This window comes from Battus philenor, unplaced genomic scaffold, assembly GCF_028537555.1.
Source record: "Battus philenor isolate CCGP_79_NKW_IND1 unplaced genomic scaffold, ilBatPhil1.0.hap1 SCAF_18, whole genome shotgun sequence".
NCBI classification, from domain to species: domain Eukaryota; kingdom Metazoa; phylum Arthropoda; class Insecta; order Lepidoptera; family Papilionidae; genus Battus; species Battus philenor.
In genome coordinates, this window is record NW_027181680.1 from 12,526,338 (window position 1) to 12,643,725 (window position 117,388).

The 117,388-nt window shown below is 34.2% G+C and overlaps 2 protein-coding genes across 2 annotated transcripts; one reads left to right on the forward strand and one right to left on the reverse strand.

The window, feature by feature from the left end:
- Positions 1-629: 629 nt before the first annotated feature.
- On the reverse strand, positions 630-116,417 carry LOC137920340 (IDLSRF-like peptide). Its single transcript, XM_068763640.1, has 5 exons — positions 116,320-116,417; positions 21,700-21,822; positions 11,339-11,467; positions 1,752-1,904; positions 630-1,126 (listed from the first exon to the last, which is right to left on the reverse strand). Exons 2-5 carry the CDS (start codon positions 21,818-21,820, stop codon positions 933-935), a joined length of 597 nt encoding a protein of 198 aa, XP_068619741.1. The 5' UTR covers positions 21,821-21,822; positions 116,320-116,417; the 3' UTR covers positions 630-932.
- LOC137920486 (uncharacterized) lies at positions 68,661-69,845 on the forward strand. Its single transcript, XM_068763854.1, has 3 exons — positions 68,661-68,705; positions 68,873-69,439; positions 69,471-69,845. The coding sequence occupies exons 1-3, from the start codon at positions 68,661-68,663 to the stop codon at positions 69,843-69,845; spliced, it is 987 nt and encodes a 328-aa protein (XP_068619955.1).
- Positions 116,418-117,388: the final 971 nt, after the last annotated feature.

A 117,388-nucleotide genomic window follows, 5' to 3' on the forward strand; every position in this document is an offset into this window, starting at 1 on the left:
TATCGTGTTACCAAAGCACCTTATAATATGCTTTCAATGATATGTTGAATAATTTCGCTAAAAGGATCTAAAAATGTCCATAAACACTACAATACGGTATATATTAAAATAATTATACTTTATACTACTAGAGATAAATCTACTTCAATATTTTTTTTTAATCTTAAATGATATGTATCCATGGTCCTAAACTGGATTTTTTCAAAAGCCAGATATAAAGCGTTTGCATTCTATTTACGATTCTTATTAATAATTCTAACTATATTCCATTTCAGCTTTATATCTCGCTTAGAATGGACGCTGTTTCATTGGAGTCGCCTCTGACGTTTAATAGAGAAAGGTAAAGGACGCGGTTATCTAAAAGGGCGACATACATACATTCACACGTTTTATAAATAAAGTTATGTTCAGAGTTAAGAAGTGCTAAACGAACCGTGCACGTTCTAAATGATATATGTTTCAATAGCATTATTTATATTATAAATATGTTATGTTAGTTTTTAGCACTTCTCAATTTGACGCGAGTATTAAACCCTGACATAACTTTTTAGATTGTAAAATTTGTTAGAAGCATTATAAAAATATACTTAAACTATGGAATTTTCTAAATCATAAACATTTATTTTCCACAGACTGTTTTTTGCATTCTATTTCCGATCATTAGAATGTATAACAGTTAACGAGACATCGAGAAGTAATCGTTATCGAGAAATCGAGTCCACGTGGCCGGTGGTAGAAGTCGATTTTTACAATGAACAAGAACTTCTCCGTAACTTCAATCACACTTCATTCGCATCAGGTTACAGGCGGGGAAAGAGGATTTAATTCCTTTTATATTTGAAGGAGTCATAGGGAAGGTAGCTGTAGAAGGATGCGCTGATGGGGGCATATTGGACGACGTGGTAGTAATCAGAGGCTGACTCCGGCGCTATTCAGTCGAGGAAACCGGTGTTCACCAGCTTCTCCAGGAAGAATTTCACGTCGCCCAATTCAGAGTCCTTGATGCCGAGAGACTTGAGCATGCCGAGGTCTCCGTTTTCGACTGCCATGAACACAGAGCGCAGGTGTTCCAGGTCAGACCGCATCAGATGTAGAGCAGCTCCGAAGTCTTCGATGGTTTGGGATTCTGGAATTATGTTGTTTGAATTTAATTTAATGCAATCATCGTATCACAAGCAGTGCATAAATGCCAATGATACAATAGCTGCCAAGCTCCAACAAACTTTAACGGCGACAAACTTTAAGCAAAAAGAAGAAACTGTTACTTTATAAAGATTGATGCCAGTTCTGCCATCATCGTGTTCTAAGAAATGCTTATTACTCCATATGTAATTAGTATCGTCTACATCATCATGACTTATCTACTTAGATAAACCTACGAAGTATTTTAAAAACAAATTTTACAACACATTTAACACGCTTGAGAGAAATATTAAAAAACAGCTGGTGGGATTCTTCCTAGGGCCGGTGGGTCTTGGAGGTAATAACAACAAACAAAGTACCAAAGTAGAAGTGTGTATATTCATCAAGTTTAGCCCATATTAATACCGATTTAAAACTATAAAAACAATGTTCAATCAATTAAAATCGTCAGCCATTCACAAGTTCAGAAGTATTGTGGAGCGCTCTCTTTCGCCCGATATGTAAAGAAATATATTTTTGTGCAATTCCTCTTTTTCGATGCGCCGCTTACGATGATGTAATGTAGCTTACAAGTTCAAGTGGTTATATTAATAAAAAAAGTTACTCACCGGACAAAGCAATAGCAACCTTCTCAACACCACCAAGAGGCTCCAGGGCATCTCTTGCCTTACTTCCGAACAGTTTCTCCAGGTAGTTAGGGCCGTGCGAAGCTAGCAAAGATTGCAGGAAGGACGCAGTCTCTTCGACGGGCGGTCTCTTGGCTGAAATAATTTTAAGAATCATAATCTAGAAGTTATTTCCGTAGTTTGATTCTAGAAGAAAATCTTTCACATATCATTGTAAGATTCATTTAGCGTGATCAGATCTAACACGGATTTGTTTCTTTAATTGTTACGTAGCAAAATAATTTTTTGACATTGTAGAGTTTATTGTAGTAAGAAGGTAGTCAATATCTTTTTTCCAGCCAGGACCAGTCCCCTATTAGTAATATGTAAAGACAGCAAAATTAACCAGTAGTTTAATGATTAAAGTCTGTTACTATTGTTACAGACAGTAGTGATGGCATCTCGAAACTTCATGTAGTCAGTTATGTATTCCATATGGGTATACTTATATGTGTATATAACACTACGAAAGAGTTCGGACTTTACGTGTATACACTTAAAGTCGATTGTCACTTTGCGTCGGAAGTTGTTTACGGAATTAAAAAGCGTCCGAACTAAATTTGATTTGCCAAATTCTCATTGGCAGAGACAGAAATGTTCGAGAAGTTTCGATATACGTCGTTTGCTGATTGGTCAATTTGTAAAACGAACTTTGTGGAACTTGATTAGTTTAATATAAAATCATGGTCAGTATTTGAAACCAGGATACGAAGAAAATTTTTCTACGAAGGATTTCTGCGAAACGTGAAATAATTTCAGTTTTCCTAAAGCGTCTTTTATTCAACACCCTGTATATTGCGTTACACTATTAGTTGTACATTTGATACCTTTTTTAATCTGTCAATAAGTTAGCTATACATTTCTGTTTTAAGGTTTTACACCTGTTTCTAATTAACCTTTACAAAGCGATCACTCTGAAACATTTTACATTAGTTTATTTATTCTATTGAAATATGTCAAGACTTTATCACTCAAAAGTATTCCGAATCAGCTAATCTCACTATAAAAATAGCAATAATAATTGTGAGCAAAAATAAAAAAATAAAAATAGAATTTCAACTATATCTTATATTATAAATATAGTAAACGCTCAAAAGTCGACAGAGAAATTGCTTCTGTGATTTTTCCCCCGGACTTTGTTCAAAGCGTTCCCCGGGTAAGTGATCCGACGTTTTTCAAATGAAAGAAAAAAAATAACAATTTCCCGTCTGTGATAGCTTCTTTGTAGCGAAACGTGATACACCGGTACTGCAAATGGCAGTTCCAGCTCTTTTATGATTTTACTCCAATTTTAATGCTGAATTTTCATCTACAAATATAATTTTAAATTGAAAATTACACGTAATATCTGCGTTAAAATTAAAATCTAAATACAGGTTGATTTGAAAGAGCTCTAATTTTTTTTGCTGACAAATACAAATGACCCATATATTAACCCCTTCTAAAGCCTTTATATATAACCAATCACCCTGTACAAAGATTAAAATACTAAATAATTTAGTAAAATCATTACTTCTAGTATTAAAGTCTGCATGGACAGATAGTCAAAAATAACTTATTTTAATACGTTAATAGTAGCCAAGCAGTAGAGATAGTCCTCTAGACTTGCGATCGCAGGTCTTGGGGTCGATTCCCGGGATTCAGTCGTATATATAACACATTTCATGCATTAATTATATAGGATTACCACTGCACACAATAAAGTTTCCAGAGGATCGGCAGCAGCATTCTCTGCGTACAATAATACGACACTGCGATCGTCAACTAACCTATAAGCGTGGCATGATGAAATATAATGTTGTATATGTCCTTATAGATATCTGTGAGGAAGGCCTTTCTGTCTATGGGCTGATATGACATATTTTTAATACATAATAATGGTAATAGTGAAACTAATTTTTCCAAACCATATTATATGTTAATTATTACATCAAAACCCATTGATTTTTAGATTGGATGTATAATAAATTAATTATCAGTAAATGAGCTACACATTCTCTCCTTTAACCCTCAAATAATAATAAAAACAATACAATTAAACCATAATATAAATATATGATATAGATATATAAACAAACATAATATAAGTTTATAAATCATAGTCTTTGACCCCTGTTTATTAACGTTTTTACTTGTTTTGTCATTGTTTGACCATAAATCATTAAATGTTTTCAGTGAGACAGTTATAAGGTAGCAATTGTAACTAATTTTATATGTCTATGCTTCTAGTTTGTACTTTCTTACTACTTTTTGTTACTGTTTATCTCCAATAAAGTAAATAAATAAATAAATAAATGTGCTACTTTTATTAATACTTTAAAAATATATTTACCTCGCAGATAAGTACACTATAATGTAGGGATAAATAGAAATACATATATATAATTTTTTTATACTTATTTATTAAAGAAAAACTTATGCAGCAGATATACAATACTATACATTTACTGTACACTATTGTATTGAAAGTAGTATGTTGCAGTTTTTCATCATTATGCATTTAAGGGTTAAAGAGTTTTAAACATATAACAAATATAGCACCCTATATAGTAGTAATAAATAATGTAACAATTAGGCGTTATCGGGGCGTGTATCCGTGGACCGGAAGTGAGGTAAATAGATTGCGAAATGGGCCGGAAGCTTCCGGCGTAATAGACAACGTGATTGATATGTTGCTTGAACGTAATAATTCGAGGCACGTGGAAATGTAGAAATTTCACATGAAATAAATGTATGAGGTAATAGTAAATTCTAATTGTTTTTCTCTAAAAATGTAAATGTTTTATATACAAGAATGCGAATAATACAATGTCGATGGAAACGGGCAGTGTATGACCGGCTATCGTGGCGATTTTACGAAGGCCTATATATTTTGCTTTGGGCGTCTTTCGGCTGAAAACAGGAAGAATCTACAACAATCGTAATATACCAAACTTATGCATAACTTTATGTTTTATTTTTTTATTTTATTTTAGTTATGGAAGTAACTTAATCACAAGTTTCCGCCTGTAATATTATTTAGATTGAACAAAAAAAAAAGTATCAAAATATTACATAAAAGAAAGTTACTCAACTAAACTTTATAGCACATACAGATTGTGTAACAAAGTATTGCAAGATATATATATATATATTTATATATATAACACATAAAAATGTTATATAATATGATGCAATAATGTACATTTAAATATAGATTTAAAAATAGTATAATTGGTTTTAATTTTCAACGTGCACTACCTACCTACGTTCGTAATGTTGATTCCGCCTAGAAGAATCCGGAAAAATCTCACAACTACAATTTTTTTTTTATTTATTTACATTTTATTGTACACCAAAACGAATATGGAAATAAATACATGTATAAGGACGTGTAAAATGATGTGCATAAATCACCATTACTTAAACGAAAATTGAATTCGTGTTAGTCTTATTTTTCCTTCTTTTATTAAAAGAATAATGGTCCCAGTTTTCAGAACTTACTTATGTTTCTGTTAATATATATATAAATATATATAAATATAGAGAGTTTTGCGGTGTGAAATCCTAAATTGCTTAAATTGTTCTTTTCAGAGAGATAAAAAATTTACATTTATGTAGTCACAAAAAAATATCATTTTACCATTTTAGAGTAATTTCGCAATGTTTCATAAAGCCTTACAAAGTTGACAAAGTAACAACCGCGTTGTATCTAACTTATTAACGTCTCGGGTGACGTTAAACATTACAGCCTGTCTTTGTTTGACAATGAAAATTGTTGAGGAGCGAACGGAAATTACCAAGAGAATTATAACTTTGACGGTGGGTTTTGATAGTCACGTAATAATGTAGCCGTTGGGGCCGAAAGGTTTTTCAGTAACGATCAGGAGTCGGTGGACGCGGCGTGGGTACCCCCCCCCCCCCCTAGGTGTACCGATGACACAGTTGTGGTCGCTGAAAGACGTTGGATGCGTTCAGAGGAAGGCTATAACAATGGGCGTCTTTCAAGTAACAAGATTGAATAATATAGTACGAATAGCGTGACTTAGTGGACAGGAAAAATGAGATAGTAACAGAATCAGATAGTTTTTCACTTTTGAAGATTTACAGAGGAAAATTAAAAATAAAACAATCTGAAACCTCTTCTCGTCTACAATACTACTATGTTTGAAGACGAAGTTCTTTGACCAAAATGTGGCTTTGGTGATGACATACGGATTCGAGATGTAATCACTTACGACACACCTCATACAAAACCTCAAAGTCATTGTCGTAATCATCACGGACCGCGCGAGAGTGCCCACTAGTCCTTTCTACTCTCGCCTTCAGAGTCTGCGGTTGCGAATTGTGCCGATTGCTGGTGAATGGCAATTGCTGGTTGGTCAAATGGGAATAGGCTTGGGGCTGCAATTTGCCTGGGGCTCGGCAGATGCCCTAACTCCACAGGTCCCCTAAAGAGCAACGGAGAGGGTTATGCTTGGAGTTTCATTGTAAGATCGAATTAAAAATGAGGCTTTTTGCAGAAAAACCAAAATTACCGACGTAGCTCGGAAAATCGCCCGTCTGAATTTGCAGTCTGGGCTCATCACTCGTGTAACCGACAGCCGAAAGATTCTCGAGTGTCGACCACGAGCCGATAGACGCGGAGTGGGCCTATCCCCCACTCGTGGGAAGTCCCTGGATATGGACAGCGTAGAACCAGTCATATTGGCGATCTAAGGGGTAGACCTATGCCTTAGAAGAATAAGAAAAAACAGAAAATAATGTGAATAAATAAACGAATTAAATACTTCCACGTTGAAGCGTATTATATTTTTAGCGCTTATAACATTTAACGAACATGTTAAATACCAATGGTGCTATATTTTAAAATTTTGAATATTTTCAAATTTTGTCCAAAGCTAAATTGAACTTTGGCCTACCCCGGGAAAGGTCAGACAAGATATTTATTAATAAAATCATCGCTTATAAAGGTCACCGGATTAATATTGGTTTACTGCAATACTGGGTCGCAATAGATGTCTGCGAGTCATATGTACATATGTATATTAGAGGGACTGGAAAGTAATATCGTTTCTGTCAACATATTAGTAGGCCTACTGGAAGAAATTTCTGGTTAGAAATAAGTAGTGCCTGTTGTGTCAGTTATATTTGTATTGTTACTTTAGTGTTTTTATTGTGTACAATAAACTGTTAAATAAAAAAAATAAATAATATATTTTACAAAAAAACCGATTGATTTTTACCGCTCCGACATTGAAAATTTATATACTACGAGTAGAACAAAAGGTTGTTAATAACAAAGGTGAATATATTGTTGATTAGAAATAAAAAAAAATGTTAAAAATGTAGTCGTGTGGATTTAACTTAAGAAAGCGACATTACTTTCCGGTCCCCCTAATAAAAATATATAATCCAACAATTACCAAAAACAAGCTTAATTAAATTACAAATTATTTAATTTTTTATTGATTTAATAACTAATAAATCGAAAAAAAATAAGAGATGTTTGGCTTATATCTTTTACAAAACAATGCATTCGTATATGAGAGATTTTACATATTGACATTAAAAAGTGTGATAGATATATGTAAATGCTACAAAGGCTAAAAATTGATATAATAAAAATAATATAGCTCAGCTATATAGCTCATTGGATAACAAATAGCTCTCTCTAACTACTCCGTGTAAAGTAATTACTCTGAAATAACTTCTTTAAAATTTATTCTTTCTATTGAAACGCGACAGTCCAATAACATCTGTTTGAACAAGTTTTTCAGGTACAGATAATAAAAAATAATTAATTTTAATATGTAGTAATTTAAATTTTGAAAACGCTTTTTCTTACTATACCATCATTACAGTATTTATTATTTCTGAAAATAAATTAATTGACAGCAAATAAGCCATACATTCAACTCTTTAAATCTTTTACAGCTGTAAATAATCACCCTGTATAACGAAATATAATAATTTAAAAATATTGTTATTAATACAAAACCACCGTTATAAATAGCCTGTAAATTATTCTATTAGTATATTCGTATAAATTCAGAATCCACAAGCTAACTCTTAGCAATACAACCTTCAAAATCTAGCAGTTGCTAATTTTATTATATAGTACAAAATATACTCATAAAAGATTAATAGCCAACTGTGGGGATATCCGTAGAATTAAATTAATTTATTTATTATTCAGAAAACAGATTTCGCAGCCCCTGAGGCAAAAATTTATACCGAGTTTGGTAACCGTAGGGGCTTCGTAGCTATTTCGTAGCTCTCGTAGCACTTTTAGCGATATGAATTGTAAATGTTGCTTTTAAGATTTATTTTCGGAATAAGTTTATGAAGTTTCACATTACATTAATTATATTTACAACATCTTTGGTTTTCTTATAAAAATTGATGGAAATAATTTTGTAAATTTTCCGTTATATACCGAGTTTTTTATCATTTTCAGCCGTAACACGTACAATACATATAGATTTCTAATAGGACTAGTAGGGATCATCACCAGCATCGAGTGTTTACCGGTGATTTTAACGAAGTTGTCTGTCTACTTTACAGGTGCCACACGTTGTGCTCGCCAGTCCGTGAATACCAGAACCTTAAGGCTTTAGCGGTCAAGCCACTTTAACTTGCCACTCGCACTTATAATACTTTGATGTCCACTCAAATGTTCGACACAACGGAGGCCTCCGGGAACAACAAACGAATTAAGCGAACGAGCCCATCGGGGCTGACGGCACGACATCAAAAAGTTGCAGGTGGGGTATTTAAGGTAATAAAGATATGCGGGCTGTATTGTGCGTGCCTTATTGCATTTTTCATTGCAGCTGGCAGGCGGTGAGATGAAGTAAAGTACGGAATATACTAGAGGCTCGTCTTTCAGGTGGCGAGGAGTATATCGCCTGTCATCTCATCAGCAATACGAAGCGATAACAAAGCGATATTACCAGGTGTCAAAGCGAAGCAGTGTTCGCGGAGTTACAGTCTAGCGCTCGCGTAGTTAAGAAATTGTGAGCGAATAGTGAACATTCGTCCATTGCTACTTCTAAGTTTATTTTTGTGAAATAACACATCTTTCAAGAAGTGAGAACAAGTTTTAATTCAAGCCTCATCCTGATACGTAAGAATGCAATAAAATTATCAGGCGTTACCTTGCGGAAGTCCATCCTAAGTAAGAAAAGGACCAATATTTAGCCGCTTCCAAACACAGAGTCTGGCACTAATCGGTGTAACATAACTCCTGAAGATGCCCCGTGGAGGGGTGAAACACGTGTTGAGTGATTTGGCGGTGGCAGTTGTGTGATTCGCATTGTTTGCCGCATGCGCATTTATAAGCGGGATGGTGGGCAGTGCATTTTATTGCACGACTACTACTGCATGTGCGGAAGTGGCAAATATTAGTCCTTTTCTTACTTGAGATATATATATTCTGATCTATTTATTAGTTCCACTTAGGTTGTTTATAAATTATATATTTTAAGTAAAATATGTTTATTTTGTATTACAGGAGCGTATACATGTATGTATATATATACATTTGCTAAAAGATAAGAAGGATAAATTGTCTATAATATTAACAGAGATTATTAACAACGGGACTGTAAAAGCGGGAGAGGTTTACAATAAGAGATGGGAGGAAAAATGAAGGGTTAAATACGGATGCGCATAGTCCACGACTGAACATAAGTGAAAGCTTCAGAAAAGGCTTTTGTTGGAAGACAAGTTAAAAGGATTCAACGACCGTTTGCCGATAGTTGCACCTTATTATAATAAAATATATTTTATTTTTATACATTGATATAACACTTAATTTTACCATTTGAATACATTAGCTACATGTTGTGCCTTTTTAAATTAATAAATATAAATAAATTGCACAATATACATATATTTATAATATTATATATACAATGTATATTATAAAAATATTACAAATATACATAAATCAAAAGAGAAACATTTCCTAGACAGTGGTAAAAAATGCTATACAAGTTTAAAAGTTAAGAAGATTTGACTTTTCTAACCAAAAGGTAATTTATTCCACAGACGAATGGCATGCATGACTTGTTACGTGATATATTAATAATGTGGTAACAACGACCCCGTACATTCATGTCATAAATTACGTGTATAAACCTTCGTGACAAAACGTCTGTTAAAGCAAATTAAATTTTAATGAAATGGGGAAGAACCGTGAATATGCTTTAACAATCAAATAACATGAATAATTAAATGGTTATTGATTGAGCTAGAAATAAGGTATCGTAGTGTGGCATTGTACCATTGGATATATATATATATATATATATATATATATATATATATATATATATATATATATATATATATATATATATATATATATATATATATATACACACACATACTACAATATACAGAATCAAAAATAAAAAATTCTTTATTCGAACAGGTTTTCACAAGCACATTAGAACAGTCAAATAATATAAAATATCGGCATTATTATCTCCACAGGAAGCAACCACCTCGGAAGGCAGTTCTGCTGAGAAGAGTCGGCGAGAAACTTAACAGTTGCTCTTAACAGATATAGTTTTATAAAGAGTGCGCGACAATAATTAGCTTCCTGAGCAAGCATTGACAACATTTAATTCCACACATTAACATCACCATTGGATAGAATAATTTACTTTTTTCATTATCATTATTTAATATTGGTTTTAAAACTCTTAAATGTATTGAGGAATTTTAAACTTGGGATTAGATAAATAATCATTCATTTCAGAGCACAAAACAGATAAACAAATTGTTATAAAAATTAAAAACTGAAGTCAAAAAAGTTGTACAAAAACAGAATTTTTTTTTTGGAACGGACTGTCGTTGCTGCCCAAGCTGCATTTGCAGAAACCTTGGGTTTTAAGTGGCAGGCTGCAGATGGCGTCTAGTCCAAAATCTCTTTTAATATAGCGAAGCTCAAGGGCCCCGGAGAAGCCTGATCTTGAACCACTACATATAATATTTTACCGGATTGGAAGGTCACCGAAATCTTAAATGGCTTCGCTGAAAGCCTTGCAGAGTGATCAGGTTTAATCGCCTTATTATGGAACCTAGGTTTTGATCGACAATACCTTATACCAATAGAAGACCGAACCTCGGCTAGGATGGTTGTTATTGCCTGTTTAATATCACTACTACCGCTAAGGAAAGCTTTAGCGCAGAGAAAAGAAGTGGAGGAAGAAACTCTAGCAGCATTAGTATAATCTTGGGGTTCATCCCCTGTGGTGTAAGATCCGATCATGTAAAAAAAGATAATTTGGTTTTAGCTCATAGATGCCCACTGCAAGGTATAGGCTTCCCCCAAAGAAGATAATCTGGAAATTTGTCAGTGTGTTATATAAGATCGCAAGTTTTAGTCCCCGATCGCAGGGATACTATTACACTAAAGACTAATTATTAATTAAACTATTTCTGCAGGTAGAAACAATGTTATAGTATGAAATACGTCATGATTTTGTGATCAATAAATTTGAATTTAGAATAAACGTTTAAAAAGATTTCACTCTTACCCGCAGTGCAAAGCTTGGAGTCCTCATCATAGCCGTCGATGCAATCAGGAGCACCGTCGCACAGGTACTGGATGGAGATGCAATTTCCATCCACTGGACACTTAAACGGCTCGTAAGGATGACAGTATTCTGTGAACAAATTATAAAGTAAATAAAAATGTTACTTATCGTGTCCGACGCCCACTGAAAAAAAGCCTACCACAAAGATCGCCAAGATAAACAGTCTTATGATGGCTGCATCAGCGAATTCCTACCGTCAACCTACCGCGTGCTCCGCAGTGTCAAAGTGGACGCGGTCTCGGCCCAGCTCTTCACGGGGCACGGGTGGTTCTCTGAGTATCTCCACAGGTTCAAGCTCAAGCAGGACCCCTCGTGTTCCTGTGAACCGGGCGTGGACCAGACCGTGATCCACCTTGTGGCCCAGTGTCCCGCATTCGGAGGACTCCGGTTCGACTTCGAGTGCCGGTCTGGCGTAAAAATCAGGGAGGAAACAATAGCCTCCCTGATAAGAGAAAAAACGACAAAGGATGACTTCCTCTCATTTTGTAAAGCAATAATTACAAAAACAAAAGCTAAATAAGATTAATAAAATTGTAAATAAAAAAAGTATTATTAGTAATAACTGTAAGTAAATTTTAAATAAATAAAATTGTAAAGCTAATGTGAAATAAATGTAAAATAAAAAGAATATAAATAAACAGAAATAAAATAAATAAAATGCTAATGTGTAACGAGAGAGGAACGGAAGGTCATAGAGCGAAAGAGACTAAAAGAAGAAATGTGGAATGAATACCGAATGGAAGATCATAAGATGCATAAATGAAGAGAAAGAAAATAAAAAAAAGGTTGTGAAAAATTAAATAATGTTAAATAGTCTACCCATACAAGATCGGGGGTATGAGAGGCTACCAATAGCGGGGGCCATAAAAAAATTATAAAAAAAAAACTAAACCAAAGAATCTTTCGGCCTCAAAGGTCGTCGGCTAAAATGCTGATGATGATGGTAATGATGACTTAAAATACATAATTCTGATTTTAATAATTAACCTACTTTTATATTAATCAAACCGTCTAGTTAACTTAATGTACTATATGTATATCTTCATAAAATACTCTCACTTTTATTTTATATTATTATGCCTCTACTTTCACGATAATAATCCGTAACGCAATTACTTGTGTTCAAAATACAATTGAAGCGAGGCTTAATGGTTCTCACTAAATGAGGCGAGGCAGTTTTCTTAGCGGCGTGAGAAACTGATTTATAACGAACTAGGATAAATAATTTGTACAAATTACATTTATGATAACGTCAATGTTTGACTCTCTTTTTATACAATATACTTGCAGCTGCCATTTGAACCTTCTTATTAACATGCCCCCTTGTTAACACGCAAGTCTCGATTGACGTAAAAATAATAGACGGACGTCGAAACTAGTGCTCCGCCCAGTGTCAAAGTCAAACATTACTTTGACAAATATAAAGATTCCGTAAATGGGTTCCGTATGGAATAATCTAGTAGTATGTTTCACATAACAGTCTTTTATTTAAATTAGGATAAATAACTTAAGACATATCATTGGCGAATATAAAGCTCAACGAATCCGTTGGCTTGGTCACTTGGAGCGAATGGGATCGGATCGGAGCGTGAAGGTAGCGTATCTGGAAAAATCGAGGGGTCGAAGACCAGTGGGTAGACCCAGGTATCGCTGGATCGATCGCGTTGAGGCAAACTTGCGCGAATTGAATGTCAACCAATGGCAGACGATGGCGCAAGATAGAGGAAAGTGGAAGTCTCTCGCTTCGGAGGCCAAGATCCACTTTGGGTCACTGAGCCAGCGGAGTAAGTAAGTAAATAACTTAAGATGTGGTAGCTTACGATGGACCTCAACGCCTAAAACCTGAACGCTCAACGAGCAATGAAGAGGAGGGCTATGCTCGATGTTACTAGATATGAAGAGATTCGCAAAAAATTAAAGTCACGAATATTGCTCAAAGAATTGCTCATTTGAAGTGGGTGGGACATATCGCTATTGGAGCTAACGGTGGTGGGGACCAAAATTTTCTCGAGTGGGATCCACGAGCCGGTAAATGCGTCCTGGGTAGACCGCCCACCAGATATATCGATAACATAAGGCTTGCAGGAAGTCGCTGGATACGGGCAGATCTTTGACAAAGGTTTTTGCCTTGAAGTGGACATATATCATATTTAATGGAATCAGGTGTCACCTTGCGGAAATCCTTCCTAAGTAAGAAAAGGACCAATATTTAGCCACTTCCGCACATGCAGTGGTAGTCGTGCAACAAAGTGCACCGCCCGCCAGCCCAATGCGTATGCGGCAAACAATGCGAATTACACAACTGCCATTGTCAAATCACTCAACACGTGTTGAAACACGTGCCCCTTCACGGGGCATCTTCAGGAGTTATGTTACACAGATTAGTGCCAAACATAGAGCTCTGTGTCATACGCATTTATCAGCGGGCTGGCGGGCGGTGCACTTTGTTGCACGACTACCACTACATGTGCGGAAGTGGCTAAATATTGGTCCTTTTCTTACTTTGGACATATATCAGTTAAAAAGAAGAATAGAACCTTTTCAATCCCGTGGTTCTCGAATTATAATCACTCAAGACATACACAAGTAGTCAATTAGTGATCATATTTGGTTAATAACCTATTTTAATAAATAAACCATTTATTTATTTATTTCACATACGCACACCAACAGCAACATATAATTAAAACTTCTCATTGTTTTGTAAAATACAGTACCAAATTAAAAATGCTTGCCTATTGTAGATACCTCTAGATATAATTAAGCTATTTCATGTCCAAACTTCAATTAGTGAATAAAACAGATATAAGTAAGAAACAAAATGATAATATGAAACGGTTTAAAATTATATATTATTTAGCCATGTAAATTAAAATAAAGTAAATTCGGAATTAGAAATGTAATGTATCAGTAAATAGTAAAGAATAAAAGAGAATAATAATAAAAAAACGGCTTGGAAATTTATGATTAGAGTAATTAAAATTAAAATGATAATAAATAATAGTCCGGACTAATTAGAAGTAATACATGGAATTACAGTAAAAATACAAAAATTAATTGCTATAAGGATGTTGTGAAGTATTTTTTTTTATTTAATTTTTATAAGATGAACACGACAGAGAATTAAGGCGACTAAAAAAACCTCCTCACCAATAATAAATAACATGGCAACCTATTTATTAATTAGAACCACACAGATGAGTTTTTATTTCAAAATAAAAAGTTTTTATTGAAAAAAATAACACTGAAAGCGTTGTCATCTTTAGTGCCTTTTATAGAGAGAAACCTACTAAGGTTTTATAGGCCAATAGACACTTCCAGTTTACAATTCAGTTAAGTAATTAATCTGGAAATGGATTTAACCGCCCCCGTAGAAAGCGGCGACCTTTTCATTAATGGGAAATGAACGGTAGAATAAAAGAATAGCTGCTGTTTTTTTTAAATCACTAAAATTTTATCACAGTTTTTTTAGTAAATATTTCGTGAAAAGAGGGCGCTTAAACTATGCTACAGGATTTCTTTAGGAATATCCGTTCAGGACGTAATTTTTTAAAAACACAGATAAAAATTGAAGAGGTGGACAGACCACTAAATTAAGATTGTTACTATATGCAGGTTGCTTCCAAAAAGTTCTATAGCAGAGGTAAATTATATATATATATATATATATATATATATATAAAATTTGTATTTATTTATATAGGAACACCATCAGTGCACTAATTAAAAGTACTTTAAAATTACCATGTTAATAATTGTTCTGTTATGTGTTTCTTTATAGATAATACAATGTTTAATATTTATGTATGTAAATATATATATATATATATATATATATATATATATATATACAGAGAAATAAATTCAATTTCACTTGGTTGCGCCATAACTTTTAATATTTCTTCTAATACTTTGTAGAATGTTCATAAATATATTTAAACAATTACACCTGAATAATGCAATGTATTTATTTTTAATTTCAATAAATTTTTAATTGTAATTGACTAAGCACACATTCTTAAGAGCTGTTTTGGTGTCTAAAATCGTAAACAGATGTTACGTGCGATCACTTCTTTCTTCAATCAATATTTAATTTTTGTTTGATTTGATGTGGTTCAATTATTCTATAATATTATTTATAGTAAATTTTAAATATTGTGTCACTTCTAAAGTAACACATAACGGAACAATTATTAACAGGATAATTTTAACGTACTTTTAATTAGTGCACTGATGGTGTACCTATATAAATAAATACAAAAAAAAATATATAGCACTAAAAATACTAAGGATGTTTATTTTGAGCCAATCCATTTTACTCGCCTTACTTATCTGAATATTAAGTCCATTTCGCTGGAGAATAGATGAGCGGCGAGTAAATTGAAATAACTGAACTGAAAACACTTTTTTTTTTATTTTTAATTAAAGCAGAGTGGTTCTCACCCGCGGGGACGGAGCGTCACTTTAATTTGCATCTCCTTCCACCCGACGAGCTTTTTTATTAACTTGTACTTAGTCGTTGTTTTCTTGTTAAGCTCTCTTTTACTTTGCTCGAGAATTTTATATTAAAACAGGTAAATTAAACTATGTAATTAGTTTTATTAAACAGCGCTGTAATAGAAGTGTAATAACCGTTCTATAAGGCTGTAGATTAGTTTCGCGTTGTATAGACATTCTACACGAAATATAACAGTGTTTGCCTAGCGGTGAACAGGGAATCCCGATCGTAATTATGTAATACACACTTTGAACATTAATAATATTGGATTGACGCTGTTCACAAACAAGTTACCAGAGGATGAAGCATCCTCGGCGTACCATAATACCGTACTGCAATCGCCAAATCGCCTATCAAGCGTGGCGATTATGGAATATCCCTCATAAATATATTTAGGTAAGGCTTATACCTTGTAGTGGGCGTTTATGAGTTAAAACAACGAACACGTAGAGTGATGAGTTATATCTCAATATGTAACTCTGCAGTTACTTAACATTTATATATTTTTTTATAATGCCTGATAAGCGTGGCGATTGTGGTGTTTTCCCCCTGAATATCTTTTTCTTTCTATAACGTGTAATAAAAAGTACCGTGCTGTAAGGGAGATTGATATACAAACAATGCGAAATTTCAATTGTATCAACTTTATGGCGACACCTTTGACCCGCGAATGTTATTTTGTAAAATTAATCCGTGATAAAATTAATGTACACGAGAAAATAATTAAACCAATTAAAACTGTGATACTGTAATAGAAATGGATAACTGAAGTGTTTGAGGATGTACGAAAGGAATGGAATGATTGAGAAAGGAAGATGGAATTGTAGAATGATAGAGGGAGGTAAAAAGATATTGTGTACTATGAAAGACGAGAACGAAAATAAAAATTCTAGTGAAAAAATTTTTATTAAGAAATACAAAATCCTTTTCCCAATTAAATAGGGGATGGAAGGAGAGGTCCTCAATAGCGGGGGCCATCTATCTAAAAAAAAATGTTATTTTGTATATATATTCACGCTTTTTTGATGCTATTTTATATTATCATCATCATCTTACTAGTCTCATATCATCATCTGCCAGCCATAGATTACTCCAGTGGCTCCGTGAAGCTATGTCATCGGTACCTCGTAAGCCACTTGAGCCACGTCTACCGACTCATAATCGCCACTCGAGAACTTTTAGGCTCATCCGTTAAACAAGCGGTGTGCCTTGTACACTGCCATTTCACACGAGCAATTCTTCGAGCTACGTGAATACCCTCTTCATTGCTCTTTTGGGTGACCTTTAACCTTTTCTACAAAAAATGTTATTTATATTGCCAATGTAATAATATAAATAATAAGACATCTATGGTGTTTTAATTACAAATATTACTCGCCAATACAACCAATACAGAGCCTCAAATAAACGGTAAACAAGTCGAATGAAAACATTTCATACAAAATAACAACGAACAAACGTATGGATTTCATTTAAACGACCGTGTATATTCATGATTATAACATGAACATAGCTTTATCAAAAGCAATTAGTATTAATTGCCCTCAATTATGGCTTCGCAGGGAATTTAATCTGACAATCAGCGAGTCGGATACAACCTTTATGTGACGCAATAAAAAGTTATTATTCTTTATCTATATTTTATAAACTGTATCATACATGTCCGTCTGTTTTAATATTATGAAAAGGAAATTAATATGGCACTTGGAACATTTATATGTATGTATATATATATACATTTATGTATATATACACATACATACATATACAAAATAAAATTTTATTTGTAAAGAGCAAGTGTCGAGTTTCTCGCCGGCTTTCAGCAGAACTGCCTTTCGAGCCGGCGGTAGCTTCCTGTAGAAACAACAATGCCGACATTTTATGTTGATTAATGATTCGAAAGTGCTTGCAACAAAATTTTCAAAAAAAATATTTTGATTTTGTTTTTGACAAGCGCAGAACAGTCCACCAAAAGAAAATCATTTGTAAAATTTTCTTTTAAGAATAATATATAAAAATGTTTTCGTCATTTATTTAGCAGAGTGATATGTAATGAATTTAATTAAACTGTAAAGGTCTGCAAATGAATTCTAGAACACGTCAATTTGACGTAAGACGTGAGAACCTTTATGTGCTCCCGATAACCTTTCAAAGTCGATTTGCGGCGCGGCAGGGGTAACTGATGGAGGGTTGAAGTGATTGCTTCAATCGACAGCTGAAGGGTTAATGAGACCATAATAGTTCAAAGGTGAGCCTGTTGTACCTTCTGAAGCGTTATGTTTCGATTCTATCTTATACATACATATATATATATAAATGTCGGAGAAATAATCACTACACTCATATCTATTTTTGTACGGCACATACGGACTCCGTAAAGCAAAATGAATAGAAAAATTCTTAAAAAACTGTACGAGTATAAAATACAGTTTTGGTAATAATTTTTTTATGCGGTAATAAGGTCGTCATACATAAAGTCTGATGTGGAAAATTATTTTACGAATTTTAAATTTTAGTTTTTTTTTTTATTCTTCCTTCCTAGTCTGGTAGGCATATTTCTTAAGATAAATTAGTTATGGTAAATAAATTAATAATTATTTTCGTCTTTTTTACTGATAGATCCCCTCTGCAAGGTATAGGCCTCCCCCAAAAATAGCAACGATGACCGCCTTGCTCTACTTTCTTAAACTATGACGTTGGTCCATCTAGTTCGGTCCTAGCCACGACGCGGCTACCGATTCGTTTTCGCCACTCTGAAACCTTTCGGCCCCATCAGCCATCAGTTACACGATATGCCTCACCATTTCAGACAAGTAATCTTTTGAGCTACGTCCGTAACCTTGGTTCTTCTACGAATCTCTTAATTTTTAATTCGATTTGGTTGCGATACTCGTAGCATAGATCTCTTGATTGTTCTTTGTGTGACGTCGTGCCTTCATATAAAGCTATGGTAGCGACCACCATAGTTAAATGTAAATATAAAATAATAGTAATGGAAATCTTTTTTCCTTTCCTATTATATATGTCCGTCATTTCCAATCGATTTCAGTGTAAATTGAAGTTTATTTTTAACACAAGCTCCGATGTTTCTAGCTTGATCGAATTTCAAAATTGAAAAAAGTCAGGTGAAATTGTTATTCAAAACTCCCGGGCAAGTAAGGTAGGTAATTTTTTTTCCTAGGTTGGTATGACTGTCTATAACGTTTGTTAAGAGTCTGATAGTAAAAACGGAATATCATTTGGCTCAGTCCAAACTATTTTAAAAGATATTTTGAGCTTTAAACACGTCAAGTCTCGAATGGTGCAATAATCGCACAATTTTATGTCAGACTCGACTGATATCGTTCTGTAATAACTTATTCGTCTGTTTTGGCTCCGTGTGACTTCTGGCTATTCAGTAAACTCAAAAGGCAACGCGGGGTCGCCGTTTTGTCACGATTGAGTAGATAAAAACCTAATCGAAGAAGGTCTTGAAGGCTTTACCGGAAAAAAGATTAATCCGACTGTTTAGAGGTCTGGAAAAAGTGTTGTATTTAATGGAAGGACTCTGTGTTTGGCACTAATACGGTGTAACATAGCTCCTGAAGATGCCCCGTGGAGGGGTGAAACACGTGTTGAGTGATTTAGTGGTGGCGGTTGTGTGATTCGCATTGTTTGCCGCATGCGCATTTATCAGCGGGCTGGCGGGCGGTGCATTTAATTGCACGACTACCACTGCATGTGCGGAAGTGGCTAAATATCGGTCCTTTTCTTACAAAAGTGCTGTAATTTCAAGTAATAAATTCACCTTACTTTTTGATCACAGTAATAGGTTACAATATAACATTAAAGTATAAAGATGTTGTTTGTCTGTACTGTAAAATATTATAGAAATGCTTCTTATATCCACTTTATAATGTTGTTACTGAAGAAAGAGTTGCATTATCGTTACAAAACTAGCGCAGTCGCAGCGAGGCGATCTACTTGCTCCCTTTTACACCCTGGGTGTCATTACGTGTCGTTAGACTCGACACTCGAGCAGAAGGAATTTACGTTATAACGTAATTTACCTTAACTACCTCCGTGGGGCACGTGAATGTGACGTAATGGTGCGTATCGAATCGCAGAGCTCTCTTTTGCTGGAGTATACTTAATGTGAAAATATTTAACGTGTTATACATAGTTGTAAAAGATTTAAAATTGCGAACGTATAATATATATGCTGTTGATTTGTGTATGATAAACCATAAATCTAGAATCTCTAGATCCCTCTTTTGTATCAACGGCTAAGACAAATATCGGTAAACGTGCACCCTTATACAGGATGTGTGACCACCACAATTCATATATTAGTGATATTGATATATTTTCGTGCTCTCTCGTATCTTTTAAAAGACAATTTCGTTCGAAATTATTGAGTACACATAATACAATTTAAACCCTATTGGAACGTGACGGCTTGCTGTGACTCGTAATTATTGCGGTGTGATATGCAGTATTGTTTAGTTATGTTTTTTATTTATTTTGTCATTGTTTGACTAGAAATCATTAAATGTTCTTAGTGAGATAGTTACAAGGTAACAATTGTAACTAATTTTATATTTCTAAGCTTCTAAGTTTGTACTTTCTTACTGCCTTTTGTTACTGTTTATCTCCAATAAAGTAAATAAATAATAAATTAAGTAAATAAAAATTAACAGTTTCATAGTTTATGTAATTTTGAATTATTAATGATTGTTTATTATCTATCAATACTTAGTACTGTCTGGAGTTATTAGCTTGTAGATATTCCAATAGAAAAAAAGTAATTTAACTTATCCAGAATATCGAACATATAGCCAAGGTCACGGGATATCGCTGGACGCGGACAGTGCAAGACTTATTGTCATTGCGAACACGGATGACTTTATACAGAATGATTTAAAATATGTATTTAAGTTTTGAAGATTTTTTGACTATCATATAGCTATATTTTTGACTATTATGTACTCCAATATGGAATAGGAATGAGGAAATGGTCGCACATAACGTATTTTTATAAGCTAGACATTGTTAGGGCGTCGTTAAAATAGATTAAGAGACTTAGTAAATACTGTAAAAGAGGAAAAATTTTTTTTCTCGAAAATATTAAAAGTAAATGTAAAAATCAAAGGCACGGATGCGGTTGTCTGTGTAATATAGATCCTTATAATTATAATAAAAAATATTTTATACCTATTTCAAATCACTTTGTATATAATTAGTTTTGTATATATTTTATTAATGCCAAAAGTGCTAATCGGTCCGACGTTGTTTCGTGAACAAAAGAAAATACAAAGCATGAATTAAATAATAAATCAAAACTGAAAAAATCATTTACTCTTATAAACAGTCTCTATTCAACATGTGATAGGAGATCTCTAAGTAATAAAAGGACCAGTATTTAGCCACTTCCGCACATGCAGTGGTAGTCGTGCAACAAAATCCACCGCTCGCCAGCTCGCTGATATATGCGTATGCGGCAAACAATGCGAATTACACAACTGCCACCGTTAAATCACTCAACACGTGTTTCACCCCTCCACGGGGCATCTTCAGGAGTTATGTTACACCGATTAGTGCCAAACAGAGTAGATCTCTAAATACGAGGGTCACAAAGAATAAACACATACATACACGCTTTACCGATTTTTAAGTGACCTATTATTATTTTAATCGTAAGAAGATCACCAGTAGAGATGTGACTCATCCGACTCATCAGAAATTTTTAACTCAACCGATTGGAACTATCCAGCATATGGTGTATTAAATATTATTAAATTAAATCGAAAGGGTAATAGCTTACCAGATCGCTTGGTATGGTGACCATACAGCTTGTTGATGTCCAGGGAGAAGACGGTGTTGGGTAGAGCGCAACATACTGCTGCGAGCGCGGCCACGCAAGCCGCTACACGGCACGAAGACATCTCTGGAAACATAATCATTATTAACATACTTATATTTAATATAAAGTTGTGATAGCATAGTATAGCTGAACAAGTAAGAGCATAGGAACTCATCTAAATTGTAGATAGACGTCCTAGTTGTTGAATGACATGCATGCTTTCTACAGATCCTATTAAAAATTTACGTGGGTGGACTATGTTCTTAAGTAAACATTCTACGGCTGAAATGAAGACGAAGATATTTGTTAAACAAAGGGCTTAATTTTTGTCAAGCGGAAAACACCTTGTGGTTATATATTAATTTTTATTTACAGAAAAAGGTTTTCCTGCAACCTTAATTATGTCGTCTACCGCCTCAAGATTACATCTCGAAAAGCTTTCGGTCCTAACGGCCATTGGTTGCACGAGTGATATGCCCCACCACTTCGAACGTACAATTCTTCAAGCTACGATCTTGGTTTTAAATCACTAGTATCCAGATTGACATTCTGTATATTCATTACACTAATGTTTTTTTTAGGTCATCCAATAGGTGGACTTTTAAATCCACGGACTAAACGAGCGCTGAAGCTTCATCGGAACTTAGTTTCGCTCCGTGAACTTAGTTCCGATAAAACTGTAAAAGCTCATGGGTTGACAGCATAAACTTCAATCAAAACGAAGTAACTAGGTAGACCTATGACGCGTGGGCGCCTGGCCTCTTTGGTTTTTTGACAATTGCGTCAAGGTCCCGAACGGCGATCTCTGGAAACACCGTATCAAGGTCCATTTAAGGTGCTTCGTCACGGCACAAAAACCTTTGACATAGAGGTTAAGGGAAAAACAATCACTGTCACGATCGACCGGCTTAAACCGGCGTATTTAACAAAAGAATGTATGATACCGACCGATATAATCAGCGATGAGGCTACCAGAGACAAGAGTGCCAATCATAGGTCGCGTAGCGGACGTCATGTACGTTTTCCTTCCCATCTTCAGGACTACTATCGACCGTAGCCACGGTTGGGGGTGGCGTAATGTGGGCGCCTGGCCTCTTTGGTTTTTTGAGATGACGGTGGTTAAGTCAGTTGGTTTTACTTTTCAAAGCAAATTTATGTTTTATAATAATTTATGTTTTTCTAAAATATAAAAATAGATTACTAATATGTGAATTTTAATAAAGAATACACAACGTGGTCAAGGTTGCAAGAGGTCGCTGCAGCGGAGCAGAACATGACCAGTCATCGCGGTGATCTTTGGGGAAAGCCTATGCCTATGTGGGCGTCCATTAACTGAAAAGAAGAAAAATCATTTTCTTTCTTTATGTCGATAGAAATATATAATAACTAGCTGATCCCGCAAACGTTGTTTTGCAAAAAAAAAATAATATTTTAATTTACAAATAAAAAATAAGGGTTGATCGTAGAGGGGTGAAAATTTATGGTTGTATGTATTCTTGTATGCTGTATCATAAAAAAATAATAAAAAAAAATTTCGTTAAAAAAAAAATTTAAGTGTGAACAACCTTTATCACTTGGGGGTATAGAAAATAGATAGTAGCCGATTCTCAAACCTACTGAATACGCATATTAAATTTGGTAAAAATCAGTCAAGCCGTTTCAGAAGAGTTCAAGTTCGAACACCGTGACACGAGAATTTTATATATTAGATTAAGAAGTAAGATCTATAGCAGCAACTGTGAAGCAATAAGGCGATAAAAGCCGAAAAGTAAATTTCATTCGTTCGAATAATAAACATTAAGTGCAGCGGTATATCATCGTTATCCCCTTTGACTTTGGAAGCGCTTTTGACAAATAGCCTAATTTATCTGCCGGAATTGCTTTAAAAATTTCATTTGAAATTCACAATTCAGGCCACTCTACGGTCCCATTCATCGGAAGCAACCTTAAGGGCTTTAAATATTTTGTGTTTGTATATATATATATATATATATCAAAATATTATATTGACGAGCAATGGTAGCCCAACGGATACAATTTCTTAATTCTCTTATTGTGCATTAATTATATAGGATTGCCACAGCTTAGCAACAAATTTCCTGAAGATATGCAGTAGCGTTCTCTACGTACAATAATACTACACTGCGGTCAGGAACCTGCCTGCCAAGCCTGGCAATGATGGTATATCTACCCATAATAGATATATCAAAGCAAGTCATAGTCGCCTATTAAATGAATATTTAGCTAAAATATGTAAAGTAATATGATTATTTAATACAATATATATACGGCACCCAAACATTAAGCTTTTTTTTGTATCCAGCCTTCTGCAGATGGTTTAAAATGGTTTGGTGACTAACTCCCATCTCCTGGGCGATGTCACGAGATGCCACATGCCGGTCTAACTCGATGTAGTCCATGATTTGATCGGTATTTGTCGTCACAGGTCTTCCGCCGGCTGGCTTATCCATGGTGTCGTTTTCGCCGGCTCTGAATCGTCGAAACCATTCCTCCGCGGTTCGAAGTGATAGAGTATCATCCCCCAAAACACCATTAATCTCACGGAACGTTTCTCTAGCGGATTTGCCTTTAACGAAGGAAAACTTTAAAATAGCGCGAATTTCGGCGTTAGTGAACTCCATGTTTACACGTCTATAACTGTTGAACGCAATATCCAAACTAATCATGCATAGCGTCGTTTTGTAGGTTATGTCAAGACCTTTCAAATTATGTATAGTATTGCCAGATACGAGCTCTGTAGCGCTTTGTACATAGCCGCAAAATTCAAAAGACAAAAAGGCGGAAGGGAGATTTGACAACCTTTTATTTACCGCAAATACAGGTTAGAGTATAAAATTATTTGTATATTACTTAGTTGGCCGCAGCTTTTTGGTTGTTGCAACTTCACAGAGCCCCAAGGGGACGCATTATAACTTCAAGTTGCAGCGAGCTTTGTTCCAAAACAATTACTGTAGCGAACAACATTAATGTTGTGGTAAACTTGGAGTTACATACTTTGAACTTTAATATATAACATACCGTATGTGATTAGGTTATATTATGTATGATGTAACGTTGTATGTTAGTGTTCTATATGCGTAAATTAATATGTAAATACATAAGTAAAAAAAAAACATTATATAGTCTTTAATTGAATCAGGCGTTACTTCGCGGAAGTCCATCCTAAGTAAGAAAAGGACTAATATTTAGCCACTTCTGTACATGCAGTCGTAGTCGTGCAACAAAGTGCACCGCCCGCCAGCCCGCTGATAAATGCGCATGCGGCAAACAATGCGAATCACACAACCGTTACCACCAAATCACTCAACACGTGTTTCACCCCTCCACGGGGCATCTTCAGGAGCTATGTTACACCGATTAGTGCCAAACACAGAGTGAGTACTACTCTGCACTACTCATTGCACGACTACCACTGCATGTGCGGAAGTGGCTAAATATTGGTCCTTTTCTTAATTATATAGTCTGTAAGGGAGTGAAAATGTTTTATAAATTAACGGTTCAGCTACATCTCAAGTGGCGTGAATTTGTGAACCTTTATATTTTCAATAAACCAGCGCGTTAGCCACAAGAGAGTAGGTTAATTTGCCGGGGAGAAGGACCCTGGCATCAGTCGCGTTCACAAGCTATGTGACGTCTCACTCTCCGACGCTAATTCGAATTTACATTATTAATTCTCGTCTCGGTTCTTCAAGGCATGCCACAGCGTATTTATCATCTCACACCAGAATAAGGCGCGTATTTTATTATTAAAAAACCTTCGGACATTAAGATTGAATCTGTCCGAATCCTGCTTACTACAGGCACTCCCTGTACCGAACTGCTGCCGCAAGACCGGTCGCGGAAAACCGTGCGGCTATCTACCATCACCATCAGGTGAGAAGCGACCTAAGGTGCACACATCACACCATACCTTCTACCCACTACCCTCATATTAACCCATGAATTATTGCCCCTAAATTAATGCATGACTTATATTTATACTTTTAAAAAATATATATCTTGCAGACAAGTACACTACAATGTAGAGAAAAATAGAAAAAAACATAAATATAATATTTTTAATACTTATTTATTAAATAAATCTAATGTTACAGATAACCAACAGTATGTATTTACGTTTAAGTGGTATGTTGCAGTTTTTCATCATTATACATTTAAGGGTTAAATATACTTTTTTATTTTGTTGCCCAGTTCGCTGTTATTTTTACTTTACTAATATTTTCATCGATCTTTGCTTTTAAGGCGTCAGCTCTAGTAGACTCAATTTGCACGAGGCGCTCGGCCAAAGGCTTGGCTGTACGAGCAAATGTCGCATGACGACGAGGAAAACGACGTAAATCTGAACATTTGTCAAATAAAAAGTAATAATAATTACAAGTTCGTGTAGCAGTTATCCCTATTGACAACTAATTCTTTATAATTTTATGCTATAAATGTGAAAGCGCAGTGATATTTGTCGGCAATTGTAAAAATTAAGGCACTTTCACATTATGACATTACTTTTGCGCCACCTGTTATAACGTATAAGCTTATATTTTTTTATTTAATGGAATCAGGCGTTACCTCGTAGAAGTCCATCCTAAGTAAGAAAAGGACCAATATTTAGCCACTTCCGCACATGCAGTGGTAGTCGTGCAATGAAATGCACCGCCCTCCAGCCCGCTGATAAATGCGTATGCGGCAAACAATGCGAATCACATAACCGCCACCGCCAAATTACTCAATACGTGTTTTACCCCTCCACGGGGCATCTTCAGGATTTATGTCACACCGATTAGTGCCAAACACAGAGATCTGTGTTTTCCTCCGCATTTTTCGGCGGGCGGTGCATTTTATTGCATGACTACCACTGCATGTGCGGAAGTGGCTAAATATTGGTCCTTTTCTTACTTATATTTTTTTTATTTATGAATTGTCAGCAGTGATGAACCTCCGTATAGTCATCTAAATAAATAAATCGATAAATAAATAAATAAGTAATATATCGTAGCATAAATTCAGTGTGCAACAAACTTTATATGATTGCACTATTGAAACGTAGTTAATAGAGTTGTCGCTAGTTTTGCCTGACGTTCCACAGAGCAAATCTGCTCGAAATTAAGTTGTCGCTTTAAACGCTTCTGTTCGCTTCATTTTGAATAAGTCTTAATTAGTTTTCAAGAGCTGGCGGTAAGTAAAATGTTATATGTAGAGTTTAATATGCATTATTTATTTCAATTTATTTTTCATCTCCTATGTACTTGTTGATTTTTAGGTGCACTGAAAGAAAATTTTTTAACCAGATGTGCTTTATCAATGTCGGCAGTCTAGCAAAATGCAGCCCTGATGATGTTATTGCAACTACAGGGCATAATTTCGAAATACAATAAAAGAAGAAGCATTCACCATCATTGGATCCACATAGGCCATCAAGAAGAATCAAAAAAGCCATACTAACATAATAAGTTAATTCACTAACTTTTGTACTAATAATAATGAGTTTTCTTTATTAAAAGCTTTTCTTTCATTTCTTATTATTACATCAGCTGATGAACCGTTATCGCAAGGCAGGGGAATCCCAAAATTCACCGCGATGTTCTTAACTATATCGACGGTACATTTAAAGGGAAGTCTGATTGCACCACATTGTAAGGAATGAAAGAATTTGTGAAAAATAGCATGAATGAATAAATGACATTGAAAAGAAAAAAAGGAATGAGGACGCAAATAGTAAGATTTTTTTTTGTAAAAATAGTCCTAGTGTACAGAGGAAGTACTAGAGGTCCTTATTGACGTGGACTATAAAAAACTACACCACGTCTACAGGCTTCGAGTCGCCACTTTATAAACTTTCAGCTCCAACGACTTTAAGTTGCATAAGCGACGCGCCCCAGCCGCTGCCACTTCAAATAAAAATTATGAATGTCATTAAGACAAAATGTCTTTTTTATTTTATTTTAAAGGCTACATTCGATTCTTTTTGACTTCTATATATTCTCCCGTTTACGTGTTAAAAATAAAATTATGTTTAACCACTGGTATAAAAGTTCAATTTTATTAAATTATTTGATCGAAATATCTAATTTGCAATAAATTCATTTTATGCTTTGTGATATGGATTTAATATCATATTTAAAATCATAGTTATTATATTAAATCGCAATCAAAATATATATAGAGTAGTACGTATAAGATGACTAAATAAACATAATGTTCCATAGTTAAAATTAGTTGAATTGTTGTGATATAAAAAAGGGTTAAATTAAACCTTCAATTCACCTGCAATAACTTTAAAAAGGATTAACTTGGGTATTAGATACACGTTTGAACGTAACAAATGATCTATTCGATCCTTAAAAAGTTTATTGCAGCAAGAAGTTCGTTAATGATCTTCTTACCAGCCAGTTACAAGTTAGTACTATACGTAATAAAAGTATAATTAACTGGATAATGGTAGTTTAATGATTGAAGGCTGTTACTATCAATAGTACGTCTATCTACGTATTATTTAAATGTAACTTATATAATATAAATTATTCTAGCGAAAGATTAAGTATCTCACTCATTTGAAGGTGGATGTCGACATTTTCTTCGTGGAATTAAAAAAAAAAATATTTAGTATTTTTTTTCGTTTTTATTTTACTTATGTAAGTCAGACATTAATAACACAATTAAGATAAATTACTACGTCACCTACAACTCGAAACGCTATCATTCCTTCGCTGTTTTCGTTTTAATACAAATCGGTACGAACTGTCACAGTTATATATGTAATTTATTTGAATGACAGTAGCGCCATCTATCAAAAATTGGCCATAGTAACTTATAAACGTTTGTGGGTTCATGCACAATAACTTTGCTAAAGATTATCATATGATAAAATGCATAGTTTGCGATACTATAAAGGACATACAGAGAAATATTATTTTTTATATATATAGACTATCAAACTGTGCGATAAATTTATCTCTTTGTAAATTTTATTAAAAGCAAGCTATGCCAAAAAGTAACTGTGTTTCAGAGTATGTTAATTGATTGATATCATCTCGTATATTAAAGTAATTTTGATTTAGTCTCTGACTTACAGGTGATTGGAAATAGATAATAAAGCTTTAAAGTGATGAACGTATAGCTCATTTGCCAGCAAAAAGGTTTTACACCTATTTCGAAACATCATGTATAAAGCGATCACTCTAAAATATAACGAAATATTTTTTTAAAACACGACAGGAACTTTTGTCAGCAAATGCCCTTTTATCACCCTGTATATCTCTGTATTCTTCACAACGTCTAACTAAAAGTAAATATTAAACCTTCTTAAATGTCTAGAAACATAATTGTTCGCTTTGTATTTTTTCTCTTAATGTTCTACTGCGTAGTTTGCCATTTTTACTTTTGTTTTTTTTTCTCAGTTAAAAGGTTTTACTTTGCAAGTTCAGATAGAAAGTTTAAGAATGAATGTTAATTTATATTATTATTATTCGAATAATTTTTTTAATTTTAAATCTTTTTTCTTTCATCGAATTGAACACGAAAAACACAATTTGAGATATTTATTTAAAGTGTATAAAATAATATTACCTTAATTGTATACTCTATAATATTTATTTCAATCCACTGACCCCCCCCCCCCTCTTATTTCAATTATGTCATGATACATATGAAAGGTATTTGAGATCACCAGAGAGTATTAAAAATGTCGTCGCATTCTTCTTCGCATAAGGCAAAATTTTTTACCACACAGACCGTTCGATTGTGGAATGACTAAACGCTTAATATATAAAATCTGTAATAGGTTTTGATAGAATTCGATCCTGTATTAATGTGAAAGCTCTAGAAGTGCATTATAGTGAAACAAGTGGATCATTTTCTTGTAGTGATAAAGATGAGTACTACTAGACAAAAACTTTGCCAGTTATTACGAATTGACATTGAATATTGAATACCACACATAGAAAATTTAAAAAGGTCAAAATATAATATTATTATTTTATTTATTATTTTTAATAGAAGGATAAGATACTATGAAATGTGAATAAAATTCTAGAAATGATAATGACTGGTATGAATTTTACTATTACCTATAGTATTTTTTTTTGTGTGTGTTACAAATGGAATGATTGATTGACATATGTCAGAGTTGAGGAGCGCCGAGCGTAACGAAACCTCTGTTGGTCGGCGAGGTCTTCCACGTTCTGGTGTAATCTGCATGCGTGCGATTGCAGGGTAGTCTTGGAAAAGATTGTGTTACCTACTACTATAATTGCTTATAAAATGTGACCGTCAGTCCCGCGCGTACGGTTGTGTGTGGCGAAGCTCGCAATGCTATAGTGTTACAGTGTAAATGTTCAGAGACCATAGACCACACTTTTATTAAAGTGTTTTCGTCAATGTGACCGTTTAGTAAGTGTGATACTATCAAATAGAACCAAATCTATTGGAGCCTATAAGAGACGTGATTGGCTCTGTTATCTCCGCAACGTTTAAACTTGTGGAAATTATATACAAATAATTATTAATTAATATACATGTAACGCCATCTATTGGAACGTAGATTGTATAGTGTTCCTACCATCATTGTTATAAAGTAAAACGTATGTATGTTTCTGAACGTATAATAAAAAAGTTAGTTCTGTTCGAATCTCATAACCGGCGTTTTATTATAAAACTGTCATTCATCAGCATTATACGCGATTTTCGGACGTAAATGATCCGCGACAACTTGTGTTCAATTCGACAACCTACTAAATGGGATTATGGATACGGGTAAGGTATGACCAGGAGGATGTTCCTCACCCTCTTCCCTCTGATGTTCCTCATCCTCCGTCACATATTATAAGGTTTTGTTTAAAACTGATTTTGCGCAAACAATACATTTGAAATTAAAATAATTGAGTTTGTGTTATTTAATATACTTATGAGAAGATTAACATATATATTGTTTTAACTCATTCATTTGTAAATATAATAATATATGCATACCTAAATGCATTGTACAAAATACTGTATAATTTAAAAGACACATGAAATTTTAGAGTATTTATTTAAATTTGGACAAAATGGATACTTTTGAGACTATGCTTGTTAAAATCAAAATTAAATTATGGTTTTATTCTCATTAAATTAAGGCTTCAAAATAATAATGAGTAACTTAAGTCTGTAAGTAACTTATTGGCAAAGTTCCTGTCGTTTTAGTGTGCCAGGAGGCTACACATTTCGTAGGATGGCCGAATGTAATAATTTTAAAGAAGGCGGTTTTATTTTTAAACTTTATATTTATATATATATCTAATATATAAAATTCTCGTGTCACGGTGTTCGAACTTGAACTCCTCCTAAACGGCTTGACCGACTTTTACCAAATTTTATATGCGTATTCAGTATGTCTGAGAATCGGCTACTATCTATTTTCCATACCCTAAGTGATAAGGGTGGTCCACCCCTAAATTTTATTTTTAATTTTTTAGACAATTTTTTTGGTTTTTATTTTATTATGATACAGTATACAAAAATACATACAAACCTAAATTTTCACCCCTCTACGGTCAACCCTTATTTTTATTTGTTAAATAAAAACTTTATTTTTTTTTTTGCAAAACAACGTTTGCGGGATCAGCTAGTATATATATAAAGAAATACACATTCTAAAATATTGTCATTATTTTATTACATAGCTCCACTAAACGACTGAATCGCCATGACATATAAAAATCTGATGACATATAGAGAAGAATAAGGTATCTCGTGCAAAGGAGCGCCTTAGACCTGATAAGACAAGGAACAAATTTGATTGTAGTCGGAGACTGATTGTAGATAAGTAAAGAGAAAATGAAATATAACATTGTAGGGTCGGGTAAAACATTGTAATATCACAAAAACTACAATATAAATGACTGGAACTTGCAAACTTTTTACTGTATAACACGTTCACTGCGGGCCCAATTTTGAAGAACTTTCAGCTGGTGCGGCTGAGGTTGAATCAGCCTCAAGCTGAACTTCCTAGTAGTGCGGTTGAGGCCTTTTCTGCCTCATGTTCATCAATATTTTTTTACAATATTGAGTCAATGCTTCGCAGACATAAAGAAAGCTATATTTGTCTTTGTCATACCTCATACGGTTGAGTGTAAACAGCCGCCGCACTAGAGAGAAAACACGAGTTTTACGCGCCGCACCAGTGCAAAGTTTATCATGAGGCTGAATCGACCTCAAGCCGCAGTGAACGTGATAAAAGAAAAAGGTTATTTCATAAACCAGCTAAAGAGAATACGTAGAGAAGTTTGCTTGCGCACTTAGTCGTGGAATTGTAACAATTTCAACGGACGGGTCTATTTACTTGTCGACTCGGAGCCGACTCGTGTTTGCTCTTTCATTTAGTTTGTTTGATCTAGGTTATGTTGAAAGTAAAATTGATTCTACGTTTATTTCTTTTTGTTTTCATTTTTATATTTTATGTCGAAAGCTATTTTCTAAAAGCATAATTAATAAATGCTTTATGTATGTGGAGATTTAATACAAGTTAGAATTATTTATTTTGTTTCATTCATACTTTTAATTAAAAAATTATAATTTTTGTATATGAACCAGATTATAATTTCAGCATCATTACAATTTTAGCCTTAGGACGTTCATAGCTAGAGAAAGGCCTTTTACAAAGATTCTTAATAAGACCGGTAGACGGCGGCCTGTATCCTTTGTTTTCTGATAAGATTATCGGCTCAACTAGTGGTTAAACGTTCTACGCAGTGCTTGTAGAGTCATTGTGTCCAATATTTAATGGAATCAGGCGTTACCTCGCAGAAGTCCATCCTAAGTAAGAAAAGGACCAATATGTAGCCACTTCCGCACATCCAGTGGTAGTCGTGCAACAAAGTGCACCGCCCGCCAGACCGCTGATAAATGTGCATGCGGCAAACAATGCGAATTACACAACTGCCACCGTTAAATCACTCAACACGTGTTTCACCCCTCCACGGGGCATCTTCAGGAGTTATGTTACACCGATTAGTGACTCTACTAGGACTCTGTTTGGCAGTAGCTGTAGTAGTGTAGTGGTGGCTAAATATTGGTCCTTTTCTTACTTATTCATTGTGTCCACTCCAGAAATTTAAGGTTCTACCCATTAATGCCCACTGCCACTTTGACCTATTCATTTGAAAACACAATAATAACTTTTATATTATAGTCGATGTGTCATTTTTTTTTTAATTGAAATTTTTATTTTTGGTTCAAAATACTATTTTGGGAACAGTATACGTGGTGTCCACTCCATAAACTTAAGGCTCTACATACCATTGACCACTGCCACTTCGAATTATTTATTCATATGAAAACACAATAATGTAACAATATTGCTACATAAAAATCCGCCATATGTGAAAGTTCCCGCGGACGTCGTCACAACGCTCAACCGTTTGCTCGTCTCGCCCACTCGTCTCGCTCACTCGCACGGCGTGCACTATACGTGCTCTTGCTTGCGCCTTGGCAGGTAGCCAAGGCGCAGCACGTGCGTCCGCGGCCGTTGCAGTTCTCAGGGAGTCGGATTTGAACTAGGGAAAGATGCGCAACCGCTCGTAGGCGCATTATTCATTTTCCTCGCACAATAATTATGTTAATTATCCAATAAACGTTTTTCCACATCACAATAACAATTTTTATATCATAGTCGATATGTCATTTTTTTATTGCAATTTTTATTTTGGTTCAAACTACTATTTTGAGAACAGCTTATGTGGTGTCTACTCCAGAAACTTAAGGCTCTACCTACCGTTGCCTTAATATTTTTATTTTAAATTCAACATGTCAATTATTTAAATGCAATTTTATACTGGTTCAAAGTTACTATTTTGGGAACCGCTTACGTAAGCAAATGCAAGAGTACACATTTGAACTTCTGACAGCTTCCATCGACGCGTGTCCCGTTTTGAACAAGTTGACATCGATCGTGCTACTGGCGATGCAATTTGGCAATGTCGCTTTGATTTCCGGCGAAATGAGAATTTACTTCTAGCTATCAAATTCAGTTTAGAGCACCCGAAATTAATATTTTATTAAGGATATGCTTACAAAATGAATTACATTTTCATATTAAATATCATATCTAAAAAGTACATTCTCTTCATTTATTCGCAACTTTTTTTTTACGTCCTATGCTTTTTATTTACTTACTTTCAGCGGCTATTTTAGAGTCGTTGGTCTATTATATCAAACAACTACTATTTCAAACATGATCACCATATTCGACCACTTACATTTTTATACATCTATTGATATTTTTATCCACTTAATATGATTTATACTTATAGCTTATGTACGCCTGTGAGTAAGTCCAAGACTTTTCTATCTTATCTACTGTGACAATTGCAGAAATATTTCAAACATAGGAGGCAACCGGGACCAAAAGACGAATTCCGTGAACGAGTCTGTCGGGGCTGACGGCACGATGTCAAAAAGGTGGCGTTTTTAAGCCAATAAATTTATTGCAAGTTTTATTGTAGTTGGTAGGATAAAATAATGTACAGACTGTAATAAAAGCTCGTTCTAATAGATTTAGGCGTTATTTCGCGGAAGTCCATTCTAACTAAGAAAGGGACTAATATATAGCTACTTCCGCTGTGCAGCAGTAGTCGTGCAATGAAGTACACAGCTTGCCAGCCGCCGATAAATGCCAAAAGTCAACGAGACTTTATGTTTGGCACTGGTCGGTCTAACATCTCCTGAGGATGCCCCTTTGAGGGGTGAAACACGTATAGAGTAGATTAAAGTTTGTAGTTTTGTTTCGAATTGTTTACCGCGTGCGCATTTATCAACGGGCCGGCGGGCGGTGTACTTCATTGCACGACTACTGCTGCATAGCGAAAGTAGCTTTATATTAGTCCCTTTTTTATAAAAGCTCGTTCTTTGCGTGGCTTCAGTTTCTTTACTTCATTTCTCTACCCTACGTCGAACAGTCTAAATATTACCAGATAGTGGTATATGTGGACAATCTTGACGAAAGCAGAGTTTTGTCTTCTGAGGTCTCGTCAGCGATACGATCTTCTTCTTCTTCTTCTTCTTTCCCTTTTCCCTTTATTTGGGGTCGGGTCTCCTTATCAATTTGCGCCAGGCCACTCTATCCTGGGTTGTCCCTGCATCAAGTTGAAGGGTTTCCAGTTCCTTTCTGATATTAGACCACCACGTAGCTTTTGGACGCCCTCTCCCTCTTGGGAATTCTGGGAGGCTTAAGGCAGTTTTTACTACGTGGTTATCTGGTTTCCGTTGAATGTGGCCATACCATCGTAATCTTTTTTCCTGTAATTTGCTGGGGATCGGAGCTAACTTAAACGAACCTCTGATATATTCGTTCCGTATTTTGTCCATTCTAGTGACGCCACCCGACCATCTAAGCATCTTCATCTCATTGACATGAAGTGTTTGCTCGTGTCTCTGACTTACAGTCCAGCATTCCGAACCGTAGAGCATAGCTGGTCTGACAACTGCTTTGTAGACTTTACCCTTGGTCTTAATGGGCATACGGTTATCACATAGAACGCCTGACACTTCCCTCCACTTCATCCATGCAGTTTGTACCCTGTTCTTGACATCAGCGGTTGAATCTGCATCGATACTTAAGGTCGACCCTAGGTACCTGAACTTAGTGACGGATGGTATTGGAATGCCACTGATGTTCAGATTGCTATGGCCTTGTGTTGGTGTTGGTGCAAATGCACAGTGCATGTGTTCCGTTTTGGATCTACTTATGCGGAGGCCGTTGGATTCTAGTTCTCTAATCCATAGGTTCAGGTCTCTCTGCAAATCATCCGCTGATTTGTTTGCAAGAACAATATCATCTGCATATAGAAGGCACCATGGTAAGGCATTCTGTATATCCTTTGTGAGGTAATGCATGACGCAGTTAAATAATAATGGGCTAAGTGCGGATCCCTGATGAACGCCAACTGTTACTTCGAACGGGTCACTGAGTCCTGCCGGGCTTCTCACCTGGGTCGCGCAGTTGTAGTACATGTCTTTTACTATGGAGACATACTTTTCGGGGAGGCCTTGAGACCTGAGAGCTTGCCATACAAGTTGTCTTGGCACTCTATCGAAAGCTTTTTCCAGGTCAATGAAGACAATATGTAAATCTTCTTTATTGCATCTATGTTTCTCCATAATAATTCTCATGGCTTGAATTACGTCCGACGTTGATTTACCAGCAGTGAAGCCGAATTGGTTTTCCGTGACCGTTGTTAGCAGCCGCAGTCTATTATTAATAATTCTTTCGAAGAGTTTAAAAGTGTGTGATGTTAATTTTATCCCCCTGTAATTTCCACAAAGTGAAACGTCTCCTTTATGCTTGTAAAATGGTATTAAGTAGCTCTTCCGCCAGGAGTCTGGCATTGTACCGGACGTGAGGACAAGATTTAGGAGTTTCGTAAGCCACCTTATAGCTACCATTCCTCCACGCTTCCATATCTCCGCAGGTATCTGATCTGGCCCTGTAGCTTTCTTGTTCTTCATCTTTAGTATCGCTACTTTAACTTCGGATTCTGTTATGGCTTCGATGGGCCCTGAGATCACACGTATGGAGGGGAGTTTTTCGCTTGGAAATTCTTCGTTGGATAATTCGACGTAGTAATCTTTCCATCTTTTGTTGATGTCATTATTTGAGGTCAAGAGTTTACCATTAACATCTCTGATATATTTATTTATGTTTATGTCCAATGTACTGCGCTGGCGCTGCTTAGCAATTTTGTATATATCATAATCGTCTGTGTTTTCCTCTAACTGTCTATAGAAATTATCTCTAGCTTTCTGTCTTTCTTGGGCAACGATATTTTTGGTGTGGGCTTTGGTTATTTTATATGCCTTTAGGTCCTCGTCATTTTCCGAATCTTGCCAAGCCTTGAAATGCTCTTTTTTGTTCCGCACTGCTGCTTTCACGGTATCGTTCCACCAACTAGGGTCTTTATTTGGAATTATGCCTTTTGACTCCCCTAGTATAGTTTTTGCTGCCGGGACCGTTAGATCTTCGAATTTGGACCACATTTCATTTACGTTTTGGTACTTGTTGTTCAAGTCAGATTTTAAATAGTTTGTAATACATTCTAACAAGCGGTTTCCTTCTGGTCCGTTCAGTTTAGCCCATTTGATTTTTGGTGTTTTATCTTTGACATTTCTCAGTGGTTTCCGCAATTTGAACTTCGTAACAAGTATTCGATGTTGACTTGTTAATGCTTCCCCTGGGATAACCTTACAGTCCTTGAATCTAGATATTAAGCTTTTTTCTCCCAGTATGTAATCAACCTGCGTCTTCTTACCTCCACTTTTGTAAGTTATAAGGTGCTCTTCCTTTTTCTCAAAGCATGTGTTAATGATCAATAAATTGTGTCTACTTGAAAAATCTAAAATACTATGTCCTTCTTGATTTAGCTTGCCATAGCCAAAACCGCCATGGTGTTCACTGCCATTTAGAGTTTTATGGCCAACGTGCCCATTAAGGTCACCGCCGATTAGTTTTATTTCATTAACTCCTATAGAGGCTATCACATCATCAAAGTCCTCCCAGAAATCTTGTTTTTCCTCCTTAGAGCATCCAATTTGAGGAGCGTATGCTGATATGATATTTAGTGGTGGCTGATTGTCAAGCGCTAGTTTTATGGCTAGGAGCCGGTCAGACTTCCTATTTATGCTAATGATTCTATCTTTTAGACAAGAGTTTAGAGCTATGGCCACACCATTTCGGTGTGTTAATGTTCCATTATATATTAGTTTAAATCCTAGTCCAATATCACGAGACTTGGAACCCTTCCACTTGGTTTCCTGTAAGCAACACGCATCAATGTATCTTCGTTTGAGGACTTCACTTAGTTCGCTGGTGCGACCGGTAAGGGAACCTAAGTTCCACGTAGCGAATCTCAGAGTGTCAATTACGTCGCTTGCGGGGGGGGATACGATGTTATAACAAAATGATTGTTGGTATTTAACCGTGGGTAGTAGGTAGTAGTAGGGGGTAGTGGTCCTGGAGTTAGTTTAACGTTTATATAGTTAAGAAATATTCGCGATGAGTGTATATACCATTGCTATGTTTAAGTTCGGTGTTGTGAGATAAACATATTTTGAGTGAAATCTGCATTTTAATTGGAGCCTTGCCTTGTCATGCAACACTACGTTTGCGTCCGACAGATCAGATAGGCGCACAGAGACTTCTGTTCGCAGAATTTTGAAGATAAAGAAAAATCGATTTTAAACTACTATTGCTACATTTTTACGTAACGTTAATAAATTTAGTGTATGCATATAATTAAAAGCGAAAAGGTTATTTAAATTTTGAACATAAGTAAACAATACAATAAAAATTACATTCATATAATTTTTTAGTTAAAATTCGAGCGAAAATCTCTCTTCCCTAATTGGACGGATCTACATTTTTGTTATACATATCCAACGAAATATTTACAATTGTTATTTTAGCATTGTATTTTAATTGGACACGCCATACAGTGACATTGTTCATTTGTATTAAAATAATTTTGTTTTATAAAAAAACGAATTGTGGCAACATTTTTTCATATTTTAGTTAAGGCAAAATATTCTTATGGAGATAAAAATTGCGAAAATATAATATCTAAATATATATCTAATGGATTCAGACGTTACTTTGCGAAAGTCCATCTTAAGTAAGAAAAGGACTACTATATAGCTACTACCGCTATGTAGCAGTAGTCGTACAATAAAGCTTTATTGCACGACTATTGCTACATAGCGGGAGTAGCTATATATTAGTCCTTTTCTTATCTAAATATATAACAAAGTAGCGTTATTAAAATCAAAAGCAAGGAGTTTTAATATGTAAATAAAAAAGATCGTGCACAGTAAAAACAACCTTATTAAGATCTTTGGAAGATGCTGGATGCTGCACGCTTACAGCCTTTTCTGTGGGAATATATGGACTAGGCCTATGTGTGTGCGAAGTAGGGTAGAGTAAAAAATTGCACAGATAATTGAAACGTCATGAAAATATATTTTTTTAATTTGAGTAGTTGTAATTTCTATGTGAACTTCACGCATTTGATATTTTACATTCTGTAAATTTATTTAGGTAAAAAGTAACATAGGCCAGTGGATTGGCAAGTTAAAGTGACAGTGAATAGGCTATATATCGCTGAGAAATAGACTCTAGGACCTTAAGGATCTGGTATGGACACCACGGATCGTTGGAAGACGTTTAAATCTGGTCTCTTCTGATCGGTCTTATGGCTTATGCCCAGCAGTGAATGAAATGATGATAGTGGGATTTATATTGTCGCTTGTCACAAAATTAAAATATTTATTTCACACTTAAACAATCAGTGATCCCTCTTTAAATATGGATACATTATTCTTTTTAAATGAATATGACAGGCCAGTAACTTTTCAGAAATACCAGGTATATAAGGCCCGGTAGATTAAAATAAAAATAACGTTAATATTATAACGATGTGAGAAAAACAATAGTTCTAAAATAGCATAATTAACCAGTCGTCTGCTCTTTGCAAGGCAGTTAAAACTAACCGACTGGGGCCCGTAACGCCACAGTTAAACCTAACTGCCGGTAATAACTGATAACTAACATCTCGCGCGGTCTTAACTGTCTTAGTTAAGTTTAGAGTTCATTTACAACAGACTAACGCGTGCAAGAATATATAACAGTATGTTGTCTTTATAAATGTTTAATACAATGTTTTGTGCAATGTTTTTCATGTTTCATACATTTTGAAACCTTTTATTTATATTAATTAAAAATTGAAATAAAATCCGAATGAAATCCTATATAAATACATGTTCTAACTTACTGCTTTACTTAAATGCTTATTTAAATTACTTATTTAAACATTAGTTTTATTCATTTAATGTATTAAGTTAACACTTGTGTACTTTTCATGAAAGGAACACTTCAAGAGCCCAATTTAAATTTGAATTTGAAAATAGAAATAGATTGTGCTCTCTCGTAATGGTATTCCCTAAATCCAAAGTTACGATGTTCGAATTTCAAACGCCGTATCTGTGTAACAAGGTGCATTATATATTTCGAAAAACCGGACCATGAAGTTACTAATTAAATGTATACGAAAAATAGTAAAAAAACGAATCGAAACCAATAAACCAGCAAGGTTGAAAATAAAGTTTAAAGCTACAAATAGTTTAAGCTTCCAAAAGCTTTTTAAAAGTTAAAGTCGAGCTTTGTTCGACCTTCTTGGTCCACTTGGCATATGTGCTTTGGTTTAATTGGTGCAATTTATATAATTTTTATGTTCTTATGTATATCTAATATATAAAATTCTCGTGTCACGGTGTGCGTGATTGAACGCCCCCGAAACGGCTCGACCGATTTTTGTGAATCTTAACGCGCATATTGGCCAGGGTGGAGAATCGGACAACATCTATTTTTCATTCCCCTAAATGTTAAGAGTGGTCCACTCCTAATTATTTTCCTTAGACAAAAAAATTTTTTTTTGATACAGCATACAGAAATACATACAGTCCTAAATTTTCTACGATCAACCTTTATTTTTTATTTGTTAATACCACACATTGCAAAACAACGTTTATAGTTAATCATAAATCTCCTCGGCTAATGATGTCCAGTCTGTGGACCCCCATTTTCATTTCATGGACCTCCAATTTTTTTTTCGCAGACGTAGACCCCCTTGCAGGTTGTCATAGACTCCTAGGGGTCGATATAGACCTCTTTGGGAATCACTGATCTAGATTGTTATTTTAAACTTAACATTAAATAGAATAAATAAATCGATTCCAGTTTATATGCTATATCATAAAGCCATGAAATTACTGCTAGAAGCGGATCAGGTCCGTATAATCATTTAGAATATGACAAAACTTTTATCATATCTGATCGTGACATTTTAAAAGTTAGATTGAAGTTAAAAATGTTCTGGTAAGGCAGAGAAATGCTGCCCCGGAAAATATTTAGTTTCAAAGCAATAAAACTGTTACGTGAGCAGCGAACACATTGCCCGTTGGTTCATATAATTGTATGTAGGTTAACATTTGTATACATGATGGTAGTTCGATAAAATGGCGGACGCGTGATAGCAGGAAAAGATTTCGTAAAAATATTATATGTTATTTATTTATAAGATTGTATAGATAAAAGTAAAGAAAGCGTTGGCAAAAGTGCGTTTTATCGGAATGGGATTACTTTGAAGGTGATGAAATTGATTTAGAACAATAAATAAATAAATTAAATTTTATAAACAAATTACATACTTTTCAATTAGTGTTATATTGATTACGAGAGTAATTTGAGATCTTTTCTTTTAAATCGATATAATCTTAAAATAAACCTTTGCACCGCTTCAATAATAAACAAACATAAGTAACAATTGTTTTTTTATGAAATAAAAGATTTGTGGTTATAAAAATACAGGTGTCATTTTTGCGAAAAGTTTTAGTTCGTTTTATAGCTGCGGGCATATAATTCCGGGGTCTGAAACTTTTCCTTTTGAGTTTATGAGCCAACTCGGATACTTAAGGAAGATTTGAGATTCCGGTGAAAATTGCTTTTGAAATATATTCATTTTGTTATTTATTACGTTTATGATTTTGCAAGGGATTCTTTTCTTCTCTATATATATATCTCTATACATATCTTCTAAATAAATTTATACACAAATAAATAAAATTATAGTGTCTGTTTGTGATATTAAAACAACAGCTTTTTAATACACGCATATAAATATAGACAGGGTACAAACCCTATAGGGTATATATATATTTTAAATTTTTGTCTGTCTGTCTGTTTGTTCCGGTTAATCTCTGGAAAGATTATGACTGGACTTATACTGGCAGGTAGTTGATGATGTCGTAAGAAGTAACATACTATTATTAAAGGAAAAAAGTAAATAAACTTAATATATTTTTTTGTTGTTAAATTCCACGCGGACTTATTTGATCCTTATAATATTTTGAAGCATTTATTTATATGTAGAAATTATTTATAATAGTAAAAAATTAGATTGTTTTATAAAGTGATCATTCAATTAATTAAGAAAAGAAAATCTGTTGGAGTAGGTATATGCTTTGCAGTCAATACTTATGGGTTCGAACGAAGAAAATTCGGGTAAGAATCCGCAATGTAATAAGGTTTCTTCTTATAAGATTCAATTGAAAATATCATTATATTATTCTTATAACAGTCCTGACAAGGTGATTTGAGTTCGATACGTCAGTACCCTTCGAAATGTTCAGAAAAATTCCACCGGCCTCTTTTATTCCTTTAGGGAATTCCCCGGAGACATTTTTCTTTGATTGATTCCCTCGTGTTGGCTAATGTTGTTCGAAATACAAAATAAAGTCGCGAAAGTAAATTGAAATGTTAATGTAAAAGATAAAAAAGGCGTTTTGTTTGTTAAATAAATATATAAAATTATACATGGTGTTTATGTTATGTTATAAAAATAAAATACAATTATTTTACTACAGGAGTTAGGATGCTAAATTTAGAAGTATCTCAATTAGAACCCGACTAGCTACAATTGATTATATAGGGTGATTGGTTATGGGTGTACAAGTTTTAAATAGGTGAATATATAACTTATTTTCTGTTAATTAATGTATGGTACAAAAATTAAAAATGTAGTAAAAAGTTTTCAAAATTAGTACATATTAAAATTTAAGATTATAACTACATATTATTAAATGTAGCTTGAAGAATTATTTGTCTGAAGTGACAGTAGGAACATCGCTAGTGCAGCTGTCTGTCGTTAGGGACAAAAGATTTTCGAGTGGCGACCACAAGTAGGTACAGTAATACCCCGCTTTACGCGACCCCGTTATACGCGGTTTCACTATAACGCGAATTGCATTTTCGCGCTCAAATGCCTCGAATTACGCGAAAGAGTGCATATAAATATAATGTAGTCATCAACTTCTCTATGGTGTCTTGACCATCTGTCAAACAATTAAAAACAGTGTTGGGTGTTATGAACGTATTTTACAAGAACGTAAACAAAACGTTACCCAAAAGACAATGGATGTATTTTTCCGTAAAAAATAAGAGTATGTGTTGCATAGTGTTCCTAGAATTAAAGTGATTGATTAAAATGATTTGTATTTTTTTGTAATAATTTTTGACCATGTTTAATCATAAACCTCGTTATACGCGAATTTCAGTTAACGCGATTTTTTTTTGGGACGTATCCCTCGCGTAAAGCGGGGTATTACCGTATACGCGACGTAGATAGATCACCCACTAGGTGGGTCGACATATATAAGATAGATATGGATTTAACTAGAAAAACTAAAAATTAGTGTGTAAGAAAATGTCACTGGTAAGAAAATGATAAACGAACAAAAATTGTGAAGGATGAGAGCCGAGGTATGACAGGTAGTTAGGTATGGAAAAAGAACTGAAGAGAATGTGATAAAAATAAATGTTTTTAAAAAACTTTTAAGTTAAACGGTTTTTTGATACCCATATTGTGGTGGTTGTGGAAAAATATGTACCTAGTCCGCCATATTGTAACGGCGTCCATCTTGAAATTTAAATTTTGACATAATCATCGTGTTTTACTAGTGTAGCCCTTTCATTTGATACCCATATTGAGGGGGTTAAGGAAAAATACGTAATCCGCCATTTTGTATCGGCGGCCATCTTAGATTTATAATGTTATTGATTTTATTATATTGTATTGTCATCTAAGTTAAATGTGTGTACCAAATTTCAGATCAATCTGACAATGGGAAGGTGCTTAAAATTCATATTCTAATTTTGATTCAAATAAATTCCGTACGGGTCGAACTAAATAAAACCGTTTAAAAAAGAGCTAATGAATGATATTGCGAAGAATAATAGAAGAGCGAGAGAATGGAAACTATTTGAATATATTTTTAAGAAAATACAGTCCCTGTCCACCCGTCCGTAGTGAAGGCGCGAGAAGTCCAAAAAAACATAGTAAAAGTCGAGGAAAGTCGCAGGACGCGAACAGCGCAAGAAAGATCATCGTAATGATCTTAATGAAAGCCTATGCTTTGCAATGGGTGTCTATCAGCTGATAATGAAAATTAATTATTATCTATATGTCGCTGCAGATTTTGTACAGCCAGAAAATATTTATATATATTATATGATTAAAATAAATCTAACATATTTCATAGTACTTACAGAGACATTGAAAAAAGTTGTAAATGCTCAAATTCTTTTTTATTTAATTATAAACTATACGTTCACCCTTTCAGGTATATATACCTCTCTCTCTCTCTCTCTCTCTCTACTAAGGAGTATGTAAGTGAGTGAGTGTATAATGAGTATGATCATGCGGTCTGCCTTTAAGTATATGTATCTATAACCAATAATAATAATATCTTGTATATTAGGTCATAAAGTGTAAAAAGACTTTTTAATGAGGTTAAAACTGCTATACCGATACATAGAAATTTTGGTTTATTTTCACACACACACATATTGAAGGTACATACTTTTACAGACACGTGTAAATTACATTACGTTTTCTTTTTACTTTTAAATACTTTCTCCCTATTTTAATGCACATTTTTCAACTACGTACCCCGCCAGAAGTTAAGTATATATCATAGTTAGCAATAATATGTTAACATTGAAATAAAGATTAAGTTATTTCATAAAATTTTAAACTTAAAGATTTGTTGAAATGTTATCATCATAGGTCTTGAATAATACCTTCGAAAAACTAATTGCTTAACTTAAAGAACTTAAACTAAAAATAAGTTAAAATTAGACTAAAATATTTGCTTGAATCGTTAAAATTACTACTAAAATTTAGTTAAGTAGCTAACAAAATTAGTAAGCGAATAATTCAAATGCCTATTACATCAGAGGTCAAAACTTAAGGTCTACGGGTTTAAGTTATAAAATCAACGAAGCGAAGGGGCTCTTAGATGAAGTTACTTAATCTAATTAGGAGTTGTAAAAGCAAGTTTAATAGTTTAAGCCCGTTCAGACAGTTTGGCTATGGACAATTAACATTCATCAATTTAAATTATATTATCGTAAATAGAGACAAGAGTACATCTCTCGTGCAGCCGATGGCTGATGAGGCTGAAAGTTTCTCGAGTGGTGACCACGAGCCGGTAGACGCGGTTACCCACCCGTGGGCAGGTGGACCGACAACATAGTCAAGGTCAAAGTCAAAGTCACGAAGACCGGTCTTTGTGGCGATCTTTGAAGGGGAGGGGGCGAAGAAAAAGAAGAAATATAGATATAGTGTAATTGAGACGATGTCATATTTTATCAATATTCGAAGAGGTACAAAATAATTTGTTGGAAATAAAGTAACATATACCCAATAAATTGCCTAAAACAGTAAGCATAAGTGTAGAACAGAAGTGTCCGCTGAAACCTTAAGATTTTCGACTGAAGACCGCGGAACAAAAAGCGCAGGTATGGACCTCCGCCCACAATGTGTAAAGACGACTTTCCTAAGGTCCTTGAAATATGTTAGATGCAGGCTGCCACCAATCAGTCCTATTGGAAACCTATAAGAGAAGCCTACGTCAAGCAGTAGATGTGCTATGACTGAAATGATGATAACGGTGATGATCTACAGCAGGGATGAGCAACTCACGGCCCGCGGGCCGCATGCGGCCCTCGAGGCATGTAATTTTTTTTTTTTAAATCCGAGAAGCAAGTCTTAAAGGATAACAAAGTGTCTAATTAGTATCTTAAATACAAACATTTACCACGTTTGTAACATGTTTTGAACCTTGTATATGTACTTTATTTTCTTTATAGCCCCTTATTTTTGAAGCTGCGGCCCTCCGAGCAAAAAGGTTGCTCACCCCTGATCTACACTGCTCATTGTATTCTGGCAGTGTTTCCAAAAATGGATCCCACTTTCCACAGGGGGACAATTTGAAAGTGAATTGGTGATGAAGCGGTTAGTCTATTAGTAGAAATAGTACAAAATAAATGTGCCTTTTTCTGTGACAAAAACACAACCTAATATATATTAGTTTTGTAAAAGAAGGCTGGCAAATAAAAATACTACAAAAGACTTGTTATATTCTGAAAGAAGTTAATTATTACGTGAGCCGTAACACGCCTAATTCACATTGGCCCAGCCGACAGTACAAGTGGTTGAACCAACTCCAATTGGGTAGCCGTGCCTACTATGTATAGATAATAAACAAATAATATTTCCGAGTGTTTATAGATGTTCCAAAATTCAAATTCCAAAAGGAGAGTCATCACGAGGCACTTCAAATTTAATCTATGTGATGTTGGTAGCGCGTAAACAATTTTATTATTTTGCAGAATGGCGTCTTGTTTCTACAGTGCCTGTCAAGTAGTTTAAATATTGGACACTTATAATGAACACGTGTGAAATAAATATACAATCTCTGAGAATATAGCGGTGAAATCTAGACTGAAATTACTCCTTTTTTCAGGAACATTCAAACCTGTTACATTGTTTCCTTCTTCTTCCTTCCCTTTTCCCTTTATTTGGGGTCGAGTCTCCTTATCAATTTGCGCCAAGCCACTTTATCCTGGGTTGTCTCTGCATCAAGTTGAAGGGCTTCCAGTTCCTTTCCGATATTAGACCACCACGTAGCTTTTGAACGCCCTCTCCCTCTTGGGAATTCTGGGAGGCTTAAGGCAGTTTTTACCACGTGGTCATCTGGTTTTAGTTGAATGTGGCCATATAATCGCAATCTATTTTAAACCTGTTACATTGTAATATAGTATTTTGTATATATATATGTGTGTATAGTAATGTATGTATTTGTACGTATATACATTCTACACTGTTCTCTCCTTCATGTCTCTCATCTCTATCTAAATGTTGTCTGGTAGAGTTTGTCTCTAGCGATAAGACCGCCTCTTGTACTTCTATATAAATTGTTTCTTTTTTATCTATGTTATTTATTATCTATGGTAATAAAGTGTAAATAGATAAATAATGAGTTCATAGCTTACTATACCAATAGCCCAAACAAATAAGACAATGTAGTCAACGGAAAATTTAGAAATGAATTTATAATTTATATTCGATAGAGACAAGGAGGAGAGGTGAAATGACAAAATTTCTTTATAAACCTTTGAAGGAGTTAGGCCTGTCAAGAGCGAGCATCAGCTCGTTTCTGGAACGGTGTTCCAAAGCGATACTGGTATGGACAGGAGTTTGATCAGCTAAGGTCAACGCGATAGACCAGGCATCCGCATGGTGAATCCATACAGTAACGTTCTTCTTTTATCTCCTATTTTTTCATCTTGTCACTTTGAACACGTACATTGTTACTATGTAATCCTATTTCGACAATGAAAAACTTAGTCTAAAGGTAATAAAATCAATAAACCTATTTACTACCTTAAATAATATCAAAGTATATTTTTAAAGGCCGAAAAATGTATTATTTTGGTCTTAAAAAGGTTGCCCATTGAACGGATCATTAGCAAGTTAATGTTACCCTATTATGATGTGATGTTCCATAAATATATCGATTGGGTCAGTTAACACCAATTATAATAAATGAAAAAATACATAAGAATAATAATAAAATTGTTGTGTAATAATATTGCTACATAAAAAGCCGCCATATGTGAAAGTTCCCGCGGACGTCGTCACAACGCTCAACCGTTTGCTCGTCTCGCTCACTCGCACGGCGTGCACTATACGCGCTCTTGCTTGCGCCTTGGCAGCTAGCCAAGGCGCAGCACGTGCGTCCGCGGCCGTTGCAGTTCTCGGGGAGTCGGATTTGAACTAGGGAACGATGCTCAACCGCTCGTAGGCGCATTATTCATTTTCCGGGCACAAATTATGTTAATTATTCAATAAACGTTTTTCCACATCACATTTGTGATTTCTCACCAACATTATCGTCATCATATCGGTTATACAACGTCCAATGCTGGACATAGGCTTTAACTATAGAATTCCAATAGAACCAGTTTGTATACTTCAGCGTCTTCAGATGACTTTGACAAGTTCAATTACCCATCAAGTGTGTAAACGTTTTACGATGCGTTAAAAAAGTTCAATTTTAGGTTTTTATGTCCATTTTTAGACAGATTAAACTAGTCAAAATAAATTACAATTACATATTATATTCACGTTTGAAACAAATTAAAATTAAATTTTTTACGTTTATATTTTTAATTAAAAACATTTTAAATATCAACAGTTGAAACGTGTAGTAATTATATAAATTAATATTAGTTGGGATTAAAAATATACACACAATGCACATACAGACAAAACAACTAAGCTGAACAAACACTACGATTTAGTTAACGATATAAATGGGAATAAATTCATAGAGAATATTTATTCGGTGTAGTTGGAAGCTGGAGGTATAGTATATTTACGGAAAAAGCTTCTAAAAGTACATTGGAAAGATAATTTAAAATTTAGTTACATGGAAGACGAGGGGTAAGGGGTAACTTGTATCGCAAGAGATCTTTTTTAACCCGTTCTTCAGCCCTGAAACACAGTACCAAGGCTTTCTCCCTACAACGCGATTAATCCGGCATCCATACATATTCCAAGGCACCGGTCTCCCCCAAAGATGTCTATGGTGGGATATATCATAAACACCACGCTTGGTTGGCAAGTTGGTGATCACATTGTGGTATTATAATACGTTGAGGACGCTGCTAACATTTCCCTGTAAATATATTGGTAACCAGCTCCAATCATATATAATGATAAATATGAGAATTTATCCCGGGAATCAAACTCGCGGCATACGGTCGCAAATCTCGGTTCTCTACCGCTGAGCTACCACTCGGGTACAGTGGTTAAAAAAAGTGCTAAGAAATTTATTCAATCATTTAATAATTATAAATGAAATAGTATTTAGTCTCCATTTAAATATATAATATACTTGTAAAAGGACAATATGATCTTTCCTAAACAGATACATAAATTAAATAGGAACATTGTGTTTGACACTAATCGGTGTAACATGGCTCCTGAGGATGCCATGTAGATGGGTGAAGCACATGCTGAGTGGTTTGGCGGTGGCGGTTGTGTGATTTGCGTTGTTTGCCGCATACGCATTTATCAGCGGGCTGGCGGGCGGTGCACTTTGTTGCACGACTACCTCTGCATGTGCGGGAAGCGGCTAAATATTTGTCCTTTTCTTACTTAGGATGGACTTCCACAAGGTAACTCCTGATTTCATTAAACATAAATACAATTAATTAAGTCTACTCAATAAAACAGAATTAAATATTGTCTCATATTAGTTCCTATAAATAAACAAAATAAAAAATGAAAAAAGATACATAAATAATAAGTATCTTAATTAACAAAAAAGTAATATTCAAGCAAATAATCTTTGTTAGCGAATAGATATAATGAAAATAGTATTCTTTCTCTCAATAATACATTGTTAGCGTTTCGTTATGTTTGATTAGTTCTATCCTTATGATTAAGAAAAATAAAAGCACAAAAATAAATGATCTAACACCCACTAATCTCAAGATTCATTCGTATTCGTTTACCATCGTTGGTTCAGACGGCGCGAATAGAATAATAAATGTCGTTGAATTAGTTGACTAGAAGTTTGTTCTGCGTGATATATAACGAAATGAAGACATGGAAGAAAACCCATTAAACTTTATCACTGTCCCAAAATCTCTTTACATAATCAAGTTTTTACATTCAAATTAAATAACATCCTTTGAATTATGTCAGACTACATGACATGGGTACAATCGACACATTGACGTGGGTTTGAAAGTTTAGTAAGTAATCAATCTAACACGACTATTTTTTTTATAGTTTGACTTTTCGCCTTTATGTGATTTACTGTATAATCTATTCTTATACTTATCAAGTGTACAGTGGTACAGAGGATCTAAAAGAAAGAAGAATAATTACTTGTGAATAGATGATCCTGTTCTGATAAATACCTACATTTGAATGTATATTATTATATATGACATACAGATCCGAGTCGTGGTAACTTACGAAGCATCATAAAAAGATTGAAGGTTACACAGAGTGAAATAGAGAAGGCTATGCTATGAGTTTCGCTGCAAGTTCGAATGAGAGAGGAGGATCTCCTCGTAGAAAGAACCAATCGCCGACGTAGCTTGAATTATTCGTCTAAAGTGGTAGTTGGGGCAGGACAGGTTTTCGTGGTGAAGAAGTATACGCAGGCCGGCTATACCACCCCACTAGGGTGATAAACGACATAGTTTAAGTGCAAAGTCATTGGATGCAGGAAACTCAAGACCTGCCATTTTGGAGATATTTTGAGTAACCTTATGTCTTGTAGGCGTCCATCAGTAGAAAAGAAGACGACTTAAGGTTAAAAGATGTTGGATTTATTCCGCTTTCAGCAAGTCCATTGGTTTATCTATGGGGGAGGCTTATGTACGGCAGTAGATGGCCTAGGGTTTAAATCATAATGATGTTAAAGGCCTCAGTGTCTCAAATCAATGACCTAAAATCTTTACTATTTAATAATCTTTCACTTTTTATAATTCTTCCGGTATTAAATTTACTATATGTACCAATCCGAAATGTATCATGAATATAGGTTATATTACGTATATGTTTGACACGCATATATATATATATATATATAGAAGAATCCAATTCGAATGGCCTTCGGGGAGCTCTGAAACCTCTTCTCGTACAAGATACCGCTATGTCTGAAGACGAAGGTTTTTAACACAATATGTGTAGTCTGTGACGACATACGGATCCAAGACGTTGTCATTTACAACGAGCCTCATAATAAATCTGAAGGTGACCCAGAAAGCAAAAGATAGAGCTAAGCTAGGAGTTTCACTGCGAGATCAAATCAGAAATAAGAAGATCCACTAAAGAACCAAGATCTCCGACATAGCTCGAATATTTTTTCAATTTTCAGATAATTACACTCATTTACATATCATGAAAGATTTGTACATTACATTGGTCACATCAGCACTGATGCCAGTCCCATTGGAAATCCTTAGAAGAGGCCTGTGTCCAGTAGTAGACAGCAATTGAAATAAAGATTATGATTTAAAATTTATTTGAAGTCAAAGTAGTCATAGAACATATATAAAAGAAAACAAGTTCCTGTGTACTCCCTTAACCCTTCTTTGCATGGTGATGGAAATTTCCATCATAACATTTAGTCAACAAAAAAAGATACTCAAAACCCTTGTAACGTAAATTTGTTGTTGCTCGCAACTTTTTAAGCGACTATTGCGTACAACAAAACGCGGTTGTCCAAAAATAGGAAAGGTCACTGTGAATTACCAGACCTAGAACTTGTTATTCTGCTGTTTGTTGTGACTGGAAGAAAGGAGCGAGATTTTAAATTTTTTTATGGAAATAAACGGAGATATAAAATACAATAAAAAATGAAAATGAGTGGAAAAAAGGTTTGTTTTCATGTTTTTGTTATTTTAGGTACAATTTATATCAAATACTATAAATGAATTTCTCAAAACGTTGTGATAGAAATTTACATCACTATGCAGTAACTTCACTTGTAATGTATGGGAATTTTTTTTTGTGAATGTTTATTTTATGTTGTTTTTTGGGGAAACTTAAATGAAAGAGATATTGCAGATTATCTTTGTAAGTTATAAGGCGGTTGGCTCTCAGAAGATGGCCTTAATGACCAAGATTCCGATGATGAAAACCACGCTGCTGATGAAATTATAAGTATTGCAGGAGGAGAATGATGATGACGATGTGGATGAAATTGCTGACGTTGAACCTCCTCTTGTAGAACCAGACGATCAAGAACCCTCTCACACATCAAATTCATCTAATTTGCAGTCTTCATCCAGTTCTCCATTTGACAAAAGAAACTTGATTTGGAAAAAAAGGAATCTGGTGTATGACACAGATAAAATTACTTTCTTGGGGAGTTCTGCTGCTTCAGGTGGTCTATCACATCTAGAAACTCCATATCAATGTTTTAACCATTTTATCTCTGAAGATTTTATCAAAACATTACTAAAGGAGACAAATTTATATAAAAAACAGAGTAATCCCAGTTCATCTATATCATTTACAGAATATGATTTGTATAAGTTCTTTGGTATATTATTATACATGCCAGTAATCAAATTTCCTAGCACAAGATCATACTGGTATACATACTGATATTACTTGTCCGTTTATTGTCCAAGAACACAATAAACATATGGGAGGAGTAGATTTCATGGATAGCTTTTTGGGCAGAAATCATATAAAAATGGGGTCTAAAAAGTGGTATTTGCGTATTTTTTTTATCTATTTGATCTTGCTATTATAAACTCTTGGATTGTTTATAAAAAAAATGCTCAAGAAAGTGATGAACCTAAAAAGAGTCTGCTTACAATGGGCCAATTCAGAAATGAATTGTCCTTTGTGCTATGCAACAAAGGAACCACCAAAGCAGTTAAAAGAGGGCGTCCTGGTACCAGTGTACTAGAAGAAGAATTACAATCAAAAAAATAAAAGGTTCTCCAGCTCCACCACCTCCAAAAGACATAAGAAAAGATGGTGCTGAACATTGACCAAAAGTAGGTGGGTCACCCCGGTGCAAATTTCCCAAATGTAAAGGCTATTCTACAATTTAGTGTAATAAATGTGGCGTCAATTGGTGCTTAAATAAAATAATTATTGTTTTTTGAATTATCACTAAGAATGAAGAAGACTAAGTAAACAACTTTTTTTATTTATTTAGTACCGGGCTAAATATGTGAAACTGCATGATGATGTAAATTTCCATCATATTGTTTTTTACATAATACATATTTTTATTCACACTAGGATTTTTTAAATATTTTTCCTTTAATCTAGAGCATTAATTACATCACCCTGATTTATTTTAAAAAAAATAGTAAAAATCATGCAAAGAAGGGTTAAGAATAGCCGACAGAAGTTTCAATCTGCTCACTATTTGTTAATGTGATTTCCCGAGAGACAAAAGTTTATTACTTCAAGTTAAAAATTATGTGTATAATAAAAGTTTATGTGGTTTTCTTTTCATTAAATTATTGAAAAAATATTTAATTCAGACGAAATGTGCAAGGAAAATTTAGATTTATAACCTTTTATGTAGTAGAGGGGAAGTCACATAGTGTGCAGAACTGATGTCTGTTAGAGCCTTCAGGTTCTAGAGACTACAGAAGGTCGTCGAATTCAAGCTGCTTCTAACCTGAGCTATATATATATATATATATATATGTATATGTATATGTATATGTATATATATATATATATATATATATAAGATTAAAAGATTGTTATAAAAATTTTCAATTTATGTCAATTATATACATTAAATTTCGGAAAAGACATTTACTGCTCCGGTAATTTGAGATGACTGCCTCTTTAGAAACTCAAGTCAGAAACTCCATCATAAATTTTGTATCAGGTCGTCATATTGTTTATCTTTTAGGATTGGGAATACTCCCTGGTTGATCTAAATAAGAAATTGATGCAGTTGCTTTTAACAGATGATTAAAGAGATTACTACTGGCAAGAAGGCTGTATCGGTATTTCGGAAGAAACCGGGGTTAATGATAATATATAGCCTGGGGATTCAAGCTGCGGCTCTTTGAAGGATTATTTGTGGCTCGCGATAAATGTGCACGAGTTCATTTTTCATTTATGTTACTACATAAAAAATATTATTGTTATGTACGTGTTTCAAAATGTTTATTAAACTACTGATTTTAAATATAAAAATCTAAATACAATTAAGAAAAGGACCAATATTTAGCCACTTTCGCACATGCAGTGGTAGTCATGCAACACTCTGTGTTTGGCACTAATTGGTGTATCATAGTAGGGGTGAAATACGTGTTGGGTGATTTAACGGTGGTAGTTGTGTAATTCGCATTGTTTGCCGCATGTGCATTTATCAGCGGGCTGGCGGGCGGTACACTTTGTTGCACGACTACCTAATTTTATAATTAGAAACCAAAAAAACTACTTATTCGTAGGCTTTTTCCAAAACAAAACGCGTTTAAAACCCATCCAGCTTAATTTTAAATTGAAGGTTTACTATATATAAAACCTTCGTTTTTTTCTGGTTTCTATTACGTAAGCCTCTAATCGTATTTTCTGTTTCATTATTACCCCATACATAACGACTTGAAGTGCGTGGTTATTTATCTGGACACCCCTATTATTTCTTCAAGTATTCTTCTCATGATGAATGTATTCTTTGTTCGAATATACTAACGTAAACTATAATCCTTAATCAACATAAAATGTCAGCATTGTTGTCCCTACAGGAAGCTATCGCCTTGGAAAGGCAGTTCTGCTAAGAACCGTAGAGAAACTCAACAGTTGCTCTTTACAAATATAGTTTTATGAAGATTGCGCGACAATAATTAGCTTCCTGAGTGAGCATCAACATTTATTTCCACGCATTAACATTGATATAGTATTCTATGTTAGATAAATGCAGTATACTGCCCGTGGCAGATTTGAAATTTATTACGAAATTTGATTGCACATTTTGTGAATACGAAAACTATAAGCATACAGTAGTTTGATTCTAATCAGAAAACATTATGAATAAATATCATAAATATAGTAGGCTTTTTATAACAGCATCCTCACATAAATATTTATACAATTTTCACAATTCGATACAGCAATATTTTTACAGCGAATGTATATTAGATAATAAGATTTGGAGCGTTCCATTTGTGAAAATAGAAACATTCGCGAAACGAAAATATATATTTTTAGGGCAAAAGTGAAAACGTAATATTGAAAATGTAACATGACGTCCAATTTCTGAGTCAACTAACCGTTTGGGAAATTTATTATGATACAATATTTTTTATATTCGATCTTTTCAGCTGATGAACGCCCCCTGCGGGTATAGGCCTCCCTGAAAGATACTACCTGCATCCACCGGCTTTCAGCGATCTTAACTGCTTCGTTGGTCTACCTGGTGGGAGCCATACTCACGCCGCCATTTCTAGCTCGTGGTTGTCACTCAACCTTCGCCCACAACGACCATCGGTAGCAACAGCGATGATCCTCACATATTGCCATTTCAGACAAGCAATTCTTCGAGCTACGTTGATAATTTTTGTCCTTTTCCAGAACTCATTTCTGATTCTTCCTTTTCATGATCTCAAAGCCCGTATTATTGAAACTTGGTTGAAGTATGCATTGTAACAATTGATATATCATAGATTTTAATGACGGCTCTGAGATTTAAAACTTTTCAAGATTTTAAAATTAGAATATACATAAACATGGTTGACTATGATATGTGGTCGATTAATTTTCGCCAACGTATCAGCCGTAGAATCTTGTTAACTATACCTAGAACTGGAGGGCCTATTGGAAACATCTAGCGCAGTATTTCCCAGCGTAAGGTCCAAGCTGCATAGGGAACCAATTAGAAAGTGTACTGGAGATGAGTTTAAACCTTTCGCTTTAATATAAAAATATGTTACATAGGTGACGTAAGAATATTAGAAAGGCTAAAGTGGGTCATGACACGTAAAAGAGTGGAGAATACTGATCTAGCGTCTTTCGACGACCTTAAAAATGACATTTTTCTACGATGTAGGTGAACATATCTACTTTAAATCCTTGTTCCCCCTATTTTGGGACAGATACTTTATTTAACAATAAATATTTCATTGTTACTAATTCATTTTCGTTCTCTTACATATCCTTCACAATTTCTATTGCTACACCCTCTTTCATTCATCACATGTTCTTTTGTTTTCTACCTTCCATAATCACCTTTACTACAATTTCCCAATCCTCATGTCCATGACAGTACCTTTTTTTCACATGCAGATCTCAATAATTCATTCTATCTTATAGCTATGTAGCAGTAATCGTGCAATGAAGTGCACCGCCCGCTTGCCCAGTATTAAATCATTAACCAATGACTCGGTGTTTGGCACTGGTCGGTGTAACATTACTCCTGAGGATGCCCCGTCCTGGGGTGAAACACGTGTTGAGTGAATTAACTGTGGTAGTTGTGTAATTCGCATTGTTTGCCGCATGCGCATCTATCAGCGGGCTGGCGGAGGGTCACTTTATTGCATGACTACTGCTGCATAGCGGAAGTAGCTATACATTAGTACCTTTCTTACTTAGGATGGACTTCCGCAAGGTAACGCCTGAATCTATTAGATACAATCTTATATAATTCACACTTTGTGCATTATGTAGGATTGCCACTGCCCACAAAAGTTTAAGGAGAATCGGCAGCAGCTTTCTCTGCGTACCATAATACCACACTGTGATAATCAAGCCTCCTACTAAGTGTGGATTATGGTACATTACCACATACATATTTTTGGGGATATCTATGCCCTATATTAAGTCTTTAAGCTGAAATGAAAATGATGCCATAAATTCACCACTGTAAAGGTTTTACATTTTGGCAACATAATGGCCACTACAAAACACTTTACTCACATACAGAGATTCTGATATTTCTCATACATATATCATTCACAGACATTGACACTTCACTCACTTTTTCTCTGTTAGGACGATGCACGCTTGTGACTATTATTTTTATTAAACATTGGAGTCAAAATAAAAGAAAGGTTTCTATCCGTATCACCTCATTTATAACCAATATCCTTGTATAAATGAATATATGAAAGTCTGTTCAATTTTTTAAAACAAAGGCCTCTCCGATAAACTTTACGATTGTTGAACAATGTATAGATAAGAGCAGAGAATTTCTTTTCCTTGACTACGTCATGGGTCTCTTAATAAAACTTTTAATTTCCTTATCTCGTTAAGATGTTCATTCACCTGAACTTTCTTTTCTCTCTTACTTTTTATTGCGTTTCGTAATTAACTGTAAAGAAAATTTCTTTGTGGTAGATTAGATAGTCAGTTGTTTATAGTTATTAGCCTGCGAATATTCTCGGCGCTGGTAAAAGGAGGCCCTTTGAAAAGATTTTGCGGACTTTATCCATACGGATCTTTTTCCGGATTAGTATAAGTAATTTTTCTTTGGTGTTTTCGGTCTTAGTATATGAAAATTTACCTACTCAGTACGTAGAAAATATATGTACCTAAGAAAACAGACTTTTTTGAGCTAAAAAAAATCAATACAGAAGATGTAGACTGAAGAGTAGTCATCACCTAAAAAAAATACAGGACTCATAAGGGCATATTCAAATCACATCTCCCACTACCAAAAAGATAGTTATAGACTCTGAGATTTTACCATGCCTCACCTACGGATGCCAAACCAGGACGTTTGACCTGAAGACTGGTATCAAAATACAAACCACTTAGAGAAAAATGGAGTGAAGCTACTTGGATATTGAAACAGCAATCAGCAAAAAAAACGGTTGTACAGATGTACTTACCTATTTCCTCCAAAGAAAGTAAAGCTGGGCAGGTCATGTGACAAGGTTCGCTGATAACAAGTGGACACAAAGGGTTATAAAATGGACAGGACCACGAGGTACCAGAGTGAGAAGCAGACCTAATGCCAGATGAGCTGACGAGATCGTGGCTGCGGCAGGTAACAGGTGGCTTCAAGTGCCAAAGATAGAGAAAAATGGAAAGCTTTGGAGAAGGCTTCTACCCTGATGGAGTCCATATAAACTTAGTACAAAATTATCAAAACTATTATTTAAAATTACTAATATTGAGTCATTTGTGGAATAAAATAAATGGTTCCAAGTTACGAAAGATGGAGAAAAATGTAAAGCTTTAGAGAAGGCATCTACCCTGATGGGATCTATACAAACTTAGTACAAAATTATCAAAAATATTATTTAAAATTATTGATATTGAGTCATTTGTGGAATGAAATAAATGGTTCCAAGTTGCGAAATATAGAGAAAAATGTAAAGCTTTAGAGAAGACATCTACCCTGATGGTATCCATACAAACTTAGTACAAAATTATAAGAACTATTATTTAAAATTACTAATATTAAGTCATTTTTGGAATGAAATAAAGCTTTATTATTATTATATAAAAATTATGGCATTTATAATAAATTACATGAGACACTCTGTTTAAGAGTCATCTTATTAAATAACTTGCCATTTTTGTCTGCTATGCTATTTGATAAAAGATATACTGCTAGCCGGCTTTAGCTTTGTGCATCTTTATAGACATTCAGCTCTCGGAAACAGGTGGCCTGCGAGCTAAAGATTTTACGCTTGGTGATTGGACTCCAGTTACAACGGTGATGTTTGAACATAGAGGGACTATACCCGTGTAGGTGTATAGTGTTGCTTAAATATTTAATGGAATCAGGCGCTATTTTGCGGAAGTCCATCCTAAGTAAGAAAAGGACCAATATTTAGCCACTTCCGCACATGCAGTGGTAGTCGTGCAACAAAGTGCACCGCCCGCCAGCCCGCTGATAAATGCTATGCATTCAGTATATTGTTGCTACTGAAGTGTAGTATAGGTAAGCGAGGCGAAGATTGTTGGGCGGGCGGGAGCGATGCGGGTCAACCCTGACCATCCTCCCTTCCACGCGGGCGGCGATGACTGTGACGTGAGTATCGTTGCTTTTGAAAGACGAGGGCAATTTATTTATATTCCGCTTTAAAACCGGCGAAGAGCGCCAAAAGTTCCGTAATAACTAGAAAGCGCTACGATGAACCGGAACGTTCGTGTCTAAGCAAAGTTTAGTTTTAAGTAAGAAAAGAACCAATATTTAGCCACTTCCGACAGAGTCACTTCCACACACACTTCCACAGAGTCACTCTCTCTGTGTTTGGCACTAATCGGTGTATTGTTTGCCGCATACGCATTTATCAGCGGGCTGGCGGGCGGTGCGTTTCATTGCACGACTAACACTGCATGTGCGGGAAGTGGCTAAATATTGGTTCTTTTCTTACTTAGGATGGACTTCCGCGAGGTAACGCCTGATTCCATTAAATATTAAAGTTTAGTTTTTTTTTACCAATTTTTAAAACGCAATTTTATGTAGATTCTAATAAGAGGTAATTGCTGACCCATGGCATTTACACCAGAACCTTAAGGCTCCAGATGTCATCTTTTCTATGCGATGTATGGTATGACCACTGCTACTTCAATGTACCTATCAACTGGACTATGTCAGTCACTTTATTTCGTCTTTGGAAGAACATCATATTAAATAAAATTTAATATCAATTACCCCTAAACTAATGACATGTATTGATTTAGTTATTTTTGTTAATATTCTATATTATACACGCTAAAAAATATTAGGAGGATCGGAAAGTAATGTCGTTTTCTTAAATTAAATTCACACGACTACATCGTTAACAAGTTTTTATTTCTAATCAACAATATATTCACCTTCGTTATCAACAACCTTTTGCTATCCAGTATACAATGTTTTCCAAGTACGTAACACACTACTAAATGACAATAGAATATCGACATGTGCAGAAACGTTGTATAATAGTAAAGACACACTATAGTCACACGAGACAATTTATTACAGACATACCATAGTATGAAACAGAAATAAATAAATGGTAGTTAACGTGTATATATAGACAAAACATATATACATATACATACATAGGTATATAAAAGATATAATAAATCAAACTGACTTAGATTGCACTTGTCTCAGAAAGAATAAAGAAACAGAGAAATATAAAAAAATGAACTAAGAGATAAATATACATTAATATGTATACGGCACATATAATAAATGAAACTGACTTAGATTGCACTTGTCTCAGAAATAATAAAGAAATAGAGAAATATTAAAAGATTACTAAGAAATATATAATCATAGTATTCTAGTTTCGTTAATAGATAAAGTTTCATTACGTATAAAGTTATTCCATCGCAAAGGTATAATACCTTTACTTGGGCACTTAAAGTGCTTAAGTAATTGCCAGACGATCTATACCGACGCAAAATTAATTACGAAATGTCCCGAACTAAGCTCTTTGAAATTCAAGTGCCTTACTTCATATATGAATATGTATTGATGTAATACAAATTGGACAAAGTTTACTTTTGTATCTTATTAATATTTCTCTGTTGATTGTACATAATATAGCCTTTACAAGGTATAGGCCTCCGCTCACGATCACTAAGATATCAGGTCCAGTTCAACCTGGATCCAGCGACATTTCGTGACTTTAACTATGTCGTTCGTCCACCTAGTGGAATATTAACTCCAGCCTTATCTACACTCTTGTGGTCGTCATTCAAGAACCTTTCTGACCAGAAATTCTTTGAGCTACGTCGGTGATCTTGGTTCTTATGCAAATATCGTCATTTCTGATTCGAAACCGAATCGAAACTTTCCTTAGCTCTCGAGGTAACCTGAAGCCTTCTCATGAGGTCCATCATAAGCAACCTGCCGATCACTGTCAAAAAACATTAGTCAAAAACTTTCATCAAACATTGCGGTATTTTCAATGAGATATTTCAGAGCTACCCGAACGATCGTGCTAAAAAGAGATAATCTCCGTGGTAACTCTCTTTAGCAACAAATAAGATTTATCCAGCTACACCAGAAATTCTTCGAGCTACGTCGGTGATCTTATGCAAATATCCTCATTTCTGATTCGAAACTGAAACTTTCCATAGCTCTCGAGGTAACTTAAAGCCTTCATGAGGTCCATCATAAGCGACCTGTCAATCACTGTCAAAAAACATTAGTCAAAAACTTTCATCAAACATTGCGGTATCTTCAATGAGATATTTCAGAGCTACTCGGATGATCGTGTTAAAAAGAGATATTCTCTGTGGTAATTCTCTTTAGTAACCAACAAGATTTATCCACCTACAAAAAGGTAAAATAAGTTCTTAGCATTTACTTTGACCTTAAGATACAGTGCCTTTGTACATATAAACCTTTTTCGAAGATATATTTCAAAGTAGATATATAAAAAGGACGTAATGTAAGGTTGTATTTGTGAATAAAGGAAGCTTATTGGTAAAAAGAATGGATTAAACCTCTCAAAGAACTTTCTATTTATTTTAGACCGATATATTTTTAGTTGAGATTTATTTACGAGATCAAATAATGAAAATAGTAAATACAGGGTGATTGATTAGTGCATAAGTTTAAAGCTGTGAAATAGCACATCTACTGTCAGTTAATAAATAGTATATTCTGTCTAAAAATCAATAGTTTTAGAAGTGATAAATAAATGATATAATAAGAAAAGGCATTTTCAAAATTCGAATAAAAAAAAATATTTACTATCAGTCCTTATAGATTTTGTACTGGCAGAATTTATTGACCTATTGCATATATAAAGAAAAAAAATATAGCAAGTTTCAGAGAATTCACATACGGGTGATTGTAAATTAAATTAAAACATTTTGCTAATATGTTAAATAAGAGATACATTCACCCTTTTAAAACTTTTACACCAATAACACCCTGTATACAATTCTGTTTCAAACACCATGTATAAATTAAGCAGAGTATAGTGTTCACAAAAATATTTAATAATGTTTCGTGTCTGGCCCTACATTATTGAAACTGCTTTAAATATTATAATAAAATTTTTTATGTTCATTCACCAACATAACACTGTTAAAATTTAATCATTCGAGACCAATTATTCAAAATATTTACTAAGAAACTAGAATCATTTCGTAGAAATTTTATGACGAATGCCTTTTCAAATCTGTTTTGTAGAAAGTACTCTAATTAATTATGTGTAAACATAGCCATGTAATAAATTTTCAAATCACGTTTTTAAAACACTGCGTTGCGTGAGAAGTGGTTGATTTATTTTGTAACAAAACAAAAGAATTAAACCTGGATCGAAATGGCGAGATATCACGATATAATATTCTGTTAACACACGATATTAACGTTGTTTTGTAAATAAAATATTTTAATAATCAACATAGAGATGTAAAAGGTAAAAAAATCGCCATAATCGTTATCACAATTTCAATCGTGGGAAGTTCACAGCTGGCCATAAACAAGCATCCAATAGGATCGATATCTACCGTTGACCCTGCTTGAAATAGATTTCTGGAACGCAATTTATCTTCCAAACTTTTACCTTATTTATTTGAATAACAATAAGAGATAACTGATAACTGAAGAATAACAAGCGGCGACGGACTGAGCTCACTCTGTGTTTGGTACTAATCGGTGTAACATAACTCCTGAAGATGCCCCGTGGAGGGGTGAAACACGTGTTGAGTAATTTGGCGGTGGCGGTTGTGTGATTCGCATTGTTTGCCGCATACGCATTTATCAGCGGGCTGGCGGGCGGTGCATTTTATTACACGACTACCACTGCATGTGCGGAAGTGGCTTAATATTGATCCTTTTTTTACTTAGGATGGACTTCCGCGAGGTAACGCCTGATTCCATTAAATAACAGTAAGAGATTTCTGGAGCATCACAGCGGAAGAAGAGAGAGACATGCGAAGGTAGATCGCGGGGTCAATTCTCGGGATACAATTCAATATACACCAATACCTCGCTTTGCGTCGTTTCGTTTTGTGTTTTTTTTCAAAATTGCGTCGCTGCTTAATTAGTACTAATTTTCGCTGTGCGTCGTTAGATTTGCGAGGTTGCGTTGTTTTGGGATCGAGTCTTTAATTTTTTTTTAATTTTCTTTTTTTTTTCTAAAAGATGGCAACACTTTTGTTTCTAATTTTACCATGCCATCAAAACTCGGGTATTCTCTTTTTAACTAAAAATCAACGCAATTTGAATACAGTTTTAATCTCACTTTGTTTTGTTTATTTAACAGTTCAGTTTCAATTACGTAGTGTGTTGTAATGTAGTGCGTCGTGCTTTTTTTAAAAGAGAATATTAAATTATATAAATTTTACGTGTTGTTTCTGGTTACAAAAAAGGTAAATATTATTCCAATTTATTTATTGAGTTACATTATTTTTGTTTTTTAAATGTTTACTATGTTCAATTTTCTTTTTAAAAAGTAGTATTTTCGTAACCTTGGAACCTATCTCCGATCTTTATATGGTTTGCTATAGAAAATCTTAATTCACTTTGAGGCGTTTCAATTTACGTCGTGTTTTTTTGGAACGTAACTACGACGCAAAGTGAGGTAGTTGTGTAGTTCATATTTTGTGCATTATTTATATAGGATTGTTACTGCCCACAAACAAGTGTACAGAGCATTAGTAGCAGCGTCTTCTGTATACCATAACACCACACTGCATTCGCTAATACGACTAATAAGCGTGGCGATAATAATGTCTTTTTTATACTATTAAAACCAATGTTCCACATATTTGCGTCCGTGCCTTTGTTTTACATTTATACTCATTATTTTCGTTTTTTTTTTGCTTACGTTTTTGCATGTTACATTATCAAAAAAGTAAGTCTCTTAATCTATCTCATTGGCGCCCTAACAATGTTCAGTTTTTAACATTACGATTCATGCGACCATTTCTTCATCCCTATACAATATTGGCATCCTCAGGTTGTGCGCCAGTATCTGTGCGGTTGCCGTATTCGCATATCGATGAATCTTGCGATCGCATCTTGAGTCTCGTCCGTGCAATACACGCACGAGACTGTGTCGCGTGATATCGCTATCGCATGGTGGACACTGTTATACAGACCGAAGGCGTCTGTTGTTCCACGGACAATGATGACCGCATCGCTTCTTAACCCCTAAGCCTCCTGGATGTCGTCTGTGAACTTTCCTTTAAGTACCAGGTGTTTCGACTCAAAGTTTCTAATCCGTTCAACTTAGGTATGGAATGATCTGCCGGTTTCCTTATTTCCCAAGATTTATAACTTCTCTTCCGGGTCAGATTACATAGGTGACCTACTGAGCGTGTTCCATCTTCGACCACATCTTCGCTTTCCACAAGAAAGGTTTATTTTTCTTCCCCCCGCTATTGGGGGCCTCTCGTACCCCTAACTTTTTGGGATCACGGACTTTATAATTTTTTTTCAGTCTTTTCTTTATTTATCACTCTCTTTCACGCGTCACAATATCTTTCATTCTTTACTTTTGTCCTTCACAATATCTTTCGTTTTGCTCTTTTATACCTTCTTTCTTTCCTCGCCTTTCTTCCATCATCTTCTTACTCTAAAGTGGCTAGGTACATTTTATTTATTTTTGTTATTTAATTTTATCTTCCACAAGAAGGTTGGTGGCCGAACGCGCAAAAAACAACAATTTTAATGAAGCCTCATGTTGATGGTATTTCAAACTGCGTCATTATAGGCTTGTACTGTAACAACTACATTAGTACAAAATAGATATGTTAAAGTAATCACGCGTTGTTAGAAATAAAAACATGATTTTAATAAAAAGGAAACCATAAAAAATAAAAAGACGAAAAAAGCAATATCTTACTGAAATCCAGTCGGGTATTGGTTGAACAAAAATATTATTAAAAGTCTCTCGGAGAGAAACAAAGGCTCTGATATTAGCATAAAGAAGGAATAACTTGTGAAAACATTGTTTTTATTCGGACCTTTTTTATTGAAATTATATTATATGTTTTTATATGGAATAGCAGTCATTTCTCAATATTTTTATAAAAAATACATTAATAAGCTAGATATTTATTTTAACAGGTATCTATATAATCTGCTTAGAATTCGACCTTTTCAAAGTGTACTTACTGTGCTATGAAAAACAAATGTAAGAGAAACATGATGAGCAAGTGATACTAGTCAACGAAATAAATATATTTATAAATATATTTTTATTGAGCAGTAAGACTCCCAGGAAATAAACAAAACTGTAGATAAAACTCATATAGAACCAATACATGCAAAACAATTACTTAAAAAAATATTAAAATGAGTCGCCAATCTGTGATATGTAATGTAAAATTGTGATCATGGAATAAAGATGAGGGAAGAAAGACGATGTATGGAAGAAGATTTGCAAATGAAGGAAGATTAGAAGATGTTGAACAAATGGAAGGCATAAGAGAATTTGCGAAGGAAGGAATGAGTGTGTATATAAAAAAACCTGAAAAACTCGTTTACACAAAATGTAACGTCCCTTACACATGGCAGAGAGAACAAGAGATCTCCAACAGGTTCAGATACATCTTTGATTGGTAACTCATTTCAATAAATGCTGCTTGAAAATCGAAGTTACGAGAATAAGTCAATATTAATTGGAATCAGGTGTTATTTTGCGGAAGTCCATCCTAAGTAAAAAAGGACCAATATCTAGCCACTTCCGCACATGCAGTGGTAGTCGTGCAACAAAGTGCACAACTAAATCACTCAACACGTGTTTCACCCCTCCACGGAGCATCTTCAGGAGTTATGTTACACCGATTAGTGTTAAACACAGACCGACAAGACCCTGACTGACTCTGTTGAGTGATTTAGCGGTGGTAGTTGTGTAATTGTTTGCCGCATGCGCATTTATCAGCGGGCTGGCGGGCGGTGCACTTTGTTGCACGACTACCACTGCATGTGCGGAAGTGGCTAAATATTAGTCCTTTTCTTACTTCAACTATCTAAAACACCGTAGTTATTAACAATATAAGAGAAAGAAAAATGTTATTTAAAAGCGAGAGGCATTGTTCGAATTTTTCATCTATTCCAACCTGTTTATTTAATTACAATGTTAGTTACTGCATGAATAATTTCATTCTCGGTTTAAATCACTGCTAGTGATATTAAAATAATAACATCAAGTTCTTTCCATTCCTCTTTCTTATTCTTTTGTTTTTGCGCCGGCACTAGACGTGGATTGCCTTATAAAGTAAATTAAAAAGGTCGACCTCTGTTCAGGGAGCACTTGGGAGGGCGGAGGAATTTCAAAATTAAGTATTTCTTACGCTAAAATACACTTTGTTGACCGTAGCTTAAATTTATACGCCGTTTTTATTTTCTGGAAACTATTCTTTTATTAAATTTATCTAAATAGCTTCGCTTAGTTTTGTTCTCTTATGAATATTATTTTTTTGTTTTACTTGTGTATCTAAACACTATGTATCTTATATTATAAAATATGCAGTGCTCTTTCATTTGTGACGTCATCATATAGGTCGATGGACGATCACTGCCAGGCATTGACTTTATATATAGATCACCACGATTATCATCACCCTGTATCCAGAGACTTCTTGCGAACTTAATTACGTCGTCGTTCCACCCTGTGGAGGCACTACCCATGCCGCGTCTACTTGCTTGGTTGTCACTCAAGAACCTTCGGGCCATAGGTTGGTACGAGCAATGTGCCCCGCCCACTGAGACGAGCAATTCTTCGAGCTACGTCGGAGATCTTGATTCTTCAGTGGATCTTCTTATTTCTGATTTGATCTCGCAGTGAAACTCCTAGCATAACTCTATCTTTTGTTTTCTGGGTGAACTTCAGCTTTATTATGAGGCTCGTGGTAAGTGACTACGTCTTGGATCCGTATGTCAACAGAGACTACACACATTGTGTTAAAAACTTTCGTCTTCAGACATTGTGGTATTTTGTGTGTAAGAGGTTCCAGAGCTACCCGAAGGCTATTTGAATTATTTATTTATATTATTGATATTATTATTATTATATATATATATATATATATATATATATATATATATATATATATATATATATATATATATATATATATATATATATATATATATATATATAAATATATATATCCATCCTCTACAAACTTGTTTGTAAGCAGTGACAATCGTATAATAATTAATCCATAAAATTTAAACTATACTAAATTGTATGCCGGGAATTGAAAACGAGATCTACGATCGCATGTCTCAGTTTTATATATATATATATATATATATATATATATATATATATATATAAGTATGACTTTAAAAGCTGGAAGGATTGTCCCAGGTATATTTGTAAAGAAACTAGTTTCTTTAATAATTCTGTTTTGTATTTTGCCGTGCTTATTTACCCTCGATAAAGCAGTGGTTGTTTACTCTTGACATTTCATAGATGGCGCTGTTAACAATGTTGTTATGATGACGTCCATTGCGATCGCCGGTCGGTAAAGCAGTTGGTATTTGAGATGTTTACGTGATAATTTATAACATTGCAGAATAAAATTTTAAAATGAATCGACAGTTTAAATGATAACTTTAAATAGCGTTTGTCTATTTTTAGAGCAACTCATTATTGTTGTTTGAAGCATATACTTACATGATCGAAAAAAATTGTTTTATATGTATAGTCGTCTACAACTTCGAGCGTAGCACCTTCGACAATTACTTGAGTAGATAAGACATGGATATTAGATATCACTTTCATCTCATGTATGTTTGATTTAAAGCCTCCTTGGCCGGAGGTTCTACACTTAATATTAACACGTTCACTGCGGCTTGAGGTCGATTCAGCCTCATAGTAAACTTTGCACTGGTGCGGCGCGTAAAACTCTTTTCTCTCTAGTGCGGCGGCTGTTTACACTCAACCGTATGAGGTATGACAAAGACAAATATAGCTTTCGTTATGTCTGCGAAGCATTGACTCAATATTGTAAAAAAATATTGATGAACATGAGGCAGAAAAGGCATCGACCGCACTACTAGGAAGTTCAGCTTGAGGCTGATTCGACCTCAGCCGCACCAGCTGAAAGTTCTTCAAAATTGGGCCCGCAGTGAACGTGTTACCAAAGGAAACAAAAGCTTATCCGACGTAATTTCATTTACGTAATAGACACATTCCTTGTATAAAAACCATAAAACAATACTCTGTAATCGTTGTGAAAACTTTCGTCCCAAATTAAGCCCGGACTCTCCGTAAACTTTCCCGGATAGCTTTTATAACACGTTAAGACATTTAATGGAAGCCTCATTCGATCCCCCGGATCTCCCGTCGCACTATTAAAGAATTTGGCCCTGCATCTGATCCCATTAAATTTAAATTCCTAAAACACGATAATCCATAAAGCTTCCGCGTTGTGATTCAAACTTTATATAGGTAGAGTTTTGAATTATATTTATATTCAAAATATTACGAATTTGTGTATTTTGTGTGAGTGGGAAAAGGATAAGAATATATGGAAAGGACAAACTGGTAGCTACATAGTTATTTAAAAAATTTCGAGTGTGTGAAATATGAATGCGAATAATATGACAGCGTGAACAAAAATTTTGAAAAAAAAAAACTTTTATCGTAATGTATAAAATTTTAGAACGTTTCACACAAAACAATTATAACGCTTTTAAACAGATAATTTCATAATAAGTTTGCTTCAGCTTCGTACTACAGGGTCACAAATTCCCAGTCACGGGCAAGCTATTAACAAATTTAACCCAATTAGTAAAATTCATGTGGGCGTATAGTTATTGCAGAAATAACTCGTCGGGGATTACACAGACTCTGACAATGTTATACGTAAAGGTTCCATTAATAATACCTTTGACATCAGATTGTAATTATTTCGGAGATCTTTTTAAACGTAAAAATTTATATTTGTACTATTTTTTTGAATAGAACATGCTATGACATGATTTTGTTGACTAAAACATACATTTAACACAACGCAGTTTCGGAGAATATTTTCATTTTCGACTGACAGCGTAGTAAAGTGTTAATAGATCGGAAAACTATGGTGTTTCAAGTGACAATAAACAACTGTCGACTGTCGTAATGCTCAAGAAGTGACTACATCCAACTTAGGCTTGTTACTCTTCAGTACCAAGTTAGTTACTTTTTTAGTCGGAAGGTCATTGTGGCTATACTTGGATCTCGGAAGTAATAGTATATGATGATAGCCTGAACTTTAAAACAATCTTGCTAAAACTTTTGAAATGCAAAATTCTGCGCTTTTACACACCTGAATCCGTGTGATACTACTCATATTTGGATCATTGGATGAAAAATAAAATGTTACATATTTAAATTACATGAAGCGTGATTAAGTTACATCCGATTATCACATCCAAAGACACATAACCGAAGTGATATTACGGCGAAAACTCTCGTGATTATATTTTTTTGGTTAAAATTTTAACTAAGATTTATGGGACGTTAACTTGCAACGTTACAACGTATAAAGGGAAATTTAACAATTTTTATTTCGACGAAATAAATATTTATCTATATAACTTAAGGAATTAAAAATTTAAATAATACCATGGGATGTTCACAGCTGGACGTGGGTCTTCTGCATATGTTCCCGGTAAGATTGGTTGGAAGCGATCTGAGTTAAGTATCTTTTAATGACCATATAAAAGACGTTTGTTCACCTTGTGGGTGAACCTCCTACGCTCTATTTTGTATGCGGCGAGTGTATGGGCGCCAGCGGCTAGGAAGCTGCTGGTACGCAGGCAGTTGGGTGCGGTCCAGCGGGGCTTCGCGCAAAAAATTGCGAGGACCCACAGGACCGCATCCCTGCACTCGGCCCTCATCCTTGCCGGGCTGCTTCCTCTGGACCTACGGGTCCAAGAAGCAGCCCGTTTATTTGAAATAAAACTAGGTTTCTCTCGGCACGTGGTGAGGAACCGGGAACTAGAGTTGCCGGCAAGCTTCTTGAAGCTATCACACCCGTCTGAGCAAATCGGTGTGGAGTTTTCCTGCCTGGAGGCAGGTGAGGAGGCTGCTCAGCTTACTACCGCGGCTGCCGATCAGGTAATTTATACCGACGGCAGCCGCATAGAGGACAAGGTGGGTGCGGCGTTCTGTGTCATGCAGGGCGCCGCACAGAAGTATAGTAAAAAACTCAAGTTGGGCGGCTTCCGTAGCGTGTACCAGGCAGAGCTGCTGGCTTTAGCGGAAGGAACGGGGTACGCGGCCAGCGGGTCAGCGCAGAAAAGCGCCATACTATGCGACTCGCGATCCGCCCTCCAGACTGTCGCGAGACCTGACACCCTCCATCCCCTAGCGTTAAGAGTTGGAAAGGAAGTTGGGAAGGATGTAAGTATCTTTTGGGTGAAAGCGCACGCAGGGGCAGGGGCAGGGTAATGAGAGGGCGGACCAGTTGGCCAAGGACGCGGCCCTGAAGAGTAAATGCAAACCTGTATATGAGGAATGCTCCATCTCATTCGTCAAGCGGCAGCTTAGACTGGAAACGCTCGACGAATGGAATAATGTGGAAGGAGAGACGACTTCGGTAACGAGGATATTTTTTCCGAATGCCACGCAGTCCTATCGCGTGCTCCGCAAGGTCGGGGTGGACGCGGTCTTGGCCCAGCTTTTCACGGGTCACGGGGGGTTCTCTGAGTACCTTCATAGGTCCAAGCTCAAGGAGGACCCCTCGTGCTACTGCGAACCGGGCGTAGACCAGACCGTCCCGCACATGTACGAATGCGCAGTGCCTTAGAGACCGAAACAAAGCTAGAGATATCATTAGCGTTTATAATGATTGCTGTTAAACATAAAAAAAAAAACAGAAAAAAAAACACAACAAAACGAATGAACCATGCCAAACCGTGCTGTATTGTCGCACCTATTGCCTATCTCCCATCATCACCAAAATATTCCTTACTTAGGGTATTATTATTTGACGTGCACTGGTGTTAAATAGCTCAATATCCAAGTGTAATAGTAAATCGTTTTAAGCTTTTACTGCGCATACGCAGAAAGCGTTGCGCTTGTAGTTTGTGGATGCAGTTTGTGCGTGTAGTAGTGGTTTTATTAGGTTATTTTGATTAGTTCGCATAAGTATTTTGAAAATTAAATCGGGACATTCAATTGAGCCGTTTACGCTGTTCGCCTGAAAACAAATATCACTAATATTACGTTTTGTTTCCAATGGCAAAAAAGGTATCGCTTATAACGTTAATCGTAATCAATAGAAAAATGTTTTGCTTTAAAATCCAACTACCGTATAAATTTCCTTTTATTATTTATATTATCTTTTATAATTCTTATATATATAATAAAGAGATATAGTATTTAATGGAATCAGGCGTTACCTCGCCAAAGTCCATCCTGAGTAAGAAAAGGACCAATATTTAGCCACGTCCGCACATGCAGTGGTAGTCGTGCAATAAAATGCACCGCCCGCCAGCCCGCTGATAAATGAGTATGCGGCAAACAATGCGAATCAACCGCCACCGCCAAATCACTCGACACGTGTTTCACCTCTCCACGGAGCATCTTCAACATACTTAACATAACTCCTGAAGACTGCATGTGCGGAAGTGGCTAAATATTGGTCCTTCTCTTACTAAAGAGATATAGTGTTTTAAAGTGAAGTTAGTTCGTGTTTTAAATAATAACAAAACCTTTATGATGTAAAAGGGAAACGGTATAAATATAAATAATTGAAGTACTGAAAGAGTACTCGTGTTATGGAGGTTGTTAGTACAGAGCTTTTTAGAAACTTTACTTTATGGTTAAGGGTTGATAAGGGTTTTATTTTATAGTGAGGATACGGATACAAAATTTCTCCACCGTTAAAAATTCAGGCTGACATTAATAATGCAAATGTTATGCCTGAAAAGAAACGCTATGACAATTTTGAAACGAAAAGGTACGGGTGGAATGATCCATTGCTGATAATACATGATATATATTCGCTGATGTATCCAAGAGTTCGTAAAATTTATATTCACAAGTTGTAAATCGACATATCCTTTTGTTGGATCGTTAAACTTTTACGCAGTGAGGTACTGCTGACATCAGCTATAAACCTTTGTATGTCGTGACGTATTTCTTTGTTTCCTATTTCAGTAGAAATAAAGATATATGTAATATCACTTCTACATAACCTGTATTTACAATTTAGGAAATCAAAATGTAGCCTTCACGTGGTAACACTACGTGTTACTGGCAACTACAATTACAATACTTTTGAAATTCGAACGCCGTTTTGAATTTGGATTCCGTCAGATATTCGCTGCCAATGCGTTCTGAACAAATCTAATTACAATTCAAAAGCAAAATAATTACACAAAAGAATACGCGCGTTGATACTTGAATAATACAAAAAATGTTTAACTTTTAAATGAACAAATTTTAAAAATAATTTATAACTCTTATAATTTCTATACGTATAACTTTTTTTAGCAAACATTCCATGTAGCCAGTTATAAATCTAGCAGACATATTTATAATTCCATATTTATTTCAAAATTAGCAAAGCAAAAATATTAAACCGAACATTTTAACTAATGTCTAATGTCAAAGGGCAACATACTTCAAAGTTAAAAAGGTCACATATACAAATAACGCTTGACTTCAGCACATAGAAGTTAGCGCCACAAGTATATCATTTGATACCTGCATTATACGTTTCTAGTTTTACTCAAAGCTGTTGAAAAGGTTCTAGACATATCTCTCTAATTTATTTTTCTATATTTAATTAATGTCAAGACTTCTGACATTTAGAATTGATTACATAACTTTAGTGTACCTCTTATCCTAAGGTCTCTATATGTCTTTGAACCAATTTTTCCAATATCCCTTAGTAGAGCGCGCTAAGAAAGAATTTCTAGTTTGGATTCCAGCAAGGTGTCCAAGGAAGTAATATCCCATCACTCATGGACAACGAGGAGAGTCGCAGGACCTTCGTAGAGTACTGCAGAAGGCTTATAAGAGAGACCATTAAACAGGAAAATTAGGCAAAAAAACAAGTGTATAAGACTAGGCAAGATAAACACTTAATTTTGTGATAAGCGTAGTTTTAAAATAGGAAATTAACAAATAAATTATAAATAAATTTAAATGTTTTAATTAAGCAAAGAAAGAAATGAAAATAAACTATATCATTTTAAATTTAAATAAAAACTATATCATTTATTAAGGTAATAGTTTAGGTATTAAAGTTTTAAAGGGGTACATGTTTATCTTAATTGCTATGAACTTTAATTATGACCTGTCTAAAATCAATGATACTATAAATAAAATATATCTTAATGGAAATATTGCGTACTGTGGGTTCTGACACAGAGTGAAACACCACTGGTTCACAAGGAGTCCTTTATTCACAAATCAGATGATCAACCTACTTTAACACAAGGTATACTTTCGCTTAGTCCAACTACGCTTCCAAATCGCTCAAGAAATCACTTGCAAAATAGTCACTTTGTATCACTGATCGTAGATATTAATCTTATAACTTCAAAAACAACATTGAACTATCGTCATGGGGAATAAAATTATTTGTACTACAGATAAAGTACTAGTAAGTTCGAGATAGTACTCGGTTAGAATTTCTGAGAACCGTACACATCAAATTATAAATAACTTCAAAGTCACGCGTGTTCTTGATCCTAGGTATTTAATGGAATCAGGCGTTACCTTGCGGAAGTCCATCCTAAGTAAGAAAAGGATCAATATTTAGCCACTTCCGTACATGTAGTGGTAGTCGTGCAACAAAGTGCACCGCCTACTCTCTCTGACTCTGTGTTTGGCACTAATCGGTGTAACATAACTCCTGAAGATGCACCGTCGAGGGGTGAAATACGTGATGAGTAATTTGGCGGTGGCGGTTGTGTGATTCGCATTGTTTGCCGCATACGCATTTATCAGCGGACTGGCGGGCGGTGCAATTGTTGCACGACTACCACTGCATGTGCGGAAGTGCCTAAATAATGGTCCTTTTCTTATTTGATCCTAGAGTTATATGTTTATTGTTTAGAGGGTTCTGTAACTCGTGTTTTGTAACAATAATACAGAAAGAAAAGCGTTTTCAAAATTCCGATTATAGTTATATTTCTGATGAATAACCCAATCACCTGTATAAACACATGATATAATATTAGATAATTTAAGTTAAAAAAACACATATCTTTACTATCGTCTCAATGTTATTGTAATCATGCGCGTTATAGATTTATAAAAAGACATATTAAATTGAATAATCAAATTTATATAATTTGAAACTCAAAAAGAGTCTATATATTTTAACGAAAGCCACAAAAATATCAAATACAAGTGAAAACGCGCGGTCTTAATGGAGAGGCGTGTTCCCGCTAGCGTTAATTATAATTTATATGCTAGTGAATACTGTTTCTAACGCGTATGAAAATTATGAATAAAATAAAGTTTATACATATGATTCATGTTATTGCATTACGTATTTCAATTAAAATTTATTACAATTTGTTAAAGTTTTCTAGACATTACAATTCAGAAGATAAAGAAAAACATAATTAAATGCATTTGTGTACAGGATGATTAGTTATAAGTGTAAAAGGTCAAAGCGATGAATGTATTTTATATCAAATCATCAGCAAAAAGCTTTAAAGCTTTCACATTTATTTTAGGTCACCCTGTATAAATATCACTTTAAAATATGTAACGATATTTATTTGTATTAGAATACAAAAAGCCAATAACTTCTGACAGTATAGTCTGTAGAGACATATCACCATGGAATCAAAGATAGAAATTGCCGGTCTTGCGTTGCTCGCATACAGCGACTTTCCGTGACTTTCATTTTGACGTTAGTCTACCTGGGAGGATTATCCACGCCGCGTCTACCAACCAGTGATCGCGTTGTGGTTGGTCTTTTTTATTACACGAGTATTAATATTACGTAATTTAAAATTTCTGACATCATAGATTTTTGGTAAGAAAAGGACCAATATTTAGCCACTTCCGCACATGCAGTGGTAGTCGTGCAACAAAGTGCACCGCCCGTCAGCCTGCTGATAAATGCGTATGCGGCAAACAATGAGAATTACACAACTGCCACCGTTAAATCACTCAACACGTGTTTCACCCCTTCACGGGGCATCTTCAGGAGTTATTTATTTTGTTTTAGTTACACCGATTAGTGCTAAACTCAGAGATTTTTTGGATAGGGCCAGTTGGAAGTGGCCCACATACATCTCCCGATGACCTTAACAAAGTCGTCTGTCTACCTTATATCCGTGGTCTCCACTCCAGAACATTAAGACCTGAGAGTTTCAAGGACGCTCACCAACCACGAGGCTCAGAGGCTGAAGAGCGAGGTGGTCGTTTTCCGTCGAACAACAGACACCCTCGGGCTGTATAACAGTGTACATCATGAGGTAGCAATATCACGTCACACGAACTCATGCGTGTATTGCACGATGTGGTGAATATGGCAACCGCCGCACAGATACCGGCGCACAACCCGATGATGGCAATATGGAGTAGGGATGAGGAAGTGGTCGCATGAACCGTTATATTAAAACCTGGACATTGTTAGGACGTCGTTAAGATAGATTAAGAGACTTACTTTTTTACTTAAACACTGTATAAAAAACATGAGCAAAAATCGGAAATAATAAACGTAATTGTAAAACAAAGACACGAATGCTCATGTCTGTGCAACATCGATCTTCATAATATTAATAAAAGAACATTAAGACTTCAGCAGCCTTCTGTTCTTTGCTATATAGCCTTCTTCATGTTACTTGAACTTGTCAATCTGCTGGACGAAGCTGGTTACTTTCATTCGTCTCCGAATCTCCTGATTTTCCCATGACACTTTGCGTGACAGATTGTACACACTTATTTAAAAAAAATACTGTTACTTATCTATGTTACACAGTAAAAAATTAAAGAAAAAAAGTATTTCGTAATTTTAGAAAAAGAAACTGTTAGATTACCTTTGCTCCGTTTCTAGGTACAAAGGTAATGGACTCTATTGCGCACAATCAAACGAAAGCCTTTGTTATCCGAGCCTGTAATGTACACCCTTTGTTACTAAACTGTTTTGTTCAAATATAAAGTCGAACGAACTGATATTTTAGTAATTTTGCTTAAGGTATCGTATTGTGAATTTTTAGTATTCAGTAATTGTTATTAATTTAGTCGTTATGCAAAAGGAATTCCAGAAAGGTCGAAATTTAAGCCCTTCTGAGAATAACAAGATGTAGATAAATATAAACTTCATATGACTGACTGTTGACAATATCAAAATGACGATTCAGGTCTTTACCAACAATGCATGAGTTTAAAGAAAATATAGAGAAAACAAGATCAGGATTAACAAATAGAGGAAATGTGATTCATGATGGTAGACCACACACATATTCAGCCAGTCAGCAAAAATTAAGAGTTGGATAGAGAGGTGGTAATGCATGAACCATATAACCCTGGTCATGCGTTTTCAGAAGTCCACTTGTTTCTCTCTCCTCAGAATTCCTTATTCAGTGTCAGACTACCATCAACAGAGGACTGTCAAAATTAATTGTTGCGTTTTTATCGGAAGTCCTAACACCTTTAGAGAAATGATGTGATGTCAACCTACAATATCGTGATATCTAATCAAATAAAATGGCATCTATATACTATTAATTCATTAGGTCTACTAACTAATTAAATACGCCTAAAAATAAATTTAAATGTTTATTACATCGTCTTATGTTACACACACACTTCTTACAACCTTGATTATTTAAAAGATACAGGCTTTACTTTGCGGAAGACCATCGTAAGAAAGAAAGGGACTAATATATAGCTACTTCTGCTATGTAGCAGAAGTCGAGCAATAAAGTGCACCGCCAGCCAATCCGCTGATAAATACGCCACCAGTGCCTATTTATTCGGTGTTTGGCACTGGTCGATGTAACATTACTCCTGAGGATGCCTCGTGAAGGGGTGAAATTAGTGTAGAGTAAATTAACGGTGGTAGTTGTGTTTCGCATTGTTTGCCGCATGCGTATTTATCAGCGGGCTGGCGGGCGTTGCACTTCATTGCACGACTACTGCTACATAGCAGAAGTAGCTATATATTAGTCCCTTTCTAACCTTCATTATGTCTCGCAGAAACGTGACAAGTAGAGTAATAAAAGACAGCAAAAAGAAACAATAGTCGGAATAAGTAAAGAAAAATCTGTGATAAAGAAATAACCAATAAAATAAAAGTTATAAAGCAGAAAAGTTTAAAAAATACAGATAAACAAAATAAAAATGGTAAACAAGCAGTTGAAATGGAGTGAGAGATTATGTGTGGAGAAAAAAGTGAGGAACGAGTGAGAGAAATTGAGAAGGAAAAAAGAAGAACAAGGGTATAAAATTAGAAAGTAAATAAATTATTTGAAAAATTGTCCTTGCGTATTTAACACAGGGGAATGTGCGAGAAGCATACAAAAATCCAATCCAAGCCTCTATTTATATGCTATAATTACATGTAAATGATTTTTCATATAGAAAATTATTTTTCTTCTATCGATATTATACTGTTCGCTTCTCTAATTAAAATAAAATAAAGACATAGGAAGGAAAAGATGATTTAGAACTACGCGAAATATTTCTCCGTATTGCATTCGTGTAACATAAGGTTATTAATAAAATACATTCGTTTCATATAAATTTTTGGATAGCAAATGTAAGAGAAATTTGTGAACAAAGGATGTATTTACAAGCCTCTAGGCTAGATGCTTTGTTCAATTTGGCCTTAACGAATAAATATTTGGTTGACGATATTTATTACGTTTCCTTTTACGACCTTAATTTTATATATTTTATACATAATTGCTTATTTACAACTTAAAATATATAGATGTGTAAGTTCAAAAGGCAACCTGATCTGAGAGATGTTTTGTGGTCACAGACATCCTTAATTCATTTGTTAGAGCTATTAACTTGCTTAATAGCTCTAACAAATTAGTACTTACTTACTTGCTTAGTTAAAGTCACGGGAAGTCGCTGAATGAGGACAGTGCAGCACCAGTCATCATGACGATTTTTGTGAAAGGTCTATGACTTATGACTTACAGAAGGCGTCTATGTCGATAGACGCCCTCTTATTTAAGTCGTAAAAAGAAGGAGAAGCAAACCTCTTACCCTTTCATAACTTAAGACGTTTGAATAAATATTTTAATTCAGACGCATTTATTAAAAGAGCTATAGTTGGCGAACGTGTGGACTATATAAAAGGATTAAATAAATGAAAATGATCATGGTAATTTCTTTATAATTTTACAATACTAAGTAACAGTAAAATAATATCTGATGGATTTAGGCGTTACGAAGTCTACTAATATATAACGACTTCCGCTATGTAGCAGCAGTCGTGCAATAAAGTGCACCGCCCGCCAGCCCAGTGGTAGATGCGCATGCGGCTTACAATGCGAATCACACAACTACCACCGTTAAATCACTCAACACGTGTTTCACCCTCCACGAGGCATCCTCAGGAGTAATGTTATACCAATATGGATCGGCAAAGTACCAGGTCGAAGCTTTTGACTCCATAGAGACGAGGTTGATTGGTAATAATGCCTTGGTGAGGGCTAAACTTCAAAACTATTTGGTATTTTAAGAACGGAATTTTGGAGGGTGTGCCGCGGTATTGCACCAAATAATTCCCCCATCTCCTTTCTTCCATCGGACAACAAAACGCACGGATTCACGACATCCGAACACGGTTAAAATTCCTTCCATTAACACTAAGCGTTTTGCTAATACCTTTATAGTGTGAATAGCCAAGGAGTGAAACAACCTACGGTGAGTTTTTTCATTGTTTCCTGACAATTATAACTTAGGAGTCAAGTATCTAATGGATTCAGCCGTTATTTTACGGATGTCCATCCTAAGTAAGAAAAGGACCAATATATAGCTACTTCCGCCAATGCAGTAGTAGTCGTGCAATAAACTGCACCGCCCGCCAGCCCGCTGATAAATGCGCATGATTTTGCGTGCTACTGCATTGGTGGAAGTAGCTATATATTAGTCCTTTTCTTACTTAGAAGTCAAGATAAGAGTGAATAGGTTTCTTCTAGACAAGCATGTATCATCGTAGAAATCATCGCTTTATATCAGGCGAGACTGAGGATACATGCTTTGCCTATAAAGTATAAAAACAAATCTTGAAGCGGCCATAATTCACTGTAGTTAAAGTTTTAAATAAGACATACTAGTTGAAGATTTATACATTTAACATTACAATTCATTGTTCACAAATTTCAAAAGGCTTTATTGAAACAAGCGTCCAATAACGTAGGGTACGTAATTAAAGAGCCGTGCAAATTGACCGACGACACACAATTAATTAAGGTCAGAACGTAACGTGGAAATTCCGGCTTGTGTACACAGTGCCTTGTAGTTGGCTAATTTGAAGAGACGATGTCAACAGAATATCTAATTCGATATATTGGTTTCATGACCATTTCATTGCATGGGCCTTGGTTTATATTTCTAATGGGATCGTTGACCATGGTTTCTACTTCAAAAACTTGAAGCTGCAGCAGCCATTTGTTCTACGCGCTTAATGGCCTGCTCACTTTTGCCAATACGTCTAGCTATTTAGGTTACATTCTTTCTCTCTTTTGTTTCTTCTCTTTTTTAACTTTTCTGCTTTATTTTCCCTCATTACATATACATTTATATACACACACACACACACACACACACACACACACACACACACACACACATATATGTATATATATATATTTATTTATATAAATATAACACAATTTTATTGCATATTTCTGTATTACTGATTTTTCTTTACTTTTTCCGACTATTGTTTCATTTGGCTGTCTTTTATTAATCAATTACGTTTCTGTGAGACATATTTGCCTATCAGTTCATATAATTTAACACTTTAGATTATACATCATCAACATATCACATAAGATTTGACCTAAATTGTAGAACGTTTTCTTAAAAACGACCTTAAAAAATCAGCTGTTTATCTTGTTGGAAAAGAACTATTCTATAACTTCTTCTTTTCAACCAATAAACGCCCACTACAAAGCAGAGGTCTCCCCAAAGATGTATATCCTAATTACCTGCGGGTTCGTGATCGCGGTGTCGTATTATGGTACGCAGAGTACGGTGCTGCTCATCCTTTTTTAGTTTATTTGTGAGCAGTGACAATTCTATATAATTAATACACAAATTGTGTATTATATTAGATCGTATTCTAGGAATTGAACCCGTGACCTATGATCACAATTCTCAATACTCTACTGCAGTGCAAACACTGGCAGAAAATAAAAAAGAAAACTGTATTTGTAGAAAATAAAAGAGTATTACGAGTTTCGCATACGGGTCGAGTGTTTTGAAATTCATGTGGAAATATCACAATATTCGACGCTTGTGCCTTGTACGATATGTTTGGAATATTTATAAGTAAGACACAATAGAGAGACAATTCGACTTCATATTATAAATGTATCGTTCCGTTAGATGTGAACCAGATGTGCTTTAAAAATACTGAGATTTTGAATTCGGAACGAAATAATATTTTAACAGTTTGACTGCTAGACCGAGAAAAAGCGATGCATTAATTTGTCTTGAAAATATAACGGATCGCTTTTCAGAGGTGAAACCGACCAGTATACTTGTTTACATTTGTTATGCATATATATATTTCTTTTTTGACATGCACATTAAACAGTATTAATTAATTGTTTGTTTATATCGCATTATCATAAATATATCACATACAATTAAGTGAAAATTTTTATATATATCGGAATCATCGCATTGTAAAAACCCCTATTAGTTGAAAATATTGCTAACCTTTTTAAAACACAGCCAAAAATTATCTTTCTAGGCGTGCAATCTGAACTGTAAATAAAATTTGCGTTAAAAATATTAGAAGTGCTTATAAAAATCTAATTACAGATTTTTTGATAAATACGCTCTGGAACTGTTTTTAAGACAAGATGGTGAAGGGGAGTACAAGAGAATACTATATAGGATGAATGGTTATACGAGTAAAGATTTCAAAGGCTTGAATATGTAATAGCTGACAATCGTATGATTAGTCAGCAAAAAGATTTAAAGCTTTTATGTCTTTTTCTTCTCACTCTGTATAAAGTGATAACTGTTAAATATATTATATTAATTTATTTTTTAACTGGAATGCGTCTGGCTAATAACTTAACAGTAACTTAACAATAACTTAACAGTAACTTAAAAATAACTTGACAGAACAGATAATTAATTTTATGGAAAGGTATTTTCTCACTATAAAATTAATATATTATTATTTAACTTTGGTTCATATATAGTAATTATTTGCATATGAAGAAAAAAAATCATCAGAGAAATCTTTGATGGAAACTGGAAACAACTTTAATTTTCTTTTAAATCGACTTAAAGTTAAACGGATTCCCAGTACGCTTTGATCTAATAATCGTACAACTGACTCAATATACTGATACAGTACCCAGCGAAAGATATTGCACATCGACCGTTGAAAAGAGACGATCGGCTAATTTCGGCTTCGTAGAGCATTATCTCTGTCTCACACTACCTATTTGACGTTTTGTCAGTTGTATTTCGTGCGGCAGCGATGACACATATTTATCGTCGGGTACTGTGATCTATTTAATCCCTTACAAAAAAGATCTATTTCAATGATTCACAAATAAGCCTTTTGTCCACCGAGTCTATAAAAAACAGCATTTGTTTATACAAAAACAAAGTAAAATCGATGTAATCAGATACAATGTACAACCAAATAAAGTTAAATGACGCTTGAAAAGATTTAAATTATAAATGAACGTGTTTTGTTTTAAAACAGTTCATTTTCGCCAATATTATAGGTCGGATACAACGTTAGGTTAAATTTTCAACTTCCACGTAATTTGTTCAATCAAAACTCACTGATGTGTATAATGTATTTATTTACATATAAATAACATGATTTATAATAGCCCGTGATCTGATATTGTTCAGTGAATAATGAAAATTTGCTGTAACATTTGCGGTAATGTTGACATGCTTCTGGGATTTCGAAACACTCGCATATCATATACTCAATTATCATAATAGTATACGATCTTCAAATTTATTTACATAAGCAAGAACATGAATAGATAGTCAAATTTCATAAATAAGCGACTTCATTTTTAAAAAAGTTATACAAGAATATATATGTATTGTTTAACTTATCTAAGTTAAACAATACATATATATTCTTGTGCTCTGGTAAGCAGAAATTCCCCCAAAGCCTCACTCATATATCCACCATGATAGCAATTTTAAAATTAATATAAAACTTCTATTATATTTATTTATTTTAATACCATTATATGACCAAAATATGACTAAATATGAAGAGATCCGCACGTTTGCCGTTAGCTATTGTGGCTGAAAGGTTTTCGAATGGCAAACACGAACCCGTAGATTCAGCGCAGGTAGACCCCCCCCCACTAGGTGAACTAGATAGTTAAAGATGCAGAAAATCTCTAGGAGATTGTGGTAATCTATGGCAGAAGCCTGTCTTGCAATGGACTTCTATCGGCTGGAAAGAATAATAAATGTGACAACAAAATTCATGTGAAAGCCTTCAGTATCTATGGTGCCATTGTACCGAGAAGTTTCGTTGGAGTATTTTGACTGGAAAGCAAAAGTATCTGTAAACATCTTCTTTTGTCGAGGGTGACTGGGGCGAATAGAAGAAAAGTTTGGTCTAAATAAGATAGGAGAATAAGGAATTTATGGAATGGTGGTGTTATCGATTCTTGAAGCAGAAAAACTACTGAGTGTGTATATGATGGTAGCAGTGTGAGAATTAAAGTTATCAACTAACGGTAGAGTCCTCCGGTATATTCCATTCATGTACATTGAGATATAATTTTTATAATGTACAAGAATAAGGCCGAAGAATCCGTGACAAAGTGCCATGCGACTTTCCTTTCATGCACGATAATTTTTGCACTTTGTTGCACGACTACCACTGCATGTGCGAAAGTGGCTAAATATTGGTCTTTTTCTTACTTAAATAAAAAATGTTGTTATTTTTAATTCGAGAACATTTTAAATTTCACAACTTAAATGTGCATCGTAGTGTATGTACATGTATGTTGCTATAAAATAAAAAATAAATTATAAATTGCCAGTTTCTTACAGAACCAATTTATATTATTCAATTGTTTTTCAAAATTTCTACTCTCATATATTTTTTCTTTCTCTTTCTTTTATTAACAATGTCCTTTTATTTCAGAATCGAACCAACAACTAGATATTCACTATTCTGTATCTATTTTTAATATACAGGATGGTTGACTATAGACATATACTACTTTAAAGAGATAAATGTATATCATAATATAAAAGCTAGGCTTAGAAATAGATGTAAAAGTTTTCATGCTTTTACATTTATTTATAATCATCCCCTGTATGAAGTAGTCACTATGAATTTGTTTTTTATTGAAATAGTGCAGGCCGATATATTTTGGCAGAACCAATTGTACAGGGTCAGGTAGTATATATAGCTAATTTTAATCTGTAGCAATTCGAATTTTGAAATTAATTTTATCACTATATTGTCATTTAATTGTTTATTATTTTCACTACTTTAAAGTTTTTACACCTATAAACTATCATCCTGTATTACCACCGCATATCTGTACTAGAATGTCGGCTGAAAAAATTGCATTCAATTCCCTCGTACCATTAAAATTCATCGCATATTTTACGCCGAAAAGCGATAACGTACGTACCATGTTATTAATTACATTAGTTTGAATGCACACGAAAACTTCGCGTAACAGTGGTTTTTACGAAAGCGTGTTGCGTCGAATCTCCAGAGGGAGATTTGATGAATTATTCGCGTTATAAATGAGCAATGGTTGTTGAAATTGGAATTTTTAAACAACGTTGCGGTATTAACGTTTTAATATTTTATTGGTTGCATATTTAATGGTAAAGGGAAATTGTGAGAAATGAAATATTTGATTATATATACAACACACTTTGTTTAATAAGTCTGTTTGAATTTGGAGATTAAATTAGAAAACCTGTTTCACATTGACCAGAGAAAGTAAAGACGCGTATTTTAATATCGTCTTCATGATTTCACCTGCAAGACTTCCACCTGGACACAGGCCTCCTTCATTTTCGATTTACAAAAGAACCTTTTCAAAGCATCCTGTATTTAGCGCCTTACGTTGGTTGTGCTTGCGCATCCGTGGTCGCCACCCCAGAATTTAAAAGCCTTAGTATCCATCTGTTCTGCGAGCGATATATCCTAACCACTGTAACTTGAACCATTGATTTTTTTACAGTGTGTACCATACATTAAATTACTGCGTATGAGATACACATTACCTTATTTAAAAGCACCACAGGCAGTACTATATTTCATGTCTAAAGTAAGATAATTTCTCTCATAATTTTCCAACAAAAATACATAAAGTTTTTCTGTATTTCTTAATATATAATGCTATTAATGTGAAAGGGATGTAAAACCATACATATTTTTTTTAAACTTTTGTTATAAATCATATATCCGTACGTTGATTTTCATTTTGTAATAAAGAAAAGTCGACTTTCTTCTTTTCAGCTGATAGACGCTCACTGTTGGGCATTGGTCTCCCCCAAAGATCGTCACGATGACTGTTCCTCAACTGCCCCCATCCATTGACTTCCCGCGATCTTGACTATGTCTACCTAGTGTGGGATCTACCCATGCCGCGTCCACCGAGTCGTGGTCGGCACTCAAGAAGAACCTTACGCCACTGCCACTTTAGATGCACAATTCTTCGAGCTACGTCAGAGATCTTAGTTCTTTTGCGGTTCTCCTCATATATAAAGTCGACTCTATCACAATGGTTTTAAGTTTAAAATCGATTATTGCTAGTTTAATGCATCTTTTGTAAAAATTTAGTTTTATATTGGTCCGTATAAATAACGATATAATAGAGTTATCTCTTGAAGGACCGCAGCGAAATATCTTTGAAAACATTTATACTCTGTTAATCGAAAATATTTCGAAATTGTTTTAAATTGGAATACTCCACGTGTGATATACTCTCAAAAATTATGTGATGAACAAAGCTAGTATCATCACCATTTCAACCATCATTTACTGCTGGATACAGATTTTCCCAATACATATCTAATAGGATGGATTGGAAACGGCTTCATCTAGCTTCATTCCAGCTTAAAAAGCTACAACGTTCTACGATGTTTTTGCCTGTGATCTCTACTCCAAGATCTTAAAGTCCCAGCGGCTATTTGAGCTTCGCGGTATGTGGTCTGCTCATCGTCACTTCGACTGGGCAATTCACTGGACTATGACGATTATTTTCGTTCATGTACGTACCTTATTGCATACTCTCCAAAATTATGTGATGTCGGCAAAGCTATCATCATTGTTATTTCAGCCGTCATCTACTGCTGAATACAAGCCTTCCTCATATATTCTGCATCGAGTTTCATTCCGGCATAAAAAGCTACAACGCTTTACGCCAGTGGCGTACCTAGAACTTTTGCCGCCCGGGGCGATCTTCAGTTTGCCGCCCTTTCTATTATATGTCAATCAAATAGTGGTTTTTGATTTAAAAAAATATTGATATATCACTTCAAAGTAATCATACAAACTTTTCAAAAGAAATGACATTTATAAACTGACATCAAAAAATTTTAGTTAGGAAAAATTGCCGAACAAAGTCGTAAAGATCCTTTTACGAATTCAACTAATTTTAATAAATACAATAAAATAAAATTATTATCTTGTTCTTGAATTAGAATCCAAAATTTACACTAAAATGCATTTATATACACCGAGGAATAATATTCGAAATCATAAAGTTAATCATAATTTATATAAATCAAATATTAAACTAATAATAATTATTTATTATTCAAGAAAGAAAAATTTGAAATGAAAAAGTTGCTTTTTACAACTATAAGTAAATATAAAAAATGCCGCCCCAAGGTAAGTGCCGCCCGGTGCGGACCGCACCCACCGCCCCCCCCTAGGTACGCCACTGCTTTACGCTGTGTTTGCCTGTAATCTCTACTCCGATAGTCTGCCCAATGCTACTTCAACTTGTTAATCCACTGGACTATGTCGGTTATTTTCGTTCATCTAAGGGCCTTACTCCTGATTCAACATACTTACATCAATTTTTCCCAAAAATATTACTAAAGTATTTCAACATATCGCCTATCCTCAGAATAAAATGACAATCAATTTTATGTGGCTTTAAATATTTGCAATCTATGAGTTCCAATATGCCTTGTCAATTTTTTTCATAATTATTGGCTAAAAATGGCGGAGATAGATAAAGTTATATTTCTTTTTTCTTAATAAACAATGTGAAGTAAAAAACAAGAATAAAAAGGTCATGCGATGTAAGTAAAATTTTACTCCTATTTGGCATTACTATTGGCAATAGATATAATTATGTTCTTATAAATATTGTTATTGCTTTACGTAGCCAATATTTAATGTTTCGTTTTTCCTGAAAAGTTGCATTTTTGGACGTATCATTTTATTTTATGAGAGCTGCGATATGTTTATATACATTACCTATTTTTAAGATAATCTTTAAGAACTATTTACTAGACCTATGATTATTTACCCGTTAATTTATTTCTTTCTCTGTTTCTTTATTCTTTCTTAGTCAAGTGCGATCCAAGTCAGTTTCATGTTTTTATTTATTATTTTATTATATTTGCAATATGGATTGTACCTTATTTATTATAAATATATATACTTTATACACATGTATGTTTTGTACATTTTAACAAACCATTTATACTTCTACTGTTTTAATACTATGCTTGTCTGTGAGATTGCCTTGTGAGATGAGACTGCCCATTGTACTTTTTTATTTTTATGAAACTATTTAAATGTATCTTAGCGTGTACAATAAAGAATATTAAATAAATAAAATTCTTTGCTATTACGATGAAAAATTCGCAAAACAAGTCGAGTATATACCGTAGACCGTATAAACCCAATTACGTTTCACTTCGCGTAATGGACGGTGTTCTAGACTTTTCTATTTGTTTTTCATTAGACTGAGTGCGTGACATTGCGACCTTAAAATATGAGCCGCTCCGTTCTTCAATATTTGATCTCGTCAACTTACGCTTTCTAATTTTATGTACATAAAAACTAATTTATAATAATAATAAACATTTTTTTATTCAGAAAAATAGTAAAACCTACAAAGGAGTATATTTTGAAGCTACCGCCGGCTCGGAAGGCAGTTCTGCTAAGAGCCGGCAAGTGACAACAGTTGCTCTTTATAAATACAGTTTTATAAAGAGTAGTATATAGTTATAATGGAATAGGCGTTTGTCTTCCGTCTCACCTGATGGAAAATGTAGATGAAAACAAAGGTAATACACGCCAATCCAAAAGAAACTTGATTCATTCACTCTACTCTTAAAGGCTCCAGAATTCAACTTATCATGAAAAACAGACCCAAACAGGTCGTTCCATATCTTGGCGACTTTCACCAAAAACGAACCGTCAAACCGTTTAGTTCGACTTTGGAGTATGAAAACAACGTATGGATGAAACTTTTGCCTGCGCCTAGTAATCAAATAAAGGAATGGAGATAGCACAATCAGTTCGAAAAGAGCTTTCGAGCACTCTCCAAAGGTGTATATACCTTAAACAGGACATTGTAAACACGTCTTTAAAATAGATTAAGAGGCTTAATAAGCACTGTAATATACAAAAATGTCGGAAAAAATCGTAAATATTTAACGCACCCCCTCGATATCAGGATGATCAGGAATCGTTGCGAATTCAAAGCGAAGGTTCGATAGCTGTTACTTTGAAAACTGACGGAATCATCGCGACAATTGGATTTTATTATTTATTATATTTATATAAATAGTATATGTAGATATTTAAATATATATGCTATGATATATTTATATACAATTATAGTAAGTAGTAGCCATTAGTATATTTATATAAGGTGTTTTTATCTTAGTGACAATTTTCCTTTTCTATCTCTCCACAACCTAATGCTTAACTGGTAAAGAATGCCTTCGGCATTAAGTTTACCGTTTTAGATGATTTATATAAAAAGTGTTAATAAATAAACGTACATATAAAAACAAAGGCACGGACGCTAATGTCTGTGGAATTTAGATCCTGAAAAAACAATGTATAGGGGCGATATTATATATATATTATGTGAGTGTGTGTGTGTGTGTATGTGTGCGTGTGCGTGTGCGTGTGCGTGTGCAAAAGGAGTAAATAATAAACAACATATTGTCAATATAGTAACAGAAGGCGTTTTTAAATTCAAATAACCTATTAAATATATATATATATATATATATATATATATATACATATAAGAATAATGAGCACACCAGGCAAGAAGTTACATCTATTTCCTAGACTTTACTTTGTCAAATAAGCTGTTTACAAAATAATATAAATATCCGACGTCCCTTCCAAGAAATTCAACTTAACAACGCGAGGAACATCAGGTAGTCATAGCGTCAGTTCCGGGTTAGGCTCCGGAGGAATCGCTGCCCACCAGAGCACTAGCTTAGACTCAAAGAGTCCACAAATCGACTCAATAAGTTAAACAATACAATAAGTAATATATTATTTTATAACTTTTGAAAAGGAGGTTCTGATTTACGAAACTTGACTATCTGTCCTTCAAGGCTTTATATTGCCATATGTCACTAGCCCGACGCATTTAAAAAAGAATTTTAAGTAATTTTTTTTAAAGTTTGGAAGTAGGTGTGAATGTTTAGTCTTTTAAACACATAACTAATCATCCTCTATACGGAATATTAAAATTTCAAATCCCTTCCAAAAGCACAGGTGTTCTTTAATAATCTCACATAATCCTTTGTTCCTATTTTATTTAGTTTAATTATTTAGTAGTACACACTCATAAATTCCCTGTGTTATTTTACCTACACGAATAAGGCTTTTAATTTTGAATGTAATACTCGTATATATACATATGTATTTAATACGAAAATCCTTACAGACTCGTTACAGTGAAAAAATATGTACACGCTAAGCTAGAGTAATGAATACACTAAAAAATCCTTTGTGTATCCATGCGAGGATTACGAGGTTTATGCCGTTGTATTAAGGGAATTTTCACTTAAAATGTTTTTACGAGGGAAACGGATTGAACTTATAAATGCCGGGTCTCTGTGTAATTTAATATGCTTTACCCTTTTACGTGCTCGCTAACATGGGCGTATGAGTGTTTGTGAGGAAAATACAGGGTGTTTTCCTTGTGAGTGCTGCAATATTTTCACTTGTACACGTATAAGATGGGAGGCGGGAGTTCGTTATATTATGTTCATGATGTTTTTGTTTTCTTTCGTGACCCCTTTCTGCGTGACACGAGGCTTATATATCTGATATTATTTATTTTTATTTTGCTCTCGTAGTCTTGGGTACACAGGGACATTATTTTTCTTAATAAGTTTTCACTTAATAATTATATTTTTTCTATTTTTAATATTTACATTTTTTTTAATATTTATTCTACTTTTAAAATTTTCGTCTTAATTTCATAGTATTACAATTTGCACCCTCTTTGTGTGATTTATGTTACTACAGAATGTGATGCCGGAAATTATTAAACTTTTGTATAACAATAAATAAAGTTTATGTAACAAATTGTAGAGTAATCGCTCTGTACAGGATGGTTGAAAATGAATGTAAAAGCTTTTTCCTTGTAGTTGAACTCTTAAAACTTTTACGCTTTTTTAAATGATTCTGTATATTAACCTAATTACGCAAGATTTTTTTATTGATTTTTTTTCATATTCAACTCTATGTTTATCCCTCGAAATTAACAATACATTACAAAGCATCAATTACGTACACAATTCAAATAAATGTCAGAAAGTTCTATTATTTGCAAGCAATGGAACTTGGAATGTCGTTAAGGGCGCAAAAAAATGGCGCTCGAAATTTAACTCGGTACAATAAAAAGGAATAATTACGATTTAACTTTTTCAATAGAATTTATTACAGTCTATAATTATTCTAGCTTTTATTCGAATTATAAAAGTTGAGTTTAGCAACTAACCTTTATAATAGCATTGTTAGCGAAATGATTTAGTCTGGTTAGTTCAGTCTTCTTCTTCCTTCCCTTTTCCCTTTATTTGGGGTCGGGTCTCCTTATCAATTTGCGCCCGACTACTCTATCCTGGGTTGTCTCTGCATCAAGTTGAAGGGTTTTCCAGTTCCTTTCTGATATTAGACCACCACGTAGCTTTTGGACGCCCTCTCCCTCTTGGGAATTCTGGGAGGCTTAAGGCAGTTTTTACCACGTGGTCATCTGGTTTTCATTGAATGTGGCCATACCATCGTAATCTTTTTTCCTGTAATTTGCTGGCGATCGGAGCTACCTTCTGTCTGGTTAGTTTAGTATTATTTTTAAGTTTTTACAAAGGGGGCTTTAACGATCTGCGAAGGATCACATTTTTATTGACTTTAAAATGATTTGACTTACAAAAGGCTTTATAAGAAGGCTCAAGGTTACCTAAAGAGCAATGAAGAAGGCTGTGCTCGGAGCGAGATCGAATTTCAAATAAAGAAGTACGCAAAAGTAAGGTTACGGATGCAGCTCGAAGAATTGCTTGTTTGTTGTTGCTGTGCATACATCGCTCGTGCAACTAAGGAATATTTCCTTCTAACCAGAAATATGAAAAGGATCACACCTTTTTCCGAAAATCGAGTAGATATCAACTTGTCAATCAATACGTCAGGTGACGCATCTGACGTAATTTTTTTTATTAAATATTTAATGGAATCAGACGTTACCTTGCGGAAGTCCTTCCTAAGTAAAAAAAGGACCAATATTTAGCTGCTTCCGCACATGCAGTGGTAGTCGTGCAACAAATGCACCGCCCGCCTGCATTTGTTGCACGACTACCACTGCATGTGCGAACGTGTCTAAATATTGGTCCTTTTCTTACTTTTTTTTATAAGCTCGCGGATTTCCGATCTGCGATGCCCTGAGTCAGATGTTCAAAAAAATTAAAATTTGAATCAAATAGTATAAACATTTTGCTTTCTCAAAGTTACGTGACTTAATTAAGTTTATTTACTTGTATCTCTTGATTAAGATGTTTGATTAATTCTAAGATCGAAAGCAGAGGTTTATACTGTCTAAATCTGAGTAAAGATCCATTCAATAAGACAATACGCCTCTAGATTAAACCTTTCTTTAATACCTACTTTATCCTCTGTTAACGCTATATATATATATATATATATATATATATATATATATATATATATATATATATATATATATATATATATATATATTGTAAACATGTAAGAAGGAAAAGTGATAATAGATTGTTGAAATAAACTTAAAAGAGAGATAAAAGAAAATGAAAGTCAGCTTCGTGCTGAAGTAAGTCTAATCCCCACTGATATTTTTTTATATATGGCCTGTGTTTTTAAAGCCTCTCATTCAACCCCTATCATGAGTGGACAGGATCTTTCCATACTCATATTTCGTCCTTTTCAATGTCTTTCATTCTTTCCTCTAATTTCCTTCACAATATCCTCAATTATTTTCCATACATCGACTCACTGTTTATTTTCTTACTATTTACATCGTAGTATATTTACAGCTATTTTATCACTCTTGTTTATTACTTTCATTATTCTTGTTATTTTATTGTTTTCCCTAATAACCTTTTCGCAGAACTCCAAAAAGGTTTGACGACAATCCTTTTTGCTCGTCAATGAGGCGATGTTCTCTTCCTCTCTTCTCTTTTTTATCCAAGACTGGTATTCTGCTCTTATCGCCCCAAATAAGGTACAGCAGCGCAGGTTAGTTTTCTTATAAGGCCCACGCATCACAGAGGGTAATTCAAAAGTGTACGCAATACACAAGTTTAACCTTTTCGCTTTAATATAATAATTATATATTTACATAAGGGCGTGAATTTTAGAAAGGCTAAGGTAGAGTATAAAAAAGGTTGGATTATACTGATCTAAATCTTTATATAATACCTCGGTGCCTTTTAATAATGAGCCATAATTCTTACCTGATATACAGCGTATTAATTTCTCAAGAAATTTCAAAGACTTACCTGAAAAAAGAGAAAAGTTATTGAATAAAATATCATAAATCATTTATTTTTAACACTTAACCTTTGTAAAGGTGTTGTGGAACAATCATAATTTCAGCTCTATGACGTCCAGTGCTGGGCATAGACCGCCTACATAAATTTCCAATAGGACTGTTTGAATGCGGTCTGTATCTAGCCTGTTTCGATCATTTTAACAGCCAATCGAATCGATTGCATTTAAAATTCGACTCTTATAACATGTTTGAAACATTTAAAACTTTATTTTAGTAAAAAAAAAACTTGGCAAGTGTACACAAAAATTATGTGGAAATGTCTGTTAATAACAAACATACAGATGTATATACTTATATAGTGTTACCGAAACCGCTGTACCACTCCTGCGAGATGAGGAGACGTGCCTTGCAGCGTTTTCCTAAGGCATAGCGATTTTAGAAGCACTATAGAAGAATGTTCCCTTATATGCAATATTTTTTTTTGGAACTTAACTTGCCAAACTTAACTTTGGTTATAATAAAAAGTTAAAAAAGTATTACATTAATTCTTTATGTTATATATTTGAGAAAAAACGATGTTCGTATCGAAAAAAAATCATCTTTACATTTCAAAGTATGTTCCTACAGAATAAAGATAAAAAAATTTTTATAATATCAGTGTTAAGTAAAAACAGTTATCAAATCATTTAAATTTCTTATTAAGTAATTTGTACATAATCTCTTCCACCTACACAAAAGCCTCTAGTACTTTCTCTATCAAGTTTTCTCTCAGCTAACCCCTTGCCTTTACAACAAGCGTGGGTGCTATGACCCTACCTTTGGACTTCCTACACGTTGAATTATATTCAAAGGATTAAATGTCAAATGTTTCCATGATAAGTGAACAAACCGGTACATATTTAAAAAGAAGGTTCGAGAGCTGTTTAAACTCTTATAATGTATATAGCATATGTGTCTGTGTATTTTATGTATATATTATATTAATCATAAGTATAATAATAATAGGTACAGTATTTAATGGAATCAGGCATTACTTTGCGGAAGTTCATCCTAAGTAAGAAAAGGACTAATATATAGCTACTTCAGCTATGTAGCAGTAGTATTGCAATAAAGTGCACCGCCTGCCGACCCGTACTGAGACTCTGTATTTGGCACTAATCGGTGTAACATTACTCCTGAAGGTGCCCCGTGGAGGGGTGAAACACGTGTTGAGTGATTTAACGGTGGCAGTTGTGTAATTCACAGTGTTTGCGGCATACGCATTTATCAACTCGCTGGCGGGCGGTGCACTTTGTTGCACGACTACCACTGCATGTGCGGAAATAGCTAAATATTGGTCCTTTTCTTAAATAAGTATAGTATTTATATAAATAGCATTTGGACACCAGCAAGAAAGAGAGGAACGAGAAACCAAGTGGTTTAGAAAACATGGAAGAGACACAGATAAAATTTACGTATAAAATAAGATTTATACAAGCGTTTGCTAGAATGGAGAGTATATATTCAGAAAAGTCCACGTGGAGCAAATGGGATAAAGGTATAATAATGAAAGTTGGGGGCAACTGGACTTCGACTGCCAAAAGTGAAGAGAAATTAAGAAGAAAAAGGATTTTAAAATGGTGACCACAAGGCGGCAGATGCGTTGTGATAAGCCCTCCACTAGGTTAACCGGAGACATAGTCTGCCTCTGGATACAGGCAGTGCCTGACCAGTAATTGAAACAATCTTTAGAAAGGCCTGTGTTTTTCAATGGGACTCTTTCATATGACATGATGAAGTTTAAAAAAAATTAAAAGAAAAGCACATTCTAAGACGCTTTCTGGTTATCATTGAAAATGTATTTTAAAAACTACATAGTTCAAGAGCAAAATTTTAAAAATAATTAAAATCTATGTATAGGTAATATGCTTCAAGTAATTAATGGTCCACACCGAACCCAACTTTGGGAATAAACGGCAATTTATGAGTATTACTTAAATAAGGAAATAAATGTCGCCGTCGACATTTGTTTCGAAGTCCACGGAGACCGGAAACAAAATATTTTGCGTCATAAAAGCTCTGGGATTCGTAAAATAAAACCAAGACGTGATCAGGAAAACAATGTATATTGAAAAAAAGGAAAAAGAATATTTTGCAATGGTTAAGGAATTATGTATGGAATATATTCAGTTTCACATACAAACAAACACATTGAATACAAAAATATTTTCTCTATTTTATATTATTTACGTTTATCGGTGTACATATGACATAGTCGTTGTGGCGAACTTTGTACCTCACGTGATTGTTTAGTGTTTACTATCCTGAAACGTACGTAGAAATACTTATTTGCAAATTCGCAATACTAGGCAATACGAGCAACGTATCCTTATACCTCATAAAGCCTACGTGACGAACCTTGTATTACCAGCACCAGGAACTGCACAACTCAAACCTGCTACCAAGAAGAGAGAAATGATCCCTCAAACATTACCCACTAAAAACCATTGAAAATGCACCAGGAGTGGCAGAACAGAACGGTTCTAAGAATACTAAGTAAGAAAAGGACTAATATATAGGTACTTCCGCTATGTAGCAGTAGACGTGGAATAAACTGCACCCCCTACCAGATCATAAATTGTATTGCGAAGAAGTGAGTGAAGTCTGTACTATGGGGGGACATCCAAGTAGACAATTGATCGAGGTGCGAAGTGTTTTTTGTCTGCCAATTGAACCATGATGGATGATAGCTCACTACCTATGCATTGCGTGGGTTGCTGGCAGGTGGTGATATTATAAACTAAGTTATATTAATCCTGCAAACATTGGTATACACGCCCTGTGTCTGATTATAAACAAAATTTGGAAATTCATAATATGCGTAAACGTTATTACATTAATTAAGAAAGAGACTAATATGTAGTTACTTCCGCTATGTAGCAGTAGTCGTGCAATGAAGTGCAACGCCCGCCAACCCGCTGATAAATGCGCGTGCGATAAACAATGCGAAACACAACTACCACCGTTAATTTACTCCACACGTGTTTCACCCCACATCTAACATTCTAGCGGGCGGTGCACTTTATTGCACGACTACTGCTGGTTAGCGGATGTAGCTATATATTAGTACCTTTTTTAGTTAGGATGGACTTTAGCGAGGTATCGCCTGAATCTATTAGATAGTTATCACATTATTTACACCTACCCATCAACTAATTTACCGATTTAATTTAATTTTTCATATTTATTTCAATTAGAATGTGATTGGTCAACAACTTCTGACAGTTTATTTTATACTGTACTATCTACTGTTGCCAGGTTGTCTTGTCCAAGCCTACGTGTACAGAATTCGTAAGACTTTGAGACTTGAAATTCGGGTACAATAACCAACCATCCGTGTCACTGGGTCATGGCCGATTAAAATACCTCCTAAACGAAGCGATCGATACAGTCCGCTTTTTACATACACGCTCACCATCGATGACGGCAACTTGAGTAAAAAAGAGCAGAGTTCTCCAAATTATTTTGTGTCGTAGACCCCTTGCCATGTTTTTCCGTGTTGGGTAAACCCCCTATTTACCTGATATTGATTTCCTGTAAATTTCTAACTGTAGTGAAGTTTAGTGTTAAAAACTTTTTCTTTTTTTCTTCATAGGTACTTTTATAAATAATGTAAATGTTTTGATATAATAAGATAGTATGATATAAGTAAATAGGTACTATCAGTGTATGTGTTGAGATCCACTATCGCGGACCCCCATTTTCATTTCATGGACCCCCAAATTTTTTTTCGCTGACGTAGACCCCTTGCAGGTTGTCATAGACCCCTAGAGGTCGATATAGACCACTTTGGGAATCACTGATCTAGAGAGAAAGGTATGTTACTTATCCTTTATTTCTTTAAACCGTCAAAAATAATTTTAAATTTCAAAATTTGCTGTCTTGACAGACGTATTTCAGTAAACTAGTGATATTAAATGACAATGGATGGTCCACATGGAAGAACTGACGACATGATATCAGATGTCCACCCACAAGGTTGAGAGAATTCATCAAAAAACACTAGCTGGCCGCTTCCAACGGATTCTATATGAAATATTTAAAGGAGGCGTATGGCCAGCAGTTGATATACCACAAATAACTTAACAATGATTACTTACTTAATTACTTACTCCGCTGGCTCAGTGACCCAAAGTGGGTCTTGGCCTCCGAAACGAGAGACTTCAACTTTCCTCTATCTTGCGCCATCGTCTGCCATTGGCTGACATTCAATTCGCGCATGTCTGCCTCAACGCGATCGATCCAGCGATACCTGGGTCTACCCGCTGGTCTTCGACCCCTCGGTTTTTCGGGTACGCTACCTTCACGCTCCGATCCGATCCCATTCGCACCAAGTGACCAAGCCAGCGGATTCGTTGAGCTTTATATTCGCCAATGATATTTGGCTGTGCTACTAAAGTCTCAATTTCGGCATTCTTTCGGAGCCTCCAAGATTCATAACAATGATTATGTTAAAAAAAACTGGCTATATTCTGTTAAGTGTACCGTTTACATTAATAAATAATTTAAATTTTTTTCTCCATAGAAATCTTTAAGGAAGCCCTATTTCCAAAAGTGGACGTTTCATTTGAGAAGATGATGATAAAATTAAGATAAAATAAATTTATTCAACATTGAAACTTTAACAGAACTCTTTTTAACTCTACTCTGCTTCGGAAGGTGTTATAGTTGTAGAGAAGAAGTAGAAAGAAACTCCACAACAACATATCTTTTAAATTAGTTGAACAATACAGATTTATACATATATACTTTATGAAATATATCCTAAATTATCAATCAAAGTAATCAAGCTACATCACTGCCAATGATTCTTGTCATTTAAATATTCGTTTTTTGAATAATAAGCCTTTTCCGTTAATTTACTTTTAATTTTGAATTTCGTAAATGGTAGTTCGATTATGTTTTGTTTAATACAAATGAATTAGAAACTTTTTGCAGTCGACAGTTCTGCATACGAAAATTTAAAAATGGAATCTACCGTTATCAAGTTTTATACTCTAGAAGACATTACGTAATTATTATTTCATATAGAAGAAAATGTTTGAATATATTATTCATACGAATGAAGATTATCTACCGCAACATACAATCCAAGTATAAATTACGACGTAATACAGTGTTCTGTTTTCTTTCAACGAGGGATTTATATGGATCCTAAATAAGCTTTTCATTTTCCGAATCCAATTTAGGGTTGTACAAGGGCTGTCTACGGCTATGAGTAATTTTGTTTTAAATGTTTCATATGAAATGTGTTCAAATATATAAACTGGAATAAATATCCTTTAAGATTTATTATAACTTGAAATTCTGATATACAATTAATATCCTCACCTACAGGTTTTACTTTTCTTGAACTCCTAACAATTGTTTTACAGAATTTAAGGACTTTGTAAATATATCTGCTGGCATATATGCTGCCTGTAGGTATTCAACTTTAATTACATTATTTTTAATACATTCACGACCAAAATGGAATTTAATATCCATATGCTTTGTCCTTTTGTGGAATATAGGATTGTGTTGCAACTTATGTGCCCTTTGGTTATCATTAAAAATTACAATACATTGCATATGACCTGTGATTTCATTTTTTAAATTTCTAAGGTAAATAGCCTCTTTACAACTCTCAGATATACCCACATATTCTGCCTCTGTACTAGATAACGCAACATTCTTCTGCTTCTTGCTTCCCCAAGATATCAATCCACCGGAAAGGCATATTTATTGGCAGAATTATATTACTGTTGTTTTTTAAATGTTTACTTTGTTCAATTATCTTTTTAAAAAGTAGTATTTTCGTAACCCTGGAACCTATGTTCAATCTTTACATGGTTTGCTATAGAAAATCTTAATTCACTTTGCGGCATTTCAATTTGCGTCGTGTTTTTTTGGAACGTAACCACGATGCAAAGTGAAGTATTGGTGTACATCTCTTCTATTAAATAAATATAGAAAAAATATCGGCGATACTGCCTCATAATAAAATCTGTACTCTCTATCTCTGTCTTTTTCTTCTTTTCAGTCAATCCCCACTGCAAGGCATAGGCCTTTCCCAAAGATCTCTACGATAACCGGTGCTACGCCGCCGACATCTAGTGACTTCCCGCGACGTTATATATCGTCAGGCCATCTAGTGGAGGGCATTCCCACGCCACGCAGAACCTTTTAGCCCCAACAGCCTTCGGTTACACGAGCTGTGCAACCCCTCACTAACGGCTAATTACAAATCCATTTTATTTATTGGTTTTTATATTCTTTCCCTATCATTTACAATGGTTGTTACTTCATAAGAAGAATACTTCAAGAGTCAGAGTATTAGCATTCTTCTCCTTCAGGATACGAGTGTTCCAAATTCGCCGTGATCTGAGATGAGTCCACACCAAACTCAAAAGTTTTGTTAATCCAGTGAACAATTCTTTAAAAATATCAATCAATAATGCTTTTATTTAGCTTGTAAAATAACTCTCAGCTGAGAAATGTAACAAAAAATCCAACAGTAAAATATGTTTGAGTAGAAATACATTAAACATGATTACGACGCTCTGTAGGTACGCGATGTGTTGAATATTTTAGTGAAAGCTCACGGAAGGTCTTAAACAAAAGTCCAGACGACCTAGCACAGAAATAGATTATCGATCCGCTTCGAAAGGCGCTTCTACGCCACCGTTATGTGTCGTAAATTTAAATACTAAAGTGACGTATTCTTGTTTCGTTTCATTTAATATACAGGATGATTGTTTATAGGTGTAACAGCTTTAAATAGGTTTATTTCAAGAAATATAAATATATAAATGCACTCCGTTATCATGGAAAACTGCTTCATTTATTTATTTACTTTATTGGAGATAAACAGTAACAAAAGGCAGTAAGAAAGTACTAACTTAGAAGCTTAGAAATATAAAATTAGTTACAATTGTTACCTTATAACTATCTCACTGAGAACATGTAATGATTTATAGTCAAACAATGAAAAAACAAATAAAACTTCGACCCCTATCTGGTTTAGGACAGAGTTGTTTTTTATCTTTACTAATTTCTCAGTCTTTTTTGTTTTCAATCTCAGGTGTCATCCTTCATATATTCTCTCGTTCTATTCTTTCATACCACAATTCGATCTGTCTTTCTCTTCCATTCGTTCATCACCTCATATTTTTCAATCATTTCTTATATTTTCCATGATTACATTATTAAAAGCCTTATTTAATTATAATGCATTTTACTTAGTTATTTAAAAACATACATTTGTTTTCTCTGTGTATATAGAGAAAGTGTTTATAAGTATGAAGGCTTTAAATAATTGTACGTATATCTAATTTATTAATTAAGAGTTTATAAGTTTTTAAACTTATAAACCTATCACTCTATAAAAAGTGATCACTTTGAAATCTATTACATTTTTTTTTATTGAATTGGGACAGGTCAAAATTGTCTGTCTACTGCCTTTAACTATTCAATTCGTTAGGCTATGGTGGTTACTTAAGTTAGTCTTCGAATCTTTTAAGTCTATCTGCCTAAGAAATCCCGAGCATAGAAGACTGGACTTGAGATAGTAGGTTTAATTTCCGTTAAGCAATCTTATATAATTTAATATTTAATTGAATCAGGCGTTACCTTGCGGAAGTCTATCCTAAGTAAGAAAAGGACCAATATTAACCACTTCCGCACATGCAGTGGTAGTCATGCAATAAAATGCACCAGTGCGATTAGACTCTGTGTTTGGCACTAATCGGTGTAACATAACTCCTGAAGATGCCCCGTGGAGAGGTGAAACACGTGTTGAGTAATTTGGAGGTGGCGGTTGTGTGATTCGCATTGTTTGCCGCATACGCATTTATCAGCGGGCTGGCGGGCGGTGCATTTTATTGCATGACGACCACTGCATGTGCGGAAGTGGCTAAATATTGGTCCTTTTCTTACTTATATAATTCAAACTTTGTGCATTAATTATATAGGATTACCACTGCTCACAAATAAGGTTCCAGAAGATAAACAGCTGCGTCCTCTGCGTACCATAATACCACACTGTGATCGCCAACCCGCCTGCCAAGTCTGGCGATTATGGTATATCTCCCATTGATATCTTTAAAAGAGGCCTATGCAGTATAAGTTACACTTGCTTAAAATAAATAGTGTTGATTTATTTATTTACATATATTTTTAATTATCAAACTTAATTAAAATAGTATATATGTTTATGTATGTTTGTATACATGAATGTTTCATCTACCTTTTCCATACTATGGTTGTCTGTAAGAGAATGCCTCGTGTGATAATACCGCCCATTGTTCTTTTAGGTTTATTATTATGAAACTATTTAAATGTATCCTAGCGTGTACAATAAACAACATTAAATAAAATAAAAAAAGAGCAGTTACTAAAACACTGAGTCAGTATAAATTTGTAGAAAGCTTTTTGAGTGCCTCGTGTCGGGAAGAATCTTTTAACTTCTTCCTAACTTCAATTAAATTCTACTTTACTTTTGAGACTTAGAAGTGAATCATTTAAGTAATCTGCTATGTTCGAAGACCAACTTTTATTTTTTTAATCTTTTATAGGCGAAGAATTAGACCTCTGTCTCGCCTGATCTTAAGCGATGATGTCAACGATGGTACATGCTTGCCTAGAAGATACCTATTCTCGCTTATGTCGAAGGCTTCTAGTTATAATTGTCTGGAAACAATGACGTCGGAAGGTTGTTCTTCGTTTGTTCGCACTGTAAAAGTATTAGTAAAACGCTTAGTGCGGTTGGAAGATATTTCAACCGTGTACGGATAATGTTAAGATTATTACGGTAGAACACGGTTAAGCTAGTGTTGAAAGCAAATTAAATTTTTAAGACTGCGTTAAACCTTTACATTTAGACAGACGGTGCTTAGTGTTGAAAGAGATATGTTACTATATAACGAAAAATCACACATGATTTACGGAAAAACCTTGTAGTGTGTAGTAACTGGAATAACTTCAAACAACTTTAAAGTAGTCATTTGTTTTCTAGGGAACTTTTTTTTAAGCTGTTTTATTTATTTATTACTTTATTTCACATTCTATAAAGATAACATAGAATTATTTGAGTAAAAATACAAAATACAAACAAAAAACTATCCGTTTTATCGTATTTGAGATTACATTCATCTATTTAAGTACACCAGCAATACACATAAGTTCTTTTAACTTACATTACAAAAGTTACCGTATAAATAATGGTTCTGTTATGTGTTCCTTTATAGAAGACACAACATTAATAATTTTCTATGTACATTATTCTAGAAAGAAAGATCAGACTACATAAAATAAAAAAAATTGAAGAGAGAAGTGATCGCACGTAAAAAGAAACATCTGACTTACGACTTTAGATACCAAAAGAGGTCTTAACTTGAAAATAATTCCTCCGGCGTGCAACCTTTTTTAAGGCTTTGTGTTTAAAAATTTTCAATAAAATTTTATAATCAGTTATGGATACAGTGAATTATTAAAATGATTTATAAAGACTATAAGAGATATGAAAGATACTGATTTATTCACAAAGTTTATGCAACAATCTTCGAATGGACATCGTTCAGGAAACTTGATAAAGCCTTCTCGGCAAATATCGCAAATTGCTTTATACAAAGGTATGAAACCAATGTGTGTTATCAATGTTGATTTATGACAAAAACGTTTCTTACTTCAGGGTCCATTATCAAGCTTGGAATAGCTTAACGGGCTCTGAAGAGGTCCATGATAAAAGTTCTTCGAAATCAGACTAGGTATGAAGAAATCTGTAGAGTAATTGAAGTAACCGTTGTAATTCAAAAGTTTTTCGCCCATCATTCCTATTGTTTGCTCGCAGAGTGGTAAGTAATGCTATTAAAAAGAACTAAACCAAATAAAAAAACTGGTACCAAAAATGAAATAAATGCACATGTAAACGAACTTATCAAATAATAATAGAATATAAGACAAGCCTAGCAATGTATTAAAAAGTGCAAATCCAAACAAATCTGTGATATCAAAAATTAAAGATAACGATTGGAAAATATAAATATACCTTGCCAATAGTAAAAAAGATGAGGAAAGGAAGGCGATGAAAGCAAGAAGGAATGAAATAACAAAAACTGCAAGATATTGTGAAGGATAAAAGGAAAGAATAAAAGAAATTGAGAAGTATGAACGTGAATGTCGAATAAAAATAAAACTCTGAAAAAATTATATGTAAATAAAGTCCCTGTCCCAAGCTAGATAGGGGGGTATAAGAGGCTCCCAATAGCGGGGCCATAAAAAATCAGAAGTTTAGTAAGTTGAAGTGGCAGGTCACATAGAGCGCAGAACAGATGGCCGAATAGCAGAGGCTCTGAAATGGAGACCAGGGTCTAGCAAATTTGGCTTAGGGCTTCCACCTTCCTGTTAGAACTATGGGGGGAGACCAATGACCTACTGCAGACATTTTACTGCTAAAACAGCTATGGAAAAGTTTTGTAAAGAATAAAGATATATTTGTACGCTAGTGGAATATAAAATTTCATTTTAAAATTACCGTCTGTCTGTTATGTGTCCAATATACGAGTCGCGCAATTACGGAAACCTTTTACAGAAATATAATGTAAGAGAAAATTTTCGTGCAACATTATAGAGTTAAGTTGAAAACATCGTATGAAACTAAAAATAAAAATTCACTTGCATTTATGAATATTTTCTGTAATCAAAAAATTTAAGAACACGTAGATATTGTAAATATTTATTTTAATTTAGTAAATATGACATATATCTTTAGACATAGATATTAGGTCCATCTACAGATATGTTATAGATATAAAGAAACCCATCTGAGTATGTTGTAGACTCTTTTAAGATCAGGGTGCATTGAAAACCCTTATAGCTTTTAGTAACAGAAACCTTGTAGTGGAGTTCAATCTGATCCTAGATTCTGACAAATTGGTCATTGGACAGGTGTTTCTAATTACATGAATAACTACTACTACTACTCCGCTAGCTCAGTGACCCAAAGTGAGTCTTGGCCTCCGAAGTGAGAGACTTCCACTTTCCTCTATCTTGCGCCATCGTCTGCCATTGGTTGACATTCAATTCGCGCAAGTCTGCCTCAACGCGATCGATCCAACGAAACCTGGGTCTACCCACTGGTCTTCGACTCCTCGGTTTTTCCAGGTACGCTACCTTCACGCTCCAATCCGATCCCATTCGCTCCAAGTGACCAAGCCAACGGATTCGTTGAGCTTTATATTCGCCAATGATCATTGGCGAATTACATGAATAAATAAAAATGAATTAATAATCTGTACAAAACATTATTTATTATCATTTTCTTAAAAGAAAACATCTGCAGAAATATATAGGCGAGGGTAGCGTTAGACATCCGTAAGGTAGACAAATAACAAGTGCTTATATAGCACGCAGAAGAGATTTCAGGATGGACCATAAAGTTTTGGAGTAGAGATCAAGGCCTGGAAAGCCCACTGTAGGATGTTCACCGACAAGTGGGACAGATGGCTTTATTAGGGTTATCGGAAGATGTTGAATTCAAGCGATCCACGAAGTGAGTAGATCAAGGATGTTCACCCACAAGTGGGACAGATGGCCTTATTAGGGTTATCGGAGGATGTTGAATTCAAGCGATCCACGAAGTGAGTAGATCAAGGATGTTCACCCACAAGTGGGACAGACGGTCTTATTAGGGTTATCGGAGGATGTTGAATTCAAACGATACATGAATTTCAATTTCTCGTCACTCTAGACATGTCTTGAAAACATCAGAGGGGCAGTAAACAGTGACACATGATTGAATGTGACATTTCACGGAAAAGACGCAGACAATTATGATTTTCGATGATTAGAATGAGTCATCGATGTAGCTCGATAAGTACTTGTCTGAAGTACCAGCGGGGCAAATCACTCATGCTACCGACGGCCATTGGAACCGAAAAGTTCTGTAGTGATGAACACGTGGGTAGTCCTCAAGAGTTGTTTCAGATCAGACAAGACAGGTAGTCGTTTCTACCTTTTATGGAGGCCTAGCAATTGTGGTTCTACCCGCTGTCAGGTTCCTCAGATGTCTAGGACCTATTCAAAATACAGTAAGGCTGAAGGCTGAACGAACACAGAAAAGTAAGAAAAAGACCAATATTTAGCCACTTCCACACATGCAGTGGTAGTCGTGCAATGAAATGCACCGCCCGCCAGCCCGCTGATAAATGCGTATGCGGCAAACAATGCGAATCACACAACCGCCACCACCAAATTACTCAACACGTGTTTCACCCCTCCACGGGGCATCTTCAGGAGTTATGTTACACCGATTAGTGCCAAACACAGAGTCAATCGGATTGCATGTGCGGAAGTGGCTAAATATTGGTCCTTTTCTTACTTAGGATGGACTTCCGCGAGGTAACGCCTGATTCCATTAAATAAAAAAAATGAACACAGAAAAGGCTTTCATATTTTCCAAATCTGTCTTATCTAAACGAGAAGGCTGTATTCATTAAAAGTTAATGACATTTATGGAGTTATACAGAACACCAAATTTATTCCGAACTTAAAAAAAAAAAAATTGCCTAAAACATTAAAGTTCTTCTTTGAAGATGTCTAACAATTTAGAAATGTCATATTTATAATTTCCATAAATTTCAAATTGCTTTTTATCTTACACTTATTACATTGAATAAATTTGTAAGTGGAGATGTTTTACGAAGTTCTTTTATGATAATTTCGACATTATCTATTCATGTTATTATTGAAAATTCAACTTAAATAATTATCCATCTTGAGTAACACTGTTAAATTGATGTCACTTAATATTGCGTGAGAGTTGGTAATGGATGTTGACCTTAATAATGTCATGCTATCATAGCTTTTTAATATCTGAAAATGACGCAGAATAATAAAAAAAAGACAAGAGTTATGACAAGCCAGGTCTTTTTAATCTTTCTAAACGGAGATGAGGAAATAAAGCCGTGATACTGCAATAGAAAATACAACTGAAGTGTTTGAGGATGGATGAAAGGAATGGAATGATTAAGAAAGGAAGATGGAAATATGGAATGATAGAAGGAAGAAAAAAAGATATTGTGAACTATGGAAGACGAGGATGAAAATAAAAAATTCATGTGAAAAAATCGTTAAGAAATAAAAATCCCTGTTCCCAAGAAAATAGGGGTGGAAGGAGAGGTCCTAATAGCGGAGGTCTCATAAAAAAAAACGGGGGTGAGGCGTGGACGCTGATAATTTTGGACCGCCGGATGCTCTGGATCCCGTTAACAGCGCTGCCAATCAAGGTTTCGATCTTCAAATAACTCAACATAAAAAAGATAGAAAGATTTCGCCTTTGTATCTCGAAGGGAAATCCGCATATTATAAAACAAGTCAAATAAATTTGCAAAAAAACGAACTTAATTAAACATCTCTAATTAAAAAAATTCGGTAAAGTAAACATATTATTGAGATAATTAAATTTTCATGAAACAAAGCTACAACAAAGGCTAAATCATTAGTACGTTATTGTTGAATTTTCTCTAAATAATAAACATATTACAATGATAATAAAAATAAATTGTGTTTTGATTAATTTTTGTTAACTTTATCTACAACTCCTTTAAAAACCGAATACGCTTATAAAATGTAATAAATTATTACAAATAGGCACAATAAAATTGTTAAAAATACATTCTCTTAAAAAAACGCAACATTTGTATAAAATACATATATAAATAATAATAAAGAGAAATAATTAATTTGATCCGGTTAAGTTTAAAACGTTGTCATGATAGATTTACACAGGCCGATTCATTTTGAGTTTAATTAAAGTTTCATGTCATGGTATATATATGTGTATGTGTGTGTATATGTATACGTAGTACTATTGTACTATTTACAATAGTGTATTATTTACTTAATTTGGACTAAAACACAATTTTTTTAATTAGCACCGCTATTGGGGCCTCTCGTTCCCTTATCTTATTTATGTATGTACGTATATCAGCGGCGCAACGAAAAGGGGAATCCCACATAAATACAATTCTTTATATACATCGGCCGAAAGAGGGCGCTCTACAATACATCTCTACTTGTGATTGACTGACGATTTTATTGTTGAAATAACTTGATAAATATACACACTTCTACTTCGGAATTCGTGTTGTTATTACCCCCAAAACCTGCCGGCCCTCGGAAAAATCCCACACACAAGAAAACATGTAGAATACAAAAACATATTCCCTGTTTTATATTATTTTCTATTTTATTTTTTAAAGTATGCTCTCTCTCTCTCTTTAACATAATGTTATTATCTAAGCAATCTATTGTTTCTCAATATTAAGTTATTCTTTGTATATTATTACAAAGTTATTCTCAACTCCTGTTTAATCTATGTCATATTGAAACACTGGAAAAGCTTCTGTTATTTCAATTATCCAATTGTTTGTCACAACGATATTATGTTAGAAGAACTTTGAAATGTTAATTCCAATTGCGAAAATGATTTAAAAAGCTTTATAAATATCCATTATAATCCAGATAATTTTGTGTTTGTTGTTTAATATTATGTATTTTATACATTATAAAACTTGTCGAAATATTATACGAAACATCAAATGATTTTTATTGACGACACCATAAAAATGCTACAGATTCATGTGAAACATATCATGTACCAAGACAAAATAAACATACATAAAGATTAATTTCAAAAGGGTGAATGTTTAGTTCATTATCTGTAAATTAATATATGATAAAACCATATCCAAAAATCAATGGTTTCAGAAATAATAAGTAACGTTGTAAATATTGTAATACAAAGCTTTTTCAAAATTTCTATCACGACTTTTTAAAATTATTTATTGTTTACCATCTGTACTTACAGCCTGAAGTTATGGCCTGTCACATTTAAATAGTTTCAAAATATTTAATGGAATCAGGCGTTACCTTGCGGAAGTCCATCCTAAGTAAGAAAAGGACCAATATCTAGCCACTTCCGCACATGCAGTGGTAGTCGTGCAACAATGTGCACCGCCCGCCAGCCCGCTGATAAATGCGCATGCGGCAAACAATGCGAATTCAACACGTGTTTCACCCCTCCACGAGGCATCTTCAGGAGTTATATTACACCGATTAGTGTAACATAACTAACGACTACCACTGCATGTGCGGAAGTGGCTAAATATTGGCCCTTTTCTTATATAGTTTCAAAATTTTCACTTTAAAGAAATGATCGGAAAAATGTGTGAAAGATTAAAGCTTTTGTCTGTTCAATGTAATATATATTCACCTATTAAATGCTTATATATATATATATATATATAAGCAATGATCCTATATACGAAGAGAAACCAACTAACAAAATATTTTAAATAACATATGCATGTTCTTTGCAATAAACAAAAAATATTAAATAAATGAAAATAGATCTCGTTACAATTATGAGTAAAAATAAAGTTTCATTAAAAAAAAAACATTTTTTCAAATAAATTTTCTGCTAAAAAAAAGAATCAGTTAACATATATCACCTCAATAATTTTTTAAAAAGGTAATTTCCTTAAATCATTAGAAATCTGAATCCTGTATATTGATAATATTTATTCACTTTTTATTCATCAACAGATGAAATATCAATTCTTTTTCTCTTCAGCTGATAGACACCCACTTTCCCGAATTTCATTTCCGAAAGCAATTGTTCTCATAACTTACTTCTTAATTACTATGTCTATAATATCAATCTAGACACAGTTTGTAATACAAACACACCGACACAACTCGACCGACTTACATACGTATATTGTGACTGCGTATTAATAATTCCTCCCCTAGGCCATACATACAGTGGTACACCCGCCCACACACGCGACACTATCGATTGGTTGGACGTCAACTTTTTTACTGCAGAACTTTTGCTTTCGTGTTACCGAATCGAAAATTTTAAATTGACTCTTTGAAATTTTAACTTTTGTATATTTTCAATTAGCGTTCTGAATATAAATTAAATATTAACTTTATTTAAAACAAAGAATTGTTAATATATAAACATTGTATGTTTGTATATATATATATGTTTTGTACACATGAACTACCTATTATTTATACTTCTACATTTTCCATACTATGGTTGTCTGTAAGAGATTGCCTTTTGATAAGACCGCCTATTTTACTTTTATGTTTATTATTATGAAACTATTTAAATATATCCTAGATAAGACAGAGTTTTAAATAAATAAAAGCTATATATTCAACATATACAGCTTATTAGTCAGTAACAAGATTTTAAGTTTTTATATCTATTTTCAAACATCCTGTATAAATTGATTGCTCTGAAATAAGTTGATGGTTAACTTTGGGGGAAGTATATGCTATTGTTCGTCTATCGCTTGACATGGTAATGATTGAAATACTACAAGTCATTATCTTCTGCCAATGTACAGTCTGTAGGGACAAATGTTAAACAATATTTAAATTTAATAAAAAGGAATACGAATTTTAAACAGATTTTGTCTTATTATTTCATCATTACATTATTTATTATGGAAGAAAGAGATGGAGAATTATTTTATTTATTTATATCTCGAACCACATCTTTGTTTTTCAGCAATAAGGTTTTCTTCAGATTCTGAACCTCCTTAAATTTTATCTTTACCCTTTTTTATTAGAGTAGATAGTTTTTCATGTTATGCATAAATAAAACCTACTTACATTAGTATTTAAGTATAAGTTCATACATTACCTTGTAGGTAATCATTGATCTTATATAACATAACGTAAATTTAAATCGACATTTTAATATTATAGCAAAAACGAAAATCTTCGAAACATTCCATCGGATCGCCCATTATCACGAACTTCGGTAATCCTCTCTTCCCGAAATTTCTTTATCGCCTCCTTAATATTTATAAGGTCGTTATCGTTCCGTATCTCGTTCCGGTTCGTGTAAAATTTAGTTTTATCGGAATCTAATTCTTTTTGTATCAGTAATCGGCGATATTAGTTTAATGATTCTCTTTGGAAAAAAATTGTAACGTTTTTTGAGTACAATCAACATCGAATAAATGTTAATGTGTGTTATTTACTTAATTTGGATACAAAACACAACGACGACTATCACTAATGACATCTGAATTCAAATCGGCGTTCGAATTTCAAATGCGCAAGAATAATTTATTCTTAAAAAGTATTGTAGCCAAAGTGGCCAGTATTATGTAGCTTTTGACAATTTTTATTTGTGGAACTGACTAGCTGCTTGAACAACTTGAAGGCTACTTGGTAACTCAACTTGGTCCGTACTATAGCTTCACCGGATTAGGATAACGAGGTCTTAGATAGTTTGTAGACACTCTCCGGTAGTATTTTCCAATCTTGTTCCGTGTCTTGACTCACGTCACGTTATTACGTCCCTTAAAATAACGTTTTCATTTAAGTTTAAAAAATAAATCTGCTACTAGACACCGTTTATGTTTATTTTTATATATTACTTTTTTTTTCATTTTGAATCACTTTTGATCACTTATGCCTAAGAAAGGGACTAATATATAGCTACTTCCGCTATGCAGCAGTAGTCGTGCAATGAAGTGCACCGCCCGCCAACCCGCTGATAAATGCGCGTGCGGCAAACAATGCGAAATACAACTACCACCGTTAATCTACTCCTAGTAGTCGTGTATGCGGAGAAGTAGAGCGGAGATTTAACGGTGGTAGTGCTGGTGATGGTGACGGGCAGTCTGATCATGTTTTCTACCCACGGGTAAAAAACATGACTAGTGTACAATTAACCAACAAAGAATTAACATTTCTGGAGAAGGGTATCAAATGTAACATATCATCGAATCTAACACAAAAAATAGAAAGAGGAACTAGCAGTAGATTCGGAGATTGCATGAGTGATGAATGATAAAGTAATGTGGTCAGGGCGGTGATTGCTAATGAACTAAAAAAACACGATGTAACTAGTAACACGTCTGTGGTCGAGATTCGAGTGGCGAAATCATTAAAACTTATAATAAGGGATAATAATTTAATAGTTACTAAAGCAGATAAGGGTAATAGTATAGTTATTTTAGATCACAATGATGCATAGTAGATTAACAGTGGTAGTTGTGTTTAGCATTGTTTACCGCACGCGCATTTATTAGCGGGCTGGCGGGCGGTACACTTTATTGCACGACTATTGTTGCATAGCGGAAGTAGCTATGTATTAGTCCCTTTCTTAGTTAGGATTGACTACCGCGAGGTAACGCCTGAATCTATTAGATATTATTTATGCCCGTCAAGAGAAATCAAAAGAGTCCCGTTTGAAATTAGTATTAAATTGTGCTCTTCTATAGTGGAAACCTTGAAGTGATAGCTGTGAGGGTTCCAAACGGACTGGACACTTACAAATAACCTAATTATTCCTTTGCGTATATTTACATGAGATAATTATAAGCTATGGAATATAAACAAATTACAATAATTAATAAAGAAATAATCAATACCTTTGACTTCAAGGCTACGTTATAAAATTTTCCTTTTGAAATTTTTAATTATTACTTAGAACATAAGAAAAGTTGGAAAGTCATTTTCCAAAGGTCGTATGAAATAAATTGAAAAACTCTTGCTTATAAATAATGTCACTGAATCTCTGGCGGCGACGTGTAGGTAATATAAAAGCTTCGAACAAATGAATCGTGTGTTTGTACTTTCAAAGTTACGTAATAATAAAATTTCAAACTAATTTCAACACTGTGACAAATTTATACCTTATGTATGTTGTTATATAAGGGCCCAAGATCATTGTTCACATAATGAAGAAGGAACCTTAATTTTATTCTTTTAAAGTTCAAATCAAGCGATCACAAACTCAATAATTACTGTTTATGTAAACATTTCTTTGAAATAATGTTATAGCGATTTCTTTCAGTTAACACTATGTATTGGAATTACGAAGCCCATTTTCATTTAAATGAAAGCGTCGATAAATAAAATTGTTATCATTGGTTACTCAAAGTACAGAAATCACTACTACATCAGCATGTAATTCAGTCCTAAAGTCTAACTCTGGTGAGCTTTTTTTTTCGAAATCAACAATTGTTTACAAAAACTTTAACCATGTTACTTATTTGCAAATATTGAATGATTTTTTCATCCCATTATTAAGTAAACATCCTACGGTGGTGCTATACTTCACACAGTTAGAGAAACCATGGTGTTTCTTCCTGATTCCTTGAAAAATACTATTTGAGAGGTCGTTTTGATGATATCCACAGGCTATCCAGGTGACCAATTCTTACCTTTGTGGACTTTTTTGTGAGGAACTGAAAGGTAAAGTCTATGAAACGAACCCAGTGACCATTTCAACACTTAAAGAAAATATCTTTCTACTTCTACGACTATTGCACACGAAATGCTAGATTTCAAGAGTGTTCTTATCAAAATAGTCAGCATTTAAACAACATACTTTATAATTTATAAATTCCGCACTAATTTTAATTTTAACTTTTGTTATAATTTATATTTAATTGTAATAGTTGTTTCTTTATTTAAATTTAAAATAATAATTTTGCCACCGGACACTCATTACATATATTTATATGTTGGGCCCGTAAACCCCTAACCTCTATACTCATACTATGTCGTTGGCCTTCCACTAGGTGGACCGAGGTCATGTTTCCACTCATATTATGTTGATGGCCGAAACTTGGACCTTGACAAAAGCGGATCGCTTGTCGACGCTTTGAGATGATGTGGTGCAGGCGAATGTCGTGGATTCCATGGACTGTTCATCGAACTAGAAATGTACATTTGCCTATCCTATATAAGTACAAAGCTTTTGAGTTTTTCCGGTCACATTACAAGAAAACTCTACGAGAGTATTATATAGGCAAGAAAAGGACCAATATTTAGCCACTTCCGCACATGCAGTGGTAGTCGTGCAATGAAATGCACCGCCCGCCAGCCCACTGATACAGACATGACAGAGACTCTGTGTTTGGCACTAATCCGTGTAACATAACTCCTGAAGATGCCCCGTGGAGGGGTGAAATACGTGTTGAGTAATTTGGTGATGGCGTTTGTGTGATTCGCATTGTTTGCCGCATACGCATTTATCAGCGGGCTGGTGGGCGGAGCATTTCATTGCACGACTACCACTGCTTGTGCGGAAGTAGCTAAATATTGGTCCTTTTCTTACTTAGCATGCACTTCCGCGAGGTAACGCCTGATTCCATTAGATATTATATAGGTTTGTATATACCCTAGAAGCGATAACAGACCGCCCGTCTTTGTCCCTTCTTTGATGATGAACAAAAAAGCCATGTTTAATCGAGGTGGTTTATTTACATATTTACAGAGACCATTTCACAAGTCACTTCTTGCGTCAAAATTCAAATCAACATTCGAATTTGAGTTCGAACCAAAATATTTTACCTCCAGAAACTCTTTTTGACTGTAGCCGCTAGCAACACGAAACGTTTTCATGTGACCGCTTCATACAATATGTATAAAATTTTCCTAAACTAACAGCCTGAGGCATCTGTTATTTTATTAACAATAAACTTTCCAGAATAAAAATATTATATAACTAAAAAGTTATAGAGTCGCATGAATATCTTCTTATACTTTTCAGTCGATAGACGCCCTCTGCTAAGTATAGGCCTTCGCCAAAGGTCCAACTTCAACTATTTCGGTGGTCCACCTACTGGAGGGCCTAATCGACCACGTCTACCGGCTTGTGGTCACCTTTAGATCCCATCTTCTCTAATGGCCGCGGGTCGCACAAGTGATTTGCCCCGCCATCAATCACTTCATACGAGCAATTCTTTGAGCTACATCGGTGACCATATATATATATATATATATATATATATATATATATATATATATATATGTATGTATGTATGAAAAGCATAATTTACTCCGACGCTCGTGAGCGGCTAGAGAAAAAAAAGAAAAAGATATGAAAAAGAAGAAACAGATGAAACTCAGGTATACTGTTTTCATTTTCAATTATAATGACAGTTCTAAAAATTATTATGCTATTTGATTTTATTTGTTAACATTGTATTGAATATCTTAGTAATAAATAAAGGATAGTAGTGAAAAAACATTTTTCTGTCTGTGAAAAATTCAAAATATCAATCTACCCGAAAAAAAAACCTTACCAGGAGAAACCAAAGCAAGGGCTAAAACAAAGCTCGACCACAAGAACAAAATATTGATGTTATTTGATAAATAAATAAGAAGAAAAATTACAAATAAAAACTGTTAATAAAGAAAATAATATAAAAAGGTAGCCGCGATAAGAATAAAATTAAAAAACGAGATAAATGAAATAAGGTGATGTGCGAAAGAAGATTAAAATGTGATGAATAAAAGAAATTTTAAAGAATAAAAGGAGAAAGGTAAATAAAAAATGTAAATTCTGAAAGAAAACTATTTATGCCCGATATCGTAACGTTTCTGCCCCACAAAAAGCAGGCGGGAAGAAAGACCCCTAAATGCAGTTAAATTCTTAACAAGTTTTATTCATAGTTTTATTATTTGAGTAATGAATTGTTCTTTTAATTTTAATAAGAATAATATCAGAAGACATCTTTTAAACACCAAGAACATAGACCAACGAATGAATGTAACAGATAATCAGAGGACTTCGGTTTACGAAAGAACGGTTCTGTTTTCAAACTTGTGATCGTAGATCACATCTTCGATTCCCTGGTTACAATCTTATATGATTCACACTTTGTGCATTAATTATATAGGATTGCCACTAACAAAAAAGTTTCCAGATAATGTGGCAGCATCTTCTGCGTACATACAATACTGCGATAGCCATATATATCCCCATTGATATCTTTGGGTAAGGCCTATGCCCAGCATTGGGCGTATAAGTACTCAAACGTTTATTACAACATATAGTCTAATTTAAAAACCTTTCTTATTTCTACTAGAGTAAATAGGGAGCAGGAAATGTTCACACGAATCGTAAGATTAAAAAATAAATATTATTACAGCGCAGTTAAGATAGATTAGGAGATTTATTTCTTCAGAAAAAAAGTCGAAAATAAGCGTGAATGTAAAATATGTATACGCGTATGTCTGTGTAACATCGATCCTAATAATAATAATAAAAATGTTTTTTTTTCTTCAACGGTAAAGCTAGTTCAAATTGTATAAAATATAACTCAAATACATTATGCATAGTATGTTACAATACGGCTTGTACGAGTATAAATTAGGACACGAAATTTGTATCTCAACTGCCGACATTATAGAAGTCGAAAGTTATTCGTGTACATGCTTATTTATTTGTTCCGACCTCTTTGGAAGAAATGTTTTAACGTCTACGGTGTGACGTCATGTAGATATAATTAGAACGTAATTGGACTTTTCGAGTTGGAATGACCTAGGCTATAAAATCGCATGACATTCTCATGTCTGTTACTTATAATTTAGTTCCGTTGCTTTCATGTCGTAGCGTGCTTGTATATATACATATATATTTTTCTTGTATATATACATATATAAATTTTCTAACATATTAGTAGTCAGTTGCTCCTTATTATATCTGTATAAATCTCGTCAAAATCGGTTCAGTCATTTCAGATCAACCGATATAAACACATAGACAGAAATCAACCAAAAAAATTATTTTGGTACATATACCATATAAATATATATATATATAAGTAACTTATATAACTATATACTTCTCGACTTGTGATTGACTGACGATTTTCATTGTTGAAATAATTTGATGAATATACACACTTCTACATCGGAATTCGTGTTGCTATTACCTCGAAAACCTACCGGCCCTAGGGAAAATCCCACATACAAGAAAACATATAGAATACAAAAACACGTTCCCGATTTTCTATTTTATTTCTTAAAGTCTGCTCTTTCTCTGTTTAATATATATTATACGCTTTCTTAAGTAAAATCCACACAACTACATTTTCAACAAGTTTTTATTTCTAATCAACAATATATATTTACCTTCATCATCAACAACCTTTTGCAACCTAGTACACAAATTTTTTAATACCGAAGCGGTAAAAATCAATCGGTTTTTCTGTAAAATATGTCGACAGAAACGACATTACTTTCCGGTCCCCCTATTTTTTTTTTATTTCAGGAGAGACAAAAACTGTACATAGGTACATATCTACAAAAGCTTGCAAATAGGAGTACGGTTTACTTTAAATCATATAACCTTTTTATTCTTGTTTGTAGTTTACCTTGTTTATTTAGAGAAAAGAAATATAACTTTGCCTATCTCCGCCATTTTGAGAAAGAAAATATAGAAAAAATTGACAAGGTGTATTGGAATTCGTAATCTGCAAATATTTAAAAATCCTATAAAAATGATGGCGGCTATTGTCGATACAAGTAGTTAGTAGTTAGTAATGAGCAAAGTTTTGGTGCACCTTTACTTAGAAGGAGAAAAAAGGAAAGATCTCCAAAGATCTATTGGGTTAACAGATGCTAGGATCTTCAGGTGACTTTTATACAAAAGATACTAAAAAAAATTTCTTTCATTAATATTATTTTACCGTAGTTCTAAAGAAAGATATGAGCTTCTTCAATAATTTCATTATTCAATTTAAATACAAATTATTCGATTTTTAACAGGATTATATTAACAATGTTTTATTATAACCTTAATATCATATAAACTAACCAATTATGTAATTCAATGAATCTTTTTGATTTTTTATTACTAATTTTGGTCACACATTTCCTTAACAAGTGGGCTTTATTTCGACAGTTAAACCTAATTATTTAACAAAGCTTTGTGTGTTCGAGAGTTTTGATTGAAGACTTGTTAATGAAGCTCTATATTAATAATAGTGAAGCCTTCTGCTGAATGCCCGCAAATAGAACATGTAAATAAATTTCTCTGTTTTAGTGGGCATGTTATATCATCTCTCTGTCGTGTGTATATATATATATATATATATATATGTGGGAGTGAATCACGCAGGCGAATAATAGATGTTTTTAGATATTTTTTTTAACACTTTAATTTTTGACTTCTTACATGGTTAATACACACCGGCCCATCGCCATCTTCACAGAGAATTGCCATAATTCATTCCTACTCTTCATTCATTCATCAATCAATCGCTCACTTCCCTCACTCTTACGTTCCGTTCCCACATAAATAAATAAATATAAAGAGACATAATTCGTATATTATTAATTAATTATATAACAATCTATACAAATAAATAAAATAATAGTGTCTGTTCGTGAGTATTAAAATAACCGCTTTTACTACATACGAATACACGTACGTTAAAAACAAAATACAATTTTTTAACATTTGTCTGACTATCTGTTTGTTTCGGCTAATCTCTGATGTTTGATATGAGTGGACCTATTTTAACAGGACTTATACTGACAGGTAGCTAATGTTGTAAGGAATAAATAAGTTCCTTTTATTAAAAAAAAAATCTAAAAGGATTAAAAAAATTCTACGCAGACGAAGTCGCGGGCACAGTTATAAATACTTAAATATTTTATTTTATTTTATATATTGTATTCCAAAAATTAAATATGTAGTAAATACAAAAATAATAAATATAGATATCATTAACATTCCGATCGTAAGATGTTCACAGCTGGGCATAGTTCTCCAACATAGATTTACAATAATCCCGGAAAAAGCTGCCTACATTCCAGTATTGTATAGATATCATAATTAAAACTAAAATATATTTAACAACGTATTTATATAAGAAACAACTATAATTATAATATACGAAATAAACTGTTTATTTTACAAAAATTAAAGATAATTTATTTAAATGATTCATTTTAATTTCTATAGTTGCAAAACACGATTTTATTTTTATCTTATTGTACACGAGAAACATATTGTACACGATGCTCGTATTATGAAGTACATATCGACAGAATGAAAAAGATTTTTGCATGAAAGCCTCTTCGGAAGGCCATTTCACACAAAAGGACTGCTCAATAAAGTAACATGGCATTCTTACTTGTTGATTTTCATACGGCGCAACAGTTTAAGATATCTCCTTTGTTCGCACGATATAATATTAAATATACATGTATATTAAATTATAAAATATATATGTTATATATATGTGTATATAAAATGATACGTACCTGATATAGATGGCAGAGATGTGTTGGAACACAATAATATGTTATGAAAAAAATTATTAAGCTACCGGAAGAGTCGGAATATACGTCCAACCACGAAGGCTGCTAGGGTCTGACTGCGGCGTGGCACGTTCTGACGCTCGAAGTGGTACCTACCCTTACCTGTTGTTTTACCCCTCGCCTAGGGGCGGGCGGGTTCATACATGGGTGTCACTTTATCACGCAGTTATATTCACAATCGATGCCATATTTCAGTTACATTCGAGTATTATTTATTTTAGTATGTATAAAATTTATTACTGCTGATCTTTAGTACAATTTAATTTTAAAATACTCAGTTTCTTTAGCTATAGATGATTAGCTATAGATATTTCTAATCACTCTATTAAAAGCGATCACTATGAAATCAATAATTATTTTTTTTAATTGAATTGCGACAGATTAAACTTCGGTAGTCTATCCACTGCCTCTTCAATTAGTCAGTTTGTTAGGCATCTTAATAAAAGTGATCAATGTATATGTTACATTAGTTTATTTTCTCTATAATAATGCGATTTACCAATAACTGTAGGCAGTATAAAGTCGTAAAGATACAATAAATGGTTTAAATTTACTGTAGTCATTACGTTATTTATTATTTCAATAAAATGTGCCATTGATTGACAAATAGGCTATATATATTCCTTTAAAGCCTTTATACCTATAACTAATCAACCTGTATATTAATTTTCTATCAAATGACAGATGTTAGCACAGCAAAATAAATGTTTTAGTTTTTAAAGAGACTTTTGTTTTACGGATTATTCTTACGGATATTCTGATAATTCCTGTGTAATTTTTGTACTATGGAAATGAGTTTTTCATGATAATGAAGCAGATAGGAAAGTAACATCGCTTCGCTTGTTAGTCAAGAAGGTGGATATCAGATCTTTCTAGAGTACAGTAATAAAAAGAAATAAGATGTAAGTCAAATGAAGAGGGACAAAAACAAACTGTGGAAAACCGAAATGAAAATTGTGATAAAGAAATATCTAATCGTAAAGGATAATAAAATAATGAATACCAAATATAA

Bases quoted from the DNA above. Each gene is read 5' to 3' on its own strand.
- LOC137920486 (XM_068763854.1), top strand. From the start codon at position 68,661: ATGGGATGTTCACAGCTGGACGTGGGTCTTCTGCATATGTTCCCG. The intron at 68,706-68,872 runs GTAAGATTGGTT...GGTGCGGTCCAG, and splicing joins GTCTTCTGCATATGTTCCCG to CGGGGCTTCGCGCAAAAAAT. The intron at 69,440-69,470 runs GTAAGTATCTTT...AAGCGCACGCAG, and splicing joins GAAAGGAAGTTGGGAAGGAT to GGGCAGGGGCAGGGTAATGA.
- LOC137920340 (XM_068763640.1), bottom strand. From the start codon at position 21,820: ATGTCTTCGTGCCGTGTAGCGGCTTGCGTGGCCGCGCTCGCAGCAGTA. The intron at 1,905-11,338 runs GTAAGAGTGAAA...AAATTATTTCAG, and splicing joins CTCCAAGCTTTGCACTGCGG to CCAAGAGACCGCCCGTCGAA. The intron at 1,127-1,751 runs GTGAGTAACTTT...ACATAATTCCAG, and splicing joins GGTTGCTATTGCTTTGTCCG to AATCCCAAACCATCGAAGAC.